Source organism: Taudactylus pleione, unplaced genomic scaffold (genome assembly GCF_031769625.1).
Source record: "Taudactylus pleione unplaced genomic scaffold, aTauple2 ptg000015l, whole genome shotgun sequence".
Taxonomy (NCBI): Eukaryota; Metazoa; Chordata; class Amphibia; order Anura; family Myobatrachidae; genus Taudactylus; species Taudactylus pleione.
This window is the reverse complement of record NW_028284417.1, coordinates 2,969,552-3,113,730: the sequence shown is the minus strand read 5'-3', so window position 1 is coordinate 3,113,730 and position 144,179 is coordinate 2,969,552. Positions and strand designations below refer to the sequence as shown.

The following is a 144,179-nucleotide window of genomic DNA, read 5'->3' as shown; positions in this document are numbered from 1 at the left end:
CCTGTCCAGTCCATGCTGCGCAAGATATGAATGATGTCATGATATCATTGTGCATGAGGCTGCACCAGCCCTTCCCTTTTCCGTTCCTGACCTGCCGCTGTGGCCAGGGAAACCTAAAAGTAGGAGGGCCGCCAAGCAGGATCCACCGCCAGCGGGCACAATCCACTTCATGCTGCAGGCCTGCAGCACCACCGCTGTCTGACTCTGCTCCCTCTAAAGGAGTGGCAGTTTTCATTGTTCTGAATGTACAAGTTTTAAAGGGAAGCAGTCGGGAAGCCGACGGACGTAATCCCGACCGCCGGCTTCACGACTGTCTAATCCCGGCAAGTGTCTAATGACAGGCGTCAAAATCCCGACGCCTGTCATTAGACCTACGCCGGGAGCCCTACACCCAGCTTACCCATCGAAGGTAAGCCGGACTCGGACAGCCACTTTGGTTAGGTTAGGGGGCTCCCAGGGGGGACTTAGGGTTAGGCATCTCGCCCGGGAGGTTAGGGTTAGGCTAGGGGAAGGGGGGGTCAGAGTTAGGCACCCCAGGGGGGAGGTTAGGAATAGTCACCCCCCCGGGGACTTAGGTTTAGGCGGCGGGGAAGGGGGGGTTAGGGTTAGGCACCCCTAAGGGAGGGTTAGGGGGAGGAATTAGGTTAGCAAATACTTACTTTGGACGATCGGGATTTCCTCCTCTGCCAGGATGCTGCTGTCAGGATTAGGCCGGCGGTAAATTGTATGTATTCCATCTGAGGTTAGCTGGATTTATATTCCATTTTGAGTAGGGTATATGGGTAGGGCCTGGATTTGGTGATATGTCACCAACTTACCCCATGTGGCCGGCGGTAAATCATACTGATTCCCTCTAAAGACACCCTCCCTACCTTGCAGTCCCAGCCATGAAGAAGAGTGACATGGACTGGCAGCATAGCAGCACAACAGCCTAAGCCAGTGTTGGCTAACCTTGACACTCCAGCTGTTGTGGAACTATATATCCCAGCATGCCCTGCCACAGTTTTAGCATGCCCTAATAGCAAAACTGTAGCAGTGCATGCTGGGTTATGTAGTTCCATAACAGCTGGAGTGTCAAGGTTAGCCAACACTGGCCTAAGCCTTCACCAACAAAGACTAAGTCAATTAAAGTTAGTGTATTTATGCTTCATTTTTGTATTGGATATTTATATATGGGTTATATGGATAAGTAGCAGCAGCAACACAGCATATTTAGAATAATATTCATACCCACACACACTGTATGCCAATGTCACTAGTAGATTGTTAATATAAGGTATCTTAAATTTTAGATTTGATGGTCCTCTGAGTGAGCTAGATACAGTTCAGCATTATTCATTTTTATATTGCTTTTTTGGGGGGGGGTATTTGTAAGTGTAGGGGTTCTATAGTTCTGTTATTTTTGTTATGCACTTTATTTACTGTTATAACTGATCTGTAAATACACCTTTCCGCCATTCACTTGTATAATAAAAAAATAAAAAAAAGTTATTTAAAGCAACTTTCTGCTTATACCATTTTTTTTTTTTTTTTTTAAACAATTTTAAAGCTGGTGGTATATGTATGGTGCTTTCTACATTTATACTAGCAGTACTTCTGAAAGTAAAACTAAATAGAAGAAACTATTTTGTGTAGGTGCAGGGATCAAGGGTCGTGATGAGTGGGGCCCAGAAGTATCGGTGTTCTGGGCCCCAAGATTTCTTTTGCCCTGGGCAGGTCTATTGGACATTTGACATGGCACAGGTAAAAGTGTATATAGACTGTTTAAACACTCTGAGGGCATATTATTCCCTTGCTATTCTGCAATATCATACAAAGCATCTTATACTATTTGTCAGAATGGCTTTATATTAATGTTTAGGGACCCCTTGGTTCTTCCAGCTGTGCTATTTTATTGGTGTTGGGTTGTCACTATGGTAACAGGTTGCTGCCTGTGGTGTGAGGGGCGCTGCAGCAGAGTCGTGGCTTGATGACATCACTCCCCTGGTATCAGCTTTGGTTTGTTTGGCATATGGGTGACTGGTCCCTGAGGAAGTCTCTTATAATGCATGTCCTTATGCAGGGCCGCAACTAGGGGGGGGCTGGAGGTGCACGTGCACCGGGTGAGCCGCTGTACCTGGTGCCAGTGACCTCCAGCCCGGCGCTGCAGAGAGGCTCCAAGCCGGACGTCCGCTGGTAATATTTATTACCAGCGGGCGCCCGGCTCCTTCTCTGCAGCGACGCGGTGTAGCCGGAGCCGGAGGCTGGAGTTCTCTCCCGAACTCCAGCTTCCGGCTCTCCCCACGGGCACTATGGGGGAGACGTCATGACATCTCCCCCATAGTTCCAAGGAGCAGCCGGCGGACCAGACGCGACGCTGGATGCAGGAGCGGGGTTCAAGGTAAGTATTTTTTTTTTTTAATAAGCTGCACTACAGGGGCATTATTATGGGGGCAGGGGCATTACCACAGGGGCATTACTATGGGGGCATAGGCAATAAGGGGCATTAATAATGGGGCATGAGCACTACAGGGGCATTACTATTGGGGCATGGGCACTACAGGGGCATTACCACAGGGGCATTACTGTGGGGGCATGAGCACTACAGGGGCATTACTGTAAGGGCACTACAGGGATATTACTATGGGGGCATGGGCAATACAGGGGCATTACTATGAGAGCATGGGCACTACAGGGGCATTACTATGAAAGCATGGGCACTACAGGGGCATTAATATGGGAGCATGGGCACTACAGGGGCATTACTGTATGGTGGGCACTACAGGGGCATTACTACATTACTATGGGGGTATTAACATATGGGCATTACTATGGGGGCATTACAATATGGGCACTACTGCAGGGGGAATTACATGGGGGGCACCAAATTACTGTCTTGCCCCTGGTGACAAAAATCCTAGTTTCGGCCCTGCCTTATGTGTATTATGTGAACTACTGTGTGGCGTAATGTGTATAAAGGGCACTACTCTGTGATGTAATGTGAATAAGGGGCAATACAGTGTGGTGTAATGTGAATAAGGAACAATACAGTGTGGTGTAATGTGAATAACGGACACTACTGGGTGACTTAACGTGAATAACTGACACTGTCCTGTGATGTAATGTAAATAAGGTTGCACTATTGTGTGGTGTAATTTGAATTGGGGGTACTATTGTGTGATCACGTTCCTTCCTAGCAAAACCATGCCCCTGTCCCTATTGAAAATAAAAGGGGTTTGAAGGTGCTAATGCTCTTGCTGGCACAGGGCACCAAAATGTGTTACAGCTCTGCGGATGAGTATTGCTAATGGTTAGGGGTGATGGGTGTTGCTGGATGCTTCTGTGATCTGTGCTGCTCGGTGATGGGTGCTGTGCTGGGAGAGGGGTCCTGATTCAGAGGCGGAACTAGCAGAGTTCCGGCTCTGCTTTAGTGTGCACAGACATATCGCGCTCTGCATTCAGCACCCCTGGCCTAAAAAAATTCCTACAATAAACACTATCTAGTCCTCTACAACTGCTAAGATAGGGCTTGGTAAATTGGGAAAATACTTTTCCTTTTCTTTGTGTGTGTGAACTACAGTAGTGTTCCCGCTAGCTTGTTTTAGCAGGGGGCTGCATCCTGCCCCTTTTGTGGCGCCCCGCTAAAGCAGCATGCCCTCAGCCTTCCCCACCCATGGGTCACAGTGGCTCGCGGGTGGGAAAAGTTGTGATCAATCACTGCCGGGTGAATAGACGCCATATGCACGTGCACGGCATCTATTCACCATGAGTGGAGAGCTTGGGGGAAGCCCATCACCTCTGTAAGTAGCGCTCCTAGGCTGTTTTAGCAGGGCCCTGTCCCACTTAGAGGTGCCCCGCTAAAACAGCCTGCGTGTGCTGTCCCCACCCATGGGCCGCAGTTTCCTGCGGGTTGGGAAAATAACGTTACAGCGATCACCACCGGTGAATGGGAGCCTGGAATCTATTCACTGAGATAGGAGCGCTTGGGGGCAGCCTGGCATATCTGTAAGTGCCAGGCACGCCCCCAAGAGTGATGAAAAGGGGATGCGTCTTAAAGACACGTCCCTTTCGTTGTGGTCTTCTTTCGGGAGCGCGTGCCTTCAGTGCCCCTTTCTAGTTAAAACACCACCAAACGTGACAAATTGGATGTGTTTCCCAAGGACACCCCTTTTCCGTCCGGCCAAGCCACCTTTGCTGCACGCAAAGACTCCCGGCCATCACCCTCCAGCGCCATGCCATTCCCACAGCCTAGCGGAAACCCTATGACTTCCTCCAATGAAGTGCCAACTTTACCTAAAAGAACCAACCAAATGTCTGACTATGGCACGTTTGAATCCCCTGCAGGGTGAGCGCTGTTGTGTATTTTAACACATAGAATGTTGTACTAATATTAATATTTGTAAGAGCATAGAGTGGGAGGAGTCAGGAATAGTAATGGGATGAGTCTATGCCAGGTGCTGACGTGAGGTGGGCCTGTGTGCTGTAAATGCCAGGGCCTATTTTTAGTCCCAGTCTGGCCCAGCAATAACCTATGCATCCAAGGCTGTGCTATTGTTCAGCACATGGTTCAATGGGGGGAGAGTGAAAGAGCACATGGAATTGGCCATCTTTGATTATACTATATAACACACAGCTAACCATCAACAATATATATGTATAAACTGAAACTGTTACTACAGCTAGCAATCCAGATATAAGACTAACCAAAAAATTATAACCTTGTGATATATGAATAGACAAAGACTCCACTATGAATCACCTTCCTGTATACTGTCCACGGCACACAAACACTACTATCTTTAATGCTAACCAAAACTACAAAAAGCAGTATCTACTACGGCCTAGATCACACCACAGAACTATTATAGCATATACTGCAGCTAACACAAATCACTACAGACTTACACATATAAACTAACATATAATTACACAAACCATTAAATATGCCATTATCCAATACAATGAAAGCCAAATTTCACATATTTAAGTATGCTATGTCATTAATCTATTTTCCCTTTTTCTATCCATTAGTATGTTTCTATATAGTAGGCAGATTTTGATACGTAGCATAGATCGAGAGGATAAGCTTCCAAGCCTCCTGGGGATTTAAGTTGCATCTTCTCAGCCTTGTGAGAGTGTCCACTCTAGCTGCATCCTTGTCAGACTGTGTCTGAGCTCTATGTGAGTGAGCTCCAACCCCCAGTCTGCCCCTCTCACCTATGGGCGTGGCTATCCCTAGGGGATGGTTCTCAATTCTAGCCTGTAAAAACCCAGAAGCTCATGCCCAGTTCTGTTGATATAGTAATCAAAAACTTTGTGTGTGAGATGGCTATGTGTCTTCAACTGCTAATGGACCAAACAAATTGGTTTCCGGACCATGATTGAATAAGAAAATTGTATTTTATATATATATATATATATATATATATTAGGGGTGAGCGGGTTCGGATTTCTGAAATCCGAACCCCCCCGATCCGAGTCCGATCCGAGTCAGGCTCGACTCTTCCCGCCTGACTCGGATCTGAAATCGAGGCAAAACGTCATCATCCCGCCTTTCGAGTCTTGTGGGTTTTGGATCCTATATAAGGTACCCGCGTCGGCGCCAAGAGGGAGGGTGGGAGTTAGGGCTGGCTGGGCTGTGTAGTGTAGTGTAGTGCTGCTGTTGTCCACTACTTCAAAGTCCATAGGGGCTGGCTGTGTTGTGCTGTGCTGCTGTTGTTAATAGGGGCTGTGTCCACTACTTCAAAGTCCATAGGGGCTGGCTGGACTGTGTTGTGCAGTCAGTTCTCCATAGGGGCAGTGTCCACTCCAAAGTCCTGTGCAGTGTCCCAGTCCTAAAGGGGTGCTGTAGTGTTGTCCAGGGGGTGCTCTGTCCATCAGGGGTGCTCCCCCCAAGTGCTAAAAAAATAATATATTTTCTGTGTTTGTGAAATGTGTGCGCAGTAGATGCACGTGCATCAACAAAGTAGTGCCAAGCGTGCGCCTGTGTCATAAGTAAAGGGCCAGCTGGCTTGACCGTTAAAGGGTGCTGTAACCCCCAAAGTACACTCCAGTCCAAACTAAAAAAATAATTATTTTCTGTGTTTGTGAATTGTGTGCGCAGTAGCCGCACGTGCATCAACAAAGTAGTGCCAAGCGTGCACCTGTGTCATAAGTAAAGGGCCGGCTGGCTTGACCGTTATGGGTGCTATAACCCCCGAAAGTACACTCCAGTCCAAACCAAAAAAAAAATTATTTTCTGTGTTTGTGAATTGTGTGCGCAGTAGCCGCACGTGCATCAACAAAGTAGTGCCAAGTGTGCGCCTGTGTCATAAGTAAAGGGCCGGCTGGCTTGACCGTTAAAGGGTGCTATAACCCCCAAAGTACACTCCAGTCCAAACCAAAAAAAAAATATTTTCTGTGTTTGTGAATTGTGTGCGCAGTAGCCGCACGTGCATCAACAAAGTAGTGCCAAGCGTGCTCCTGAGTCATAAGTAAAGGGCCGGCTGGCTTGACCGTTAAAGGGTGCTGTAACCCCCAAAGTACACTCCAGTCCAAACCAAAAAAAAAATTATTTTCTGTGTTTGTGAATTGTGTGCGCAGTAGCCGCACGTGCATCAACAAAGTAGTGCCAAGCGTGCTCCTGTGTCCTAAGTAAAGGGCCGGCTGGCTTGACCGTTAAAGGGTGCTGTAACCCCCAAAGTACACTCCAGTCCAAACCAAAAAAATATATATTTTCTGTGTTTGTGAATTGTGTGCGCAGTAGCCGCACGTGCATCAACAAAGTAGTGCCAAGCGTGCTCCTGTGTCATAAGTAAAGGGCCGGCTGGCTTGACCGTTAAAGGGTGCTGTAACCCCCAAAGTACACTCCAGTCCAAACCAAAAAAAAAAATATTTTCTGTGTTTGTGAATTGTGTGCGCAGTAGCCGCACGTGCATCAACAAAGTAGTGCCAAGCGTGCTCCTGAGTCATAAGTAAAGGGCCGGCTGGCTTGACCATTAAAGGGTGCTGTAACCCCCAAAGTACACTCCAGTCCAAACCCAAAAAAAATATATTTTCTGTGTTTGTGAATTGTGTGCGCAGAAGCCGCACGTACATCAACAAAGTAGTGCCAAGCGTGTGCCTGTGTCATAAGTAAAGGGCCGGCTGGCTTGACCGTTAAAGGGTGCTGTAACCCCCAAAGTACACTCCAAACCAAAAAAAAAAAATATTTTCTGTGTTTGTGACTTGTGTGCACTGTGGCTGCACGTGCATCAGCAAAGGAGCAGCGCCAAGCGTGCGCCTATGTCCCATAAGTAAAGAGCCGACTGGCTCATTTCTTAAAGGGTGGTGTAACCCACAAAGTGCACTACTCTCCAGCAAAAATAAAAAAATATTTTCTGTGTTTGTGTGCGCCTTAGCCGCACGTATATATCAATATAACATAAATCTAGGACCAAACTTTCTCCGATAAAAATAAAATAGGGAAAGATCAAGAACCACTTCCTCCTAGTGCTGTTGCTGCTGCTGGGAGTTGTTCATCATCCCAGAGAGGAAGTAGGAACATCACTACTTTTACTAAACAATTGACCCTCCAACAGTCCCTAGCGATGAGGATGAAGTACGACAGCAGTCATCCTGAAGCAAAACGTATAACTGAGGCCTTGACTGCTATGTTGGCCTCTTAGCACTACAACAGATGGGCAAGAGGTTTATAGACAGGGGTTACCCTATTAGTGAGATTCAAGAGGCCATTTCATATTGTGCAACTCTGACGCAGGACGAAGCATTGGGCAGCAGCAACCGTGGTGAACAGATTTCACGTATGGTGTTTACTTCCACTTATTCCATTGTGTCTAAGCGTATACGAGAAGCTGTGTTACAGCATTGGCATATCATTCAAGCTGATGATACCATAGGGCATCTCTGTAAAGAAAAACCTCTATTCTGCTACAAACGTAGCAGTATTATTAAAGATGCAGTGGCTAAAACTGATATTGGAGCCACGAAGCTCAATACGTGGTTGCAACGAAAGAATGGAGTTTTCAAATGTCATGGTTGTGTGAACTGCCCGTTTCTTCAGACTGGAGCACAATTCATTAATCCAAGTACCAACATTTCATATGATATTGGATACCATCTGAACTGTGACAGCTGTTTCGTTATCTATCTCATCAGGTGCCCTAGTCTATTGCTCTATGTTGGTAACACCATAAGGCTCCTCAAGGAGAGGATTGCCTTACACCGGTCGTCCATTAAAAAGGCTTTACGGGCCGTTGATGCCAATACACCTCCGGTAGCGAGACACTTTGCAGCACATGGTCACACTATAAAAGATTTTTTATTTTTTCCTATTGACCATATTGCTCCATTAAGGAGAGGAGGAGATCGCAATAAATTGCTTTTACAACGTGAATGTTTCTGGATTAGTCGACTTAACACTGTGACCCCGCACGTACTTAATGAGGGGCTGTCATTGAGTTGTTTTTTATAGTTTTTTGTATACTTTATTTAGTCTCTCTATATTGGTGGTTTCGCTGTAACGGAAATGTTGTTGTTGTTTTTTACTGTATTGTTTTTGCATTATGGTTTTCTACCTTTTTTTCTTTGGATTTCTTTTGTAAAAATCTTTTTGTCTATTATACACCCACCAATGATGTGGATCATGCTCGCTATGTCACATTACGTACCAATATGCTGGAGTAACCAACCTTTTGGAGTTCATGGCGCTTTTATACTGGTGCTCTCTTTGTAGACAGTGTTTATTTGAGTTATTATCTAAGGAGTTGTTTATTATTAATTTAGTTTACACTGCTCATGAGTTGCGTTGCCCTGGTTACTAGTGACTCGATCCGTTTTTCGGATCGTCACTTCCGGTGCTCGCGTTGTTGTTAGGTTGTCTTGGTTACCAGTGACCAGTTCCGGTCCAGGAGCGTCACTTCCGGCATACCCGGCGTGTGTCTGAGCTATGGTCTCATGACCCGCCGCCATGCATTTATGTACAGGTGATTATACTTTACTTTGATTGTTGGGTGTATATGTAGGCAGGGGTTGTTGTTTGTGTGATATGCCCTTGATGAAGGTGTCGGATTGACACCGAAATGGCTGTCGGGCGCTACACTCTGGAGGGAGGACTTGTGATGAGTATTTTCATGATTACCTGCTGTTTGTGCCATGATGAACTATTGCTATGACTTTGCTCACAAGCCCCTCAAATAACCTCGACATTTGTTCTATACTGGATTAATACATTTTCTATGGATTGATATGGATGTGCTGACTCCTTCTTTCTTTATTACATATCATATTATGTGTTTGCACTCCGCATTGTTGCTACTACCAAGAGTGTGCTGCTGGTCTCATTTGCACTACTATATATATATATATATATATATATATATATATGTATACATAATTTTTAAAAAAAAATTTTTTTTTTGAGAATTAGTCTAAAAATTTGAATATAAATGTAAACACTTTAACAATAATAAAACAATACTTTCCAGAAAAACATATAATAGAATGTATAATTTGAACAATATTGAGACAATTGTTTATATGTAGGGGTATTCATTATGAAATATATATAATGTGTAATACTAATAACTAACAAAAAGGTGCATTTAATACACATATGGTGCAAAACTAAAGCTGAAAACAGTAGTCATTTATGAAGTTGCAAAATGGCAGTACTGTACTATATTGTGCAGTCCTGCAGTGCTAAAGCATTTTGTGACATTATAGTGCTTGTGTCCCCACATCAAAGGCCTGATGTTCATCCATGATTACTCTAGCAATGCATGCATGGAAATAAAAGCATATAGGGGGGGAGAGGAGTCGAAATAGAGTGGTTAGAACCAAAAATGAGACAGACATCAGCATTCATGATAGATTGAAAAGAGGAAGGTCAAGAGAGCGGGAGGCCAGAGAGGGGGAGATTACAGTCGAGGCAGGAGATGATGAGTGCGTGGATAAGAGTTTTGGTGGAGTCTGGGGTGAGAAATGGCCTGATCTCAGAGATGTTTCAGTGGTGGAATCAGCAAGAGTGTGATATATTTTGAGTGTATGTTGTAATGAACTGGGAGGAATCAAGAGTAACACCCAGTAAATTGTATTGAGGAACGGGCAAAAGTTAGATATTGTGGACAAAAAGAGGTAGAGAGGAAAGGGCACCAGAAGATAATGAGTTCAGATCTCGCCATATTTAAAGACTCATTTATCGAGTTTTATTATACGCAACAAATTTTAAAACTTGTTGCGTATGATAATGGTGATCCAGCCAATCAGCTCCTAACTGTCATCAGTTTGAAAAATGACATCTGGGACCTACTTGGCTTGAGCACCATTTATTATATGCAACGAGTTTTAAAACTCATTGTGTATAACAAATTATAAATGCTGGCCATTTCACCTAGTATCTATCTATCTATCTATCTATCTATCTATCTATCTATCTATCTATCTATCTATCTATCTTAGATGTGATGCCCTGTGTTGCTTAGCTTTGATTTATCTCTCACTGCCTGGGGAACAGATCAGAGGCCTATTGACAAACACTGTGATTACTGAATGTAAGTGCTGTGCAAAAGACTTCTGTTTTGTGATAAGATGTTAGGACCTTCTACTCTGAGAGGGGGAATCATTTTGTTTAGTTAGAGCTGGACAGGCCAGGATTTACTTTAATGTTTTGTTTATTTTATGCTGCTAATAAAACTGTCTGTGGTTACTTGTACCAAGGCCCTGGACTGGCGTACTACTACTTGGCTGCTGCATGATAAGTGCAACTGATTACCACAGGAGATGGCAGCCATACCTTATATATACACACCATAGCACAAGATGAATATGTTTCCAGGAATGTTGGATACTGTTTTACTGTTTGGCGTGTGTTGGGGAGTAATTGAGCAGCATCTGCTCATATGCTCAGCACAATTCTCGAGATATAAATAATTACAGATAGTGAACAATTCTCTGACCATTTATTAAAGCGATAACATAGTTTATCAGTGCTGGTGTCTGCACAGTCCTCAGGGAGTGATTATTGTTATAAAAGTATTGTGTAAGCATATTTTTTCCCCAGAACTGTCTTTAAGATTTGCAACTCTTCAGAATATATATTACATAATTTCTGCTTAGATCAATTTAGCAACACACCTATGTCTGCAGTATATGCTATTATGTATTTGTAATAATTAAATATTTCATTACAGTGCCTTCTGTATGTTTTTTTTTATGTTGTAACCTATAAATCTGAGATAGAGACTTTTGGTGAGTAGAATACGGAAGATAGACCCTATTTATGTCAGCTTTGGCTTGAGATGTTACATCCATTGACATCCAGTGATTTCAACCAGTAATTCATCCCCACAAATTTATGCTTTGAGGCTGATGATCAAGTACAAACACAGAATTTTTAGAGGGGAGTTTCCAAATACTGAACTTTGAAGTAGAGATGTGCACAGACCTCTTTATTTTTGGTTTTGGTTCTAAATTATTTCATGTTTTTTTTTTTATAAACCCACCCTCAAGTTTTTTTGTTTCGGGTTTGCTTTTGGTTTTTGGATCTAGAATTCTTTAAAAATGGATAAAAAAAGCTTAAATTATGTAACGTTGACCTATTCATATTCATAACATCAATAACATTAATTTTCAGTCAACTTTGACCCCCTCACAGCTCACAATATTGTTTTCACCAGTACTTTTGGCCAAAGGCTACAGCGAGGTGGCTGGCTAAACTAAACAACATAGCAGCGGCAGAAACACATGACAGTTTAAAAGTATATAGCACATCTTTGAAAAACAATTGTAAGTAAGTACAGCTCACTTCAAGTTCACTTCTAACAAACATACACAAGAGTCTGTTTGAACTGGACTGAAGGTTCTAGCTACTGTATGACAAACAATTATACACAGTGACAAATATGCCTGTAGTCTTTTACACACTTCCCACCCACTCCATCTACCTACAACTCTTTCTAATGGCGACTATGCAATATTGCAGCATGAACTAAAACCCACACCCTCTCAATACACTCTCCTGTGTAAAATGGTTCCTGAAATCATGAGGGCGGAACTTTCATGCAATTCAATACATGCAAGGTCTGTTTTTGAGATCTGAGATCCAAGCTTGGCGAGAAGACCCAAGTCAGGGCTGGCAGGACCGGCCCCAGGGGTCTGAGCACCCTGTGCCGGCCCTGGTACGCTGCGCGCCTCATTACCATAGGCCACAAGCCCTACATGACATTATTTGGAGGCGTGCCCGTGCCCGCCTCCAAATAACGTCAGGCTGGGGGTACAACCCAGCCCTCCGTCACTGGCTGGGCTTCCCCCAGCCCTCTCCCATCTGTGAATGCTCCATTCACACTCCGGGGGACTGGCACCGCCGCACAGCTGCGGCAGTGGGGGTCCCCAACCTCCTGATTTCACCACCTGTGGGCCACTGAGGCCAACGGGTGGAACAGCGGGAAAGTACTGTCCCACTGAAATCGGGATGTTGGGTAGGGGTGCGCCCTCTATGGGTGGCGCCCCTGTTCGACCGGACTGATCAAACACCCCTAGAGCCGGCCCTGAGGGCTGGGTTCTACTCGGAAGCTCAAAGTGATCCGAGCTGGGACTCAGTTCTCACTCAGATCCCCAAAGTTTTAATGTGTTCAGTTGTCAACAAAACCAAATCAGCAGAGCTCACTGCCCGGAAGCCAAGTAGCGGTGACGGCTGTTTGGCACTTGCTGCAAGCCGAACACGGCTTGCAGTCCAGCAGCCGATAGGAGGCAGACGCGACGAGCCAATCATGGCACGCCGCATCATAGCCCCGCCCAATCGCTGAGCGGGAAAGTTCAGTCCGGCGGCAGAGGGGAGTAGTGAAGACCTCCCGAAGACAAGATAAGAGAAGAGCAGCGCGGCAACAGTTTGGGCGGCCGCGCAAGAGGCCAGAAGACAGCGTGATCAAGGAGGAAGATAGGAAGAGGCGGTGCCGCTGGCCAGGACGGGCCAGTGGCAGAAGAATGAAGCTGAGGACCAAAGAGGACTGCGGGGGTGGAAAGAAAAAGAGCTAACGAAGCTCCCCCCCGCAGCCTCTTCCACCGTACGGGTAGGCGGCCTTGGGCCACCGTTATTTAACCCCTCCCTAGACCACCAGGGTTGTCAGGCACTAGGCCCGTGGGATAAATTCAGGAAATAGGTGTGTGGGTATATAGGTGGGCACAAGGTCCGGGTTACATAGGGGCATTAGGCCCAATTGAAGGTGTGAGTGACCTGGGCATTAGGCCCAGGTCACTAAAAGGCAAATAGGTGGGCCAATACTGGGGGCCATGCATAGAGGGTAAACTACTGGGGGCACTGCATAGGAGGGGATTACTACTGGGGACAATGCATAGGGGGACTACTAGGGGTAATGCATAGGGGGATTACTGCTGCGGGCAATGCATAGGGGAGGATTTTACTGGGGGCAATGCATAGGGGGACTACTAGGGGTAATGCATAGGGGGATTACTACTAGGGGCAATGCATAGGGGGAGTACTAGGGGTAATGCATAGGGATGATTACTACTGGGGGCAATGCATAGGGGGGATTACTACTGGAGGCAATGCATAGGGGGATTACTACTGGGGGCAATGCATATGGGGACTACTAGGGGTAATGCATAGGGGGATTACTACTAGGGGTAATGTATAGGGGGATTACTACTAGGGGTAATACATAGGGGATTACTACTAGGAATAAAGCATAGGGGAATTACTACTAGGGATAATGCATAGGGTGATTACTACTAGGGGTAATGCATAGGGGGATTACTACTGGGGCAATGCATAGGGGGACTACTACTAATGGCAATGCATAGGGGGTCAACTACTGGGGACAATGCATAGGGGGTCAACTACTGGGGGCAATGCATAGGAGGACTACTACTGGGGGCAATGCATAGAGGGACTACTACTGGGGGCAATGTATAGAGGGATTAAAGGGCATTAATGTGCAGCATAATGTGTAAAGGGCATTAATGTGCAGCATGATGTGTAAAGGCCGGGCATGGCTGTGTGGCATCATTTGTAAGGGGTAGTACTGCATGGCATAATGTGTAAAGACCAGGCATTAATGTGCAGCATAATGTTTCAAAACCGGGCATGGCTGTGTGGCAAAAGGTGTAAAGACCGGGTACTGCAGTGTGGCATAATGTGTAAAGGGCATTAATGTGCTGCATAATTTGTAAAGGCCGGACATGGCTGTGTAGCATCATTTGTAAGGGGTTAGGGGAGGTCTGAGAGGCATATAGGGAGCTCTAAAGCATAAATTATGATGGGACCCAGAAATGGTCAGGTAGGACTCCATTTTTTTAAAGTGGAGGGTCCCTGGGACCCACATATTTTGTCATTCAAAGCGATCACTGCTTGTATAAAGTTTGTCCAGTTTTGCTTCCTTCTGCTATACGGATTATCTAATACCTGGGGCAGCTATTCCACTGGCTTCACAGAAAATCTCAACCTGTTCCAGTCATCCGAACCTACAACTCATCTGTGTATACCATTCTCATTGCATGATGAGTGTTCCTGGTTCCTGCACCATTGATGCCGCTCCTGGTATCAGCATCTACTATCAATTCCAGTGTCCGGTCAGCATCCGGTTCTGTCTATGCCTGAAGCAGCTGTCCCACTAATTGCACAGAGACCTACCTGTTCCAGTTATCCGAACCTACAACTCGCCTGTGTATACCATTCTCACTACATGGTGAGTGTTCCTGGTTCCTGCTCCATTTGATGCCATTCCTGGTATCATCACCTACTACCCATTCCGGTGTTTAGTCTGCATGCGGTCCCGCTACTATCTGAGTGCTCCTGGATCCTGGACTACAGCGACAACCCAGTTTCAGCCTGGTGAATATGTTGCCAAGATCTACCAACCCATCATTCCTGTTACAGTAAGAAGAGTGTTTTATTATATATCTACAGTATTAATCTAGTATGAGCCTGGTCAATCTACTGCCTCTCCTCTGATTACACATAACAACTTATCTTCAACACCGATGTCCCTGGTGGTCTAGTGGGTACGATCCGGCATCTCTCTGCCAAGACCCGGGTTCGATTCTCGGTCAGAGAAGTGTTCTTCAATACATGCCAGGAGGTCTCCTTAGGCCTGCCAGCTTTCTGTACACACCTCCAGACACCAACACAGACAAATATCAGACACCGGGTTCACAAACAAATACTAGTCTGACAGGTATGCCAGGCTGAGACCAGCTACATAGGATATGTTGAGATGGGCCTGGCTTACTAGGACACTGGGCTGGGACAGGTTATGCTGGTACTGGTGCTGCAGGGTTTAGCCAAGCTGTAATTGGTACTGCAGGGGTTAACCAAGCTGGAACTAGTTCTGTAAGGGTTAACCAAGCTGGAATTGGTACTGTAGAGGTTAATCAAGTTGGAACTGGTGCTGCAGGGGTTAACCAAGTTGGAATTGGTGCTGCAGGGTGAACTAAGCTGGAACTGTTGCTGCAGGGGTCAATAGGATCAGGAGCAGATTCTTCAGGGAGTGCCTTGGAACCTGGAGCCACTGGATGCAGGGTATGTCCAAAGTTGCACTGGCAACTTGTGAGTGTACCAAGAAGGTTTATACCAGTTGCTACACTGGGATAGGTAGCCTGGATCACATGACTGGGTCCTGTTGCACGATTGGTTGTTCAATGGTCAGGATACCTAATCCAAGATGGCTGCACCCAGTGCACAGAACTGGAGGAAAAGTGCTGGAGACAGAGCAGACCTAAACTCTGCAGCACAGTGCAGCTGCTATACAGCTTCAGGAATGCTGGTATCCCTGCCAGAGGAAAGTCACCCATCTTACAGGTAAGTGACAGGGATGCCAACTTCTAGGTCATTCATTGTAATGTTTACTCCAGACCACAGTAGGACACCTCCTCCAGCACAGCACTTAATTGCAGCAGCATTTCATTATATATGACAAACAGCAGTTCATACCATGACATTAAGGGAGCAGAAGTGCCACAGCATCACAGGTTTCCTTGTCTCATATATTAAGACGCACAGCGGATATCAAACGAGGTTCCTGCACCATGTCCACTCCAACAGGGACTCGATCTCTGGCCGCACTATCTCCTTCTCGCTGGGGACACTCACAGCCTTTACACTGTTGCTTCTAGACTCTTCATACAGCCACGTTGCCCATGCAGCGACCCCCCTCACTATGGGGGCACTTCTCAGGGGCATCTACCAATATGAGGACTTCAACCTAATGGGGGGCTCCTAATTATGCCACTCACCCATGACATCCTCTAACACGTCACACACCTGGACCATTTATTCTGGGGTACACCTAAAGGTTGGGAGGGATCCTTCTATCGCTGGGCTCTGGTTACTGCTGCTCCTACACTGCGGTCTCTCTGTAATTCCTTTACTCAGCTTTGGGATGCCCACCAACTTCCTAACACATATTTCTACAGATACTTACAGCTCAGGCCTGCCTTATCAGTACAATTTTCTGATGAACCTGCCTCCATCCAGGCCTCTCCTTTAAAGACATGTCTCCTTTCCCTGGGTCCCCGTAGTTCTCTTATGTTTGTATTCTTTTATTTTGTTATCTCACCATTACATAGTAAGGACAAATTTTAAGCTGAAGTGGGGAGAATGCGTGTGCTCCTGAAAAAGGGCATGGCTGACTGGGGAGGGGGCATGTCCTTGTGATACATCCCCAATTTGTCACTCTTGGGGGCGTGCCCAGCACTTATATATAATATATATATATGTGTATGTATGTGTGTACTGTATATGTGTCTTTCTCTGTAATTTTGCAGGTTTTCACTTTACTTACATCTCCTCTGTCCTGATGATGGGGTCCAGTGCGGCCCGGAAACATTGACGACAGTTTGCGAGGATTGATGTATTTATAGCAAATATGCTCTCTATATAAAATTACTGACTGATTTAAACTCCTGCAGTGCCGTGCTTTTTCCTGGACGTCAGTATAGCAAGGTCACTGTATACTAATTTAGCAGTAGAACACAGGTGGCTGTATATATATTGACATGTTACTGCAGGATTTTTTTATATATATTTATAGTAAAGATTACACAGTAGTGCCCTATACACAGCCACACAGTAGTGCCTACCTTACAGAATGTGATGTTATCGTGAGGGCTGGCACTGCAGGCACAGGCAGGACAGCTCCTCTCACGTGTGGAAGTAAGTAGCTGGGGGCGACATGTGGGGAGGGGCCTATTAGTCCAGAGCAGGGAGAGCAGCCAGCAGCCATCTGTAATTCGGGCTGCTATATGACACGGCCGCCAGCCCTCCCACCGGTCCCCACCCACCCATGACGTGGCCTCCCTCTCTGCAGCTGCATTCCTCAATTCTATTGGCCAGGCGGCACCTACCTCCTCAAAGACCCTAATAACCAGGGAGTATGGGACAGACATGACACAGTAAAATAAACCGGCGGTGGACGTGGACAGCCCGCCAGCCACCGCCGAGTACACTAACCTGGCCGGTGGTCGGGGGACAGCGGCCCCACCCTTCCCCCTCTGCTGGACTTCCGTAGTGCCCAGGGCATGTGCCCCGCTTGCCCTGCCCTAGATGCGCCTCTAATAGCCAAGAAGCAGTGTCAACAGCGTCAGCTCTGTGGGATGCTCCATTTTCTTTTTCAACCCTTAACCCAGACGAATCTCAGAATCTTTCAACTAGTGCAGGCCTGGCCAACCTGTGGCTCTCCAGCTGTTGTGAAACTACAAGTCCCAACATGCACTGATACAGTTTTGCTATTAGGGAATGCTAAAATGGTTGCAGGGCAACCTGGGATTTGTAGTTTCACAACAGCTGGAGAGCCACAGGTTGACCAGGCCTGAACTAGTATGATACAAATTTCCACAAATTCCAAGGTTCTTTACCTAGAAGAAATTACATTAACCAGCTTTACTGGCTCACTAGTGCCCTTTGAACTTATTCTTACGTCAAACTTTTTACCCACGATATCTATATTCTAATAATCTTTGTTCTTCATTGAAAACCACCAGAATTATTCATTATGGCACTATTAGACATAGAAGGTGGGCTGTACTGTTAGGGCATAACGCTCTGATCCCTGATGACTGTGTACTTCGTTGGTATAATAGCGTAATCTAACTAGATGTGCTGCTGTATTCTGGATTTCTGCTGTTTCAACAATGCAGCAGTTTATCAACCCTCATGCACTCTCCAGCAGTTAAAGAACTGCCCCTGTTGCTGGGATGTAAATCTCTGGGTCCCCCTACAATAATGGGCAGAAAATATGAATGCTGGGTACAAACTGGTATCCATAGATTGCGCTGAAAAGGATTTTCCCTAGACAATAAAAAAAGTATCATGCAAAGATACAGAGTGTCAAATAGATCCTGTTGGCACACTAATAATCTCCCAATGTCCTTTTACTCTTTCCACATCTTCTCTCTGGATATATGCTTGTACCATAACCTGGCATCCCATTAGGGTAACCTATGAGATCAACTCCCAGTTAGGGATATACCATGGGAGATATCCTACAAATAAAATAGAAACATTTCTAGTGTGTTATTGCATTAAAAAGTAATTAAATGCACATATTTAAAAAACAGATAAAAAAAATAGCACTATCACTTCAAAATACAAGTGGGGAAAATCCGCCTACCAGAAGGATAGTACCAGCAAGTTGTTACAGAATAACATTTGACAGTTAAATGCAGGTTTCCGGAACACCAAGCAGGTAACCACCCCAACGGAAGGGAATACTTCACTCCGGTTGGTAAGGGCCATCCCTGTGCTGTGTGTGACCACCAACGCGTTTGTACTCCAAGTTAGTCTTTGTGACGATGTGTCACTTAAGGTCTTAGAATAAAATAATACTCATATGTGTAATGTTAATCCTGTCAAAAACACATATTTGAATACATCAGCTAACTATAAAAAATAATTAACACAGTCAAATAGCATCCAGTCAGGCTTTGTAGGTGACATGATTGTCACACCTTGTGATAAGGGCTGGATTAAACAAAAGTACCCTAGTTATAAATTATTGCCTGTTATGAGTTGAAAAATATTGTGTATCTTTTGCTCTGTCTATAAAGTACACTTAAAGGTTAAGACTCCTTCGGCTTGGTACTTGCACTTCTCCCTTCTACCCCAGGTAATTTTAATCAACAAACAGTACTGCAGTCAACAGATTAGGAGGCTCTATTATGGGAAGTCCTGAATAAATTAATATAATATGTTAGTATTATCAATGTTACACTGGATATACCATAGACGATTTATCGTTCATACAGCCGCTAATGAGATATCGTGCAGTCCATCTGGCAGTGTGTACACACAATATATCTGTGATGTCTTTCAAAGATTTATTGCATTGGCCATGCTGCATGGCAGATGCAATATATCGGAAAGATAGATCTTTAACATCTGCTTGTGTGCACACATGACCGACCGACATGCTGGCCACAGGAACCAGCGATAATGACATTACAGCTGGTTCTTCTGGCCAGACATATCAGGTGGCTGATTAGTATGTGCATAACTTGCTAAATTGTTAGAGATCACTTGGCGTTTTGGCCGATCTAGCAATCTGTCGTTCAAGTGTGTACCCCTCATTAGGGATTCATCTCATGGGGTTCACCTTGATTTGGTGGATGGGCTCCTATGTCTGGAGAAATATGCATTAAGAACCTCATTTATACTCCATGTTAATTATAATTGCTTTGACAATCAGTGCTTAAGATTGTGCATCTGCATTTCATGTTTCCTGCATGGCACCACAAGTCTTAGCATGGTAATCATTTTTACCATGTTTAAAATTAGGGTATGCAGTCCAGTCTAAGACCTTAGGCTAGTTCTTAGGGGTAGACCCCAGGTCTGCAACTCTCATCATAAAGGTTGATGCACCCAAACTGCATACAACTCTACATAGCTAAATTAGCGTGGTGCATTTGCTGCAAATGTGCAGTGCAAATTCACTCAAGATACACCATGAAACATGCGTATGTTCACGTTGCCTAAGGCCTTATGTTCTCATCTTGAAGACTATAAATTATGGATAGTTGAGAAGTTAGACTACAGGATATTTAGGATCAGGAAATTCAACTTTCAGTCATTATAGCCGCTTATAAAAAGTTTTTTTTTATATCACTGGGATCTCGGACTACCACCATAGTAACCAAAATTAAATGTATATATATAGTAGGTTATTGTAAACACACTTGTAAGATTTGTTTAACTACTGAAATTCATATGCGAGAGCTTCAACTTCTTTAGACATTGTGCAAGAGGCTGCTTTTAGACATTAGTGTGCCCAAGGAAGATATCACAAAGGCATGGGTTATTGTTATATCTGAAGATAAAAGTTTATGACATCTAAGAAGTCTTAAGATCACAGTGATAAAATAAAGGCAGGCAATTCTCTTTGAAACAAGGAGTTTATTGTTTCATATTGGCCCCTGGGGCTGAGATAGATATATATATATATATATATATATATATATATACTATATTATATATATATATACAGTCAGGTCCATAAATATTGGGACATTGACAGAATTTTCAGATTTTGGCCTCTATTCACAACCACAATGGTTTTGAAATGAAACAAACTGGATGTGCTTTAACTGCAGACTTTCAGATTTAATTTGAGGGTAATTACATCCAAATCGGGTGAACGGTGTAGGAATTACAATGGTTTCAATATGTGCCTCCCACTTTTTAAGGGGCCAAAAGTAATGGGACTATCAACTCAAAAGCTATTTCATGGACAGGTGTGGGCTATTCCCTCATTATTTCATTATCAATTAAGCAGGTAAAAGGTCTGGAGTTGATTCTAGGTGTGACATTTGCATTTGGAATCAGTTGATGTCGACTCTCAATATGAGATCCAAAGAGCTGTCACTATCAGTGAAGCAAGCCATCATTAGGCTGAAAAATCAAAACAAACCCATCAGAGAGATAGCAAAAGCATTAGGTGTGGCCAAATCAACTGTTTGGAACATTCTTAAAAAGAAAGAACGCACCGGAGAGCTCAGCAACACCAAAAGACCCGGAAGACCACGGAAAACAACTGTGGTGGATGACAGAAGAATTATTTCCCTGGTGAAGAAAAACCCCTTCACAACAGTTGGCCAAATCAAGAACACTCTCCAGGAGGTAGATGTATATGTGTCAAAGTCAACAATCAAGTGAAGACCTCACAAGAGTGAATATAGAGGGTTCACCACAAGATGCAAACCATTGGTGAGCCACAAAAACAGGAAGACCAGATTAGAGTTTGCCAAACAACATCTAAAAAAGCCATTACAGTTCTGGAACAACATCCTATGGACAGATGAGACAAAGATCAACTTGTACCAGAGTGATGGGAAGAGAAGAGTACGGAGAAGGAAAGGAACTGCTCATGATCCAAAACATACCAACTCATCAGTGAAGCATGGTGGGGTAGTGTCATGGCGTGGGCATTTATGGCTGCCAATTGAACTGGTTCCCTTGTATTTATTGATGATGTGACTGCTGACAAAAGCAGCAGAATGAATTCTGAAGTATTTCGGGCAATATAATATGCTTATATTCAGTTCAATGCTTCAGAACTCATTGGACGGCGCTTCACAGTGCAGATGGACAATGACCCGAAGCATACTGCAAAAGTAACCAAAGAGTTTGTTAAGGCTAAAAAGTGGAATGTTATGCAATGGCCAAGTCAATTCCCTGACCTGAATCCATATGAGCATGCATTTCACTTGATGAAGGCAAAACTGAAGGGAAAAAGCCCCAAGAACAAGCAGGAACTGAAGACATTTGCAGTAGAGGCCTAGCAGAGCATCACCAGGGATGAAACCCAGCGTCTGGTGATGTTTATGCATTCCAGACTTCAGGCTGTAATTGCCTGCAAAGGATTTGCAACAAAGTATTAAAAAGTGAAAGTTAGATTTAGGATTGTTTAGTTTGTCCCATTACTTTTGGCCCTTTAAAAAGTGGGAGGCACATGTAGAAACCGTTGTAATTCCTACACCGTTCACCTGATTTGGATGTAATTACCCTCAAATGAAATCTGAAAGTCTGCAGTTAAATCACATCTTGTGTGTTTCATTTCAAAGCCATTGTGGTGGTGAATAGAGGCCAAAATATGAAAATTCTGTCAATGTCCCAATATTTATGGACCTGACTGTATATGTATTAGTTTAGTTCTTCTCTTATGCAGACTTCATTGCCAGAAAGACTAATGATGGACTCCGTCCCGATGCACCATTATTAAAATTATCCTGCAAATTATGGGGTCTATGTACTAAGCCTTGGATGGAGATAAAGTGGACGTAGTTAAAGTACCAACCAATCAGCTCCTGTAAATTTTCAAACACAGCGTGTGACATGGCAGTTAGGGACTGATTGGCTGGTACTTTATCTCTGTTCACTTTATCTCCATCCGAGGCTTAGTAAATAGACACATCAGTCTGTACATGTTACATGTTTGCCCATATTGTGTATAAATGACTCCACTATTATTATAAAAGTCAATACACATTTTGTCGTTTGCATTAGGGTTTAGCCTTCCAGCAATAATGGAACCAACTTCAAACACCACTAAAATGAAGTAGATGTGGATATTAGTCTAGTCTATTCTAAATGAGGGTTTGGAAATATACTATAAAATCTCCTTCACTGTAAAAATACTTTATTGGTAAACAAGGACAGTGATACAGACATCATAAATATTATACAGTTTTAGATAATTGGTCAATACCCTGCATGATATCTGATAAGTAATCTGGTAAAAAAAATTGACATAAAAGAAAAAATTCAAATCACGTACACAATTTAAACATATTAAAAATACATAAAAGGCAACATAAACTATTGCTTTTTACATGGTATATTTCTGCTATACCGTTATAAAGTTATAAAATATGTAGAATTCTAGAGAATCGTTCCAAGATCTACCACATACACATATTGTTGATACAAACATGCAGAACATTCTGACAGTTTAAATGGCAAGTTATGCAATCGATAATAATCAATCATTTATTGAAAATTAAATATTAATCTTTCAGTGGAAATAGTGTACAGAAAAGCGGAGCTTACCATATCACTATTTTTGTGCAGCAACAGAGAGGGAGACTCAACACTTCATATATTACAAGTAAAACATTAATCACCTGTGGGGGCTGGTATCAAATGTTTGGGAACACAAAATATCTTACAGCCCTGTCCTGGAGAACATTTGTCTTACATAAAACAACTTCCAAATCAACTGTAAAATGGCAGATACATTACATCGAATAAGGTTGCTGCTACGAAAGGTTTTTAGCCTGACATACAATACAATGTAAAAGCTAAAGAGAACATTTGTCATTAATAGGAACATATGTATTTAAACCTACCAAGAACAAATGCATTTCCTTATTTATGCAATACGCGTTTAGTTTGATTTACCCATTTCGGGGTTGTCAAACTTGAGAATTTAAATCAAGTTGAATTAGAAAAATATAAAAAAATCCATTTGAATTTATTTATGTATTTATTTTGTATCTGCATGGTGTCCAGTGACACAATCAAGGAGGCAGCTATTTGAAGAAGGGATGCTTGCAGTAATACTTGTCAGGGCCAGATTAACAATGGGGCGGATGGAGCTCCAGCTCCAGGCCTCCACATAAAAATAGGCCCATCATCATGACAGCATGATGTTGACTGGCCATCTGCTGTCCACAAGGTCTTCCATAAATCATAAGTAGTAAAATTGTATTTCTAGTCACCTTTTTCTTTTACATATTTAGGGAGACATTGGGGGCTGATAATGTAGGGTGTGTAAGCTCCAACATGGCATTGGTCACACCTACACAGTAATAGTCACACCTCCTCTGCTTCTCATAATAGGTCCTTGATCATTTTCAGCTCCAGGCCCATGTGGCCCTCAATCCGGCCCTGATACTAGTGCTTTTCCTGATACTGCAGAACTGAACAGTGAGAGAAATCAACAGTCAGTGAAATCATCTCAGATGTGAATAAGAGTCTGAGGACTTGTCCAGAGCAGGGACACTAACATAATGGTGCGTACACACGGTACGATCAGTCAGCGATAATTATATCGCTGACTGATCGTCCTGCACCTTCCCGGAGTGCTGGATGATCGATATCGATCATCCAGCACACCACCAACCCACCAATTACGGCCAGCGACCCGCTCCCTATAAAACCTGGTCGATATCGGTCAGGTTGGCCTGCATGCACGGGCGATGGACGATATCGTTATTGTCCATGCATGCCTGCGCATCGCAGGTCGTTGGTGGGTTGGAAGGGACCAAAAAATGCACAATATGCTCGATATCGTTATCCCATGTGTGTTCGCACCTTAAGAGTTGTACCTGTATTCATCTAAAGTTACAAGTTGATACATTTTTTTAAGTGTATTTTCTTAGTGGAACCATATCTGTGGGGACATGTAACTGATCTAACCTAATCAATCATCTACTTTTTTTGTCAAGGTATCATGCATACCTGTTAATAAATAATACCTAATTCACTACACAGACCATGATGGTATCTACAGCAGACAGTTTCTGTATACTAAGATTATGGGCCATTTGTACCTTCCATTATGTATGAATGCAAATTTCAAACAATCTTCCAGTGGCAGACTCACTGTTATACAACTTGTATGTATGTACAGTATGCATGCAGCTACTTAAAACTTTACATTAAAATATGTTAAGCAAGCTTCAACTTGTCCCAGTTGTATTAGAGAAACTTTTATGTTGATTTCTGATATTACAACATTTTTTGATCCTGGCAAAAAAATACAAGAATTACAAAAAAAAGATATTTCTTATTCAGAAGCTAAATTCTGACTAATACAATTTGACAGATAATAGCACTTATTTTTTTAGCCTGACATTAATAGCACATAATCAAAAAAACTACTAAAATATTTAAACTTTCCAAAACAGAGAAAAAAAGGTAAACAGTAAACAAAGACAGTAACTGGGATGCAGTCATCATGTCGATAGAGAGAATGTCGACATTCATGATGTCAACATTGTCAAAATGTCAACATTTGCATTAGGCTTAGGGTAGCGTTAGAGTTAGCGCTAGGGATAGGGCAAAGGACACACAGTAAAAAGACACTGATGACATTCCGACCACGTCGACATTACATCAGTGTCAATACGAATGTCGACATTATGAACATGTCAACATTTTCAATGTCATCATAACAACCATGTCCACATTTTCATGTCAACATAGTAAATGCCGACATGTTCAATGTAGATATACAGTAATATGCTGAACCCTATATATTTATAGCAGAATAATAATCCTGGCATTTTACAAACAGCAAATATTTTTGCATAACAACATTTAAGAATACTTTTATACTGTAAATCTTAATTCAGGTATGTTCCTAAAATGTACAATACATTGTTTAATATGTACTATATAAATGGGTATATTGTTTAGGAGTTATTTATTTTTATATAAAAATATATTTAAGAAACAAGACTCAAATTCTAAAAATTCTATAAATGAATCTGAATTGAATCTATGTTTGCAAAATGTGTGCGCACTATGAAGTTATGTTCTATTGTTTAGGGAAGTTACCTTTATTTCAGTAATACTTTTGTATTAGTAGAATAAACCATCCTAAATATTAAAAGAATACAATAGTATGTGAGTTAAGTGACATTTATGGTAGAAATATATCTAATATGTACAATATTCATTGATCAATTTTTGCATAATAATATACATTCACTGATAATCGCACAAACATAGGAGGTTGATTTAGTACTGTGTTGTCTCTATACAAATAGGGATAATTAACTCCTTCAAGACAAAATGTATTTCATATATTTTGTAGTTAGACCACATTTCATATTTTTTAAATGGGATTGGTTAACTGAGAAGTAATATTTAACTGCTTTGTGAACCCCACTCAAATTTCACAGTGGTTCCTGGAACAGGTAGGGTTGTTTTTGGCAAGTAAGTAAAATATAACACAGGTTAAGTTGGAGTTGAAAATTAAAGCTCTTAAAAAGACAGACCTCCAATTGGCAGATATGTCTAAACTTAGAGGAGGCTGATGTGCTGAAGGAGTCTATGCTGAAAATGGAGCATGAAGATGATGTGCTTCTTGCAGAGAAAGAGCAGGACATTGTTGAATTGCACCAAAAGTATGTGGTACTTCAGCAGGAAGTGGAAGCGTTAAAAGAATGTGTAAAGTGATAGAGTGAGATGCACACAAGGAAAAGTGGCGGATATAACTAATTGTGGGCCTGATTCAGAGACGGGCGCTATTTGCGCTCGCTCGTTCAGAAAAAGGGGCCGGATATTTAAATAGAGCGCTCGCTCTTTGCGGTCTGTTGACGCCTCTATGTCTGAACGAGCGAACGAAACATGCGCTCGCTATTTTTTAAAAAACGCCCCCTGGCCGCTCGCATCCTACGTCATCTCCGCTATTTATTAGATTAATCGAGTACATCGAAAGGCGTATGAACTGCTCGCAGTGCTTGTGGTAGCATTTTCCTACCGCAATCATGCGAGCAATTCAGGCTAAAAGACAACCAAGTGACGTGGTCGATGACGCAGCTTTGTTAATTATGCACACCCTTAAAATGCCCGTTTTGACCGTTTGGCACGCCTGCGTTCGGATCTCCACACCCCGTTTTCAAGCACCTTCCCCTGTTACCACTCACAAACGCCTCATTCTGTCACTCAAATTAGCAGGCATTCGCTATTTTGCGTGCACACAATTTCCGACCACAATGACTGGTTCGTGCATGCGTATTACAACCAACACGCATGCGCAGTTGTGCGAACATCGCTTGGAGCGAATGAGCGGCCGCTTACGAGCGACTCTGAATCAGGCCCTGTGTCCGCACAAGCAAAATTTGCAGAGTGTAATTTAGAGAGAGATTGTCTAACTGAAGCCCCATGAATGCTCTGGGTAATAAGAGCAACTTCAGAGTGTCTTGCCGAAAGAAATATATTTCTAGATGGAACAGCAGAACAAAGTGAAGTTTTGGAGAAAGACCTTTACTATGTACAGTACATGCTGTGATTGAGGAGTTGCAAAAAGAGAATACGAGCCTTGAAAAATGTCTATTAAGTGCACAGATGCAGTTGCACAATCTCAAGGTAAAATGAGTGTCAGATAACAAGAGCTTGTGTAAAATTAAAGATGCAGAATCTGAGATAGCTGATAACACATACACACAGTTTCCCTGTTCTCCCACTGCAGCCCAGCACACAGCAGCATGTTCTGGGCAACTGACATTTAAGAGGGTGGAGGAGGTGGCATCATACCCGGGCCCCTTCAATGGGCCCCGGTAATTACTACCCTCCCTCCCCTCTCGGGGCCCTGGTTGTCTTCAAAAACATTTATTATTACTTTAACTTAAATGAAAGCCACCAATAATTTTATCTATTGTACCTAAATAAAAACGAATTAAGATGTACAAAGGGTATAATTGTCATTAGGACTAATAATGATATTTGTTTCCCCCTATCGGATAAAAATTGATTTATATTATAGAAAAAACTAATCATGTTGCACTGTAACAGGTGCAAATGCAAAACTTTTGCATACCAGGCAAATGCTGCATGCTTTTATATAATGTGCACACATACTGGCCAGCTATACTTTTACATTGCATTTTCGAATTGACCAAGTCAAACTTTAAATCAGATTTTGTATTTTACATTTTCCATCCTGTGAAACATGATTATTCTGGGCACACATTTTGCACCCACTACCTGTATTTGCAAGTTTAGATTCGTACTATTAAGCATTATTATTATTATTATTATTATTATTATTGTTATTATTATATATAATTTCTAAAGTGCCAACGTATTACAAAGTAATCAACAATGAGGAGATAATAATACAAACAAATGACATACAATAATATAAAACAGAAGGTATAGATGGCCCTGCCCAAACAAACTCATAATCTATGAAGGTTGGGGAATCTAATAGGAGTGGGGAAGACTTGATACATACGGTAAAGGGCTAACAATAGTAGCAGTTGTCTCCAGTTAGCTGAAAATTGCAGGTACAAGTTCCTGGCTCTGTGCAGTTGGTGATAACAGGTTCAGTGCTAGTTATTAATTAGTCAGATTTAGTTTATGCGTAATGTGTAATTTGCTATTTAGTGGTGGTATTTTTAGCTGGTCTGAATATGAACTGAATGTTGCTGGTTCTATTTTTAACATATAATCCTCTTTATGATGCACATACAGAAATCTGATGTCACAAGGCAGTAACAGTTAAGCTAGGCACACATTGGAGCAACGTCGAGCCGATATGCTATTTCGTAATGACAAATCGTCTACATCTCTCAGTGTGTATGGGCGATTGCTCGCTTCTGCGACCTGTAGTAAGTTAATGAAGGACGGAACAGTGATTGTTCCGTCATTCATTAACTCATTCCAGTGTGTACAGGCAATTCATGTTCAAGGGCATTTGTTCCAATGTCGGAACGAATGCCCGTCGCACAAGTGTGTACCCATCTTTACAGCAAGAGCTCAAGCAATATCAGACTATAGTGAGAAAATATAACTAATTGGGGCTGAATTACAGAACTAGAGCCCAGTACCACTTCCATAAGTAATATCTGGTTCTCGCACCAAAGATTTCCGAAGTCCACCACCTATCTTAAACTTCTCACTCTCAAAGGCCAAGTCAATTAAATTCAATCTAAAAATTACGCCGAAGTACTAATAATTATTTATTTCAAGATGAGGGAGGCTGGAGGCAGAGGAAGGTGATGGGGACAGGAGGTGACAGGGGCTGGAAGCAGAGAAAGGTGATGGTTACTGGTGAAGGAGGAAGGTGATGGTGCCTGGCAATGGAGGAAGGTGATGGGGCTGGGGACGGAGGAAGGTGACGGGAGGCTTCTGGACTGAGGATGGTGATGAGAGGCTGAATTTGAGGAATGTGATGCGGGGCTGATGACTAAGAATGGCTGGCTGGCTGCAGACACCATTCCTCTTACCCCTGAGGCATCCACAGCACTGTCATCAAGAAGACCTTGCACAAAAGACGGAAGACAAGAACAGCATGTATTAAAACTTGTAGTTCTCTTCCGAATAAATGGTTTTCCTTTTTCTTTTAATAAACACAATCTCCAACGTTGTATATGTAAAGAGAGAAATAATTCCAAAAATAGTGTAATACTATTTTTAATTCCAAATACAGATTTAAAACATAATGAATGAAACAAATGCGAGTGTGGAATAAATGGACCCTCACCAGATGAATTGGTCTACCCAATCAGTAGACAACAAAGCATAAGTCCGAAATCTCAGGCGTCCCCGGTAGTTGTTAGACGGACCAACTGGGAAGTGTCCAAAAAAGTCCTCACTCAGCTCCTCCACCAACGCGTTTCGATACTATTGTTAAAAATAGTATTACACTATTTTTGGAATTATTTCTCTCTTTACATATACAACGTTGGAGATTGTGTTTATTAAAAGAAAAAGGAAAACCATTTATTCGGAAGAGAACTACAAGTTTTAATACATGCTGTTCTGTCTACTTTTTATAGTAGACCATCCCTAATGGTACGAGTCTGAAAAAAGAAGGGGGTCATTGTGATATAAAAGAGACCTTAAATGTATTGCACTATGAAATGTCTTCTGTTTTTTTTTGAGGTCTAGTTTATCTTTAAGCGCCTGAGGATTATTGTTGGTAATATTTTTTCGGCATATATTTCAGTTTATATATATATCTATATATCTATATATATCTATATATCTATATATATAGATCTATAGTTTGGTAAATAGGCGTCACTCCAGAGACTTCTACCTCCGTGAACAAACGTTTTATTTTCAACATTTCAGGGTTATATTCCCTTCACTAGGATACACACACGGGACGGGAGGCGGGGGGGGGGAAACATATTCTTGCACCTGGGGCCACCACTCTCTAGTTCCGACACTGGGGGGAGGCATTACATGTATGTGGCATAATGCAATATACGGTAAAGGGCATTACATGTATGTGGCATAATGTATTAGGGCATTACATGTGTGTGGCATAATACATTATAATGGGCATTACATGTGTGTGGCATAATATATTATAAAATGCATTACATGTGTGAAATAATATATTAGAAAGGGCATTACATGTGTATGGCATAATGTATTAAAAAGAGCATTACTGATTTCACCCCCTCCCTGTCACCTACTGTCGTCACCCTCTCCCTGTTACCAACTGCTGTCACTCTCATCCTGCTCTCATCCTCTCCCTGTCACCAATTGCTGTCACCCTCTACCTTTTGTCAATCATTGCTGTCACCCTCACCCACTGCTGTCACCCTCTCCCTGTCATCACCTCTTTCCCTGTGACCATCTCCCTGTCGTCACCCTCTCATCATCACCCTCCGTTACCCACTGATGTCACCCCCTCCCTGTTACCAACTACTGTCACTTTCTCCATGTCACCTATTGCTGTTACCCTCTCCATGTCATCACCCAGTGCTGTCACCCTCTCCATGTCATCACCCAGTGCTGTCACCCTCTCCCTGTCATCATCCAGTGCTGTCACCCTCTCTCTGTCGTCACCCAGTGCCGTCATCCTCTCACTGTCACCAAGTGCTGTCACCCTATCCCTGAATATGTATCTTTGGGTATAATTGTAGCTTAGCAGGGTGGTCCTCCTGTATAAGGACTTCATACATATTCATGTGGGGCCTATGTGTTTTTTTGCAAAACATAAAAGCATAATTATTTTCACGTGGGGGCTAATGTGTTTTTTTTTATGCGTAGCCTATGGGGGTTATTCAATTAGATGCAGGGTTTCCCCCGTGACTAATTGCCGTCAAAAAACCCTGCTTCGCAGGGAAAGGCTGTGCGATTAAATAGCCTTTTTCTGTCACCGAAAAATCTGGATTATTTCACATGGGGCGCCAAAATTTATATTCGCTTACCAAAAAAATTAGGTTCGGGCCGGCCCTGCTAACCACTATCAAGATTTTTATATTTAACCTATATAAGATTGTTTGTATCACTTGAGTCATTCTGTCTTGGTACCTCATCTTCTAAGCCTGACCTCTACCATATACTCTTTCCTTATACTCAAAGTTAAATGGACAGAAGTCATCAGGAAGATCTTTAATACAGGCAAATGGCTAAAGATTACAGAAAATCTATTCTAATATAGAGTTTCATATATATCAGAATAAGAGAACTGCTATAAACTACTATACATATGGTGCTAAGGGCTCTATTTATCATCACTTAATTTCTACAAAAGCAGGTTAAAATGAACATTTTCACCTGCAATTATAGAAATTAAGTTTTCGGGCCATTCATTAAAAGGTAAAGCAGGAGATATCACAGATATTTCCTGCTTACTGGAATGGCCAGCTCTCCCCATACACCGCCGACCTAACAATTGGTAAGTGCATATACACTTACCCAGGGCCGGACTGTCCACCTGGCACTTCTGGCAAATGCCAGATGGGCCGGTTCGGCGTAAAGCCCGGCTGAGCAGCTCCGCCTCCCGGTGCGCTGCTCGGCCAGGGATACTGAAAGCAGGGGGCATACCGCGAGGCCAGGCCCCCGTGACTCGCGACACGTCCCTTTTGCGGGCGCGTGCACAGGGGGACTGCTAGGGCTACTTAGAAGCCCCGGTCCATCCCTGCACTTGCCAATTGTTCAGGCGATATGTCTGCCAGCAGAGCTATTTAAATATGACTGCCCACTGGTTACGTCATATTCAATGACTTCTGCTGCAGACATATCGAACTGTCGGCCATACAGACAGCCAGATGACACAATATATCTGCTATATATATCGTAACTAGCTGTGCTTCATGGCCGATAAGATAGGTTGTGAACAACGTCATTCACAGACATATCGGAAGTACACACCTGCTGATGCACTATAGATATGATATAACGCCCGTTCAATGGAACGGGCAATATATCTGTCAGCGTGTACTCAGCTTTAATGAACCGTCAGCAAGTGACCTATATGAGATAGAAGTTCATGATTATTGTAATTTGATAAGCAGCATTCTCATGAATATTAGTTTAGACAACAAAATGGCTACCAGTAGTGTCTGTGGGAAACAGGTGCAACTTAAAAATAACAAATGTGTCCTCCTGCACCATTGCAAATACCACTCAAAATGGATCTTCTATTTCTGCACCTTAACAAATACAGAATTTACATAAGCATAAGAGCCTAAGGGGGTATTTATCAAAGCTTGTATAGAAATAAAATTGTGAGAGAAAGTACCAACCAATCAACTCTGTCAGTTTTGACAAAGTGTGTCAAATGTTAGTTAGAAGCTGATTGGTTAGCACTTTATCTCACAATTTTTTCTCTCCAAGATTTGATAAATACCCCCTGAAGACATAGACGGGCAATCTACTAATAGTAAAGAAATAAAGGCATTCTTAAGATATATACTCTAATTTCTCAACATAAGTGATGAATACTTTACTGGTTTGTGCTTTCCAGATAGCCTGTGTAATAATACAGTGCCAACTTTAAATCTTCCAGTAACAGGAATTGTTCATATGTTAAATGCATTTATGCAATAAAAATGCTTTCCCCGCCTCCCATATGTTTGTATTTATAGTTTATTTGGCTTTATCTTTCTGTTGAAGGTCAGTTTCCATTCCTGAAGATGCAGTGACATCAGTAGTAGCAGTGGTAACAGGTGATAGGCTACACAAGCAATCTTTACTTCCTTCATCATTGGTATCAACTATGACAATGTTGTCTATTGTGTTTTCTTTGCTGGGATGTTCAAGGTCCTGTTCTTTTAAGCTAATTTGAATGGGGAGAATATCAGTTTCACCTATATCTGGGTGCATTATTGTATGTCCTGAGGGCTCTAAGATCAGAATATTATTTGTAACTTCTGTTTTGACCTCCTGGTCATTTCTTGCATTATCATCTGGGTTTACTTCAGGTGTTGCCTGGCTGATTGGATTTTCCAATTCTCCAGTTTCTGCTGCAGTTTCGTCTGTTGCATTGTCTCTCGGCCTTTCCAATTCATGTGCAGTCTTGCTATCCTTGGTTTTCTGTGAATGTGTTTTCTGAGACCTGTTTGTAGGTATCTTTTTATTTTGCTCAGCCTTCTGTGTTTTGGGAGGTCCCCAAATAAAGTGCTCAGAGGGCTGGTAATAATGATAAGCAAATCGCAAAAGTCTCCTTCTTTCTTTCCTTTCTTTGATTGTGAATATAAAATACTCCAGTGCACTTTGTTTCATGTTTGGGATTGTGTTTTCAACAATAGACTCCTGAAGAAAAACCTTCACCAAGGGAGGCTTAAAGTTCTCATATCCAAGCTCTCCAAGACTTTTTAATATGCGGGTGATTCTTAAGTAGTTGTGCTGAGATCTAGAATGACAACAATGACATATAGAGTAATCTTTTCCAACACAATAACATAGCATGTTTTTCATATAACTTGTTTCCCCATGCCTTGATGAGTCAATGGCCTGCAAAGGCATATTTTCCCCTCAATTTAAGACAGCACTCACAATGAATAATATGTACCTTTGTATGCCTTATTTACACACAGACTTCTGATTTAAATTAACTTGGTCTGCAGCCTTCACATAACTTCTTAGTGATTCTAATATCTTTTTAATGTATAATGTTCTTTGTAATGACCCACATATAATGGATTTAGGTCAATAATATGCAAAATAACCATGACGTATAAAGGCATATTTTCTTACCCCGTTGGCTGCGGAGGCTTTTCTCATTTCTGTGCTGAGCTGATTTGTTTTATGCAGCGCTCATAACACAAATTATACCTTATTTTCACACTTTGACTCTTCAGAAAATAGTGTTAGTTTGCTTATGCCTATTGATACAGCAAAAAAAATAAAAATCTGCCAAAACAGTGTTTTATATTAAAAATGCAAGAAAGTGAAGTAAAAACGAATGTGTGTAATTTTTTTCCAACAGCCCCAAGAAATACCTTGTGGTTCTTGCTTCGGCATTAATCAACACATACATTTTCGTAAAAAATCAGCACTTGAAATAGCAAAACTTTGCTTTTTTTCTGTTTGCTAGATTAAATGAAATACGTAAAATGTGCAGGGAACAACATGGTAGCCCAACAAGGCTTACAATTTTGAAAAGTAGACAACCTAACACAAAGTGAGGGCATCCATGAGTTTATTGAAGCCAGGATGAGGGAGATCTGGGCATTAAATCTCCCCATCTCTGGACTCCTTTCCGTTTTCTGTAACATAAGGTGTTATTATCTGATGTTCTCTAGACAATAACTGTTAAGAGGGAACATTGTTCCAAGAGGGGCCTCCACTCTTTCAGACACGGGGTGCCATCAAGTGTATACGTGCCAGTATATAGCAAATCAGGTATATTTACTGCCCTCCCTAGCCTATGGCTCTACTAGTATGTCTGCAGTGCAGGATAATATTAAATGATCACCGAAAAATAACAGTTAACCCCCATATGTTTTGTAAGATGATTTCTTTCTGTCCTATGAAGGTGTCCATGAGATTATAGTTTTTCTCCCATCCTTATTCTTTAGAATGATTTCTGTATTGTAGGGGATTATTGTCTAGGGATTAAGGTATATTTACTAAAGTGAGAGTTTTTAGAAGTGGAGATGTTGCCCATTGCAACCAATCAGATTCTAGCTATTATCTTCCAGAAAGTGCTAGTTAAATGTTAAGTAGAATCTAACTGGTTGCTATGGGCAACATCTCCACTTGTAAAAACTCCCTCTTGTGTATATACTGTATATCCATAGGTCTTGAGAGCCCGTCTGAAGTTTTATAGAGAGGTGGAAAGTCTGATAGGGAGAGAGTTCCAGAGGTAGGGAGCAGCAAGGGCTGGCGGGAGTGGGAGGAAGTAATCAGTTGGGAGGAAAGGCGGCATTCATTAGCAAAGCAAAGAGGGTGGATGGGAGTGTGAAGGGAGATAAGGTCAGAGATGTAAATAGGAGAGGATTTGGTGAGGGCTTTGTAAGTTAGTGTGAGAAGTTTCAACTGGTTTCTGAAGGGCAAGGGGAGCTGTGTTAGGGCTTTTTAGGAGAGGGGAGGCAGTTTGCAGAGGAAGATGAGCTGGGCAGCAGCATTTAGGACAGATTGGAGTGGGGAGATGGGAGACATGGAGGCCAGATAAGAGGTTACAGTAGTCCAGTCTGGAGATGACCAGACGGGCCTTGGTTCGTCGAACCAGGCATTGGCAGCAAGCAATGCTCCTCAGCAGCCTCATGTGGCACAATAATGGTTGACTGGTATTTACACTGGAAAAATGGTAGGATTTAGTTACCTCAAAGGGGACCTGGTCACATCTCAAGGAGGGGCCATTGTTATACCATTTAAAGGAGAGTAGTACTGCTCATCCCAGTTCTTCAGGGGTGGAATGTTTCTATCCCATCTATTAAAGCAAAGGTCAATATCGGGCTGTTGCCGAGGGTACGCACTGCTTTTATCACCACCCTTAATTAACAATTCTAATTCAATCAATAAATTGGGCTGTGACTTTTTTAATAGCAATTCCGAGTCGTCGTTTTATATAGGGTAAGGATTTCAGTGATCAGCAGAGCAGTTAGCCTACAGGAAAGGGGGAGTTCCTTAACTGAGGGGATATTTAATGTCAAGAGGAGCAGGAAATCTCCTAATTTGTTTGCTGATCACATCTTATCTCACCATTATTGTTATACTTTGTTTATATAATGGAAACATGTAGCACAGAACTGCACAATGAAATACAATTAAAATAATTTTGTCCCTGCTCACACTCACCAGGGCCAATTTAGTCAGTCTTTGGACTACTTGAAAAAAAAAGCACATCCAAGGATAATCCCATTTAAAAATAGAGTGAACATATAAACTCCAAGGAGAAATTGACTTGCAGCCCTAGCTATAATTACCATATAGTCCCAATGACTTTTAATATCCTTGTAATGCACAGCATTATTGTACAGAGTAACTCTGAATACTATAAATAAATAAGGAACAATTATGAACTTTGTGTATAAGAGCCTGCAATCGAATAGAAAAATGATAATAAAACAAAACGAGTGTTTTGTCAGGTGGCGCTGCAGAATTTGTATGGACTATATAAATAACTGGTACTACTACTACTAATAATATTTGTGCATTATTAAAATATGGGTCTGTTGCCGACTATACCACAAACATGTTTGAGGGCATCAAACTGGTAAAACTTGAATGTATTTATATTCTGATAAAATTTTCACATAACTCTATCAGAGAGAAACTTGAGAAAGCAGTTAATGCAAATCATAGAACTGAGAGAGTAAATAGGGCAGGGATTTTTAACTGGTGTGGTCTGCTGGGCACAGTGTATACACAACCAGTCTTCAGGACTAGTCAGGGCACACAGCACAGAATTTGAGGGTGGTGAATGCAATGAGGTTGAGGAACACATCAAGCAAGAGCATGTTAAACACAGACTGAGAAGAGCAGTCTAGAAGAGACTGAGCCCTGTGGTGAGCAAGTAAGGTGATCTGAGTCTGAGTGGCAGCAATGTGTTGCATACAGTAGTGTGGCATGGAGCAGTAGGTTATAATTTTATCTAGTGGCACTGTGGCAAAAAGTGAATGGGTGGCACTGTGTTAGATAATGTGAATGGGTGGCATTGTTTTGCATAAATATGAACTGGGGGCATTGTGTGGCATAATGTGAACTGGGGCATTGTGTGGCATAATGTGAACTGGGGCATTGTGTGGCATAATGTGAATTGAAGCATTGTGGGTATTGTGTGGTATAATGTGATGTGGAGGCACTGTGTTGCATAAATGTAAATTGGGGTACTGTGTTGCATAAATATGAATTAGGGCACTGTCGTATTAATGTGAATTGGGACATTGTGTTGCATAAATGTCAACTGGAAGCACTGCATGGTATATTGTGAATTTGGGCACTGTGTTGCATACATGTGAATTGGGGCACTGTGTTGCATTAATGTCAACTGTGGCATGGTGTTGCATTGATGTGAACTGGGGCACTGTGTTGCATACATGTGAATGTTGGCACTGTGTTGCATTGATGTGAACTGGGGCACTGTGTTGCATAAATGTGATTTGGAATATTGATACTGTGTGGCATAATGTGAACTGGGAACACTGTGTGGCATAATGTGAACTAGGGGCATTGTGTGCCATAATGTGAACTAGGGGCATTGTGTGGCATAAGGTGAAACATTGTAATGATAAAATCTCTTCTTAAATAAAACCTATGGTGTACCATGACAACGTTAGCATCTTATTCAGTGTGACATGAGTTGAATAAGGTTGAAAATCTCTGACCTGGGGTAAACTACATACTGTAAGCAAATGCAACATTATTCAGGGCTTTGTAGGTGATGCCTGACTGCAAGCTTTTATAGGAGTATGATGAGGGAAGTATTTGCAAATTTAGCTTCAAGCATATCATGTTTACAAGAAAACAAGCTAAATTCTGTCTAGAACAGGGTATGACATGCAGGAATATCTCCAATCAACAATTTTCAAACCTCAGAGATAAAACAGAATACATTTTTTCCCATTCTTGGCCATTTGTCAGAACTATTGATGCAATATATTTCTTGTGAAATATATTACAGGCAACAACTAGAGCTTAAAAAGTATGCACAATCCTTTTGTTGAGTCACAGGGCTCACTTAGGACTTAAAATACCATTTGCTATTTTGATAACCAATAAGTAATATTTCGAGTTTTCTTCTAGTACAAACAAGTTTATTTTTATGTGTTTTTTCTATCATAATTCTAAATGCCAGTGTTCAAATATTAAGGTTTTAATTCTCTCTACTTCATCATGTCCCCATCCTTTTTAGTGGCCTTTAAACTCTGCAGTACTGCACACTGGAGATTGGAGGCGATTAAATAACTGCGGGATAGTCAAAAAATACTGCAGTTAATGATACAATCTAGTTTGCTGTGTACATGTATTACTTGCAAATATAGCATTGTCATAGGTGATTCAATCTCATAGGGGACACAAAATGGCAGTAATTGTTATTCTTAAGTGACATGAGAAACACTAGCTGAGATTTGGAAATGACAGAAGCATAGTTCTACAATGCTGTGTGTCATATACTTCCAAATAAAAAATGAATTACAAACATAAAATACATAGAAGAAAAGGCATTTACAAAAAGTTCAAGTCACTAAAATAGGCTAGAATGCAAATGTGTTGCATTTTTTTTGCTTTTGAGTTTAATGCAATATGTCATTTGTTTTAATATTTGTGTTTCACACAGAAGTGTCTGCATATACTTTTCTTTCCATATATTAGCTTTTATTCATTGAGATGATCACTGCAATTGTAGACAAGTGTGAGGTTCCGATATGGTCATACCTTTCAAATATATTAATTATCGCTACATACTACAGAATTAAAAACAAAACAGATTAATAGCAATGAAAACTGTACTTGAAAGCTACAGTAGGAGTATTGGTTATTGTGGCTTAAAAGGGTGGTACTGACACCTTAGCTGAGACTAGGGGGTATATTTACTAAAGTGAGAGTTCCCCATAGCAACCAATCAGATTCTAGCTATTATCTTCTAGAAGGTGCTAGTTAAATGTTAAGTAGAATCTGATTTATTTCCTATGGGCAACATCTCCACTTCTAAGTAAAAACTCTCACTTTAGTAAAATTACCCCTAACAATCAGAATAAAATTATTGTTCTTATCCTTTATAAATACTGCACCAACATATTGCATATGCATATCATTTACTAAAAGTCCAAGAGCTGGTCTCTTCTCTAACAATCATTCAATAATAACAACCGTTTGGTAATTATTAACTGGGGGATAGTAGTCATTGCCGTAACTAGGTGTGGGCTACCGGTGCCGCAGCACAGACCACATGGGCTCTGTGGGTGACACCTTCGCTGTCCCACGGCCCTTGTTTCTGGCTAGCAGGGTGCCTAGATTGCCGTCCGAAGTGTTCTGTGGATGCTCCAGACGGACACCCTGCAATCTGTGCAGTGTCACAAGCCACCACACTGGCAATGCTGTGCGGGGTGAACGCCGGGCAAGCGTTCGCTGAAGTCTCCTCCTTCCTCCTGTTTGGATCTGTGGTTAGCTGCATATTGTCTGCAGTTCCAGTCCTGGTTGCTGCTGAGCCTCTGCACTAATTACTGCCTGTCTGTGTGCACTATCAGGTGCAAACTGATTGATTCTCCTGTCTGAACACAGCCCAGGTGCTCTATAATCTGTCATTAGGGAAACTTGCTCTGGTAGCGCCCTGTTTCTGTTAAATTCCAGCCAGCCCTTCATTCCATGCCGGTGATAGCGTTCCATGTGTTTCCGGTTCCAGTGTGGTCTCCTGTTTTCAGTCGAGTTACCTGTGTCCAGTCAGCCCCTTTGTACCAGCCGCTTGTGCCATCGAGGTGGCACTGTCTGCCATAAGTATTACCAGCTGTTTGTGTCACCTGGGCGGCTCGGTCTGCATTCCTGTCTTCTGCCGTTTGTGTCATCCAGGCGGCACGGGCGCACCTCAGCATCCCGAGCATGCAATCTTGTGTACTATCGCTGTTGTCATCCCGGCGGCACTAAGCGCACCTAAACGCCCCAATTACGCAATCTTGTGTACAATCACTGGTGTCATCCTGGCAGCACTAAGCACACTTCAGCATCCTGAGTACACAATCTTGTATATGATCGCTTGTGCCATCCCGGCGGCACTAAGTGCACTTTAGCATCCAGAGTACACTACCCAGTGTACAACCGTTGGTGTCACCCCAGCAGCACTTAGCGCACCCTATCGTCCCCTTGCCAAGTTCATCCAGCCCTCAAGGCTACTGCACAGCCTGGAGGCTGCGACTCCTTTCAGTGACTGTTAGTACTGGCCCTCAGGCCACAACCAGCCCAGAGGCTGCTACCGTACCAAAGGCCGCACCTCATCCTATTGGCCCTCAGGCTGCTACTGGCCCAAAGGCCGCATCTCATCTTACTGGCCCACAGGCCTCAGCAAACCAGGCACCTCCAACTCTCAAGGCTGCTTCTGGCCCAAAGGCTGCATCTCACCCTATTAGCCCATAGGCCACAGCCCATCAGTTATCTTCAGCCCTCAAGGCTGCTACACAGCCGCATCAAGCCAAGGTATACCGGCCCTCAAGGCCGTAGCAGGACTAATACTCAATTACCTGACCTGAGCCTTAACATTATCACCGGACCCTTTTCAGGGTATTGTGATCCTCCATCATGGACCCCAGTCAGAACCCGGCTCATATTCTGGCTGGACAGATCCAGATTCTTACACAAAAGGTGCAGGAACTTTCTCTCCGTGTAGAGGAGATACATGGTGCCCCTGCTCCCACGGTTGTGGAACCCAGGTTAAGTTTGCCTGATTGGTTCTCCGGCAAACGAAAAGACTTTCTGAATTTTAGAGAAAGCTGTAAGCTCTACTTCCGCCTTTGGCCAAGGTCCTCAGGTTCACAGACCCAACAAGTAGGCATCATCATCTCCTTACTTCAGGGTGATCCACAAACCTGGGCCTTTGGGCTTCCTTTGTCCAGTCCGGCCCTCCAGACAGTGGAGGCATTCTTTACTGCACTTGGGTTACTCTATGATGACCCGGACAAGGCGGCCGTGGCATAGGCAAGTCTTCAGTCTCTTAAACAGCAGAATAGGGCGGCGGAAGATTGTTGTACGGAGTTCCGCAAGTGGGCAGTCGTTGTTGGTTGGAATGGTCCTGCTCTAAGAAGTCAGTTCCGATGTGGTTTATCGGACGAAATTAAAGATATCCTGGTCCAGTATCCTGCCCCAAGTTCCCTTAATGATCTTATGAGTTTGGCTTATTCGTGACGACCGACAGCTTCGGGAACGCAGAGTGGAGAAGAAGTTACCTTCTCAGCCCCCTCGATCTCCATTGTGGATGACTCCGTCTGACTCGGATGAACCCATGCAGATGGGTGCGTTCCGCCTTCCGCCCAAAGAGAAATGGAGGAGACGCTCGCTGGGGTTATGCCTCTACTTTGGTGGTAGAGGTCACTTGGCCCAACTTTGTCTTCTGAAGTTGGGAAAAGACAAGGTCTAGGTGAATTAGGGGAGGTACATCTAGGCCTTGCATCCATCTCACAGAAAAGTCTGTTCTGATAACTGCAGTAATTCATCTCTCCAACACACAGGTCTCCGTCCCAGCATTCGTTGACAGTGGTGCAGCAGACAACTTCATGGACTTGTCCTTTTTCCAAATTCTACGTCTGACCCCGCTGTCATTATCCACTCCTGTGTCAGTGATTGGATTGGATGGAACAAGCCTTTCCAAAGCTCCAGTGTTCTTCCGGACTCCTCTTCTACAGCTGTCGGTTGGTGTCTTACATTGTGAGGAACTTTCGTTTCTTCTTCTGCAGTGTCCTTTGGCTTCGGTGGTTCAGGGGTTACCCTGGTTAAAGAAGCATAACCCCGTGATCCAATGGCAGACCGGTGACATCTTGGAATGGCGTACATCGTGCTTCTCTCACTGTCTATCCTGACCTATTTGTCTGGCTGCTGCTGCTGTTGCCTCATCCATTCCAGCTCCACATAGAGACTTAGCTGAAGTTTTTTCTTAGAAAAAAGCTGATATCTTGCCTCCTCACCGATCCTTCAACTGCACCATTGATCTTTTACCCGGTGCCAGGCTTCCTAAGGGATGACTATATGCCTTGTCCATTCCGGAGGATAAGGCTATGCAGGACTATATCCCCGAGGCTCTGGATAAAGGCTATATTCACCCATCCAAATCCCCAGTAGGAGCAGGGTTTTTCTTTGTTGAGAAAAAGGATGGATCTCTTCGACCCTGCATAGACTTCTGTGGACTGAATAAAATCACAGTCAAGAATGCATATCCCTTGCCACTCATTTTGGTGCTCTTTGACCAACTGCGTGAGGAGTCTATCTTCTCCAAGATTGATCTCAGGGGCGCATACAATCTCATTTGCATCAGAGAAGGGGATGAGTGGAAGACAGCTTTTAACACCCATTCTGGACATTTTGAGTACCTGGTCATGCCGTTCGGCCTCTCCAATGCCCCAGCCGTGTTTCAAGATTTTATTAATAAAGTGTTAAGGGATGTTTTGGGAGTCTTTATGGTGGTCTATTTGGATGATATCCTCATTTATTACAAATCCGTGGCAGAACATCGGAGGCATGTCAGACTGACCTTGCAGAGGTTACTGGATAATGATCTCTATGCCAAATTGGAGAAATGTGAGTTTGATGTGAAGGAGGTATAATTCTTGGGCTACTGTATTTCTTTGCAGGGTTTCTATGGACCCTGGAAAAGTCAAAGCCATTCTAGACTGGGAGCAACCTGTGACGTTGAAGGCTATTCAACGATTTCTTGGCTTTGCGAATTACTACCGCAGGTTTATCAATTCCTTTTCTGCCATAGTCTCCCCCATCGTGTAGTTAACCAAAAAAGGAGCTGAAGTTGCAAATTGGTCACCCAGTGCCGTTCGAGCCTTTGACACCTTGAAGACGGCCTTTGTCTCTGCTCCTGTACTCCGGCATCCAAATCCAGAGCTTCAATTAATTATGGAGGTTGCACCTCTGAGATTGGAGTAGGCGCTATCCTGTCTCAGAAAGATGTCAAGGACGGTAAGCTGCATCCTTGTGCCTTTTTCTCCAGGAAATTCGATTCTGCAGAGAAGAATTACAATGTGGGCAACCGGGAGCTGTTGGCGATTAAGTGGGCCTTTTTTGAGGACTGGAGGCATTGGTTGGAGGGGGCTAACCATGTGGTGATAGTCCTCACTGATCACAAGAATCTGGCCTATATCGAGACGGCGAAAAGGTTGAATGCGAGACAGGCACGATGGGCCCTGTTCTTCACCCACTTCAATTATGTGATTTCTTTTCGACCTGGGTCCAAGAATATTAAAGCGGATGCACAGTCTCGTAGCTTCCCAGTATGTCAACCGTCCAGAGCTTCGGAAGAGTCCATCATTCCAGCTTCTAGGATTCATTCTGCTGTCACCCGGACCCTGGCGGATTCTCTCAGGGCTTGTCAAGCTGAAGCTCCTCCTAGTATGCCATCAGGTCTACTGTTTGTCCCTGAGAGACTTCGCAAAGTGGTGTTGAAAGACTTTCATTCCTCCAAGGCAAGGGGTCATCCTGGCATTTCTAGGACTCTCATACTTTTATCTCGATCTGTGTGGTGGCAGTCCCTATCGAGAGACACTCGTAAGTTTGTCCTTGCCTGTGACATTTATTCTAGAAATAAGACCCTCAGGACTGCTCTGCAAGGTTTGTTGTGTCCCCTTCCAACACCCTCAAAAGCATGGACCCACATTGCGATGGACTTTGTCGTGGACCTTCCGGTATCTTCTCGTTGTACCGTCATCTGGACCATCGTAGACCATTTCTCCAAAATGGTGCATTGTATTCCCCTGGTCAAGTTACCATGTGTCAAGGAGCTGTCTGCACTGTTCTTAAAGCATGTCTTCAGGCTCCATGGGCTTCCAGTGGATATTGTCTCTGATCGAGGGACGCAATTTGTTGCCCTGTTCTGGAGGTGCTTTTGTGCGGATCTCGGCATTAATGTCAGCCTGTCATCAGGTTACCACCCGCAGTCTAATGGGCAGACGGAGCAGGTCAATCGGTCCCTAGGGCAGTACCTTTGCCATTTCATCTAGAAATGTCAAGACAATTGGGCTTCACTGTTGCCCTTTGCAGAATTTGCCTACAACAACTCCTGCCATTCTGCTTCCTCTGTCTCTCCTTTTTACTACAACTCTGGGATCCATCCTAGGAGCAATTCTTTTGTAACCTTCAGTTACCAAAACGCCTTCTTCTTCATCCGTTTCGAGGCTATGGTCAGTTTGGAGGAAGGTGCATCAGTTTCTCCTTCAGGCATCAGGTCGGTCCAAATTGTGGGCTGATAAGCACTGAAGGCCCTGTAATTTCAAAATAGGATGGTTGTCAAGTAGAAATATCAATCTACGTCAGAGGTCACAAAAGCTGGGGCCCAAATTCATTGGCCCATTTGCATCATTGCTCAGATGAATCGTGTGGCCTTTTCGACTGAAACTACCAAGGACTCTGAAGATCAATAATACCTTTCATTGCTCCCTCCTCAAACCGCTGTTTCTTTCCTCCAACTTTTCTCCTAGACGTCTGGTCAGACCTCCACCTGTGCTCGTCCGAGGGCGTCAGGAATTTGTTGTGGAAAAGATCCTTGACTCCAGAATTTCCCAGGGATCTCTTCAGTTTCTGGTCCACTGGAAGGGGTATGGACCTGAGGAGCATTCCTGGGTCGCAGAAAACTCTTTGCATGCTCCGGCCCTGAAGAGAAGATTCTTCTTGAACTTTCCAGATAAGCCAGGGTCTAGGGGTTCTGTAACCCCTCATCAAGGGGGAAGGGGGGTACTGTCACAAGTCACTGCACTGGCAATGCTGTGCGGGGTGAACACAGGGCAAGCATTCGCTGAAGTCTCCTCCTTCCTCCTGTTTGGATCTGTGGTTAACAGCATATTGTTTGCAGTTCCAGTCCTGGTTGCTTATGAGCCTCTGGACTAAATTACTGCCTGTCTGTGTGCACTATCAGGTGCAAACTGATTGATTCTCCTGTCTGAACACAGCCCAGGTGCTCTATAATCTGTCATTAGGGAAACTTGCTCTGGTAGCGCCCTGTTTCTGTTAAATGCCAGCCCTTCAATCCATGCCGGTGATAGCGTTCCATGTGTTTCCAGTTCCAGTGTGGTCTCTTGTTTTCAGTCGAGTTACCCATGTCCAGTCAGCCCCTTTGTACCAGCAGCTGGTGTCATCGAGGCGGCACTGTCTGCCATAAGTATTACCAGCTGTATGTGTCACCTGGGCGGCTCGGTCTGCATTCCTGTCTCCTGCCGTTTGTGCCATCCAGGCAGCACGGGCGCACCTCAGCGTCCTGAGTATGCAATCTTGTATACAAGCGCTGGTGTCATCCCGGCGGCGCTAAGCGCACTTCAGCATCCAGAGTACACTACCCAGTGTACAAACGCTGGTGTCATCCCGGCGGCACTCAGCGCACCCTATCGTCTCCTTGCCAAGTTCATCCAGCCCTTAAGACTGCTGCACAGCCTGGAGGCTGCAACTTCTTTCAGTGACTGTTAGTACTGGCCCTCAGGCCACAACCAGCCCAGAGGCTGCTACCAGCTGAAAGTCCGCACCTCATTCTACTAGCCCTCAGGCCACAACCAGTCCGGGCTGCTACCGACCCAAAGGCCACATCTCATCTTACTGGCCCACAGGCCTCAGCAAACCAGGCAACTCCAACTCTCAAGGCTTCTTCTGGCCCAAAGGTCGCATCTCACCCTACTGGCCCATAGGCCACAGCCAATCAGTTATCGTCAGCCCTCAAGGCTGCTACATGGCCACATCAAGTTAAGGTATACTGGCCCTCAAGGCTGTAGCAGTACTAATACCCAATTACCTGACCTGAGCCTTAACATGCAGCCAACCAGGCTTCCTCAGGATGCCCTGTCAGTGATGCACTTACTAGTGCTGGCAGCCCTGACCCTTTTGCACGATGTCAAGACCTCACGTACGCGACGTTTGATGCTCAGGTAGCAGGACAGTCACAGGGCGCATTTGTCCCCTGTTACAGCCCTGAAAGTAGTAAAAATATATTGCTGCAGAGTACTCTGATAATATTTGGAAAGCATAAGTTGTAGAGTAAACAGTGACAGCAATGAAAAATATACATACTCATTCAGGTGCTGAAATCTCTCTTGCCAGTTTGCAGCTCGTGAGATGTTTCCAGTCTTGTCTATCAATTTTAACCCAAAAAAATCCATCATCATCTTGTATGCCAAGATGAATCTTTTATTTGCTTCTTTTGTCTTTTTAAATTCCTTTGGAGAAAAAGAAGAGGGACATTGTTATTGTCGAAACATTGAATGCATTTTAACATACATTATTTATTATTACAAACTGCAGAACCATGTTGTGAATGAGGGTAGATGTATTTATTAAAATATGAGTAACTACATTTTTACTTAATATTTTCAGAAATAAGTTATTTAATACACAAACACTATACTATACTATACATAAAATGGTAGTGGCCCTATCTATATAAGGTTTGTATCACTCCACACCTCTCCAGTCTACACATTCATAGTTGCATGGTAACCAGTACTCATTTTGACCCATAAAATGTATTGCCATTCATATGACACTATGTGAAGGGAGGATAACAAGTGGAATGGTATACTGCAAATGTTCTCAATGTTGACTGCTGTCTGTGCTTGTTTACCCAGCAGCTTTGTGGCTTTGGAGCCTTTATCGCAGAAGGATCTTTGGTAGCGCCCTTCCTGCTCCCCAGCCTTCCATCTCACATTCTGTATGTGCATGCTCAGCCTAGAAGATGTGCATGCACAGTGTCAGAAATAGTAGTGCATTTATAGCGATAGCTATCACTACATTGCCAAGCTCTTACATGAGACAACCTTTTATCGGAGCTGCTGTCCTCGCAAGAGATTTTTGATATACAGGGGAAAATGCAGGATTTCTAGAGGGAAATTTCCAAATACTTGCTTTTAGAGCGAGTATTGCCAACCCATGAAGAGGGCATAATTAGCATATAACAAGTTATAGTCTGCCTCATACAAAGTGCAGTGTATGTAATACTTCAAACATATACATGGCCAGTGATCACAGTAAGCTGTTAGATGTGGCATTATGACCAGCCTATCTGAGCTGAATGTTTTTTGTTTTAATTTATTTTCTAGATGTGCGCACCATTTCACAATCCAAGTTCCCTCCTCTGCTGAGCATTGGAGTCTGTGGGGTTCATTTTCGAAGTGTTGGGTTGTAACTAGCAAGACAGGGCTAGTAAATATCGGGCATAAACACGAACAGAAGAGTCGGGTTTTACAACTCGATACTTTGTAAATAAACCCCTGAAAGTGTTGCAGAAAACCTACCATTGACGCTGGACATTCAGTATATGTACACATTGATATCTTTATACAATGGATAAGTGTGTGTAATACAGTATTAATAATTAACACTATAGATGGTCTATAGCAGAATTTCCCAAATTCAGTCTCAGGGGCCCTAACATTGCATGTTTCCCAGTTCTTTTAGATTGGTTCACAGATGTATTGTATGTAGTAAAATATTATTATATAAAACTGTTATTGCGGTCATGATCCAAGCCGCTGGCTGGAAGGATACGTGGTTTCCAGGCGACTGGAAACCCCCCTGTGTTTGCCTATGCGCTGTGAAAGTTAATTTGTCATTGCTGTGATAATTAATGGGGCCTATTTTTCAATAGTAAAAATTAGGTCCCTAAATTTTGCAATCTCATTGCTGTTCATTTGAATAGGTTTGTTTTTAGATAGATTGAATATGTATTCTAAGAAATTGCAAAATCATAAATATATATATATATATACAAATTACATAAGTATATTGCCACATCTGATCACAATTTTTAAAAAGTCCAGCACACTTTTTCTCCCAGCACTAGGGATAATATCCTGCACTGCGTTCCTTTTCTTCTTAGTAGTACTGCAGCTCCCCTATCACTAATCCTGGACTCTAACAGGATACAAAGATTTTGTAAAAATAGAGTACAATGAGAGCGCTCCATAGTGCTTAAAAGTGTTATTCACCGTACATATACATAAACACGAGGATCACTAATGAGTGAACCCGTACCAAATAACTCACGGAGTGGGCTGGATACCACTTGGTGTTATCACAAATATCCCAGGCAACAGCTCCAAACACCGCTGATGAACCACTGGGAACGAGCCACGTGCTGCTGACACGGAGAAGTGTTAGAAAGCCACATCATAATGCGTTTCATAATCAACTCCGTCAGAGGGCTCTCTTGTCTAACACTGGAGGCTTGTATTAACTGGGCTCTGCACCAATTAGAACCAGCCTTTTTTCATCATGAATATTCATAAGCATACATTAAGAACAGGTCTAAGGCCCTCATTCAGAGCCGGACGCTCTGAGCAGAGCGCTCGCTCTGAATGAGGGCCGTCCTCCATAAAAATGGAGCGTCCTCCTGGACGCTCGTATAGCTGTGGGTCACCACCCACAGCACATACGAGCGTGCAGGATGATGGTCGCGATGGTCTTGACCATCGCGACCATCGCCAGTGCGACCAGAAGCCTGTGGTCGGGGTTTTCGACCACAAGCCCTGGAGTGATTTTGGCTCTATCAGAGCCAAAATCACTCCCACTGACATCACTAGTGATGTCAGTGGGCCGGCTTCTGACGGTAGGCGTTCCCTTGGGAACGCCCCCATCTGGGAGACACGCCCCCGGCACGCCCACCAAAGGGGGCATGCTGTCAATCAACATTGACAGCACGCCCCCTTTGATCAGACACAACGAGCGAAGGAAAGTCCTTCGCTCGTCGCGTCTCGCGCATGCGCACGACGGAGCTCCCTCCGTCGTGTGCATGCTCAGTGCACACCATCGACCCACTTGCGAGCGGACAGCCGCTCGCGAGTGGGTCTGAATCAGGCCCTAAATATGAACTTCTGTGCGTTATTTAAATGGTTTTAAAACGACATCTACTACCACGGACCTGCCAATCTTTTATACTATTTTTATAGCTATTTTTCGAGATATAATATTTTAACATCGATGGTTTCACTTGGTAACGACAGCGACCATCAATGCACGTCAATTGGTTTTACTGTTAGTTTGTTATTATTTATTATGTCCCTTTTCAGCAATTTACCTGTATGTTCATGGACTTCTGAACATATATATGCCAATCCCTAAACAGATTTTAAATAGATAAAAATCAATAAAGAGACATATGCAAGTGCACACTCTACTAGCATTTGTCTCTTTATGCTTGCAGCACTACAAGTCTCAGCAGGTAGCACCTCACATTGTGCTTAGGGTGTGCAATCTAGGGCCCCTCCCCCTATGTATTTTGTACTGTGTATATGTATGTACACTGGAAGGACGAGACTACTTCCACCTTGATTAGCACCCCTCTCACCTGTTCCTGGGTGTTTTTAATTAGCAAGGATTCCTTGCACTCCAAGACTGCACATCTAATGAGGCACACTGAGACCTATTATATATATGCTGTGTCAGTTTTGGGACTGGTTTTGGGGTGCGGGGCTCTCTGGGCTGGTGTGGCTGGACTGCTTCATGGCATCATAATGTACACTTTTTCACTTCTTTAGTTTGTTTTTTGTATATGTAGCACTGTATACACTTTTTATTATAACCTCTTACTTATGTAGGACTTAACACATTATTCTTTAACCCTCACTTTAAATCTCACACTAGTGTGTTGCCATGGGGCGGTTCTGATGGGTTGGCCTGTGGGGTCCCGTGCCCTATATTTGTTCCATAGAAGTGTTAGGGACCTGCCTGATAGAGGTCACCTGGACGCGGTGGGCAGGCCCATAATTATGCAAATAACCTCTTTGATGCTATTCAGCAGTTATATTATTAGGTTCAGCATGGTTAGAGTGTGCACTTGCATTTGTCTCTTTATGCATGCAGCACTACAAGTCTCAGCAGGTAGCACCTCACATTGTGCTTAGGGTGTGCAATCTAGGGCCCCTCCCCTTAGATAAAAATCAATGTTTTCCCTAATTTAGGATGGGGACCATCGATTTACTCAATGATTGTTTTTTTATTTTTACCTTAATTTCTCTATGAATACATATTCATTGTCATCTGGCCACCCTGATTGTATTCAACCTCACATATGTCCATCTATAGTTAAATAATGATTTAGATACAATCAAAAATGTTTATATACAGTCAAACATCTCTGGGGATCATGTATGAGTTATTTCAACAATTATTAGAATAAAATATTTTATATCACATAAACTCTCTATTTCAGACTGATAATACATCACATAATCCAGTGGTTCCCAAACTTTTTGGAATCACGACGCCCTAGAGTATCAGCATTGTTTTCATGGCACCCCTGGGCCAAAAGTTTGTTATTAAAAAATTCTGAATAAAATGTAGTAAAGTAAATTTTGCTTATCTGTCATCCTTATGTTCAGTTATGTGGTGGTGGACAGGTTTGTGCTTCTGTTTGTCCACATATTTACATTACATTGACAATAAATAATTTGATTTAGTGCTGGACCACCAACCTGAGGCACCTCTGCAAGTGTCCAGAGGCACCTCAGGGTGCCACGGCGCACAGTTTTGGAACCACTTGCATAATCAAAACATGTAAAATATACTCTAAAAAAATTATGATTGATATACAATGCGGATATATTTGTACAAAACCTGAAGGCTGTTTCTGAGATCTCACTTTGATATATTCCTTAAAATTATAATAGCTATGGTACAAAGTGTATCAATACCTATTCATATACATACTATACTTCATGTTTCTTTTATAAATGGGGTAATTTCATAGCCCTCGTTTAATCCTTAGAGGACAAGGGTAATTAGAGTGAAATCCAAATTGTTTCTCTTTTGAAGAGTGTGTTATCCCTATTACCTCCTCCTTTATTTAGGGGTACTGTTTCTATACCCTTAAACCCTCAGGGTTTCTACATATTATGAAACTGCTGGAAGTGTCTTGGTACACTAGGATTAGGAACCCCATTCTTTATATTTTGCACATGTTCAAGTACTCTTATTTTCAAGGAATACTTGGTTTTGCCAATGTATTTTAATCTACACAGGCATGTTAATAAATAAACTACATATGTGGAGTTACAATTAATAAAACTGTTGATCATATTTTCATCTTTCTCAGTTTCTTCTCCCTTTTCCCCTAATGGACATATCTTGCATCTTCCACAAGGAAAGAAACCTTTTATGCATGTTAGAAAACTGTTGGGGGAACTTATCCTGTAGCGGTTCTAGATAACTATTAAGACAGAGCTGATTGGCCTTTGTGAAAACAAGATTTGGATGATCAGGCAACTCTTCAGATAACACAGGATCCAGATTTAAAATATGCCAGTTATTCTTTAAGATTTTTTTCAATTGATTTTCAAAATTGCTGTATGGAGTTACAAAAGGACAATTAAAAGATCCATCTAGAAAATGGGCCTCGGACTGCATACCCTGAACATATATACACACACACACATATATACATATATATATATATATATATATATATAATCTCCAATATATCTGCACTGGTGCTCACTTCAAGAAACATAATACCACTCCAGAGAAAGGAAGGGCACTCAGAGACTTTTTATATGCATAAAAGAAGGTAATAATAAAAAACAACTTGTGGATGCGGACTATTAGGACAACAAGGTATACAAATGGTTGCTGGGGGAATACCAGAATGAAACCTTATGTGGTTAATGTGAGACAACGTCGACCGTGGCAGTCTAAAAAATATAAGAGGGATGGACATCCATCGCCACAAGTCAGAGTGACAGTGACTTTTGCTTTACTGACTCAGATGAATCTGTAAAATCTATGGCAGCCTCCCGTGGAGAAAGAGAATACTGCCAAAGAAAAACCACCCGCCGGGGGGGCAAAGGAAGAGAGGGTGGAAGAAGGAATGTAAAGAAGACCACCTAATCTTTAATCTTCAAAATAGAACCCTTAGCAACACTGAAATGCGGGTGTTGCAAAAAGGTTTATCATTTGTACCAACTAATCGTCATGATGATTTTACCTGGAAAAAAGACATACACAAATTCTCACGTAAACTCCGCTTGAAGGAATTTTTCCAATCTAAACCCGCTAGCAATACCTCGGTTGACAAGTTTTTACAGTCTTAAACTAGATCTAAATTTGATCCAGTATCCAATAATCCATCATTGAAAACATTCAACAGGTTATTAGATGAGTCTGTAACCAAATACACTAATACACCATGTAAGGTCCATGCTAATCTTAGTAAGGATGAATTGAAGGCTCTTAAGGAACTAGGATCATATCAAGACATCATTATTAGGCCTGCCGATAAAGGCGGAGCCATTGTGATACAAAATATTGAAGATTATCGGTCAGAGATCAGCAGACAACTTTCTGAACCAGGAGTATATTCTAAATTAAGCAAAAATCCTACTACAGAATTTCAAAATGAACTTTATAATATTCTCATTAATGCTAGAGATGAGGGCAAAATCAACAATCAATTATTAAAGGCATTGTATCCAGAATTCCCTAAAGTTTCTCTATTATACTTTTCCAAAAGTTCACGAGGATGCTACTAGACCACCAGGGAGGCCTATAATATTGGCCCAGGAATCCCTGTATCAGCCGGTGGCTCAGCTCTTAGATCACATTTTGCAACCATTACTCCCATTGGAAAAAACTTTTCTTAAAGATACCTCAAGCTTTCTGAAATTGATGATGGATCTTAAAACTGTCCCCCCGGGTACTCTTCTTTGTTGTCTAGATGTATGCAATTTGTATACCTCAATTCCACATCATGATGGATTACAAGCTATGAAGATATTTCTGGAGGAACGTCTTGCGGCTAAAATTTTTGATGCTGATCTTTTTTTGACTTTATTGGAATGCACACTGTATACATTTTTTTTTCTATACGATGGTGAATATTATCTGCAGAACCGTGGCTGTGCCATGGGTTCTGCAGTAGCACCATCGTATGCGAAAATATACATGTTCAATCAAGAAAAAAGGATGTTTTTCAGCAACCATGACGTTTTTTCAAACATACTTCTATAAACTCGTTATATAGATGACGTTTTTATGTTGTGGATGGGCGGTCCTGATCTATTGGAGACTTTAATGCATGAAATCAATAATATGGGCTCTGCAATTAAATTTACATATGTTTACAGCTTGGAACAAGCAAATTTTCTGGACATTAAAATTAAGATTGTGGATGAAATGGTACACACTGATATTTTTCAGAAAGTAACGGACAGGAACAAGTTTTTGATGGCATCTAGCCACCATCCCCAAGCCTTAAAAAAGGTGTTACCATTATCAAAGATGATGAGAATATCTAGAATTATCAGTGATCCGTCTAAAATCCCAGATCAAATTGATATTTTAATCGAGAAATTTCTGACAAGAGGCTACGACAAATCCACCCTTTTACAGCAGAAAAATAGGGTGTTGAAAATGAAGAGAGAAGATCTCTTGAAATCTGGGAATAGAGAGACGGACAATCTCATTCCTTGGTCCAGTGAATATTCTTTGGCTAGTCCCATAATACGTAGAGCAACAAAAGCTCTTTGGCCCATTGTCTCTACCGACAAAGATCTACCTGTATTTAAAAACAAATGACCTGTAGCAGCATTTTAACGAGGTCATAATTTACGGGACCTTTTAGTACATTCTGACATTACAGGTAGAAATTTGCCTTCATTATCTAATGTACATAAGAAATCTCCGGGCTGCTATAAGTGCCTTAATTGCATCACGTCTAAATTCTTATTGAATGTGAAATCATTCAAACATCCACATCGTGACTATTCTTTTGATATTAAACATATATTGACATGTACATCATCACATGTGGTATACATTATCATCTGCCCATGTGCGTTATACTACGTGGGTCAGACCATTAGGAAATTCTGTGAGCGCATGGCCTTACACTGCTCGGCCATTAAACTGGTACTTGAGGGGAGAGACATTGATCAGCCCGTCGCCCGTCACTTCAAATCTGCAGGACACAATTTAACATAATTGAAATATGTCATAATTGATCATGTACAAGAGTCTCCAAGAAGGGGTGACAGAGCTAAAATCCTCCTGAACAAAGAAGCAAGATGGATTTTTAAACTTAACACCGTTCATCCGAACGGCTTAAAATGATAAAGTGAATTGGAACACACTTTTCTAGCATTTTTATTGGACACTTTTTTTCATATTAATTTATTACTTTAAGAATATATTTTTTTTCCATATTTTTTTCATTTTTTTATTTATACTATAGGGATTTTTTCATATAACATATGTTGGATATTATTTTGATGTTTTATCTTTGTGTTTCACTATGGTGTATTTTTCTTTTCTTTTATTGTTTGTATTTTTTTCAGTAGTGCCACCCGCCGAATAAAAATTTCCTGTCAGTTACTGCTGGAGTGGAATCCTTTGGCTGCTGCCGCCGATTGCATCCGACAGATCCCCAGCATTCATGGCTATCTCCGGGAAGTGCTTGAGTGCAAGCCTATGGTTGCCGGGTGACAGTGGAATGCAGGCGCCGGATGTGCAGCGGATGGTGACTTCCGGTGAGCAGACCTGCGGGAATGGCGGCGTGGATGCACAGTGACTCGTGGGGCTTATTTAAAAGGGTAAGTTCACTTCTTCTGGTTATGCTGTTGGTGATGGCTTGAGAAAGGGGGTTGCACCCCGAAACGTTGCTGAAAGATAGTCACCTTCTACTATGCATTTAAAAAGTCTCTGAGTGCCCTTCCTTTCTCTGGAGTGGTATATATATATATATATACATATATATACTTGGAGGTGCTACCTGTGGAGACAATCGATATATACACAAAAATAGATGCAAGTGCACAACTCTAAATTAACTGATTGTGTATATATAAATACATTTTTGCAGTAAATAGAGGTTTTTGGCATAATCTTGGCCAAGATTATGCCAAAAACCTCTATTTACTGCAAAAATGTATTTATCTATATACAATCAGTTAATTTGGAGTTGTGCAATTAAAAGATCCACCTGAATTAGCAGATATTTAAGCAATGTATCTCTTTCCATTTCTCTTGCTCTAACCATAGATTTTTGTATCACATTCGGAGGGTAACCTCTTTCTGTAAAGCTATTTGTATACACCTGGACCTGTTTGTCATATCTGGCTATATCAGTGCAAAAACATCTTAGACAGGAAAACTGGGAAAAGAGTAAGTTGTCTTTCTAACGTGAATAGTGACAGCTGTTATAATATAGATAGTTGTTACTATCCACACCCTTAAAATTTTAAAATGTGTGTGGGTTTCTATTGTTGTAATAGTTAGAAAATTTTCAGCACTCAGAACTAGATCCAAAAACTCTATTTTGGTCTCATTATAATTGAAAGTGATTTCAAGTTATATGAATTAACTAGGGATGTGCAGGCTCGGATTAGTTCAGATTTTCCCGCCAACTTCAGATTTTTCCCAAAAATCAGGTCTCAGAAAGAGGCAAAACGTCATCTTTAATGGACAAACATCCTCTTTCATGGACTTTTGTCCAGGAATGATGATGTTTGTCCATTAAATATGATGTTTTGCCTCTTTCTGAGACCCTATTTTTGGCGGGAAAAATCAAAATTTGGCTGGAAAATCTGAACTAATCCGAGCCTGCACATCCCTAGAATTAAAATTATTTTTTTTCTATGAATTTAATTAAATTGTTTTTCTCGCTATTCCATATTATTAGAATATCTATAAAACGTTTATATAGCACACATTTTTAATTGTCTGGTACAATACACTTCTCCCTCATATACTGATTTGCCAAAATTGGTGCACAAATTGTGCCCATTGCAGTTCTGCACACCTGCAGGAACCACTCATCAAGAAATAGGAAGTAATTGTATTTGAGGACAAACCTCAAACAATTGCAAATAAATTCAACTTTATCATTACTCACAGATTCATCCTTTGTTAGTACATTTTTAATCACCTTCACTCATTTTTCATGTGGAATTGCAGTATACAGGGACTGCACATCTGTGGTGCACCGCCTGTAGACTGCTTACCACTGTTCCTCTTTTAATAATGTAAAATATGTGTTGTATATTTAGATCTTCCATATGTCGTATGTCCCCACGTGTACTGAAAATAAGTTTAATTTATACATTTATTTGAATTTATATATTAGAAAACTAAATTTGAAACAACATTTCCTAAAGAAAGAAAATGCCCTTATAATGAATTGGAAAAACAATTCAACATCAGGATTGAAATTAAAGTCCACCTTTTATCTCTTTTAACCGTACTGCAATGGGCCCAATTTGTGTGATAAGTTTGGCAAATCTGTATATGGAGGAATGGGAGAAGTGCACTGTACCAGACAATGAAAAAAGTGTGCTCTATAAATGTTTTATAGGCGACATACTAATAATATGGAATGGAGAGAAAAACGATTTCATTAAATGCATAGAAAAATGATTTCATTAAATGCATAGAAAAAAATAATGTTAATTCAGTTTCAATTAGAATGAGTCCAAAATAGAGTTTTTGGATCTAGTTTTGAGCACTGAAAATTTTCCAACTATTACAACAATAGAAACCCACACACATTTTAAGAGTGTGGATAGTAACAGCTATCTAGATTATAACAGCTGTCACTATTCATGTTGGAAAGACAACTTACCCTTTTCCCAGTTTTCCCACCTAAGACGTAATTGCACTGCTATAGCCAGATTTGATCAACAAGCCCAGATGTATACAGATATATTTACAGAAAGAGGTTACCCTCCGAATGTGATACAAAAATCTATGGTTAGAGCAAGAAAAATGGAAGGAGATAAATTACTTCAATATAAGGACAAAACTGCTAATTCAGGTGGATCTTCTAATTATCCTTTTGTAACTCCATACAGCAAATCTGAAAAAATCTTAAAGAATAACTGGCATATTTTGAAACTGGATCCTGTGTTATCTGAAGAGTTGCCTGATCATCCAAATCTCGTTTCCACAAAGGCTAAAAGTATTAAATCAGCTTTGTCTAAAAGTTATCTAGAACTGCTGCAGGATAAATTCCCCCAACAGACTTTTCTAACATGTATAAAAGGGTTCTTTCCTTGTGGAAGATCCAAGATATGTCCATTAGGGGAAAAGGGAGAAAAAATGTAAAAAGGTGAAAATATAGGAAGATTAAATATGATCAATAGTTTCATTAATTGTAACTCCACATATGTACTGTAGTTTATTTATTAACATGCCAGTGTGGAATAAAATACATTGGCAAAACATGTATTCCTTGAAAATAAGAGTATTTGAACATGTGCGAAATATAAAGAATGGGGTTACTAATCCTAGTGTACCAAGACACTTCCAGCAGTTTCATAATAGAAAGCCTGAGGGTTTAAGGGTATAGAAACAGTACCCCTAAACAAAAATGGAGGCAATAGGGATAACACACACTTGAAAAGAGAAACATTTTGGATTCTCACACTAAATAGCCTTGTCCCCAAAGAATTAAATGAGGGCTATGAAATTACCCCATTTATAAGATAAACTTGAAGTATAGGATGTATATAAATAGGTATTTGCACTTTGTACCATAGCTATTATAATTTTAAGGGATATTTCAAAGTGAGATTTTAGAAACAGCCTTCAGGTTTTGTACAAATATATCAGCATTGTATATCAATCATATAATTTTTAGGGATTTTTGATCCATGATCCCCAGAGATGTTTGACTGTATATAAATATTTGATTGTATATATATATATATATATATATATATATATATATATATAATTATGTAACTATGTATGGACATCTGTGAGGATGAATATAATTAAGGTGGTCAGATGACCAATAATATGTATTCATATAGAAATTAATTGTCACGGTAAAAATAAAAAAATAATCAGTGAGTAAATCGATGGTCGCCATCATAAATGAGGGAAAACATTTATATGCCAATCCCTAAAATCTGTTTAGGGATTGGCATATATATGTTCAGAAGTCTATGAACATACAGCTATATTGCTGGGACATAATAAATAATTACAAACTAACAGTAAAACCAAATGACATGGGCGCCATGTTCGCCATTGTTAGAGTGAAACCATTGATGTAAAAATATAATAGCTCAGAAAATAACTATCAAAATAGTATAAAAGATTAGGATGTCTGTGGTAGTAGATGTCGTTTTAAAACCACTTAAATAACACACAGAAGTTCATATTTAGACTTGTTCTTAACGTATGCTTATGAATATTCATGATGAAAAAAGGTAAGTTCTGATTGGTATAAAGCCCAGTTAGTGCAAGCCTCCAGCGTCAGACAAGCCAGTCCTCTGATGAAGTTGATAATGAAACGCGTTAGAGCGTTGCTTGCTGATGCTTCTCCGTGTGACCCAACATCTCCTTGCCCGTCTCCCTGCCGGAGGTGTGCATAGCGTGCTGCGACATCCATGTGTGTCAGCAGCGCATGGCACGTTCCTGGTAGTTCAGGAGCGGTGTTTGGAGCGGTTGCCCGGGATATTTGTGATAACACCAAGTGTATCCAACCTACTCTTTGAGTTATTTGGTACGGGTTCACTCATTAGTGGACCTCGTGCTTATGTATACATACTGTGAATAACACTTTTAAGCACTATGGAGCACCCCCATAACATAGAATATATTATATAATGTGTATATATATATATATATATATATATATATTTGTGAATCCAAAGTATTCACACTTCACTTTTTTCACATTCTGTTATGTTACAGCCTTATTCCAAAATGGAATACATTCATTTTTGTCCTCAAATTCTACACACAATACCACATAATGACAACGTGTAAACATTTTTTTGCGATTTTTCCAAATTTAATTAAAAAAAACAACTAAAATCACATGTACATAAGTATTCACAACCATTACTCAATACTTTGTTGATGCACATTTGGCAGCAATTACAGCCTCAAGTCTTTTTTAATATGATGCTACAAGCTTGGCACACCTATCTTTGGGCAGTTTCGCCCATTCCTCTATGCAGCACCTCTCAAGTTCCATCAGGTTGGATGGGAAGCGGCGTTGGTGCACAGCCATTTTCAGATCTCTCCAGAGATGTTCAATTGGATTAAAGTCTGGGCTCTGGCTGGGCCACTCAAGGACATTCACAGAGTTGTCCCTGAAGCCACTCCTTTGATATCTTGGCTGTGTACTTAGGATCGTTGTCCTGCTGAAAGATGAACTGTCGCTCCAGTCTGAGGTCAAGAGCGCTCTGGAGCATGTTTTCATCCAGGATGTCTCTGTACATTGCTGCATTCATCTTTTCCTCTATCCTGACTAGTCTCCCAGTTCCTGCCACTGAAAAACATCCCAACAGCATGATGCTGCCACCACCATGTTTCACTGTGGGGATGGTATTGGCCTGGTGATGAGCGGTGCCTGGTTTCCTCCAAATGTAACGCCTGGCATTCACGCCAAAGAGTTCAATCTTTATCTCTCATGGTCTGAGAGTCCTTCAAGTGCATTTTGACAAACTCCAGGCAGGCTGCCATGTGCTTTTTACTAAGAAGTGGCTTCCGTCTGGCCACTCTACCATACAGGCCTGATTGGCGAATTGCTGCAGAGATTTTTGTCCTTCTGGAAGGTTCTCCTTTCTCCACAGAGGAATGCTGAGCTCTGACAGAGTGACCATTGGGTTCTTGGTCACCTCCCTGACTACGGCCCTTCTCCCCCGATCACTCAGTTTAGTCGGCCGGCCAACTCTAGTAAGAGTCCTGGTGGTTCCGAACTTCTTCCATTTACGGATGATGGAGGCCACTGTGCTCATTGGGACCTTCAAAGCAGCAGATATTTTTCTGTACCCTTCCCCAGATTTGTGCCTCGAGACAATCCTGTCTCGGATGTCTACAGGCAATTCCTTGGACTGCATGCTTGGTTTGTGCTCAGACATGCACTGTCAAGTGTGGGACCTTATATAGATAGGTTTATGCCTTTCAAAATCATGTCCAATCAACTGAATTTACCACAGGTGGACTCCAATTAAGCTGTAGGAACATCTCAAGGATGATCAGTGGAAACAGGATGCATCTGAGCTCAAGTTTGAGCTTCATGGCAAAGGCCATGAATACTTTTTTGGAATAAGGCTGTAACATAACAAAATGTGGAAAAAGTGAAACGTTGTGAATACTTTCTGGATGCACTGTATATATAATATATAGATAAATATAAATTTAGACGTAATGGGAATACTTGTTTGAAATGTTTGTCTAAAATTTTCTTACTGCTTAATGTATTTTAATAGATGTTCGAAAATATAAGATATGTCACCAGCTCTGTTTTACAAGAATCCATCAGAACTAGTATCAATCTAGAAAGGTTGCAGAAAAATAAAATTTTGCTTTTTCCAATCATTTATTGTTTGTTTTCTGAGAACAAGTACTGTTCCTTGGAAAACTTTTATTATAAGATAATGTTTTTAAATGGTATATTAGGTATAACATTTCACAGTTAAACTGCAGTAAATGTATACAATTGTTTTGCACAATTGTGTTGTACCTCAATTTCATATGAGGTCAGCTCCTTGGCGTAGAAATTTAACCCTTGCTCTCGTAGAGGAAAAAGCCTGCAAAAATGAAATATGTTGCACAATTTAATAATAGATCTAAATTCTTGCAAATGCACATAGGAAGGGTGCACTGTATAATGCAAAAAAGAGTAATGTGGCATAAAAATCTTGGGGCCATGAGTGGGTTTTATTACTGCACACATATATATTGTTTTTACCATGCTAAAAAAGGCTAAGAGTGAAAGTGTTTTTCTCCACCATTTAGCCACTACTCATAATTCAACACACATAAACCAGGTCAAATGACAAGTTACTGAGCTATAGAGTAACTAAATGTAGGTACAATTAATTAGGGAAAGTACAAATACAATAGTAACAGATATTTTGACTTTACCATCTCAATCCATTTGTTGGATTCTCAGAAACACAGATGTAATGCAAATCACCTGCACAGACTGACCAAGAAATGACACTTTCAGGGAATAATATTATTTACAATATGTGTTGTGCATAAAATAGGGGCAACAATACTAATAAACATCTGTTATGTTCGGTACACACTAGACGATTTTTTTGAACGATTGGCCGATTTAAACGCATCGGAACGACGAATAGTCTAGTGTGTACCCACTATGCCACTGACTATGAGCACTCCCGAGGGACGTCAACGACATCCCCCTTCGGCCCTATATGCAGGTCTGACGGGGGATGTCATCAGCGAGGGACCCCCACTGTCGCTGCCCGCATCAGCAAGTATGTATGCACTTCCGATGCCGGCTCCCCCGCCAGGTCACGCTGCTGCAGATGTCAGGCTGGGTACACACAGTCTAGTGTGTACCTAGCCTTATGTTATTTTTTTCTTTACAAATTGCTCCAGAGCTTATGTACCTCATTGTAACAAATATGTGCTCTTCACCACAACATTTCTGTTTTTCATTAAACATTGACTCCCTCGTTTAAAAGTTTCAACACTTACCATTGTATATAGGTGTGATTATGTTCCAGTTTATCATAGTCACATTTCCATGCATTTAATATTTCTTCAATATACACACCTGAAAGTGTACAATAATATATTAGCTGTATAGCAGAACTTTAATTATTCCATACACAAGCTACAAAATCAGTGAACATGGCGAGTTGGTTACTGAGTGCTGCCAATTTATCTATAGGTCTAGGGCAAGCCGGAGCAAAGTTACACCTAGTAACTGACAATCAACCACCCTCCTCAGTTATGAGCATAACCATTGCTGTTTCCACATTTTACATGGTTTGTTTCAATCTATTCTATTTTGCTAAATAACATGATAAAATAAAAATCTTTTTTTTGTTCCCCTAAGAACAAGATATGTCTGCACCTATTTCTCCTTTAACATGGACGTGTCCTAGTGGAGCTATCCATTTTGTGGCTATGCCAGTATGCAACCAATGAATTTCTTAGACACCAGTGATACCTAAGACATTGGTGTTACTCATGAGGTTACTGATCCTTAGCAAATTGATATGGTGCATACACACGGTCAGACTTGCTAGATCAACGATGAACGATTTGACCGATTTTACCAACGATTTCATGAATGATGAACAATTTCTGACAGTATTTAAATGAATGATATCGTCCATATCTGACTGCAAACACAGTCGATATCAGTTATCGTTATCTGACATGCGGGCAAGCGCATCGTTTGTTGATGCATGCCAACGATATAAACGATGTACGATTTTTACAATCGTTATCGTTCATATCTTCCAGAGAATCTGACCATGTGTACCCACCAAAAGGCTACTTTCTCATAGATAGTCATATGCTGCAATAGTCAGTTTTAGATTCAAAGTGTTAGTATATAAGTGTAATTACAATTTGATAACTAAGACGGAGTTACATTGGAGATCTTGTTAGCCATATGTACACCATGCAAAGACTGATGTCACTTCTCTCTCTCTCTGAATTGCAGGTAAATTGTCACTACTGCTTCCATCAGATGCTGTTATATTGATTGCAAAGCACAGCTTTGAAAAATTATTTTAGGTAAATTGTCACTACTTTTATATTAGGAGGGGTAATTTCTATAAAGGAAGTTAGGAATTTATTGTGAACCTGTGATGGCCTACTCCCTTCTCACAAATTGTTTATCTTATACTTTATTGCATCCCAATTTAGTGTGTGTTGAGCACAGGGGGTTGAGTCCCAATCAGTGAGTACACAGACACATGTTTGTAACTTTAGTTATTAGTGATCAGTTAGGCTGCATAGCCATAGGCTGCAATAGTCAGTTTTAGATTCAAAGTGTTAGATTATAAGTGTAATTTCAATTTGATAACTAAGACGGAGTTTCGCCGGAGTTAAGCTGGAGGAAAACTGAGGGAAAACATCCTCAAAACCAGAACACTTTCTAAACAACATCAAGCAACATACTTATGTAAATTACTGAATTCACCATCTGCTGCTGTATGCATATCCAGGAAACTCCTTACTGCACTTGCTGCTTGGACATTGCAAGTACTTTCCTATCTGCGTGCTGCTCTTGTTGATTGATCTTTGTTGTTCAAAACAGTTCTGACCGGATCGGCTCTGTACATTGTAACTTTTGCCTTCATACTACAGAAAATCTTGTTTGTATTGCCTTTTTCCATTTCATCACATCAATACACTTTAAATCATTCTTTTAATAACTAATTCCTTCACCCACTACTCACATACCTCACTTTATATTTCACTTTTGGAGCTGCGCTCACACATTAGAAGCACTGTTCTTTTACCTGTATTTTTTAACATTTAACAACTTTTATCCACACTGTTTCTACATCACACAGCCTCATCTCCAGTTTTCATCTCACTTATTACCTCGTCCACAGCATGAACACCCTTTCTTCAAACACCCCCCACATTCAGTGTCCACATAATCCTCTACTTTATCCATCCCTATCCTCCCCCTCTTGTCTCCTCCACTTGCTGTTACCTCTTTTTTCTCTCATCAGCCTCCCTTCCAACCCTCTGATTATTTCCCCCGCCTTTCCTGTTGCTCAACTCTCAACCACCTCTCTCCCTCTATGGCCTTGCTAAGCCACCACTAGGCCCCATTCCCTCCTGGTTCTGTCTGTCACCTCCAGGGCTGCCAAGAGAAATTCTGGGCAACATCCTGTGGGACCACAGCATGTTGGGCATGGCTGCACCCATTTTTGGGTGTGTCTAGCATGTGAGATGTATCGACTCACAGGAGCATGGCATAGCACCCAGCAGCTGGGACTAAAGTATACACTACTGTATTAGGATGGTGGGATAGTCTCATAATAGCTGCATTTTTATCAGCATGTATTTAGATGCTAAATTGTAAACACAAAATTAAGGTGCTACAACTTTATTTTGTACATTTCTCAAGTAAATAACACAAAAACAAAATCTATTTTCTCTCATAGAGATAGATGAATGAAGGACTTAATTTTGACATAACATCAGGTCATCTTAAACACACACATTCCGCAACACATATCCTAACCCACTGCTCCATGCTCCTTCCTCACTATCTACCCCATCTGTGTTGCCCCTGTCTGTCTGCCCCTCCCCTTTAGAATGTAAGCTCTCACGAGCAGGGGCCTCGTCCCTCACGTGCTTCTCCTCCCCCACCTTATAGTATAATTTACACCTAACTCCCCAATTGGCACCTATCATTTGGTTGCTGACGCCCTGCTGCTTGTGTTATGTAGCTATGTTTATAAACCATGTCCTTGTCCTGCATTGTTTTGTATTACTATTAACTGTTTTTCTTGTGTGCTCATTTATGTACTATGTAAGGCGCTGCGGAACGTTTGTGGTACCATATAAATAAAGGATAATAATAACAGATACTACAGCCCACAACATAGCTGCCTCCATTGCATCCAGGGGACAGATCCACTGTAACCAACTCATAGATGAATACCATTTGTATTTCTTTTTCCGATTTAGTCAATTTTATACTGTTCTAGTGACAAATGGCTTCTTTTTTATAGTAAGGTGGAATATAGTATATATAATATATGCATTTATTTAGCTTTATAGATCTTTATTATTTCAATTATATTGGAAACAATTAGAAGAATTCTAGACTTTTTTTAAGAATAATTTCTCCATTATTTCTTTAAATGACTTTTATGCAAACAGGCTCTAGGGATGAGTATATGCGTTTTATTTCTTTATACTACCACTGTGCACCTGTATAATGTACAGTACCCATGTGCATAAGCCTCAGGGTTGAGGTAAAAGAGGAAAGGACTAGAAAGTGTGCGACTCATGCAGAAAGCATCAGAGTTACATACGAAAGGGGCGGGGAAGGGAGACAGGCCGTGTATGTCAGCTCTATTAAAAAATTTTGAGCAGAACTGGGTTGCATGAATGAACAATATCCTACTTATGATTCCGTTGTACAGTTGTTCCATGCTATTACTTACATAGGGCACATTGCATTATTTTCGCGAAGCATTACATATTTTTAATCCAGCACAAAATCTACATGTAGGAATGTGGAACATTTAACTACTGTAATGCTTTGATGGTCAGGAAAAGGGGGGTGACAAGTCTGAAAGTACAAAATAGAATAATGCAAACAGAAAATAGTTTTTACATTTAAAAAGCAATGCGATTTGTAATGGAGACAATAATGACAGTACTAAGAAAAAATGGAAGATTAGTTTACAATGGGTACAAAAAAAGCTTTTCCTTAGATAAACCAAAAAAAAATTCTTAAAAACTTAGATTGCAAGCTCATTTGGCAGTTCCATTTTCACCTTCCAATTTATGTCGTTGTATGTTAGATGTGTTATTTCATTATATGTTATAGATGTGACCTTATTCAGCTTTTTTCTCAGCGCAATACATTCACTAGAATGGTGACAGATCTCACGCTAAGGCAGGGTTGCCTTCCCTCCCGATATCGGGTGCGCTCCCGCCCCCCCCGGAAAGGCAGGCAAGCCGATCCCCCCGACATCCCCCGCAATTTATTTTTAACCCCCGCTGCGAGGGCAGCCAGTGATGCGATTCGCGTCATTTTGTCCTCGCCCCCTGCCTCACAATGCCTGTATTATCGGCATTGTGTAGCGGGGGCGGGGCCAAAATGACGCGGTCGCGTGACCCCGCCCCCGTGACACCTACAAACGTCAGGCACCCGTCCGGACACTTCCCCCTTTTTTGGCCATGCTCCCCTCTGCCCTGCCAATCTGGCTGCTCCCTCCCGGAAGGAGCAGCCAGAAAGTCGGCAAATATGCGCTAAGGTTGTGCAAATGTACAGTATTTCGCACTGCTTCCACTACTATGCTATACTTAACATAGCACTTTGAATTGCACAAAATTTGCACAATGTTTTGCGTAAAAGTAACAAACACAGCCTTTGCGCCCGGAGTACATGTTTCTGTACCCAACAACTAAATTCTATAGCCACATTACCCTATTTTTACACAGTAACATAGCTGTTACATGAGAAATAAGTAACTTGAGTGAACACTTTATTATTGTACTGAGCTCATGCTTGCCCGCCCCAGCTTGCTCCACTTCTGCCTCTCCATGTGTAAGGTGACGTGAGTATACGATATGCACTAGATATGGAGGCACTTTTGATGTGTAACATGGTATAAAACCTCTAAATGAGGACCAAAATGTATATCTCCAGTGTGTTGCATAGGGATCAATCATCTCTACCTTTATCTCTACTTATCCCTACCGTACAGTAAACACAATTAAGTGGAAATATATTTAAAAAATATATTATACATACTATAGTGACATTTAAGTTCCTTACTCTAGTCTACATGTAAAATGCACATCAGAGAGTGACAGAGCACACACATGGACATTACCACAAATAATCATATACCGTAGTTTATATATGGGTTTATGTCTACACTGTAATCTGTAAAACTTAAAAAATACACATTGTAATTGTATGTACAGATACCTTTTTTAGCATATACAATAACTGTGTAGTCAGTTCATGCCACCCCTTCAGGGTTTACTGGATGTCATAATATCATATATTAAATGATTAAAAGTAAAAGCATACCATCAGGCTTAAATGGGATCTTGTTCATGTAAAATCTGAGATTGCACAAGTCATTCTGACATCGAAGATCCTTAACGTTCTGCTGAAAAGGAATGAAATATAATAACTTACACTGTGTATATATATATATAGATATAAGACAAATAATATTGATGATTGATGTATCATATGTTTTCATATGTTTTCTATTGCAATTTATATTATACTTCAGCATAATTATTTGTTGTTAGAAAAATAGTACAAAAGTACAAACGGAAATTGATAATTTTTTTCAATCTCAAATATTTACTAGAATTGTTACCTACAGCTCAGGCCTATAAATAGCTATTGAAAGCTATGTCCCAGGGGTGTTTACATTGTAACTTACCCATCATACATATGCTAAAATTAACCAGTATGTTATTTTACTTTGGGTCTTTACCTAGTCATTGGCTGATTTAAAGGCAGCGGCAGAATTAGCACCACTCCATGTGTGTGGCCATTCTAGAAAGCAGAGCTAGGGCCACAGAATGGCTTATCAGCAATCCTGTGCCTTCTGGCCAAATTTTGTGTTCTGCCCCTGAATAAGGCAATATATGTAATGAACTATAGGGGGAAGAAGTATCAAACCTTGGACAGTGATAAAGTGGAGAGAAATAAAGTACCAACCAATAAGTTCTTCTAACTGTCATTTTACAGACTGTGTTTGAAAAATACACTAGAAAATTAGAAACCAAGGAATGTGCTACTCAAAGTTCTAAAAAGGAAAAGTGCAGCTATCTATAAAAGAGGGAAGTTTCCCACAACATGCAGAAAAAAAGGAAGTTTAGACTGCGCACCTTTTCCTTAATTAAGGTCTCAAATTCTCTTATAAATTAAAATTAATTTATTTCTGAACAAAATAAAACAAATACACAAATATATCATAAATTGAAACACATTGATTGCATACATATACAGGTTGAGTCTCCCTTTATCAAAGTCTGCTGTCCTGCTACAATTCTTATATATGCATTTAATTTGCCCTGAAGTGATGTTCTACAGCTATCTCTTATTATGGCTGCTTTTAAAATGAATAAAGTTGTTAGCATCTACTTCATTTTGATAACTGCAAGTAATGATCTCATCATTAATAATGAGATGGTGATATCCAAGAAATGAATAGAGGTAGTGCTAATTGTTTGTGAAGATGAAAATAATTATGATTAAAATAGGTGACAAAAGCAGTGGCTGACTTACTATCCCGTTCCCAAATGAAAAAAGTAATCTATGTATCTACCATAGAGGACCAGGTTCACAGCAAATTCATATCCCCCAAATGAGCCTCTCTTCTAGGAGACCCATATAGAGGTTGGCAAAGTTGGGTGCGAACCTGGCCCCCATGGCAATACCTTGTGTTTGAAGAAAATATTGTGAATAAAAAAAAAGTTATGAGATAGTATGAAGGAAATAAATGAAATAATAAACTCATTGACATTGTTCTGGGATCTTTCATCTGCTTGTAGATAATATCTAATGGCTTCTATGCCCAATTCATGTGGAATATGGGTACAGAGTGCCTGTACGTCACGTCATAAATAATCAGATTGCCAATGTGTTATGAAACACACAATTATATAAAACCCTTAGAGCCATGCTACAGAGGTCTTCTGCCTAAAACAACTGTTCTTTTCCCATAGAGAGATGCTCTCACCGGTACTGGGATGTCGCCAGGTCTTAATCTCAGGGCAAAATGGGCTTATACAATCAACGGGTGATCACAGGATTATTAAATGGAGCAGATATGATCTGGGTAACTCCAGGCAGAATTTGTGGCTATGGTGGCTACAGGTGATAAAGTAGCAGCATGGGTTAAGCACAGTGAAGTTTGTGGTAGTTTGCAGACAAAAAAAAGACAAGGTTCTAGATACAAGGCTGAGGTCACAAGACACTGTAGACAAGGACATAGCTCACGGAAGGAAACACCAGGACTCAGGATATCACGAACAGGACCAGACAGCTAGACACCAAGACATAAGCTATAACCGGCAGTAAGGCTCAGTCCTTACTGCTTAATAACTAGAACTGCAGCCAAACAGGGAGCCTGCTTGGCCAAGTCCCCTTGAATGATCAGTGGCTGTAGCTACTGAGCAGAAGCCATGGGTGCATCAAGTGTCAGGACCAGCCTGCATTGTGGCAGGTGACCAGGGCCAGCGCTAGGCTGTGCTGCACCCAGCGCTGTCCTGTGTTGCCACCCCTTCCCTCCTCCACTCCCTCCCCCATAGCTTACATATGTTCTATAGCACCGGGAGGGAGGGCGTTTCCTACGCCCTCCGGAAACAGTAGTGCTCCGGGCGACGGACCGGCTTGCCCGTGCTTGGAGCCACTACTGCAGGTGACTTAGCCACCCAGCGTTCCGGTTTCCTAGCACAAATTGGAACCTGGCATGGAGTGTGAGCCACTGTGGCTATCTGTGGCAGCTCATAACATACCAACATGCATTGTGGCAGGTGACGTATACACCCAGCACCCTGGTCTCCTAGTAATGACCGGGACCCGTTGTGGAGTGTGAGCCACTTCAGCTAGCATGGTGGCTCATAACAAAAGCTACAGAATTTATAAATTGCAAAAATTGTGTGGGATCATGAATATGGGACCTGAGAGCAGTAGTGTAGAGCTTAAGAAATGAATCAACAAAAAAGGACAGGTTTGGAAGTAAGGGACCCAAAACCTGATATTATAGGACACCCAGGACGTTAGTGCGGGACTTACGAATTTTTGGAAGGTGATAATATGTGGGAGTAATGGGATGCATGGGTAAAAAAAATAAAAAAGTGCCCTTGGAGATCACCCCCTCCTGTAAAGAATGGTCTAACAATGTGTTAAGTTCCTTTGGATTCTCACCCACCACCTTTATCATTTGTCAATTATTAAATCAAATGGTGGGGCACCTTTATCATTTGATTTAATAATTGACAATTGGTCTTTTTGCAGTTGCTTAAAAGCTTGTTGCTCATATAGTGTGAGATTACTATAGTGGTATTCTGTTTTCATAGGTTGTTCGCAAAGAGTTCTAAATTCATCTAGGAGTTGTTTTTCAAAAACTTTCAATTTCTATATAGATTTTGACTGTATCGGAATGAATGAAGGTTAACGTTTGAATTTGAGTTTGGTTTGATTCCAAAACATCAAGATCAAAAATGGAATCATGATTGATATAATATATTTTGGATTCCATTCTGAAGGGAGGAGGAGTAGTGGAATTTTCATCTTTGTTTTTTTTTTAAGGCAAAGTGACGTTTTCTGCACATGAACAAATCTATTTAATTCTGTGTTTGAAAGATGACAGAAGCTGATGGTTGGTACTTTGGGCCTGATTCAGAGCCGCTCGTAAGCGGCCGCTCGATCGTTCCAAGCGATGTTCGCACAACTGCGCATGTGTACGGGTTGTAATACGCATGCGCGAACCAGTCAGTGCGGTCGAAATTCATGTGCTCGCAAAATAGCAAATGCCTGCTAATTTGACTGACAGGATGAGGCGTTTGTGGGTGGTAACAGGGTAAGGTGCTTGAAAACGGGGGAGTGGAAATCCGATCGCAGGCGTGCCAAACGGTCAAAACGGGCGTTTAATGGGAGTCATAATTAACAAAGCAGCGTCATTGACCACGTCACTTGGTTGTAATTTAGCCAGAACTGCTCGCATGATTGCGGTAGGAAAATGCTACCATAAGAATAGCGAGAAGTTCATACGCCCTTCGATGTATTCGATTAATCTAATAAATACCGGAGATGACGTATGATGCGAGCGGCCAGGGGGCGTTTTTCTCAAAATAGCGGCCGCAGGTTTTGTTCGCTCGTTCAGACTTAGAGGCGTCAACAGACCGCAAAGAGCGAGCACTTCATTTAAATAGCCAGCCCCTTTTCAGAACGACCGTCCGCAAATAGCGTACGGCTCTGAATCAGGCCCTTTATCCCTCTCCACTTTATCTATCTCCAATGCTTTAATAAATTGTCCCCTCTGCAGGTAATTGCTTGAATAGTTATGTGCTTTTACACTTTCACAATATATACTGTATAGTTCTAATAGATAAAGAGTTCAGTACAATCCAAAGCTTTAAAAAAAAAAAAAGTTGCAGAGTAAAATGATCCCACCCAAAAAAAAAATATATGATTGATCTAATTCGTGTAGCCACACGACAGCTGGCAATTCATTTTATCAATGCAGACATATAGCATATTGTTAACTTTATTACAAATCTCAATGTCACTTATGGTATTAATTATATAATCACTTTGATCAGAACACCCTAAAAAATATAATTTAGAAAAGTAGAATACATCTGCAGCTGTGAAAATACACACACACTTAGAAAAGCAGATATTGTGAGTTGCTGTGAAAATACACACACACTTAGAAAAGCAGATATTGTGAGTTACAGACGTGGACTAATTTGTTGGTAACCTTTGTTGGTACCTACAGCTCACTGAACCAATGCTTAATTCCTTGTGAAGTGCGATGAAATTAAAAGCTAGTGTCTCATGTATAAAGTGGAGAGGGATAAAGTACCAACCATCAGCTTTGTGATGTCTTGGAATAAAGCAAAGGAACTGACAAAAGAGATAGAATATCTTTGGAGAAAAAGCAATAATTTAATATGGTTTGTACAGATTTGTTGATAATCCTTAGAAAAAATAATGCATAATTGGATTGTAGTGATACAAGTTGAGTCTCCCATATCCAAATATTCCGAAATACGGATTTTTTTTAGCAAGCCTTAGATAGTGAAAACTTTGCTTTTTTATGGTTCAAAGTACATAAACTTTATTTAATGCGCAAAATTATAAAAAATATTGTATAAAATTACATTCAGGCTTTGTGTACATGAAACCAATTAATTTCATGTGTGTACACATTTACTTTGAGCCACAAAATTATTAAAAATATTGCATAAAATTACCTTCAGGTTGTGTGTATAAGGTGTATATGAAACATAAATGCATTCTGTGTGTATATTTGGGTCCCATTCCCAAAATATTTCATAATGGTCTGTAAATATTCCAAAATACGGAATATTCTGTTATCCAAAATACCCCTGGTCCCAAGCATTTTAGAAATGGGAGACTCAACCTGTATTTCAAAACTAATTGCTTTCTTGATTAACATCACGCATCTTCTTTTTTTTAATCAGTCATGTAACTAGGTATTTGAAGGCCCCATAGCAAAAGTTTGCAAGGGTCCCTATGTACCACCAGATGGTCAAAAAATGAGAGTTATGGTAAAACTTACCCTGGTTAACTTTCTTTCTTCGAAGTCCATAGGGTCCACATGGAGACATTGGGGTGTAGGTGGGACCTGGAGGACCGGACACCAACAGCAAAGCTTTTTAATCCCAGGATGCTCCGGTCCTTCCTCCTATACCCCGCCCACACCTTAGGGCACTTCAGTTTTGTTAACAAGCCCAAGGCAGGAACAGAACTCTCACACAAAGAAAGAAACAAGTGACCAGGAGAAGGAGAAGAAACCCATAGAAGCTAGGAGCATCAGGACAAGTGCTCTGTGGACCCTATGGACTTCGAAGAAAAGAGTTAACAAGGTAAGTTTTACCATAACTCTCCTTTTCTTCTTCAGAGTCCATAGGGCTCCACAGGAAGACATTGGGTAGGTCCCAAAGCAGTTGTTCAAGGGTGGGAATGCTCCTGAGCTGATTGGTGAACCCTACGCCCGAAGGAAGCATACTGAGAGGCAAGTGTATCAAAGGCATAAAACCTAAGAAAGGTGTGGACAGAAGACCAGGTGGCCACCTTGCTTAGCTGCTCAGCTGAGGTGCCACGCTGGGCTGCCCACGAGGGACCCACAGAGCGAGTAGAATGAGCACATACTGAAGGCAGCACAAGGCCAGTCTGCATGTAAGCCTGTGAGATATTCATGCAAATCCATCTGGACAGTGTCTGTTTGTTAGCTGGCCATCCCTTTTGAAGAATCCATATAGGACAAAGAGGGAGTCCGATTTCCTGATGGAAATAGTGTGGTCCATGTAGATCTTCAGAGCACGGACCACATCCAACGAGGCCTCACCTGCTGAGAGGTTTGGTGAATTAATTGCCGGAAGCACAATTTCCTCATTCGTGTGGAAGTGAGAAACCACCTTGGGAAGGAAAAACTGGGCATGTACGATGAACAGCCCTGTCCTGATGAAGTATTAAAATGGGGGAGCTACATGAAAGCGCCCCTAAATCCGATACCCTACAGGCAGATGCTATAGCCAGAAGAAACAGAGTCTTCGCAGTGAGCCACTTGACATCCACTGAATCCAGGGGTTCAAATGGAGGTTCCTGAAGTGCTTGGAGCACCACTGACAAATCCCATGGAGCCACAGGAGGGACAAAGGGAGGTTGTATACATAGAACACTTTGCATGAAGGTGTGAACATCCGGTATAGCAGCAATTCTGCGCCAAAACCAGATAGACAAAGCAGAGACCTGCACTTTCAGAGATGCTAGGTGGAGGCCTAGATCAAGTCTAGCCCAAAGAAAGGCAAGAATCGGAGCAACCTTAAAAACTTGCATGTCATAGTTTCTTGGAGCACACCATTGGAAATATGTATGCCATATGCTGTGGTAAATCTTGGCTGAGGCCAGTTTACGTGCTCTGAGCATGGTATGGACCACAGAGCTGGAGAAATTCTTAGCCGTGTCAAAGCACTTGAGTAAGTAGGGATATTGGAGGGAAGAGATATGCCAAATGGAAGTTCCATTTCACCGACAATGCGTCCTGTGTTCTGGCTCCATAAATTGGAAGTTTGTTGATGTGTCTTGAGGCCATGAGATTCACTTCCGGAAGACCCCATTTGTCCACTAGAAGCTGAAAGACTTCTGGATGTAGAGACTTTCTCCTGCATGCACGTCGTGATGGCTGAGAAAATCCGCTTCCCAATTGAGAATCCCCGGGATGAACACTGCAGAGTTGGCTGGGAGATTGCGTATGGCCCATGCGAGAATGCTGGACACTTCTGTCATTGCTGCCTGACTTCGAGTGGTGATTGAGGTAGGCCATAGCTGTGGCGTTGTCGGACGGTACTTGTACTGGCCTGTTTTTCAGACTATTCTGAGCCAGAGTGAGAGCTCTGTAAATGGCTTGAAGTCCCAGGATGTTGATTGGTAACCCTGCTTAGACTGGGGACCATAGACCCCGGAAGGAGGGCTGACCATTTACTGCACCACACCCTTGGAGGCTTGCGTCCGTGGTGAGGATAGCCCAGTCCGGGATCCAAAAGGAATGACCCTTGTTTAAATGGGAAGTCTGTAGCCACCAGGCTAGGGGCAGGCAAAGCCCTGGGGGGAGGCTCATCATCTGAGATTTTAGCAGATGGGGTAGCCCGTTCCACCTGGAGAGGATCTGGTGTTTTTGGCGCCTGGAGTGAAACATGTCGAAGGTGGACACCATTGATCCCAAGGGCTGCATTGCTGGGTGAATTGACACTCGGCGAATGTAGTCTGTGCTGAATTGCTGAAATGTTGTCAGCCGTTAGGAGGTTTCTCTGAACACGAGTGTCCAGGAGGGCTCCCAAATGTACCATCCTTTGAGAGAGTGTTAGGGAAGATTTGTTTCAGTTGATCAGCCAACTGTGCATTTGTAGAAAGGCAATGGTTACCTGTAGATGGCGGTGAAGAGTCTCTGGGGAGCTGGCCAACAGCAAAAGATCGTCCAAGTATGGGAGCAGTCTGATCCCTTGCTGATGAAGAGAGGCCGCCATAACTGCCATAATCTTGGTAAAGACCCGTGGGGCGTTGAAAGGCCAAACGGCAGAGCCTGAAATTGGTAATGTTGCTGTAGTATAGCAAACCGGAGATATTGTTGATGAGAAGGTGCTATAGGTACATGTAGGTCCTGAATGTCTAGAAACACCATAAAATCCCCAGGCTCCATAGCTAGGATAATGGAATGGAGGGTTTCCATACAAAACCTGGGCAACCTGATAAACTTGTTTATAGATTTGAGTTCTGAACTAAGAAAAGTGTAGAATAATAGCCCTTGCCCTGTTGTGAGGAGGGGACCAGAATTATTACCCCTGAATTCAGTAAAGACTGAATGGCTTTTTGGAGCAGCAGGGCCTTGGTTGGGTCCAATGGAGATCCTGTGCAAGAGAACTGCTGGGGGGGCTTCCTCAAGAATGAGAGGACGTATCCATGGGGGATCACTTCCCTTACCCAGGCATCTGACGTGATTTGATGCCAAACCTGGGCGAATTGAAGAAGTCAGCCTCCCACCCTGGGAGCACCCACAGAGAGGCCCACCCCGTCAGTCTCTAGTCTTGTCCTCAGACTTGGCAGGTAGATGTCTAGCAGCCCAGGACTGTTTGGCCCTAGGCTTGGAAGACGTGGCTGATGTCTGCTGTCGTGGAAATGACTGACCCTTGGTGTTTCCTTGAGGGTGAAAGGACCAAAAGGATGACGTCCAAGGCTTTATATTATATGCAGAGGCCAGGAACGCTGTCTTGTTAGCCGCCAAAGTAGTCACAATTTTATCCAATTCTGGACCACATAAGATGCATAAGGCAGGGACTTTTGATTCTGAATCTGCTTTCCAGGAACATAGCCAAAGAATACCGCGGGCTACTACCGAAGTGACAGATATCCTGGAGGCCAGGAGAGCCATATCCATAGCTGCTTCACCTAAGTAGGAGGCTGTATCTCTAATGTGAGATATGTAGGACAGCTGTTTCCTCAAAGCATCAGGGGAAAAGGTCTCTTCTAGGGCCTCTGCCCAACTCTCAATGGCTTATGCCACCCAAGCCGTAGCCCTAGCAGGACGAGTAATAGCTCTTGTAAGAGTATATAGATTTATGACAAGCTTCTACACATCCATCTGTAGTCTCCTTCAAGGACTTTGCAGTATGAATGGGTAAGGTGGAATTTTTAACAGGACGTGTTACATGAAAATCCACTGTTGGGAGAACTTCCTATTTAGAACAATCAGTAGCTGGAAGCTTGTAAAAGGAACTGAACCATTTTGGAATTTGAAACCATTTACCAGGCATGCTCCAAGCTTCACTCATGTGATCAGATAGCTGGACAGAGTGAGGAAACTCTTGTAAAACAACCTTTTGTTGCTTAAAAAGTGTGTGTTTTTTTCTTAGGAGTGGGTTCATCCTCTTCTATTTGTAGAATAGTTTTAACAGTTCTCACAAGAGCAGGTATATTTAGTTTAGAGGGTGGCTCCTCTTCTACTGAGATGGAGTCAGAGTGAGAGAGATCTGCATCTTCTGCCTCCCCAGATGATATCTCAGAATCAGATAACTGTGTGGATTGGGAAGATAACATAGTAAGTTTAGTAGGCTTAGTAGCTAAAGGCTTTTTTTTGCAGCATTTGCTGAAAAACCATAGAAGTATTAGCCAAACTCTGTACTGAGGTAGATAGTACATCTACCCATGAGGGAGGCAAAGGATTTTCAGGGAGTACCTGCTGGGCCGTTCCATAGGGGGAGCTACCACAGAGACTGCTACTTGGTCCGCAAGTTTTACCAGCATTTGTGAAAAGGCAGCCCAGGGTGGGTCCTCAGGGAGAGATGCAGGGGCTAATGGGCCTGGGGCTATGTAACAATTAATACAGAGACCATCTTGAATGAGGTCCTCTGTGGCTAAACCCACAGAGCAGGACTTACAAGACACCAGAGTAGGAGGAGCAGCATCAGGCTGCTTGTTTTTCTCTCCTCTGCCAGCCATAGTCACAAGAATAACAAAATACACAGTATGATACAGTGCAGTGAACACCCTGGATAATATGGCACAGTGTAGCATGCAACCACGTTATAAAGTATGTGATAGCCCTCACAAGTATCTGGGAAATGTGAGGTTCAATGAACCTCCTATGCCTTAGTATGTCAGGGTATAGTAGAATAAAGGTATAAGCTGTACTGTATAGAAAGTAGAGATTAGCGCTAGCACAAGTCACATACAAACGCAGAAAAACATTACATGTTTACAATAGGCACTAAAATCAACTACACAGACCACAGTGGCTGGTAGGATATAGCGTTGTATGACCTGACCCGTGGGAGAGGTATACAGGGAGACTGGACCCATCATTCCAGAGACCTGCTTGCAGAAAATTCTCGTGCCTCTGGGGGGAGCGGACGGTGATGGAGGAGCAGCCCAGGATACACCAAGACCACAGTGGAATAGCCCCCAGGACTGGGGGAGGAGCTACAGGGAGAGCACCTTCTCCCCTTGCTGACGTTAACCACCGGGTCCCCTGGCCTCCTTACATATGCCATGGTGGTCTAGTGGAGTCGTGGGCGTACCAGTCTTCACATCAGCACCTCCAGTCTGTCTCCTGAGATCGGAGGCAAGATTGTGTAACAATACAAGTCACAGCGAATGGGGTTCCGCCTTACCTGTCCCCTGAATGCCAGGCTGCAGTCTGGGGTTTGAGGAGCCTGCTAGCTAGTCCTCCTCGGAGCCCCACCGGGAGTACCTAGCAAATGCTTGGAGTCATGGCGCCGCGGAGGGGTGATGGGGCGGCAGCACAGACATGCTCGCCCGTTATAGTAAAAACAAAATAGAAATAAATTAAATCAGAAAATAAAATCTTGGGCTGCTTAATGCAGCACCTGTTATAATGGTGGTCCGGTTCCTGCCGGACACCAATGAAACTAAAGTGCTCTCAGGCTGTGGGCGTGGTGTAGGATGAAGGACCGGAGCATCCTGGGATTGAAAAGCTTTGCTGTTGGTGTCCGGTCCTCCAGGTCCCACCTACACCCCAAAGTTCCTGTGGAGCTCTATGGACCCTGAAGATGAAATATATATAACACATGTAACTTTGACAAGGAAGATGGGCCCTCTCAGCTCTGGACCTCATAGCAGCTACACCCCTTGCACCTATGGTTTCTATGCCCATGCATTCAGCATATTTGAATGGAGAAAAGTAGTCACTCTGCTGTTTGGGATCATTGTGTGCTCCACTGTGAACATGGACCAGAGAAAGCAAAGATCGTTGTCTTAGGAGATCAGAAAGAAAATTATAGACAAGCATGTTAAAGATAAAGGAAATTAGGCCATCTCCAAGCAGCTTGATGTTCCTGTGACTACAGTTGCAAATATTAAGAATTTTAAAGTCCATGGATGTGGCTGCAAGAGGAAAATCAACCCCAGATTAAACAAGAGTATAGTGAGAAAGGAAGAAAAAGAACAGAGAAAAACTTCCAAAGAGGTACAGGTTGATCTCCAAGGTCAAGGTACATCAGTATCTGATTACACGATCCAACGCTTTTTAAGCGATAGTGGACTCCATGGAAGAAGACACACTTTTAAAAAAACGAACAAAAAAAGCTAGACTGGAATTTGCTAAAATAACGACAAGCCACAGTGCTTTCAGGAGAATGTACTTTAGACAGGTGAGTCAAAACTGGGACTTTTTATCAAGTAACATCAGCTCTATGCTCACAGATGAAAAAAAATAAGCTTTCAAAGGAAAGAACCCCCATACCTACTGTGAAACATGCAGGCAACTTGGTTATTTTTTTGGTCTGCTTTGCTGTGCCTTGAATTTGTGCAGGACACAATGAAATCTCAAGACTATCAAGGCATTCTGAAGTAAAACATACTGCCCAGTGTCAGAAAGATCTGTCTCAGTAGCAGGTCCTCGCAACAGGATAATGACCCAAAACATTGACAGAGCCAGAAAGGGATAGAATTTTTTTATGGTGATGCACATTCATAAAATATAACTATAATTTAATACATTATTAAAAAGTTCCTCTTTTAATGACCCAAAACACACAGCTAAAAAGCACCCAATAAGGAATAAGAACAAACATTGGACTATTCTGAAGTGGCATATATGAGCCCTGATCTGAATTCTATCGAACATACAAAGAAAAATCTAAAACACGCATTCTGGAGAAGGCACCAATAAAACTTGATACAGCTGGAACAGTTCTCTCAGGAACTACGTGTTGACAGGTACAGAAGTCTCACTGAGAGTTACAGGAACCTTAAAGGTCCCATCATTTTTGTCCATGCTATTTTAATTTGTTTTTTATAATAATCTGCTGAATCAAAAATCAAATGCAAAGTCTTATTTTTATTAAATAAACAATGATGGATGTCAATTACTTGTATCACTTTCAAGTTATTTCAGAGAAAAATATGGGTTCTTCTTTCTGCGTGGAAGGGTACCAACAATTCTGTACACATCTACATGTACTAACAATATCAGCTAGCTTTTATCTGCCAAGTGTTGGTTAGGCAATGGAAGTAGATTCTGATAGTTTGCTATAGAATATTTCAAATGCCACTGTCACACTTAAAACACACTTAACATAAATAATTAGTTCCTGGACTATACAGATGAACAGTATATCTCTGTATAAACAGAAAAGGAAGTCAGAAAGACCCTTCCCTGATAAATCATATTTAGGCGTATGTTTTAAATTGGGGTAAACTAGTGTGTGTCTACCATGATTTCATGGATATCTGACACTTGAAAATCACTATTATTTACCCAAATTCACATTCTGTTTAATAGCTATCATTACTAGATACTTGTTATGGAGATACGCCTACACCACTAATTACAAACAACTCCCACAATGACCCAGGTGCATTGTGGCTAGGGAATAAGTTTCCACTATGCCACCTCTTTAGGGTATCTGGATATAGGGTAAGGCGTCCATAAACCCCCTGCGAATTACACAGTTGCCCACACAACATATAAAAAATATTTCTCTGCCCTTCAGTTTAATAAACAAATCCTTTTTTTTCTCATTTCTTTTGTCTACTAACCATTCTACAGTGCTGTAACATCCATAAAGACTTCCTAAGGCAATTGTTTCTCTTATAGACTCTTTCTGAGCACTCATTGGCTTCCACCTTCAAACAGTGGTTGGACAGATACTTACTGTCACTTCTCATATATATGATTGGTTGAGAGCTTCTGTACACTCACTGCCATCTCTAGGGTTCATGGTTTTGTCTTCATCCTAGCACCACTCTGCTCCAGAGGGAGATGGACTCTGCCCTCTTCCCCAATGCCTCCAATGCCAGACTTCCCAGCAAAAACATGGAGGGGTTGTTTTTATTAACTCCTGCACCACACAGCATTACATCTGGCAGGGTAGGACACTTGGATGGGTGCTTTTTTTGAAGTCATATTTATGTTATTTTTTATACCCTTTTTACATCCAATCCATCGTTGTGCTACATAAAATTAGTTGAGAGGGTGGTCTAAAATAGTTTAGGAATTTTTTTACAAGAAGTCCAAGGGCAGGACAGAGTAATGGTGCATACACACGGTCAGATTTTTCTTCAGATCTGAACGATAACGATTTTAAAAAATCGTTCAATCGTTCATATCTGAAGGAAAATCTGACATATCTGACATATCTGTCAGATGAACGATTTGAACGATGCGCGTTCCCGGTGGTCAGATAACGATATCTGACATCTGAGGTGTTTGCAGTCAGACTTGGACGATTCCATTTATTTTAATGCAGTCAAAAATCGTTCAATCATTCAAATCGTTCAAATCTTTGGTAAAATCGTTCAATCGTTCATCTGACAGATCTGACCATGTGTATGCTCCATAAGTTAACAGAACTGTGTTGTATTGTGCTCTTCTTGTACACAGTGCATGTTGTAAGCTGCTACCTTGGACCTCCATTTTGAATTTCTACACAACACTTTAACAAACATTTTACTCAAATATCATGGATGATTTTTCAGTCAGTCAGTCAGTCAGTCAGTCAGTCAGTCAGTCTTTAGACTGAGAGACACAAAGTTCAAATTGGAAAAACCTCTATTTTCAAACCAATTTTGCATTTTGGCCCCGAAAATCAAATTCTTTATCGCCGCATATTGGGAACAGCTCCAGCCCATTTAGAGGGGGATAATACCCCTTAGCTAACAAAGATAAACTTCAAAAAGCTAAGCTTCAGTATCGCTGTGCCCATAGGAAATTCTCGGGATGTCTGCTGCTAGCAATTTAGCTGAGAAAGAGGGAGAGATCACCAAATCTCCTGCTTTATAGCCTTGTGAAATCTGGGTGAAATTCATTTCAGATGTTTTCACGTTTTAAAGCCAAAATTAGTTTCATAGATAGAATTTAGTAGGGAATTAATTCTCATAAAGGGGCTTGAGTCCCAAGCATTAAGAATAACATCTCTTTCTCAAATGATGTTAATGAAATAGTGTACATTTTATAACATAGTGACTATAGATGTAAATTCTGAAAATTGCAAGCAGCGTTACTCCATCCTGATTATGAGAACTTTGCAGCACAATGAGATTAAACCATTAATACAAAGTGATAGTGACTCAATGACAGAAGAAATGTATTTAAACATCAACCTATTTCATGCTGCGTCTCAGAAAGCATAAAGCAACACAGCTATAATTGAGTTAGCTGTGCCTTCAAGCCATCTCCATGTACTTGTGACATCTGAAACCATGACATTTTAAGCATAAAAAAAAAATATATCTGTATAAATGTTATCAAGCTCACAAAAGATTTATCCCATTGTAGCAATATAAAAGGCAATACCAATGACATGATATCCCCTTTTTGTGCTAAAATCTGTATGGCCCCTACTAGTGAAACAGTCTGTAGCCGTTGTCCCTTTTGCAGGAAAATGTTTCATAAAATGTGGATTTGAAGAGAGTAGCAATGCTAGTATAGAAAAAGCCATTATGTGTCATCGGTTGCCCAAGTGTGAGATGAAAGAGCAAATCAGTTTATCTTACATACAATACTGTTATAGTCACAAAAAGATAAGAAGGAAGTACTATATGAATGGCCTAGAAATCTCTTACTGGGTACTGGTGACGATACTTGTACAAATCTCTCGCTGCATAAAAGCTTCTCTTTGGTTTCATGTGCTGCTCAGCTGTGTTACTGTCACTCTGAAAAACACAGAATTAAAAATGAGATAAAAATAAAAAATATATAAGGACTTTATTTATTAGTAACTGGCAAATTAACATGAATCAATAAAAGTCACTTTCAAATGGTGGAATATGCAGATGTGTAGATCAAATTGGGTTACTTCATTCCATACTTGCCGACTTTATAGAAGCCCGGGAAGGAGATTCTTTTGACACCTTTGGGGTACTGTACACGTTATTAGGCCCCGCCCCACCACAGAAAAAAGGGTGCGATTTGCGGGCCACGTAAAATCTCCCCTTGCTGCCCACTTCATTAGGCAATGGGAGGGATGCGGGAGATATACCTACTCTTCCGTAGGTGCGGGGGGGTTATCAGAAAAATCAGGAGCCACTTGCAACTTTCGGGAGAGTAGGCATGTATGTTCATTATTTGTGAGGACGTGCTTGTTTTACGTATCACAGACACTTGCATTGGGTATCAAGATAGTGTTTATTGCAAGGATAGGTCCATCATTGCAGAAAATTTATGGATTCTTTGCACATCCTAGATGTGGCAGGAGCAAGCTATTACTTTCATTGGTATGACTTTTGCACCATTTGGGCACTCTTTGAGGACACTTATATACAGTATATTTGCACATTAAAATGCAAGTTTACATAAATTGCATTTCACTAGCTGGATTGTTGCAAGAAGAAAAGTTGTAACGTACAGTATGCTGGTCTGAAAGTGATTGAGTGAAATACTTTTATGTGTATTACTTTCTTACTTTTGCTGTCATGTACATTCCTATCACTGAGAGCAAACCCACAAATGTCACGCCATGTGTCTTTGTGGATGAACATCAACCATGAATTAGGCTAGCAGTGAATTTAACTGGGGCTCTAATAGACACATTTGTGCAAAAATAAAAATACGTAGCACCTTTACATTGTTTTGTATTTTAAAAGAAAAAAACCCGTCTCCACTGGTAATATAGTTATACACAATGAAACAAAATATAAACTGCTGGCCCTTTTTTGCTGTGCTTTTGTTTTATCACCAAGTGTATACTTTTGTTTACATATGTGTATTCTCAGTCTTCTGCTTTCCTGACCATCATAAATACTATATCGGGACATTGTGGTCCTGGTACTTCTCATACTGTACACGTGTTGCAAATTGGAAGCTTGGCAGCAGGCTTATTAGGTGTTGGGATCGGGATCCCGGCAGTTGGGATGCCGGTGGTCAGAATACTGACAGCAGCATCCCGACTGCCAGAATCCTGATGCCTGCAGATACGTACCTTAATCCTAACCCACCTTTCCCGCATGCCTAACAATAACCCTCCCGAAGCCTAACCCTAACCTTCCCCCACCACAGCCTAACCCAAACCTTCCCACCCCGCAGCCCAACCGTAACCCCCTACCCCAAGCCTAATAGGCACCATCAGCATGTCAGCGGTTGGGATTCTGGAGCCGTGATTCCAACTGCTGTCGGGATTCTGACCACCGGTATGCCGGCTACACCCCCTTATTAGATCTGCATTTCTGCTCATGTACACTTTATTTTGGTCCACCTGCAACATGATCTGGATTTGGGTACAAGGCATACTTGTTAATTATATTTAGTCTTCAGAGTCCTGAACAATATAGGGCAGTAGAAGCAAAATACTGCAGGTGCATCTATCACTTGGCATCTCCTTAACCCTTATTTGGCAATGTAACTCTCAAGTAATATGAATTACATATTTATGCAATGGTGTTTACATTTGCATGCTTTCTGTGACAGTGATGTTCTCAAGCAACTGCTAAATTTATGTTTTGTAGCAGTCAGAAGTTTAGAATTTAAGTTACTATCCAAAAATTCTTACATATTTTTTTTTTGTTTCACTTGAAATGTTCAATACTTGCCAAATAAAGGCACTAGATGGACAAGTCTAGACCAGATCTAGGCCCGAAGACAGAGGAGCACAAAGGGGACACCAGTCCTGCACACCAGGATTTTGGGGGACCCAGAACTACGGATGGGCCCAAAACACTTAGGGCCACCAACCACTGATTTGTAGTTAAGACATACTAAATTTAGAACCACCAACACAATAATAATAAAAAACGTAAGTAATCCCCTGGTTAGTCCCATGCGAGTAAAGCACTGTACGCATGTGTGAGAGGAATCAATGATGCCAAGGCAATGGAGCGATTCTGTGCGGTGCTTTATTGTCCCTGCCTTGGATCTCGCAGTGGAAGACCAAGGCTAATCAAATGATTTGCAGGGAATCTTTAGCAGAGGTACATGCAGCGCCCATCAAAGCTGCTGCGCAGTGTGGCAGACTATTTCCATTTCCAGCTGCATCACCTAGGTTAAAGTTATTATATCAATTTCCATACCAGTACCACACACATTTTTTATTCTTTGAGAGCAATACTGTTCAGTCCAGTCAGTAGGAGGTAGTGACACTGGCATATATAAGCTTATATTTGGTGTTTACTAACGTATATCTATCAGGCAGGGATGCATGGGTGGGTGGGGAGGGACCCAGCAAAATCAGTGTACTGGGCCCCAAGATTTTTTCTGGCCCTTGCCAGGTCCAACCGAACAACTGTCAAAAACATTCCCATCTGTCTAGGATTTATACTTGGTCTAGTGGTCATATATTCTGGATCAATCATTACTAGCTAATGAAGACAATCATCATCACTGGAAAGCTGATCACTTCATGTTTACATAATGAGTGAACAAATGTAAAAATTAAAAGGTTGATTGAGAATAAAATCAGCCTAACTAGATGTTGTAAACCAAAGAAAACACAAAAACATAAATAAGTGCTGATGAAGAAGGGAATAAAAATTTTTTAGAAGTAGATCATGGTTTAAAATAATATACATGTCATGCTATAAAATATATTAAAATGCCATTTACTAATATTGACTGTAATAGTGCTTCAGACTGCTACCATTTGTAACTTCAAGCACGTCTTCTGTTAACAACTCGCCTGCTCATTGAAGGTTCAAGTGGACAAATTCTGTATTAGATGCTCTGAGAGTTTCACTTCATCACTACTTCACATGACTGTTCCAAGCTTTAAATTGTGACTCTCTGCTCATTGAACCATTGGTATGACCATTGATGGTGGTTGTTGTCTTGACAGTCCTTTCACTGAGTGTTGGCGTTCATGCCGAGTTTCCAGTGGAGTGTCTGACTGATTGCTGGGGACTGGATCTGCATCCCTATAGGCTCCAGACAACCAGCTCTGGTGGTAGGGTTGTGCCACTTTTGATGGATTCCAGTCGGGCTATTGGTTATCTGAGTTGTCCCCTGCTCATTTCCTGAGTTCTCAGTTATTGGTTCCAGCTCCATGTTCCTTAGGGTCAGAGCTAGGGTTGAGTTTCATTCAAGTGGCTCCAGGTACTGGCTGGGGGTTTGAATGGTCACCAACCTCCCTGATTACTGTGGGTCATATTCCATGTTGGTGTCTATCACTGATCCATGAGTAAACATCTGATATGCTCACCTTGTTTCCTATTCTCCTCGTAAGTCCAGATCATGGGTCCTGACTCGGATCTCACTCTCAAGCCTGTGACATCTGCATTGTGTTGCCACCAGAAATTTGGGTTTTGCATTGTGTCCACATCCTGGATTTGAAGTTCTGCATTAAATGGCCACATATGTTGTGGTCTCTACTGATCAGGTGTTCTATATTGTAGAGCCAACAGATTTGGGAGTCTATGTCGTAAATTTGTACAGGCATGGATAAATGTGTTGGTACAACAAAGAAAGAAGAACCCATATTTGTCTCTGAAATAACTTGAAAGTAACAAGAATAATTGGCATCCATCATTGTTTATTCCATAATTCATAGAAATCAGACTTTGCATTTGATTTTTGATTCAAAAGAATATTTTTCATAATAAACCAAATGAAAATAGCATGGACAAAAATTATGGAACCACAACTTTTAGATTCAATCACTGCAAACAAGCGATTTCTGTAACTCTCAATGAGACTTCTGCACCTGTCAACAGGTAGTTTGTCCCACTCTTCCTGAGCAAATTACTCCAGCTGCCTCAGGTTTGAGGTTTGATGGGTGCTTTCTCCAGGCTGTGTGTTTAAGCTCTTTCCATAGACGTTTGGTAGGATTTAGATCAGGAATCATAGAAGGTCATTTCAGAATGGTCTAATGTTTTGCTCTTCTTGGGTGCTTTTAGCTGTGTGTTTTGGGTCATTATTCTGTTGGACACTGGGCAGTATGTTTCGCTCCAGAATGCCTTTATAGTCTTGATATTTCTTCAAGGCACCCCCGTGCCAGACCCAGCAAAGCAGCCCAAAATACATTAAACAATGCCCAATATACATAAGCAGGCAGATTACCAGTAAATGAAGTCACTATATATTAGGTCTCTATTACAAAGTGTCAGAAGAAATCTGCAATTTATGGATGAACAAATATGAGGTTCTGCAACTCAAATGCCATTTGGTCTACAGAGCAATAAAAATGTGATCTACTAAAGTAGGGACATAACTAGAACTTTATGGACCCAAAAGCAACATTCTGAATCTGCCCCCGGTTGTTCATTTTACTTCCCATAGTAGTGCCTAGTCTTTTCACTAGACTGTTTTAGCAGGGCGCTGCACCCTGCCAAATTTTAAATCAGCAAAATGCGCCCAGCCCTGCTTGCCGGCGCCCTGGTGAGAGGGCCGCAGTTTCCCACACGGGGGGAAATATTGTGATGCAGCAGTCACCGCCGGTGAATAGATGCCATGCACACAGCAACTATTCACAGTAAGGGGAGAGCTTGGGGGCAGTCCAGCATGTCCATAAGTGCTGGGTACTCCACCAAGAGTGACGAAAAGGGGGAGCATCTTAAGGATACACCACCTTTCTCATGGCCACACCCCCTTTTTGGATGCATGCAACAGTGCCTTTTTACGGTCCGGTGCCCTGCCCAATGCTGGACCTAGAATGAATACCTAGAGCCCTAGTTAATTTTACACCCCATATTAGCATCCTAGTTCACATTCTAAAAAAAAATATTGATTTAAGCAAAAAATGTATCAAGATTATTATATACAGTTACTGTATTAAGTATTATCTTATCCACAAAAAAAGAACCCAAAAGAACACATTCTATTATACAGCGTTATATAGTTAACTTGCTGTCACCCACAATGAAACTACTTATGCAAACACTTTTTTATTTGTGGTGCTCTAGTTGTATTGCTTTGCATAGGGGACCTGTTGTGGGACTGGCCCACATGACAAGCACCACTATACAGACTGGTGATGCTCAGGGGCGTATATATAGGGGTGTGCGGTGTGGCCCCCCTGGACCGAGGGGCCTGTGTGCACTGCACACTCTACACCCATTAACTCTTTATACTTACCTGTCCGTTGTCTCCAGTAGTGCAGCAAAGGTAACTGGGAAAATAGTATGCACAGTACTGCTGTCCATGGGAAAATGCACAGGCACCATTTTCCCAGAGATCTGCGCTTTCGCAGTAGATTCTGGCACTAATCTACTGCCACACCACCCGCCGCCACACCGCAAGAGAGAGAAGGGAGCCCACACTGAGTCTGCACACCAGCCCTCTCCTCTTTTAAAACGCCCACCATTCTCACCAATGTCACTGTGCCCTGTACACAGACTGATATTTAGCATATCATATTCAAGTGAACGCGGACACAAAGCACCTCTTTCTCCACATCTTACGGCCGTGCACATGGTGCCACACATCTCTCTTGCATTGATGTCAATAAATTTTGTTTTTGTTATTGCTCAGCTTTAACTTGGTGGATTGAGGTGTGCAGGTTATTTCTAGGAGTTTCCAGTACAAAATTATAGTTTTTCATGAAAATTGGTTAAGTCGTTTTTGCGCTAACTTGGAACAAACAAGACAGATACAACATTCTTATTATAGAGAAGTATGCACCATAAATAAAAAAAATATGAAATTGGGGGAGGGAACACAATAAGTACACACCACACACCCTGCACCCATATTATCTAAAACTTACATCTCGAAGGTCCCGCGGGTGTCTCAGTGCTGAAAACCAAGTAAAATGGTACGATATAGAAAATATCTATATCATTGTCTGATCTGAACGCGTGTATGCACCATAAGAAAAATACTGTAAACTTTGTAAAAATGTGTAATATACCATAATAACCACCACCCCCTTTGTCATGTCACACTTGCTTTGCTTATATACAATATAAAGTATCATTAAACAGACGCATAGACCATCCTAAAGCAATACTGTATATGGTATGACAGGGCTTGGCTCGAGAGACGTTCGTGCAGTGTAGCTGCACAGGGCGGGATTAATGTGGCCGACTCAGGAGGAGATCCATGCCCTCCACCCAGCCTCTGGTGAAGAAGGTTTAAGCTCAAGGGGGAGGAATAGAAGGAGGGAAGGGGCGGCAATGCTGCACTCACATGGACCTGCACAGGGTGCTAACACACCCGGGCTGGCACTGGTATAACAAACTATAGGACATCACAATACATAAAGCAGGTTATCAACTGGGGTTGATTTCACAGCCATCCAGCATTTATATGGAGTATTAATTCAGCAATGGCGTGAACACATATTACACAGGTAAAGCAGTTAATGGCTCTGGGACCCCAGGAACTGACCCATCCATCCTTAGTAATAATAATGCCAGCGTGATGAACTAGCTAATATATTACTGACCTTTCTTATTCTCATCAGAAAGATTTTATCACCTGCTGTCCAACTTCCATAGAATGAATGGATCAATATAAATACTTCTATGAGCTTTTCGTCCATGTGCCAATTCCTGACTCTACTCTTGACAGTTTCCTTTTGACAAAATGCTACTTTCACAGTTTATTTCTTGCTTGATATATTTATTTCATATTCCATACACATTTCTTTAAGATAATTGTCACTTAAATTGTAATGCATACACATAAATATACAGTATATACGTGCAAACAACTGAATTAGAATATGCCATCATTTCTTGAAACCTACATGTTAAGCAATTTAATTTACAGTATCATGTTACTGATGCACTGTACAAGAAATGTTCAGTTAATAGGTTCAGTGACTGAAATATTCCCTTACCTAATCTACAGGATCAAATTCTCCAGACACAAACCATGGTGATGGATACTGGCTATTTTGTTTGCATTAGCAGTTTCTGGTAATTGGCCTATTTTGCAAGTCTCTGTTTGTTACAAAAAGCATGGCAAACACTTTCTTTAGTTTTGCTTTGTTTAAAAACAATAAAGGTCTGTGTTACCATGGTAAGCATCATCATCTCATCATTTTGTTCATAATACACAAAATGGCTGGTGATTAGCTAATTAATGAATACCTATTGGATTGTTATAGATAAAATAAATCATAGTGATGTAAACGTATTCTAAGAAATACAAACTCTGCTCTCTAGAAAGGCAACCCACAGCATACCAGGCCTGCAAATGGCAATATGACATGATACTCCTGGTGGTCTGTGCTCTCAAAATTATGGGTGCAAACAAACATTTATGAAACAAGATAACTGCTTTACACATGTTGAGAGACAGAATATGGTGTGGAAGAGCAAGAACAGTCACTATCTATCAATGCTGTAAACAGGATAATGATTCTAAACAACAAATATACCCGTTAAGTAGTCAAAATGATTAATTTGATACATTATGACATATGTAGCTGTACTGCATTATTTATTATATTTTATGTGATTTATTTTAATAGATGTGTTTATATTTTTGTTACATTTAATTGAGTACGTTTTCTATGTAAAACTTACAGCACAGGTTTATAATTATTGTCCTATTTTGAGTCAAGGGTAAGCTTTCCCTTGTTCTCATAACACCAGCAGCTGATCTTTTTTTTTTTTTTTTTAAACATATATTTATTGTGGTTTTCAAATAAAATTAATAATACAATTCAGTTACAGTTATAGCACAACAGTGGCAAAAATCTATGTTCATAGATTTAACAGATATCGTATACTGTTAACAAAAAAGAAAATTATGTACCACAAATACAATATTAGTCATAAAAGATAAGTGATAAGGGGGGTGGAGGGTTATAAAGAAAACCTAGTATCTACAGGAAAGGGTTGGGGTTGGGGTTAACAATGAAGTTCTTATAGTATTATCCTACTAATTAATTATAGCTGCACTATTAAATTTGAAACCAATAGAAAGCTTCTATACTAATTTTTTCCTTCAGCTCTTATCCTAACCAAATAAATTTACAGAAAAATAGAGTCAGAGTTCTTAAAATGGGTAACCACGATTTTTATATCAAAGTTCTCCAGAGATTTTTTATAAAGATACCAATCCGTATTCTCAAACAATTTAAAGAAGTGCATACGAGATTCCTCTGGTAGAGTATCTATATAGGGACTCCATTTATGATAAAATTTAACAATACCTTTTTGTATATCTGGAAGAGTCGAGTGTTGTTCATAGTATAGAATCTGGAGAATCATGTTATGAACTGCTGTTATAGTGGACGTAGATTTTGAAATCCATGACTTCAAAGAATTTTTTTTGCTACTGTTATCAGTACCGTGATAAAAGGTATTAAATGTTTGTGATTTTTCTAACTTCCAAGATGTAAGGTCTGCACATAAGAAGACCAATGGGGGTGTGGCTTGACTGTGCTGCTGGCAAGACGTGTCTGTTTGAGCTCTCTCTGCCAGGGCTTAATTAAGGGCACAAAGACCACCCATCTCGCCCCCTTTTGTCCCCACATTACCTCTCCCGTCTCTCCCCCACCTCCGGTGGTTGGCCTCTGGTGACCATGGAGCCGTTAACCAGCATTACCCACTGAGGCCTACATCGTGCCCCGCAGCCATGAGCTAAATTTACAGCCAGCGCGGTGCTCGCGGGCGCCCGGTGCCTTCTCCCCTGCTGCTGACGGTGGCCTGTTCACCCTGTACCACCGCTCCAGTCTCTCTCCCACCCTTGGGGACTGACCTGCGGGGACTGCGGAGCTCCTTACAGCCAACCTCCATCGGGGCACACCTCACTAATCACAGCCGCCGCTGGACAGAGGCGCAGCCTCTCTGGACCCTCGCTGACTGCTGGGACTCAAGATGAGGCCACTCATAGCCACAGGGGTCCCCCACACTTGCCCGCAAAAAGACCCGCGAATCGCAGGAGGCCACCATCTTGCCACAAATCTCCCCAATCTTATGGTTCTCACTGCAGCTGACGCCCTCCACAGCGCTGACTAAGGACCCAGAAACCAGCAAGACATACTCAATTAATTAGCCTTGTGTAAAGGCCAGATTATGTTCCAAGACTTACCTGTGCTGGCTGCCTCCCTCCTGCTAGAATTGGTTCTCTGCTGTCGGGCGGCCCCCTCTCCATCTGCTGTGGCTGGATCTTTGTTGCTGCTCACACAGAGGCCTCTATAACTTACCAGCAACTGGGCCCCTTGACACCCCTGCAAATCTCCCTGCATGGGACATCTCTCCTGTCATCTAAACAGCACCTACCATTCCAATCTACAAACCTGCTGTGCCACACCTCACTCATCGCCTATTTCTGAGCTGGCTGCGTGCCCTTATAACATGTACTAACTGAAACCTCACCCCCTTACACCCCTAATTAGTACATGTGGAGTCCTTTCCTTTCCTTCACCCCCTTTTATATGCCCACATTCACAATGCCTAGAACGAAGAAACCCCCTGCAGGAGATCTTACACAATACCTCACGAAACCTAAATCCCTGTCTGATCCTAAAGATATTGCACCAGAATCGGCTCCTGACCACTCTAATTCAGAATCGGAAGAAGATGACCTCTCTCCTATTACCCGCAGGGACTTTCTTCTACTGTTCAAAGAACTCAAAGATGTAAAAAAGTCTGTTCAGGCTCTTCATACCATGCAAGCGGAAATTTCCGCTATTGGTTCCAGAACAGACTAACTAGAACGTAGAGTTGAGGAGGTGGTTACATTCCAGCAATCTTACGACACCGACCTCACACAATTACTCCAAGATGTTTCTCAACTTCAAGACGGCCAAGAAGATCAAGATAATAGGGCCCGACGTAACGACATCCGCATCAGAGGTATTCCTGAAGATGTCGAGCTCCCCCACCTTGAGCTCTACCTCAAAGGCCTGTTCATGCAACTCTCTCCCACTACTCAGGAAGATCACCTCCTCCTAGACCAAGCACATCGTGCACTAAAACCGCGCTCTCAATCTTCTTCTCAACCTCGAGATGTCATCCTACATATGCATTACTTCACAACCACGGAGACTATAATGAGAGAAGTTTGCAAGCTCTCTTCAGTCACCTTTAGGGATGCTGCTCTCCAGTTTTTCAAGATGTTTCCCCTCTGACTCTTGCTAAACATAGGGACTTTAAGCCTCTTACTACCCTGCTTCGCCATCATAACATAAGATACCATTGGGGTTACCCTTTTTGCATTCTAATATGGCACTAGAACCAACTGCATACAGCTCGATCCCTCCTCGAGGCTCAACCTCTTCTTTCAACACTGGGCATATCCGAAGAACTTGTTCCTTCATCCTCCGCCCCCCTCCCTCAAAGGTCTCGACAACCAACTCAACGCCCTCCTCCATCTGAATGGTCTACTGTTCCTGCGTCTTCCAAATCTTCCACTCTGATCCCTGAAACCTGAGACATTCTAAAAGGTTAATTGTTGCATTATTTTTGTGTTTTCATGATGGGGCCCCTCCACTTTTGAGGACGTCCCCCATCACAAATATTTTATATTATATTCTTATATGTATCTGGAACTCATTTATGTAATTATGTTTTGATGAAGCTCCATCACAATGAATATAAGAAACATTTATATATGTTTATATCTTAGCTGTTTGCCTATTACAATTTTACTGAGACTCTGTTGACATTTATATATATATATAAGTCCATAAACATACACATTTTGTGTATTAATTGGTATTTCAGCTGTTTTTGGGATGATTTATCCCTCGATTCATTGCCATTTCTTGTTTATTAATTTTTATATTTCTGTTTCTATTGTATTTCCCTTTCCCATTTATATGTTCCCCTTTTTATATTGTTTTCCATTTTTGCACAAGACTGGCTTATCTATGTTTTCTCCTACCTTTTCTGATCTTCCCTTTTTTGTTTCTTTTATTCTCTTTCCCTATACTCCATTTGTACAATGTTGCATTTTTTTCCTTCCATATATTTACTATGTTTAGGGCTTGTGGGAGGGCCCTATATTTACTTATTTTTTTCTCTCTATGACATCACTATGGATAAGCGGTCTACTTCTGCCACGCCCCCTCAGGGTCTCGTACCCATCTGCTACCTATGTGCTTTATTAGTGCATAGTTCCCTTCCCCTCTGTCAGCAGCCGTGGCCTTGGACTTCTGTACCATTTGGTCGACCTCTAACCTTCCTCCAACACTCAAATTTCTCCTCCACATATGGGTCTTATACTCACTTAAATTTAATATTACCATTCCTATATCTCCTCTTACCCCCATATGGTGTAACCCAAATTTCCCCCCAGGTTTACATGCGGCCTGCATGAAATCGTGGAAAACAGCATCCCCCAAATTTCCTGCTGATTTTTGTTCACAAGGGCTCTGGCTCTCTCTATCAGATCTACAACTACAATGTCCAACTCAATCTCTAAATCCTTTTGAATACTTCCAAATACGAAATATTTTAGGCTCCCTACTACAGACCCTACTTCTCCGTGACCTCACCCCTTTTGAAAGACTCTTTAAATATTGCCCTATGTCCAAAGGGATGATCTCTCAAATATACATCATCCTCATTGATGCTGCTCTGCCTACTAATAATCCCCATGAATCCTCGTGGGAGGTAGATCTTGACCCTCCACCTGACGAAGAGGCTTGGGACGACATGAGATTGGCAATTGCTAAAACATCTATCGCTACCCATCTTAAAGAAACTTCTTATAAATTGTATTACCGTTGGTACTATACTCCAGTACGGCTCTCCCATGTTCCCTTCTGCTGGAGAAACTGTGGCCTCCGAGGTACCTTAACCCATATCTGGTGGACCTGCCCGGCTCTTCAGCCTTTTTGGACCTCGGTCCATGCTCTTCTGAACACTGTCTTTGGAGACCCGATCCCAAAAGACCCATGGAGCTTCCTTTTAAGTTACCCCCCTCCTGATCTCAGCAACCGCTCTGTTAAGTTGTTGTCCCACATCCTAGTTGCTGCTAGAAGTTTGATTGCCCGTAACTGGAAAAACCCTCTTCCACCGACCCTCTCTGCCCTAAAATCACAAATCCACCATATAGCGGAAATGGAAAATATTACCTACAATCTTCATGATAGAGGCCATATATTTTCTCAAGTTTGGGCTCCATGGCTCTCATATGACAACACTTCACTGCCTCTGCTCCCTGCGCTTACTACCCATATGTGATTCATGCGCGGTGGTTGAGTTTGATCCCCCTACTCTGACTTCCCTATGCAAACTTCCCTAACCGACTGAATATTCTTCTTTCCTGTTCTCCAATTGGCACGTTTTTCTTTCTACCTTATAATACTTCTTGCCCAGCATTTGGCTTCTTCTATGGTATTTTGTTTTTCTTGATAGTCCTGTTCCCAATCCCTCCCCAATACCCTCCCCACCACATGCATATTACTATTTATTTTATTGTAAAAATGGCTCATGTACACTGTTCATTATATTTGTGTTTTTCTATGTTACTCTTTTATGAGCTTTCTAAATAAATAAAAAAAAAAAGGCAAATGGGTTTAGGTCACATTTGATCTTAAAACTTAAGTTAATAAAATGGAGTATTTTATACCACAATTTGCGTATATATCTGCAATCTCAAAAATGATGGTAAAATGTGGCTGTGGGGTATAAGCATTTTGGGCATGCACCTGATTCTTCCGGTACAAAATGCTTTCTCTGGGACTGAGAGATGTAGGCTCTGTATATTGTTTTAACATGTTCCTTTGTAAGTAAGTAGCTTGTAAGATTCGCAATGTGGAATCTTAATTTTTAAATAATTGAGTAGTTTGTGAAATAACAGGTACATCTTTCTTCCAATTCTCCAGAACCTTACTTTGTAATATAGGAGATGATGGTTGAATCAGATCCTGATATAGGAATCTAGTCCTATAAGTGGTCTGTTTGATTAAGTTTAACAGAAAGGAGATAGGATCTCAATTATCTGCAATCATCATAGTGGTTGGTAAAGAATTGACATAATGACTCATTTAAAAATAAGCATATAAGCAATGGCGAGAAATCATATCTCTCCTGTAAAGTTTGAAATGAACATATCATTCCTCCAGGGTCAAAAACATTCGCGATTTGCATATCCCTTTAGTCTTTAACCTCTGAAAAATGTAGCTATCTATTACAGGTATAAACATTGGGTTGCCCCAAAAGGGAATCCAATTTGATACCCGTGGGTTTTGTTTTAGTTATTTGTTTATTTGTTTATGGCCCACCATGAATTATAGATATCCCTAAATATATTTTTTAACAGGTGTGCTAGTAGGTGGGATTTAGGCGTGTGGAGCAAAGCTCCTGGGGCGAAAGGGGACATTGAGCACAATCCAGATTATAACATGTATATATACTTCACTCTAACATCCAATCAGCTATGTATCTGAAAAATATGGAGTTTGAGAATTGCAAAAGATCTGTTAAGCCAAGGCCACCTTCTTTTCTTGAAAGCTGGATGTCTGGGCAAGCAATCCTAGATCTCCCATTTTTCCATATACATTTCTGGAATAATTTGGATATGTAGTGTATATCTGTTGATGTCAGTCTGACTGGGATCATTTGCATGATGTAAGATAGCTTAGGGAACATTACCATCTTTAGGAGGGCAACACGTCCCAGCAATGATAGAGGTAACAATTTCCAACCATCTAACATTTTAGAAATAGAATTTATTACTGGAGTGAAATTAGTCTGATATAGTTTTGCTAGATGGATAGGTATTTGTATACCTAAATATTTAAACTGAGTATTAATAATTTTAATAGTGCTCAGTGGGCCTTCTCTAAGCAGACATTTCCCTTCTCCATGCAATGGCAACAATTCAGATTTATTAGCATTGATCTTATATCCTGAAATTTCTCCAAATATAGATATATCAAATACTATAGTAAGAGAGTGGGTCGGTTGTGAGAGAAAAAGTACCATGTCATCAGGGGCGGATTGGGATGGAAAACCAGCCCGGGAAAATTTTGGAAGCAGCCCTAATGGGGGCGGAGTCTGTTGAGAAGGCGGGGTCTGTGGAGAGGACGGGATACTTCCTCCTTATAGGGCCTGATTCTGAGTTGGACACAGTCGCCGCCACTAAACAGCCATGCATCTGTATGTGCAATGACCGAGATGCTGCAATAGCACTTGGTGCACCTTTCGACGCCAACATCAAAACTTGCACCAGCCCTATGCTAGGTCAGATCACCCAACTGAGTATGGCCTCCAATGTGAACAGGCACAGCCAATGCTCCTTTATAGATACAGTTTGTAGGACACATTTACTCTAATAGCGTTGTAGGTCCCTTTGTGGGCTGCAGGACATCTGCACCAAAACAAAAAAGCAAACTTGGCTGAATTTAAAATGCACATCTATTTTTTTCTGTACCCCTAAAGGGAAAAAAAAATTAAACAGGAATGGAGGAGTGTGGCCTGGACATAGCTATGGGCCAGGAGGCAGACAGAATGCTGGCCAGCCACTCTGATTGTGACCAGGGAGCATCCTCTGCCTGCCTCCTGTCTGCGGGCAGTGATGCTTGTGTCTGTAGGTGCCAATGACAGCAGCAGGGTGTGTTGAGTGGTTAGAGAAAGTCCCTGGTAGCTCAGCCCTTCTACCCATAGAGTCGCCACTACCAGCAGCAGTCTTTGCTGCACTCACCCGGTCATCCTATCAGCAGAGCTGTAGCTACATATTTTACCACCCTGGGCGAGAGAGAGCACCAGCTCTTTATAAAAAAATAGCTACAGTATATGAGTTTTGACTTTACCGTTCTTCTTTTCATGATGTCTGAAGAATGAATCAGTGGTCTTGTCCTCTGAGCTGAGACAGAGCGGGTGGTAAATGTCTTCTTCCGCCAAGGTGAACTTCAATCTGGGGTGCATAGAAGGATAAATACTTTCTGTGTGGGAAAAAAAATCTTATATGTGCTAATGCTAGGATGTCACCCACACGAGGACAATATTACACACCAGGGGATGTTATTGAACAGAATCAGTTTATAAAGAGGCATGTGGAGGGTTCAGATGGCAAAAAGGTGGCACGTGAGTAGGTCTGACAGGCATATAAGTATGGTAAAAAATGTCAATATAAAATAAAAAAATAGAGGAATATGCCATATTGTGTAAAGGTGGGTACACACTGGATGTGTACCCGTACGATATGTCGGACCAACAGCCTGACATATCGTACTGCGGGTACACATTAGAGCTCTGTAATGAACAATGGAATGTTCCCTCCTTCATTAACATGTATGGATATTGTCAGGATTAATATGCAGCACATCAAACCTGATGACACGATACCACGGGAGCGGGCATAATGTGCATACACACTGCACAATATGTCGTTACGATTTGGCAAAATTATGACAACATCATCTCAGTGTGTACCCAGCTTAAATGACAATTACAATGTACAATAGGCAATGTAGTGACCATATGAACAAATGGCTGAACTGTCTTAAACATTAAAACACATAATAATAAAACGACACATAGGAAGGAAAGCAACCAAGCGTGTGCATCTTTAAATACAGAAATAAACACAATCGGCACTCCAGATTTCATGAAAAAGATATACTGTTTTAAAGAAGATATATTATAAAAAGCTGACATCAAGCTTTTTATAATATAGCCTTTATATTAAATACGGAGAGTGTCGATCATGTTATTTCTTTTATTACAGTTGCACACCCTAGTTTATTACACATATATATGTAATAAATGCCCCCATTCCTTCCCAAATATATATTTAATGATTTTATGCCCCACTCCATCCCATATTATATAGTCATTTTATGCCCCACATACTCTTTCCGTATACATATTTTATAGTTTATACCCATCACCTTCGGCTTCCACTCTTTATATAGTTTATACCCATCATCTCCCCTACTCCTTATTTTATATCCATCACCTTCCAGGCCTTATATAATTTTATGCCCATCACCTCCCAGGCCTTATATAATTTATACCCATCACCTCCCAGCTGCGAAGAGGAGGAGGGACCCAACTGACCAGGAAGGAGTCGGTGGGACCCGGAGGGGACAACACATACTTGCCTACTTTTGAAAACTAGTTTGAGGGAGATTATATTCAATAAAAGAATGCTACGTGTGCACTGCTGAGGGGGCATGTCATGCTCCACCCAAAGGGTGTGTCTAACTCAGGGCCGTAACTAGGGTGGTGCGACCTGTGCCATGGCACAGGGCACTGCAGGGCAGGGGGGCGCTGTTTGGGCCTGTCAATTTACGTGTTTATTATCATTCTCACTTGTAGCTTCCTCTTCTTTTATCCCCAGCATCTCCTGGTCTCCCCTATCTCTTCCCTGGCCATGGCCTTTTTTCAGGAGCACTATCTGATATCTCTATTTAAAAATAGGGGGGTGGTGTCAATTCTCTCTCTGGCACAGGGCACCAAAAAGTCTAGTTACAGCTCTGGTCTAACTCCACCTATGGGTATATCTATTGCTACTTAGGGTTGTTTCCTGCAGTGTAACTTCCCCTTTAGACCCCATTCTCCCGGTCCCTGTCGTCCCCCCCCCCAGCTGTGTCATCAACCCTTGATGGCCCCCACTTTCCATACGTCTCTGCCTCCCCCCTCCACTAGCTCTTACCTATTGTCAGTGTGTGACTGGGCCAAGTCCTGCTGCTGCTCTGTGCACCCTGGCAGCTCAGCCTTAGACATCATCTATTGCAGCAATTATATGTACATTTACATTAGAGGACTCCTGCATGTAAATTGTGAGCAGTGGCTCTGGGTCCTGTTTTAAAACTTCTGAAAATTCTCTCACACAAACATGTACACCCCTATAGCACACAGTTCAGCTTTAGTAACATGTAAAATACCCCATATATGCTATACATTGTCAGTAAGCATCCATTCTATGCCACCTAGCATCTGTTAGCTCTGTGTCACTCAGCACTGTACCACCTGTCACAGCATCCAGTACAGCACCCCATCTGTGTTACCCAGCACAGCATCCACTCTTTCACCCAGCATTGCTTTCCCTCTGTCACCTAGTGCAGCACCCTGTGTCACACAGCACAGCACACCCTCTGTGTCCCCCACCCTCCACCATTACAGCACCCTGCCATGGCAGTCTGCGCAGGAATCAGCATTAACCCAGCCACTCCCTCGATCCACTAGTTCAGATCTGTGACGCTCAGTCTCTCCCCGCACTCTCTGGCCAAGTAATATCTCCGTGCCTACCTACCTGCGGTTGGGCTGCGTGCACAGACTGCTCCTTGTACTGTACTGACACAGTAAGCCTGCTCTGTCCTCAGGTCCTCATGTCCAGGGCCCGTCACATGCGCAGTCCGGGCGGTTACGCGAAGGGCAGTGGGGAGAAAGCCGGGGGATTTCTTGAAGTCTCCAGGGCAGCAGGAGACTCCACAGGGAATCGGGAGTCTTCCACCGGATGCGGGAGGGTAGGCAACACTGGGACAACAACATGCTCCCGCTCCCACACCTCGCAGCAAACAGCAAAGGCCCATGGGAGGTGCTGCTGCTGCTGGGCATGCGCAGCAGCCCTCCCGTGGCCATTATACTTCTTGTATAGAACCGCTGCCAGATTAGAGCTCAGCGGAGCTCCGATCGCGGTAGCCTCCATCCAGCCCAGCAGGCATTGTAAGCCGGCCCGCAGATGGGAGCATGGGACCGGCCCAGCGGGAAATAGCCCACTGTCCCGGTGGCCCAATCCGCCCCTGCATGTCATCTGCAAAGAGAGCTACACGAAGATCTATTCCTCTTATTGTAATCCCTTGATAATGTGGTGATTGTCGCAATGCTATCGCTAGTGGTTCCAATGCCACCGCATATAGCGATGGTTACAGGGGACATCCCTGTCTAGTCCCTCTTTGGATGGTAAAAGGTTCCGACAGTATTCCAATGCATAAAATTTGAGTGGCCAAATTTTTATATAGTTTTTTTAGATAAAAAATAAATTTTTGGGAGAAGCCAAATTTTAATAGTGTGTCATATAAGTGGTCCTAGCGAACCATATTGAATGCCTTTTCGGCTTCAAGGAATACTATGGCTTGCGGAGTGGCCTTTGTGGCAACCTGGGAGGAATGTATTACTGATAACACTATTCTAATGTTCACCACAGATGATCTGTCTTTAATAAAACCTGTCTGATCCTGGTGAATGATAGATGGTAATATATGTTTTAATCTTTCCGCCAATATTTTAGTCAGTATATTATAATCAGTGTTCAGTAAAGATATTGGGCGATATGATCCAGGATCAGACAGGTCTCTGCTGGGTTTTGGGAGAACATTAATAGTAGTGGTATTAAAATGAGCAGGCATATCACCTGAATCCAATATTTTATTATACATCGCTGTGAGTGCTGGTCCATCAGGACCCGGGGCTTTCCGTATTTTTAAATTTGATATAGTTTGTGAAACCTCTAATTCAGATATAGGGGAAGTTAAGATCGGTAGTTTATCCCAAAATTGTGACCCATTCACATCAGTATTCTGTGGATTTGAGTATAAATCTGAATACATAGTCACGATTTGAGCATTAGAGGTTGTATGACTTCCATCCCGCTGTTGAAGGGGATGTATCACAATAGAGGGATGTTGTCCTCTCCACAAATTAGTGAGTAGTCTACCAGCCTTATTGCCAAATGTATAAAATCTTTGATCCTTTCGAAAGGAATATTTTGATTCTAATTTCATAAACAACCCATCAAAAGTTTGCTTAGCCTCAGTATAACAGGCTTTAGTAGCCATTGTGTTGTTAGATCTATAATTTTGGAATGCTTCTGTTAATGCTTTTTGTGCTTGGAGATATTCCTGTTGTATGTTTTTATATAATGTGGAGGTATAAGAAATGATGTCTCCCCTAATTACTGCCTTCGCGGCTGGCCAGAATATAACTGGGTTTTCAGTATCTATGGGAGTATTATTTATCTTGTACTCCTCCCAGGCTGCCTCTAGTTTATTTCTAAATTTAAGTGATTGGGAGAGTTGAGAGGGGAATCTCCTATATGGTTTTCCCTCCGAACCTAGATATATTTCTAACCATAACACCGCATGGTCTGACATTGAAATTGACTCCATTTCTACCCACGATATTTTTGGTAACAACGTATCAGTAAGTAGCATATAGTCAGTTCTGGACATAGTCCCTCTCGCTGCCGACTGACATGAGAATTCTCTGTCAACAGGATGTAGAGTCCGCCATATGTCTAACAAATTGAGCCTGCGCGACAGAAATGGTACACCAATCTTAGGAGGAGCGCCTCCTCCCTTACGTGGGAACTGTCTGTCCAGCTGATCTGAGGATATGATATTAAAATCTCCACATACAATAGATAGGTGACAGGAGAGCTAGTATGTTCTGAAAAAAAAATGCTTTGAATAAAGAATAGGTGCATAGACATTACACAGCAAATAATCCTGTTTTTCTATGCTAACTTGGCAAATCACCTATCTCCCTTCCGGGTCTGACACTGTATTTTTAACTTCTATTGGAATATGTTACCTCGCTAATATTGTGACCCCTCGTGCCCTCGAGTTGTATGATGCTGATGCAATTACCTTCCACTTCTGTATATTAAGATTAAGAGTCTGCTGTGGGGTCAAATGTGTCTCTTGCAGGAACACTAAATACATTTTTAACTTTGAGATATATCAGAATTTTCTTCCTCTTTTGAGGGTTATTAACGCCACCTATGTTCCAGGAGGCAATCTTTAAACTAGCCATTTAAGAACAAAATAAGAAATATATAGAAAAAATACGAACTGAGTGAATTGAATATTTTGAGCCTCTAGGGGGCAAACTTCCTTCATATAGCATTGGGTCTGGAATGGGTATGATATACTGCCGGCCGCATGGCCGGCGGTTCGATTCCCGTCAGCGGCAGCCTGACAGGAGCAGAGTGTGACGCAGCGGAAGCCCGACAGCGCTGGAAATCCCGATCGTGGATAGGTAAGTATCCACTAACCTAACCCCCCTAACCCTAACCCTCCTTAGGGGTGCCTAACCCTAACTTCCCCCCCAAGTGCCTAACCCTAACCACCCCCTTCCCCGCTGCCTAAACCTAAGTCCCCCAGGGGGATGCCTAACCCTAACCATCCCTCCCCCTAGCCTGACCCTAACCCTCCCGGGGGGAAGCCTAACCCTAAGTCCCCTCTGGGAGCCCTAAACCTAACTCTCCCCCCCCCCCGCAGCTGTCCGCTAGCGGCGCCCGGCATCACTACGATCGCGATGCCGGGCGCCGGTCTCCCGGCGTCGGGGAAATGCGGGCGTCTACATCTAGACGCCCGCAATTTCACCCTTGCTGGGATAAGACAATCGGGAAGCCGGCTGCCGGTATATAGGCAGTCGGCTTCCCGATTGCTTCCCTTGTATCCATAGTACAATGATTTGATGATAGGCATCGCAGTTAGTACATATAATGAGCTTCAATACAAAAACTTCACAAAGAAAATCAACAAAATAGAAAACAGAGTGGTTAGCAAACATTCTAGTTTATAAAGTAAGCTTCCGTCCCAGTGCATTTGCTGGGAAAGGAAGCCGACCTCCGGGTTTGTTTTAATATACAAATATGAACCAGGGTAGGTGAGACCCGAACTCTCAACCAGGCTCAGCCCCCATAGCTCAATTTATTAACAGTTGTGAGCACACTTCAGCACCTTTACTTTTAGAGCAAACAGAACAAATAGTGAAGGATATCTTCCGAGTGACCACTACTTATTGTCCTCTCGTATACAATGTCCAGCTAATGTATAAGCCAAAAAATACACACTGGGATATGTTTTACTTAAAAGTTGAAAAAATGCGCATATGAGAAGAGTAGGTCTACGGCAAGCAAAGCCCTATTCTCCTTGGTACACTTGACCCTCCGCCTCTTCTTGTAGATAAGCTTCGGCATCAGCCACTGATAGAAAGTCAACAAAGGATGAGCCCTTAAAGATTCGCAATCTGGCCGGGTATAATAATGCGAATTTCCTGTTCTGTTGAATTAATTTAGAGTATAGTGGAGAGAACTCCTTTCTGGCTTTTGTAAGCTCTGAGGAATAGGCTCAAATAATAAGAGCCTGTGGCTTTCCCATGTTATATTGCGCTGTTTCCGGGAGGCCATCCAGAAAGCCTCTTTATGCAAAAAATTGAGACATCTAAATAGCACTGCCCTTGGACGCACTCCGTTATGTTGTCGTCTGGAGCCCACTCTGTGCACGTTCAATTACCAGGTCTACAACTTGATCACGAATTTGCATTACATCAGGCAAAGTGTTTTTCAAGAAGTCAAAGGAGGTCAAGACCTCTAACTGTTTCAGGGAGACCAATTAATCTAAGGTTATTTCTTCGTGACCTGTTCACTAAGTCATCTAATTTATTCCATATTTGATTATTTAATGGAGGACAACACTGTTTTCTTCATTTCAGACATATCTTGAAACAGTTCACCCACATGCTGCTTAGTTACTAGAACTCTCTGTGAGAGTTGTGATAAATGTTTAGTGATGGCTGCAGTTTGTGCTTGTAACAAAGGGCCCATTACTGATCTAATTGTTTTAACCAAGTCACTACCGTGTTTCCCCGATAATAAGACCTACTCCAAAAATAAGCCCTACCCCTACTTTTGAAACCCGGTCCAAAATATGCCCTACCCCGAAAATAAGCCCTACCTAAATTCCCATTTTGTCCATTCCTACACTAAAATGCCCCCAGCTCTGCCTCCCGCATGAAATGGATGCCGCCAGGGGGGAAAGGAGGCCCGGCTACCGCTGCTACTGCCCGCCGACCCGGTCCCTTACTAAATGATAGAGCTGGAGGAGGCTGCCCGGCTCGGGCCGCTCCTCCACCATCTTTCAGTGAGATACAGTAGTCAGACTCCAAAACAAGCTTTCAATCAAGCTTGTTTTGTAGTCAGTGCGCGTGTCGTCATGACGTCACGGCGCGACTCTGAAGGGTGAGGTCGACGTCAGAGGAGCCGCGGATCAAGAGCTGTGGACCGTGGAGGAAGGTAAAGGTAAGTGGGGAAATGGCGGGCATTCAGACTGCAGTCAACAGGGAGAGAGAGATTAACAAAAAAATATTAATTAAAATAAGCCCTATGGGGTTTTCTTGACAAAAAAAAAAAATAAGACAGTGGCTTATTATCGGGGAAACACGGTATATGTGACTGCTCTGTCAGGAGTAAAATGTACCTGATCTGCAGGGCTGCAAGGTGATGTGTCAGGGTCTCCAGGCATTGAATCTCCGTCAGGCTGTGAAGGGAGATTGCCGCTTGCAGACTCCTCGGTGTCCGGCGCCATCTTGGAATTTCTAGGGAAAACCATGGGTGTTCTCTCCACACGTACTAAGAATGAAGCACTGAAAGCCAAATGGAGGTCTGTACCCGCCGATTAATGCCTGCAGCTGGTACCAGAACACACAAGGTGCATACACACGTAACGATTGTGTAACCAACGGTTATCTGTCAGATTATCTGTCAGATTTTCTGTCAGATTTTCCGTTTAAAAGTGAACGATTTTTTGAAGTGTACTGAACGATTTTTCAACGATGAACGAAAAATATTCCTTCCCTTAATTGACATTATGTTGGACAGTCTGAAATGAACTACAAACTACAAACGGGAGCGTGCTTGAACGATTTTCGTTCATTGTTATAACTCAATGTCGTTATAGTTAAATCGTTCAAAAAATCGTTACGTGTGTACACACCTGCACTCATAAATTAGTCAAATAATTCAACACCATATTAACATTGATTCCAAGTTAAAATATGTGTTTTTTTCCAGTAGTAAAATATAAAATCAAACTGCCTATTGATAAAAAAAAGTAATGAAATGCCAAAACAACATCAAACATACTGCGCAAGCAATGTAAAACAATTCAGACAAACAAAACAAAAACATTTCTCTACCTTATAATCATTAATCAATATAATTTTCCCAACATCTATTATATAAATAGCTCTTATGTCCGTCTAGCAGTTGCGTAGCAAGAGCTGGTGGGAGACCCAAAAAATATTCAGAATATTGGCGTCAGATTTTCTTTTTTTTATTGGTGTCTGATCGTGCCAGAAAACGAACTAAGGGCCTGATTCAGAGCCGCTCGCTCACGCTGTGCGTTCGCAAGCGGCCCGTTGTTCCGCGCATGCACACACTTCATTCTGCGCGTGCGCGAACTACACACTGCGATTGCAACCCTCTCCCTCGCCCAGCAAAGGCAGCCCAGGGTAATGAGTGACAGGAGAGGCCGTTTGTTGGTGGTAGCAGGGGCAGGACACTAATAACGGGGGGTTGGAGATGCGAACGCAGACGTGCCTGAGTGTTTCAACGCCGTTTTAGAGGCGTGCATAATTAACAGGCAGCGTCATAGTACACATCACTTGCCTTTTTTTTACACTGATTTCCTCGCAATGCTTGCGGTAGGGTAAAGCAACCGCAAGCACTGCGTTAGTATCCGATGGTGCTCGATGTACCAATGTTTTAATACACTTCCTGGAGATGACGTGTGCTGGTGGGCGGCTCTGCCTGTGCGATTGGGCATACGCTCAAAGTGGCCGCTCGCTAAGACATGGTGGGCGTGCTTATGCCTTGGCAAGTGTTCGCTTCCCGTGGCGTCACTTAGACAAATTTGCATACATATCCAGCGAGCGTACGCAGATAGTGAGCGGGTCTGAATCAGGCCCTAAGCCCTTGAATGTTAAAGGGAAACATTTTACACTTTCCATATGCACCTTTGTGGGAAACCGTATTAAAGCTAGAGAAGAATAGCAAATTGATAATTTGAGCAGTAGCTTGCACACTCTCACCTTTCAATGGAAAATACTATAACTGGGCGCCTGGTATGCAAGGAAAGAATCTACTATCCCAAGATGATTCTGCCACAACGCATCAGCTGGAGTGCAGCCACAGGGCCTGATTCAGAGCCGGACGCAATTAGCGCTCGCTAGTCCAGAAAATAGGGGTGGCTATTCAAATGAGCCTTTCACTCTTTGCGGTCTGTTCACGCCTCTAGGTCTGAACGAGCGAACAAAAGTTTCGGTCGTTTTTAGGAAAAATACGCCCCCTGGCCGCTCGCATCCTACGTCATGTCTGCTATTTATTAGATTAATCGAGTACATCGACCAGGGTATGAACTGCTCGCTATTCTTGGGGTTGGTTTTTGCTACCACAATCTTGCGAGCAGTTCTGGCTATAAAATAACCCAGTGACGTGGTCAATGACGCTGCTGTATTAATTATGTACACCCATAAAACGCCCGTTTTGGCCTTTAAGCATGCCTGTGTTCGGATCTCCACTCCCCGTTTTCAAGCACCTTCCCCTGTTACCACCCACATACGCCTCTTTCTGTCACTCAAATTATCAGGCATTCGCTATTTTGCGAGCACATGAATTTCGACCGCACTGACTGGTTTGCGCATGCGTATAACGATCCGTACGCATGCGCAGTTGGGCAAACATCGCTCGGAGCGAACGAGCGGCCGCTTACGAGCGGCTCTGAATCAGGCCCACAGTCCCATGAATGGTCATGCCCTCTTATTACCAGAGCCTGACTGATCGCTTACAACCCTTAATAGAACACAGGAAATGGTCACAGATTACTTTCTGGTTCACTACAGGTATGTGCTGCCTTACATCAGATTTTTAATTTCTGACTTCTTGATACTTTCTAAACCTTTTACCCTGTCTTTCATCTTCCAATATGAGAAGGTGCAAAAAGAGTGAACAGTCAGCTCTGTAGACAACTGAGGGGCACTGAGCACGCTAGTAGATCAAAAGGGTTGAAAGTGGAAAGAGAGCACTTTGTGATGCTAGGTAAAACGTTTTAATTCTGAATTACTGATTACTGATTGCCAAATTAAAATTAATTCAACAAACATAAACAGAAACCAACCCTTTATTACTCTCCAATGTACACTTACATGTCTATCTATCTAGAGCTGACTGAGTAGTCTTTTATTATATCGCTAATATTTTGTAATGTGCTGTGGTATATTTGACTTGCCATAAGCCCGTTGAATAGGTTTACTCATTTATAATGCTTAAAGGGGGAATACCACACTGTAAAGCAGGGGTCTTCAACCCGTGGCCCGCGGAGCCATTCCCTGTGGCCCGCCGATTAGGGCACCCGTGGTCCCCCACAGCAGCCGACATTACAATAAGTCACACTGACTTATTATACTGTATGTCGCTGCGCTGCCCGTCACCAGTGCTGCAGCTGCGGCCTGAACACTATCGGTGATTGGCAGTCCAGGCATGGCTGGAGGGACGGCTCTCTCTTCTCCTCCCCTCAACACCTCCCCCCAGAGTGAGACAGCCTTACTGGACGTACCCGGCTGGAGGGGGAGGAGGAGGAGCCGAGTTCTCCCCCTCATCTCCTCCTCTCCTCTCTATGTTCCCTGGCTTCCTCCCCTCTCTTAAAGGCTGTGCGTGAGCGCTGAGGATCTGACGTCTCGTGACCGTCCCCTGGGTTACGTATAATGAGGAGCCACCATCCACGTGTTGCACTGAAGTTCTGGTGTCAGGTAAAAAATTTAAATACTGTATATTATTCCTCCACTGTCACCTTCTCCCTGTCACCCACTGCTTTCACCCTCTCCCTGTCGTCGCCCTCTCCCTGTCACCCATTGCTGTCATTCTCCCCATCAAATCCTGTTTTCACCCTCTCCTGACGTCGCCCTCTCCATGTCACCCATTGCTGTCATTCTCCCCATCAAACACTGTTTTCAACCTCTCCTGGCATCACCGTCTCTCTGTCACCTATTGCTCTCATTGTCACCCAGTGCCGCCACCCTCTCCATGTCATCCTCTCAGTCATCACCCTCTCTCTGTCGTCACCTCAGTCACCCACTGCTGTCACCCTCTCCCTGCCACCAACTGCTGTCACTCTCTCCCTGTCATCACCCTCTCCCTGTCACCTATTGCTGTCATTGTCACCCAGTGCCGCTACCCTCTCCCTGTCACCCTCTCAGCCATCACCCTCTCTCTGTCATCACCTCAGTCACCCATTGCTGTCACCCTCTCCCTGCCACCAACTGCTGTCACTCTCTCCCTGTCATCACCCTCTCCCTGTCACCTATTGCTGTCATTGTCACCCAGTGCCGCTACCCTCTCCCTGTCACCCTCTCAGTCATCACCCTCTCTCTGTCGTCACCTCAGTCACCCACTGCTGTCACCCTCTCCCTGCCACCAACTGCTGTCACTCTCTCCCTGTCATCACCCTCTCCCTGTCACCTATTGCTGTCATTGTCACCCAGTGCCGCTACCCTCTCCCTGTCACCCTCTCAGCCATCACCCTCTCTCTGTCGTCACCTCAGTCACCCGCTGCTGTCACCCTCTCCCTGCCACCAACTGCTATCACCCTCTCCCTGTCGTCACCCTCTCCCTGTCGTCACACTCTCCCTGTCGCCCACTGCTGTCACCCTCTCCGTCACCCAGTGCTGTCACCCTCTCTCTAAATATGTATCTTTGGGTAGAATTGTAGCTTAGCACCCAGAGTGGTCCTGCTGTATAAGGGCCCTATAATACTGTATACATTTTCATGTAGAGGCCTACGTGTGTGTTTAATGATTTTTATGTGGGGACCTATGTGTGTTTTTTTTTCTCCATATCGCTATGTGTTTTATTTTCACGTGGGGGCTACTATGTTTTTTTCATGCGGACCCTATGTGTTTGGTTCTTTCATGCAAAGCCTATGTTTTATTATTTTCATATGTTTGATTTTTTCATGTTGTGGCGTGTGTGTGTATGTGTGTGTGTGTGTTTTGGGGCCATTGAATATTATTACTAAGGATTCTGTATGGTCTGATGCAGGAGAAGGTCCATGTGGGGTGACATCATGAGTTACTGCACTCGGTTACAATAACCCTAGTGAGTATATTATTAAATTATAAAAAATGTAGGTCTTTTACTCTCCAGATTCCCTTTTGTAATTGTTACATTATTACATAATTGTTTGAGGATGGAGCAGGGTCTAAATACCGCAGTATAGCTTTGTGGCCCTCGAACTTCGTTAAATTTTTTAATGTGGCCCACACGGTCAGGATGATGACCTCTGCTGTAAAGTAATCGTACAGAAATATTGCCAGGGGATAAAGTGGGCCGGAACCGCGTACCGTCACTTCTATTTGGAGGAGGAACCAGTTCCGTGTCCTCCGGCCCACCTCAGCCCGGCGCCGCAGGGAGGCTCCATTTATCGGGCGCCCACTGAGATTTTGTTACCAGCAGGCGCCCGGCTCCCTCCCCGCAGCACCACCAGCAGCCGAAGGCTGAAGCTCACTCCTGACCTCATGACGTCTCTTCCATAGTTCAGAGGAGCAGCCAGGCGGACCGGAGGTAGCGGACGCATCAGCATTGCTTAGCATAAGTATTGTTTTGATTTTTGTGTAAGCGTCTTCACTATAGGGGGCATAACTTCTGGGGGCACTACTAGAGGGGGCATTACTTCTACAGGGGACACCATTACTGGGGGCACTGCCACTGTGGGCACTGCATAAGGGGCATTACCACTACTGGGGTCACTGCATAAGGGGCACCACTACTGGGGTCATTGAATAAGGGACACTACCACTGTGGGCACTGCATAAGGGGCACTACCACTACTGGGTGCACTGCATAAGGGGCACCATTACTGATGAGGGCACTGCATAAGGGGCACTACCGCTAATGGGGGCACTGCATAAGGAGCGTCACTACCGGGCACTGCATAAGGGGCACCACTACTGGGGTCACTGCATAAGGGGTACTACCACTACTGGGGTCACTGCATAAGGGGCACTACCACTACTGGGGTCACTGCATAAGGGGCACCACCACTAATGGGAGCACTGCATAAGGGGCATCACTACCGGGGGCACTGCATAAAGGGACACTACTGAGGTGGGCATTATGTGTAAGGGGCACTACTGCTGTGGGCATTGTATTAGGGCCACTACTACTGTGGACATTATGTGTATTAGGGGCACTACTACTGTGGGCATTGTGTATAAGGGGCACAAATGTGGACATTGTGTAAAAGCACTGCTGAGTGTCATACATGAATAAGGGACACTACTATGTGGTGTAATGTGAATCAGGGATGAATCAAGATTGTGCTACTGTGTGGCGTAATTTGAATTGGGTATATTATTGTGTGATCAGCCCATTTCTTTTGAGACCACGTCCCTTTTTCCGATGCCCAGTCCCTGTATTTAAAAAAAGCACAGGGGGGGGGGGGGTGAGTTCCACCACTTCTCTAGGACCACTTTAAGCACTGAATATTGCTCTGTACTCATTAAAAGGAAAATAAGAATTTAAAAGAGGATTTTTTTCCAGGCATTGCTTACTTAGTCACCCCATCTATATATCTTTGTGACCAGAACAGATCTGACAATTACGCTGCATGTTGTTTCAACTGAGAACAGGGACAGAGACCCCATGCATATTTATGTTGAACACTTTAGCACATCCTGCAACATGTTAAGGAGCCAGATAAAAGCACAAAAGAGCACTAAACTTTGCTGTGTAATCTGCAAATTGCATCTTCTCTTCAACACAGTATTTGAAAAGGAGTCCAGAATGATGATTAAAATAAAATGGGCAGCAGTTTAGAGCTTAGAAGACTAAGGGCCGTATTCAATTAGAAGCGAAAAGCCGTTATCCGTGGAAAAGTATCGCCGATCAGGGTTTTTCGCGTGGTCGGAACTTAACTCCAAATTCAATTCCAGACGGTTTTCATCTACGCGGAAAGTCAATGCAATGTAATAGGCGAAAAAGATTTGCCTAAGAATAGCAGGAGAAAAGAAGTGGCAAATTTTTATTTTGGGGTGCAAACGTGGGGAAACCTCTCAGAACCCTTGGGACAACCCCCAAAGGACAACTTTCCAGGGGAAACACTTAATATCCCAAAAAAGTACTTTCATTTTGTGGGCAAAAAAGTAAAAAGTGGGGGGACAAGCATAAAAACTAGCGAAATAGCCTTCTTCTTAGGGGTCTGCAAGGATGGGTCAGGTGTTTTTGGGATTGCAGGTGCATGCAACAAGTGAGTTTTTCACGTTTTTTAAACTTCACTTTACAGTTTTTAAAAGATGCTAGCACCCATTTTCAAGTACCCCAAATTTGACTGGACTACTTATTTTCACCAAAAAATACTTCTTAATGCCATTCTTCACCACGTGTACAATGACGCTAATAACAAGAATTTCAAGCAACTTCAGTACCCCAAATAGTTTTAATAGGGCTATTGGAACACTTCTACATTGATCCCCAATGTTAGTGCATCTTTTTGGGGGGTTTCAAACTGATTTCCCCTATTCTGACAGTACTTTTCGCTTGTTTTACATTCGCCGCTTGCTGTTTTCGCCTGGTTAGTAACTGAATAGGGCAAAAAGCGGGGACGCGAACGATAAGTTTTCACGTCCAAAACACGTGTTGTAGGCGAAAAGTCGGGTAGGTGGAACTTTTACGCGGAGGTGGAACAAATTGAAGACCGCCCCAAGAGGTAAATTTATTAAGATTTGAGTTTGGTCGAGTTAGCAATCTCTGGAGAGTATGGACATTTTTTTCCACTCGCAAATTTACTAATGTCAAACTCGGGAGAAAATCTCCTTTGCTACAGCAAAATTCTGGAGAGTTAGCAAACTCTCTTCACTTCACCATCAGCCAAACTCGAGAAACTTTTCACTAGTGAAGATAAGATTCGGGAGTTTAGCAAGATGATATTTTCAAAACTTCTGTCCAAATCGTGAAATAAATTCACCTGCCTGTGAGCTGCGAGTTCAGCAGAAACATACATAGATCAGTGTGATCCATGTAAGTTTCTGCCTGTAAATCGTAAATGAAGGGTTAACTCTTTTGAAAAAAATGACGTAGGGTTCCCTTCCAAAAGCATAACCAGCCCCAGGGTGCTCAGCCAGTCCTGGTTCCTAAAAATATGGGGAAAATAAATGAATAGGGTCCCCCCGTAATTTAAGAACCAGCACTTGGCTGCGGGGCCAGTCCTGGTTTTAAATATAGGGGGGTAAAAAATGCATAGAGGTCCCCCTATATTTAATACCAGCACCGGACACAAACCAACCGGGGTGTAATGCCACAGCCAGGAGACCCTATCACCGGCCAAAGCATTAACACCCCAAGCCAGTCAGCCGAAGCCGGGGATCTCAGGGGAGGTGGGGACCCCCCCAAAAAGTGGTCCCCCCTCTCCCAAAATCCCAGGCTTAGGCTAATGCTCGGGGTTCTTCCCCGCACCCCTGGGCTGTGAGTATGGGGGTAATAATATAGGAAATAGTTCTAAACTATTGTATCATACAGGGGAACTACAGGTGCCAGCATGCCTGCCCTTTGGCAATTGTGGAACTACAAGTGCCAGCAAGCGGCCGGTATCCGTACCCCACTGTAAAATAAATAGTTAAGTAACCACAACACTCAGACGTGTAGAGTACAACTTTATTACATACCTACCTACCTCACTCACACATACTTACCTGCTGCCAGCTGGTCTGCCCCTTTGCTCCCGTAGAGAGACCGGAGACCAGCGCCAGGAAGGAGGTGAGTATTGCTTTGTTTTTTTTCAGGTACTCCAGGTGGATTCTACGGGACGAGGGGACAGACACAGCTAGCAGCAGGTAAGTATGTGTGAGTAAGGTAGGTAGGTACATAATAAAGTTGTACTATAGACGGTGTGTGAGTGCTGTGGTTATTTAACTGCTTATTTTACAGTGGGGGTACGGGTGTAAAATACAATAGCTTAAAACGATTTGCCACATTATTACCCCCGTACACCCACAGCCCAGGTAGTGCTGGGAAGAGCCCCGGGCTTCAGCCTAAGCCTGGGGTTTTGGGAGAGGGGGGGCCCCTTCTTGGGGGGCTTTGGCTGATCGGCTTGGGGTGTTAATGCTTTGGCCAGGGAGACCCGGTGATGGGGTCTCCTGGCTGTGGCATTACACCCCGGTTTGCTTTTGTCCGGTGCTGGTTTTAAATATAGAGGGACCCCTACGCATATTTATAACCAGGACTAGCCCTGCAGCCAGGTGCTGGTTCTTAGACTACATGTTTTTTTCCCCCATCATTTTAGGAACTAGTACTGGCTGAGCTGTCTGGAGCTGGCTATGCTTTTGTGGGGGGACCCTACGTCATTTCTTTTAAACATTTAACCCTTTTTTTACAGGTAGACCACACATGCAGCCTTCACATATCTCACTGACATGTGCAGGCTGCTTGTTCGGGAGATTTTGGCAGAGAGAAAACACTGCAATCTCGGGTGAGTAATCTCTATCTTGCTACTCAGGGGAGAAATCTCGATCTGCTTTACCATAGGAAAACTCACTCTCAGCTAAACTCACTTCTTAGTAAACGTGTGAGTTTCAGGAGCCTCAAAATCATCAAAGTTTCTGCGATGCTAATCGAGTTTAAAAAAAAAAAAAAGTCTTTGGAAGAGGACATCAAGTGTAACTAAAAGGTAGCAGTAATGACAGATTATTCTTCAGTTCAGTGGAAAAAACTCCAAACTGACATGAGAAACCAAGTGTAAACCATATAAAGTTTTTGGGTGCAAAGCATTCACTTATATTCCTGAAAAAAGTAGCAAGCTACAAAACCATGTATTTGAAGGGTTCCTTGTTGGTACAGTGAGACTTCAAAATAATTCTGGATCTTAGCCCAAGGAACAGACAACCTGACTATTTGGGATGATGTCATGATCTTTCTATTCTTGAGTATGGAGGAGAAATTGAATACTAAACAGACCACCAATACATCTTCTTAACAAACTATTGTGTTCAGTGTAGGGTTGTGTACTTTAGTTGATCGCACACAGGGCCTGATTCAGACCCGGTCGCAAGCGCTGTGCGCTCGCAACTGGGTCGATGGTGGGCCAGTGCGCATATGCACGACGGAGCCGGCTCCGTCGTGCGCATGCGTGAGACCTGGATAGCGACGGGCACTCCGTCGCTCCGGGTCTCGCAACAAAGGGGGCGAGCTGTCGATGTTGAGTGACAGCTCGCCCCCTTTGGTTGGCGGGCCGGGGGTTGGCTGCCCAAACTGAGGCGTTCCCATGAAAACGCCTGTCGTTTGGGGGCAGCCCCAATGGCATTACAAGTGATGTCAGTGGAGAGCTTCGGGCTCTTGTAGGAGCCGAAAGCTCTCTGGGGCTTGCGGCCATGAGACCCTACCACAAGGGTCTCGTCGCAAGCCCAATGGTCCATCATTATGGCCGCTCGCTGTAGCTGTGGGTAGTCACCCACTGCTATGCGAGCGGCTAGGAGGCCATTCTAAAAAAAAAAGAAAGCCTGGCCCTGATTCAGAGCGAGCGCTCTGTCAGAGCGACTGGGTCTGAATCAGGGCCACAGTCAAGAACAGAGGAAAAAGTAAGCCATTAAGGGCTATATTTATTAACATTATTTTGACTAAAATAAAGTGAAAAAGGGTGTTTTCACACCCTTTTCACATTATTTTAGTATCACCTATAGTTAGTACAGGGCAATTGGAGTAGAACTCATAAAATTCTACTCCAACCCCTAAGTATCACTTATTTTTAGTAAGCAGATCGCATTTCCCATAATTGTAATGGGAAATGTGATCCGACCAGAGTTACTAAAAATAAAATGTGAAAAAAATACCTAGGGAGTCCCTATGATAATAACGCCACCTGGAGGTAGCGTTATCCAGGGTCTCCCCCAGTTACCGGACTCCTGCTCCGCTCTAACGGGGAGAGCAGAGCCGGGAGTCGGTCCCAGTAATCAGCTGTGTGGTCTAAACAGACCGCAAGCTGATTACTGTAAAAAAAAAAATAGTAAACAAAAAAAATTAACTTACCTGACTCCAGGGACCGGTGATCGGGGCTCTGGGTGATGTCCTCCCTCCGGTCAGCTGGTCTCCCATAGTGCACTGCGGCCTGGTCATCAGGTGATCGGGTCCCAGTGCAGTATGGATATCACCTGACCGGAGGACATGGAAGACATCACCGGAGGCCCGGATCATGCAGGTAAGTGTAATTAAGGTAGGGGGGGGGGGTCGTGGGGGGGGTTCCACGATGGTGGGGGGCGGGGCTTAGCACCAGGGGCGGGCTTAGCGCCGGGGGGGGGGTAGCAGCGACGGGCGGACGGTGCATGTGCGGGCACTTTGTCACAGTATTTTTTTCCGAAAATACCGTGACTAGTGTGCAGATGGGATTCACAGGGACAGAGCTTTATCCCAAGCTCTGGCCCTGCAAGGGATTTGTAGTAAATCCCTGTGATATTGCCTGAATTCGCAATGCAAATTCAGTCGTTAATATCACATTACAATCTGCATTCAATATGCGGATTGTAGTAAATAGAGCCCTAAATGAGAGAAAGAAAGGTTAAACACTTCTAATACAACGCAAGTGCAATTTGTATATAAGAACTGCCATCCCAGGAAGAAATATATCATCTTTTAGAAAGAGAATACAACATATTGACAAAAGCAGCTGAAGAAATAAAATCCATGAATGACAATTAATTCCAGATACTAAATGAACTGCCAGGGAAAAAGGCTATAAGGTTCAAATGAACATTTACAGGCTAGTGTAACACCAGATGTCAATGTTGAATGGTACAAAGCCTCTACCTCGGGACACACATTACAGACTGTCAAGTAATACTGGTTTAATGAACCTCAGCTTTTGAGGAGGGGTCTTGGAGTATAACAGCAACAGGGTGATTGATCATTGGAAGCTATACTGAGTAATAGATACAGTAGTGCTGTGTCATGTGTTATCACTGTATAGCCCCTCTGCAGCGAAAATGCACTCTCGTATTTTGTTCTTGTTAATCTTCCATTTTTTTTTTATGTTACAGTAAGAGTAAAGTTTATCCCACAATCTTTCATGCATGTTGATTCTTGAACAGAGAAAAAAATTTGCAACACAGTTATGTGGACAAGCATCTGGAGAAATTGTTCCTGGACACATCAGTAGAAGTGTTTGCTGTCACTGACAACACAAATTAATGCAAGGTCCCATGTTGTTCAGATGTTAATTTACATCCAGACAAAACAAAGCCGACCGTAGATTGAAAAAAAAATAGTTTGGGAAAGGGTTTTCTGGAAAATAACAGACACAAATTAAAGCTGCCCATCCACTAGCGGACCTCAAAACGACTGCACGATTAAGACACTGTAATCGTGCAGTCGTTTGTCAGTCTGTGATGTGCCTACTCTGAACGAGCAGTCGTTCAGTGTAGGCACATCAATCAACGTCAGGTTGTCCAGCATGTTTGCCCGATGATAGATGTCTAAACAACCAGTGGGAGCGCGCATCGCTGGTCGTCTTCGACATTTTTTAAACAATTTTCAAACGATTGTCGAACGATAACTAGATCGCTATCGTTCAGTCGCTCAATTTAATCGCCTAGTGGATGGGCACCTTTAATCTTAAACTGGATTTATTATCAGGTATCTATTGTTTAAACTACAAAGGGCCATATTCAATTAGCCGCAATTTTCGGCGAAAAGTTTTTGACGAAGACGTCATTTTGCCATGCGGAAACTTATCCCTGTATTCAACACCAAAGACTTTTCGCCGGAGCGAAAAGTCTGCGCCTTGTAACCAGCGGAAAAGATTTGCCTCTGAATGGAGGTGGAAAAAAGTGCAGATTTGGGGGTTTGGGGTGCAAAGTTGTGGGAACACACCAGCAGGCCCAAAGATAAACTGTAAAAAAAAATGTTTAAAAATGCTTTAGATCACCCCAAAAAAGTACTTTTGTTTAGGGGGCGAAAAAAAAAAAGTTGGGGGACAAACTTAAAAACTAGCGAAATAGACTCCAAGTATGCCTCAGGTTTTTTTTTGTTTGCATAAGGTGCGCTCTTTTAAAACTTCACTTTAGCGACTTTTAACCATGTTTACACCCATTTTCTTGTACCCCAAATTTGCTGGGACTACTTATTTTAGCCAAAAAAACCTGCTAAATGCTATTCTTCACCACTTGTGCAAAGACGCTAATTAGCAGCAATTGAGAGCATTTAAGCACCCCAAATACCTTCAGCAGGACAATTCGGGGGTATCTATAGTGAAGCCCCATGTCAGTGTATCTTTTGGGGGGTGTCAGGCTGATTTCCCCAAATCTGACAGCACTTTTCGCCTGTTTGAGTTTCGCCTGGACGCAAATTTTGCGTCCTTTGTAATTGAATAGGGTGAAAAGTGGGGACGTGCGCGATACTTTTCCGGAGGCAAAACCAGCGATGTTGGCGGAGAGTCCGGCAGGCAAAAAGTCCGGCAATTGAATACATGCCTAAATGTATGTCTTGCCGGCAATTGAATACATGCCTAAATGTATGTCTTGCATAAGTGCAGAGAAAGCTGGAAAGAGACCCCTCATACATCCACACAGCTCTCACTGGCTGCCTGACTCCTGGACACACAGCCTGTTTTCCACAGGCAGCACTGTTGGATGCACTGTTCCCTCCTGTCAGGGCCTAGAGCTATGAGCCTCCTTTCATGCACCCTGATAGATAAAGATGAGACATACTTGCCTACTTCTGAAAACTAGTTTCAGGGAGATTATAGACTTTAGTAGAATACGCAGAGCCTGGAGGGGGTGTCTCGAGGGGGCGTGGCCAGCTCCAACTAAAGGGCGTGTCTAGCTAACTTAAGGGGGTATCTATTCCTACTAAGGGGGGTGTACTGCAGTGGCAGGTGAGCCCTGCTTGTGAGAGCTCACAATCTAATGGGAAACAGAACTGGCACAAGAGAAGTGTAACTTTTGCTGCACTATGGGGACAGTAACAAGGGTGCACCAGTGTTAGTATAGGTGGGAGTATGGTAGACTGTTGTAAGAGGGTGGGCTAGTGATTCTGAGGGAGTTTAGTGTGAGGCAGGGGCTGTCTGTACTGACTGAATTGCCTTATCTTGCAGGGATATGATCTCATTAGACAGCTCTCTGGAATGACAGGCAGTCTGTCCTCCCAATGGGGACTTGCAGAGTGCAGACTGCCTGTCATCCCAAATAACTGTCCACAGAGATCACAACCTTGCAATATAAGGTAATCCCAACCTTATCTTATCCTTTGATCCTTCCTCCCACGGGAAACCATATACTCAGAGCAAGTAAACAAAGCTGCTTAGTGAAGCTCTGTCATACAGTAAACACAAGTCCCGAGTCCCTGGCTCCCTGCTACTCACAGTTACCTTTATCTAGCAGAGCAGTTTAGAGCTAGCAGCGCTGCTGCCTCCAGTCACTGACATGAGACTCCGGGTGGGAAGTCAGTGCAGAGAGTCTGATTACGAGCTAGGCACTGGCAGCCGCCGCTGCGCTGCTCACAAACCCCACGGTGGCCAGCCTGTAGCACTGCAGCAACAAAGACATGCTGTTACATCCTAAAGCCCTGACCCCGTCCCAGTGAGGAAACCGGGAGGTTCTCATCACTTTCCGGGGTAGTGGGAGCTCCCATCTTAAAACGGGAGGCTCCCGCGGAAATCGGGAGGGTAGGCAAGTGTGAGATGAGACAGGGAGGCGGGGGGGAGGGGAGGCTGACAGATGAGAGAGAAAGAGATGGGGAGGGGTGCAGGGATGAAAGAGAGACAGACTGGAGGAGGAAATCGGAGAGGAGAGCGATAGGCAGATACACGAGACATTTGGGGGATGGGGGGGGACAGATATGAGAATGTGGGGAAAGACAGAAGAAAATAAAAGATTGCTATGACAAGCATGATAGCTAATTGGTAAATAACAAGAGAATTGTGGGTTTGTGCAGTAAACAAAGAATATGCAGCAAATATTTAAATCACAGGAAAAGTAAAAACACCATTACTCATAAAACCATATAGAAAAAGAAAGTGACCAATTATTTGCGCTCTTCCTCGAGCGATGTACTTTCCTATCTTCAAAAAGATAAATATAACGGCTGTTACATTCAGAAGATATCTTACATTTATTTGTAAACACAAGGTGTAAAAGTGACACAGACCTTATGTAAACACGGCATACATTACATAATAAAAAGCTAAATACAAAACTGAAGAAAAGGTTCAGTTTGTAAACATGAGTTTTATTTTAAAGTGACAGTGCACAGACCTTATGTAAACATAGATATACAATACATGAAATGACTAAGTAAGTAAGTAATTTTGTACTGAGTAATGACAGGCGCTCCTGGTTCATACCGTATGGGGCCGCTGGTGTGTGCCTATGTGAGCCGATCCGTGTGTAGGCAGTCCAGCAACACATCACATGCTTTGCCCAAATATAGGTAAGATCAACAGGAGTCCAAAGTACAATACACAGCTAGCAGCACAACGCGTTTCAGATGTGTAGTGATCCTTTGTCAAGTGCATTTTGGAGATAAGAAAATAAATGAGGTGTCCAAAATACTAGTTTCAAATATATGATGTATGATGTGTGCAGTGATATCCAAGTATGCATATATGCATTTATGTTACAACTGCAACCTACATTATGTGCTAATGGGCCAAAAACTGTTTAAAAAAATCATGTAATACAATACGGTTTATTAAAAATGATGGGAAGGTGTGAGCCACAAAAAAGCCTAGAAGGGCCTTCAGCTACATAGCCCTGATATAGGCAGCAGCACAGAAAGGGGGGGGGGAGGGGACAAGAGCGGATCCAGGAAAAAATTACGTGTGGCCCATGTGTATGAATAAACAGTGTGTCTGTAGTTAATTGTGTATAATATAGCATATGATCTATAGTTGTACTTTTATTTTGAGCAGCTCAGTGGATTAAGTGGGAAAGTAGATTTGCTGGTTTAGAAATTTAAAGTGAAGGGCCGGGAGTCTGGGGGCCACTTTGGCTGCCCCCAGCTCTCTTCCAGCACTGAATGAAAGCCATTGAAATCGGCAATGGTTGGGAGGGGTGCACCCTCTATGGGGTAGCACCCCTGTTTGACCGCACTTTTCAAACATGCCTTGAGCCGGCTCTGCGTGGAGCTGTGGTGTTGTTTTGATGCCCAGTAGCTGCTCTGGCAGATTCGGCACTGCAGATTAAAATCGTGGGTGCAGGGTGGGCAGGGGCTGGCTGTCAACTTTTAGTCTGGGGGTAGACAAGTAAGTGGCCCGGATTTTGTACCAACACATTGCAATGGGGAAAGACACTTGACAACATCTGTAGGTGTAGTTTGTTTTATGTGGGTGTGCTTTAAATAGCCAATGATATACTTGTATATTAAAAATTGTTATGTCAAAGAGCTATAACCAAATACACCTACAAGCCCTAGATCCGATAAAACAGAGATCTTTCTAGTGACCCCTAGAAAATGTGCAAAGCTTTCTAGTGACTGATATACAATGCAGGAACAATTTTAGTGACCAATATTCAATACACAGGGACCATTTTCATGACCGATATACAATACAGGGACCATTCTCATGACTAATTTACAATACAGGGACTATTCCCTTGGCCCGATATGCAAAACCGGGACCATTCTAGTCACTGATATGCAATATAGGAGACATTGTTGTGACCAGTATAGAATGCAGGGACCATTTCCATGACAGATATATAATGCAGGGACCATTCTAATGACCGATCTATAATACAGGCACAATTCTAGTAACAGGTATATAATACAGGGACTATTCTACTGACCATCAATCAATACAGGAACCATTCTAGTAATCGGCATACAAGAAGTTAGCCAGGGTGGACAATAAGCGGCTCTCCAGCTGTTGTTGAACCACAATCCCAGCATGCATTGCAACATTTTTAACATGGCCAAAGAGCAAAACTGTGGCAGGGTATGCTCCCGATCAAGTATAGCGGGTGGCGTTAGCTGATAGCCATGTGGGGGGGGTTAGGTTTAGGCACCACATCGGGGGGGTTTAGTCAGGCACTAAGGGGGAGGGTTAGGTTTAGGATGCAGGAAGGCAGGATTAGGGGTGAAGGGAGGGTTAGCATACTTACTAAGTTCCTGTCGGAACACTCAGCATCGGGATGCCGCTGTTGGTCTTTTGAACATCACAGTGCCTGCCATATAATGCAGATAGCGTTACAGTGACCGACAATTAATGCAGAGAGCATCGCATCACCAGCCATATAATGCAGAGAACGTCTCAATGACTGCCATATAATGCAGAGAGCATTGCAGTGACCACCGTATACTGTAATACAGAGAGCAATGCAGTGACCGCCAGATAATACAGAAAATGTTGCACTGACGTATACTGAAGAGACTATCAGTGCCTACCATATAATGCAGAGACCATCAGTGCTGGTAATGTAATACAGAGAGCATAGCAGTGACCTCCATATAATGCAAAGAGCATTGCAGTGACCACCACATTATGTAGAGCGTATAGCAATGACCGCATATACTGCAAAGAGCACTCCAGTGACTGCCATATAATGTAGTGTGTTGCAGTGCCCACCATATAATTCAGAGACCATCAGTGATCGCTATATAATACAAAAAGCATCGCAGTGACCGTCATATAATGCAGCTACCATCAGTGCTCTCCATACAGGGCCGGTTCTAGACCCAGTAGAGTCCTGGGCGAATAGTCCCTTTGCCGCCCCCTTAAAAAAAAATATCTATACAGTTTTTTTTGTGTACTAAATAAAAATACACCTTACCTATATGGTGTTTTTTTTGCGATGGGGAACCTCTGAAGAAATTGATCCTTCCAGGGCAGTTGATGTCTTCAGTCAGTATTCACTATTCATGTAGGAAATCCCATAGTCTAGAAGATGCCCTATTTATGTATGAATATAGCCAATGTCATCATCATACAACCCAACGTGTCCCCTCCAGCCTCATGCTCTGTGTCTCTCCAGCTCATGTTTCCTGTTACTTACAGCCTCGTGCTTCACCTTTTGCCCAGCCACATGCCCCATGACAACAGGCTCCTGCTCCCTGTGTATTTCCATCCACATACTTCCCCAGTTTCTCTTCAGCCACCTCCTTCACTCTGTGCCTCTCCATCTACCTCATCCCTCATCTACCTCATCCCTCATCTCTCTCCAGCCACCTCTTCACTACTCCTGCGTAACAGCAGCCTCATCCTTATTGTGACTCACCAGCAAACTCATTCCACCCCCCACTCCCCCTGCATTTCTACAGCAGGCCTCATCCTCCTCCCTATGCCTCTCTGGCTTCAGCTCCACATGTGTTACTCCATCTCCCCCCGCATGACTACAGTCCTCTATGTCACTCCAGCTCCCCCATTCCTCTCTAGCTCCCCCCATGTGATACTTTAGTTCCACAATGACACTACAGCCCCCCATATATCACTCCAGCACAACCTGTGTCAGATTCTAGCCCCCCATATATCAATCCTGCTCCCACCTGTGTCACAAATAGTTAGAGACTCTCCTTTGTTCTCAGCGATAGCTCTCACAGACAGGGAGAGATCAGATTACACTGCAGTGAGCCGACAGGCGGCTGCTCAGCTGTCATCCACCATCTACCCTAGCGGCTCCTGTAACGTGTTACAGCACCGAGCCGGGACTGAAATTGGGCATCCTCATTGTTAATACATGCACACCCACCCCTCCCAGCTTGGGTGCACCCTGCACTCATTGTTAATACATGCACCTGTTTTTTCTGCAGCAGAGGCAGCTGCAGCCCACATCTACACTTGGCGGGTCTGCTTCCCTTCATGACGACTGGCCCGGCTCCTCCTCACATCTAAGACCTGCGTGACATCCATGCATGCCTTCTTATAATCAGGATCAAACAAGGAAGCAGCGAGCAGAGTGCCCGTTTTGCTTCCTATGGGGCTGGAATGTAAAAAAAAGTTCCTGAAAATGACAGGGGGGGGGGGGGGGGGGGCGGCACGTGCCTTGGTGCCTTCCCTGAAATCATCACTTTGGAACAGGTACTAATTAACTGGACCCAGGCTTGTTTGAGAGTCTTGACAGAGGCCAGGCTAGCTGTTGAGGAGGACAAATGCCCCCCTTTGCAACACAGTTTTTTTTTTTGTTCAAGAGGTGGCATGGCCATGCCCCTCTCTAATACCAGGGCTACCATATGGCTCAACGCCCCTTGATATAGACAGGGACGAGAACGGGAGGGGGGTACTAATTACCCTGGCCCGGGCTTGTTGGAGGTGCCCGGATCCAATGCCACCCCCTCCCTCTTAAATGTCAGCAGCCCAGCACACGCCGCTGTGTGCTGGGCTGCAGTGCGAGGCTGCTGCTGCGCTGAGCTAGGGACTCAACTCTAGTGACGGGCCTATTAGTAAGTTGTGAGTTGTGTATTGTAGAGTGTAAGTGCCGAATTCGCAAATATTGAAAAAAGGATTTGTGAGGGATAGAGAATTCGGTATGAATATCGGAGAATGTAGGAAAGGATGAGATCTGGGTGATTCCGTTCAACAATACAATTCCCCTATATTGGCAGCATGTAATAGCAGCTGGATTACAGACCAGTCGGAAATCAGGATTGTTGAACAATGGAATCAGGGGGATAGGATGTGGAGCAATATTATGCCGGTGATTTGCATAGTCCAAGATATCCAAGGTGTGGGCGATAATAGGGTGATGCAAAACTGCTTTGGTATGGGCCAACCTGGGAAGCCAAAGAAGGTGGAAATGGAATGCAGTTTCAGAGGGGATGGGTACGGAATGTCGGTGGTCAGAATCCCGATGCCAGCATTCCGACAAGGTTAGAATACCGACACTTTGTCAGTCGGTATGCCAACCCTCCACCTACCCCTCCCTCCCCGATGCATAACCCCCCCAAGTGCCTAAATCCAACATCCCCCTTCCCGCAATCTAAACCTAACCCTCACCCCTTAGTACCTAACCCCCTAACCACGGTACTTACCTTCGGGATTCCGGCGGTTGGTATGCCGGTGCCAGGATTCTGACAGGTGTCGGGATTCCGGCGCCGGCATTCTGATCGCCAGAATCCCCTCCGTCTGTATTTTAACGTTTCAGAGCATTCAATTCAATTGCTCCCCACACCCTTTCAGCTTTGGGCCATAGGGTAAGATTTAAAGTTTGGAACCCCAAAGCTGCTTTTAGATGTGTGTCTCTGCAGCACATCAATTCTGACTCTAGACCATATGAATTGTGATGTAATATGTTGTAAAGGTTTAAAAACGTAAGGAGGTACCCTTATTGAAAGAGTTTTAAATAAATATAAAAGCCTGGACAGCAGGTTCATTTTAACAGCATTGATTCTGCCGATCCAAGAAATGTAACAGCCTCCCCAGCTCTCCAAATTTTTGTTAAATTGCGCTAGCTGTTTTGGGTAGTTAGCCTGGAAGAGCTGCTGATAATTAACTTCTAACATAGCTTTACCATAGGCTGACACATTACATAATTATTATCAGTGGAATAAAATACATATTTTATGTACTATTTATATGTTCTTATGTAATACAGATGGCCGTAGTTTTTTAACAAGATATTGGGCACCTATTAATTGTATGTTTTTTCCAATACTCATGGAAGTCTTAAAGCTGCCCTATTTAAAATGAACTAATCCTTCTGAATTAATACCTTTTATATGATTAGAAAAATTGTAGGACTCTTAATAAAAAGGTCTACCTCAATATATAGTAAAACTAGATGAAGAAATGGGATAGACTGACTGAGCAAAAGGTCAGCATTCTTATTTAGTGATCCTATTTGTTTGATAAGTGCAATTCAAAGTGACTGTGCACACCCACTTCACAGTCTCTGGAGCTGCCCCCCAGAAAATCAAACCGCAACTAGATGTTCTTATGGTGGAAAGAAGTTATTTAAAAATCCAAACAAATATCACTTTACTGCAAAAAGTACAGTAGCAAAAAATATTAGCTATGTAATGGATTCTATTACTTCACTTAAGAACTGCAAGGCAAATTAACAACTGGCCTGCGTTAGTAAATCTGACAGTGAGGGTTTATTTAGCACAACAAACAGCACTAGTGAACATAGTCTTGTTTTCAGTATTATTTTATTTCTTATTGCCTTTTATGCTCTACAGTTATGGTTCAAGTAAATGTTTTATAGCTGCAATTTCTATGTATTTTATTTGTGGCAACTGTAGAAAACCAAAACAAGCAAAAGTAAAGAGATTTGCATTGTTAGTATTTGTCCAATGCCACATTACGCCATGAAACGTTTACCTATCATACCCGGCTGATCATGAGAGACGTTCTCATATCTCTCATATGTTGCACAATTGGCACACAATGAAACTAATTATATACACGATTTAGAAATAAAGGGAAACTGCAGAGCTAAGGTAAAAACATGGTATTAAACCTTTGCTTTAAAATAAATTTAGCCACATCTTGTTTAATCCTAACATTAAGCCATTGATCCTTCTCAAAAGTGAATAAAACATTAATGAGAACCAGCCAGAATTTTTTTTTATTAGATATATAGATTTTACATACGCTCTATTGCCAACCACTATTCTCTAAAAAAGAAAAGAAAAACTGCAGTTTACGAGACTTACTAAAACATCAGCATTATTTGGCTCGGATAAATACTGCATATAGGACATTAGTAGTAGGGATGAGCGGGTTCGGTTCCCTGAGAACCGAACCCACCCGAACTTCGGGGATCCGGGGCGATCCGAGCCCAAGCTCGGATCTCCCTGTCTGCCCCGGATCCCTCTCCCGAGGCAAAACCTCGAGATCTGCTGTCGGATCTCGAGGTTTTGCCTCGAGCGGCCATTTAAAAAAAAATGCCTTTGCCTTTAATGGGCAAAGTGCTGATTGGCTGACAGAGCCGTCTGTCACGGCTCTCAGCCAATCAGCATTATGGTGCTCATTTGCATGTAGCACGGACTCGTGAGATCCGTGCTACATGCATCTGTGTGATTGACAGTGACACAGAGCACAGATGGGTCAGTGAGACCCGTCTGTGCTGCTGTGTATTTCAATGACACAGATGCACGCACGGACCAGGAGATCCGTGCTACTTGCATCTGTGTCATTGACACAGAGCACTAACGGGTCCGTGAGACCCGTCTGTGCTGCTGTGGTAAATAAAAAAAAAAAAACCTGTGTAAAAAGAGAAAAAAATGGCGTCCTCCCCCCCAAAAAAAGAGCAACCAGCCCCGGGCATTAGTGACCCAGTGCTGGGTGTGCTTAAATACAGGGGACAAACGACATAGGGGTCCCCTGTACTTAAACACAACCAGCACCGGGCTAGTCAGAACCAGAGCTGGTTGCCAAAATACGGGGGACAAACGACGTAGGGGTCCCCCGTATTCTGCGCAACCAGCTCTGGGCTCTGATCCGGTCCTGGTTCTGGAAATACAGGGGAAAAAAATGAGTAGGGTTCCCCTGTATGTTCCAGAACCAGCACTGGACTTTTTCTAGCGGGGGGCTGATGCCACAGCCAGGGGAGCCCTTTCACCGGGCCCCCCAGCCGCAGCATCAGCCCTGACCGCTAGTCAGCCCAGGCCGGGGATCCCTGGAGAGCTGGGGACCCCCCCAATAAAGGGGTCACCCTCTCCAGGGCACCCCAGGCCCAGGCTGATAGCCCGGGGCTATCCCCGCCACCCCTGGTGGCGGTGGGTGGCGGGTTGATTGTGTGGTGTGGTGTAAATAAAGAATATCAAACATTGTCTTTACAAGTAGAACTGCAAGTCCCAGCAAGCCTGCCCCGCATGCTGGTACTTGGAGAACCACAAGTACCAGCATGCAGGGCATTAAGGGCCCACTAGTACCTGTAGTTCACCTGTAAAAATATGTTTTAAAAAAACACAGGACACACACACTGTGACAGTATAAGTTTATTAAACATACATACACACACACACACACACATGTACACATACTCACCTATGTAACCCTGTAGCATCGGTCCACTTGTCCGGTAAAGTATCCCTAGGGGACCTGTGAAAAAAAACATACTCACCATCTCCTATGCGAGGTTCTGTCCTCTTCGTTCCAAAGTAGGCATCCCCGGACTTGGCAAAAAAAAAAAGCGAAAACGCGATCCACGAACTTAGTACCGTTCTATAGAACGGTACTTCCCGAATGAGAGCTTAGCGGCGGGGTATCACCATGGAAACCCCGCTGCTAAGCGTTCATTGGCTGAGAGAGGCCATCTCCCGTCTCTCTCAGCCAATGAACGGCTCCCTCCATTGTAGTCAATGCTGGGAGCCGCAAGGTTATTAAAGTTTACCCTGCGGTTCCCACCATTGACTACAATGGAGGGAGCCGTTCATTGGCTGAGAGACGGGAGATGACCTCTCTCAGCCAATGAACGCTTAGCAGCGGGGTTTCCATGGTGATACCCCGCCGCTAAGCTCTCATTCGGGAAGTACCGTTCTATAGAACGGTACTAAGTTCGTGGATCGCGTTTTCGTTTTTTTTTTTTTGCCAAGTCCGGGGATGCCTACTTTGGAACGAAGAGGACAGAACCTCGCATAGGAGATGGTGAGTATGTTTTTTTTCACAGGTCCCCTAGGGATACTTTACCGGACAAGTGGACCGATGCTACAGGTTACATAGGTGAGTATGTGTACATGTGTGTGTGTGTATGTATGTTTAATAAACTTATACTGTCACGGTGTGTGTGTCCTGTGTTTTTTTAAACATTTTTTTTACAGGTGAACTACAGGTACTAGTGGGCCCTTAATGCCCTGCATGCTGGTACTTGTGGTTCTCCAAGTACCAGCATGCGGGGCAGGCTAGCTGGGACTTGCAGTTCTACTTGTAAAGACAATGTTTGATATTCTTTATTTACACCACACCACACAATCAACCCGCCACCCACCGCCACCAGGGGTGGCGGGGATAGCCCCGGGCTATCAGCCTGGGCCTGGGGTGCCCTGGAGAGGGTGACCCCTTTATTGGGGGGGTCCCCAGCTCTCCAGGGATCCCCGGCCTGGGCTGACTAGCGGTCAGGGTTGATGCTGCGGCTGGGGGGCCCGGTGAAAGGGCTCCCCTGGCTGTGGCATCAGCCCCCCGCTAGAAAAAGTCCAGTGCTGGTTCTGGAACATACAGGGGAACCCTACTCATTTTTTGTCCCCTATATTTCCAGAACCAGGACCGGATCAGAGCCCAGAGCTGGTTGCGCAGAATACAGGGGACCCCTACGTCGTTTGTCCCCCGTATTTTGGCAACCAGCGCTGGTTCTGACTAGCCCGGTGCTGGTTGTGCTTAAGTACAGGGGACCCCTACGTCGTTTGTCCCCTGTATTTAAGCACACCCAGCACTGGGTTACTAATGCCCGGGGCTGGTTGCTCTTTTTTGGGGGGGTGCACGCCATTTTTTTCTTTTTTTACACAGGTTTTTTTTTTTTTTTTTACCACAGCAGCACAGACGGGTCTCACGGACCTGTCATTGCTCTGTGCCAATCACACAGATGCATGTAGCACGGATCTCCCGGGTTCGTGCTACATGCAAATGGGCACCATAACGCTGATTGGCTTCCTGTCTGCCACTGCAGTGCCACTCCTAGATGGGCCACGTGTTTGTGCCGCCCCCTTGTGTCGCTTAGCATAGTCATCCAGCTTCCTCGGTACAACCTTTTGGCCTAAAAACAATATTGTGAGGTGTGAGGTGTTCAGAATAGAGTGGAAATGAGTGGAAATTAATGTTATTGGGGTTATTAATAGCGTAGGAACAAAAAAAGGCCCATTTATGTGATTTTAGCGGTTTTTTTTTATTTTTTAAGAAAAAATCCAGATCCAAAACACAAAACCCAGAACCCAAAACACGGAAGGGTGGTTTTGGCAAAACCAATCCAGATCCAAAACACGAAGAAAGATCCAGATCCAAAACCAAAACACAAAACACGAAAAGTGTCCGGTGCACACCCCTAATTAGTAGTCACATTTCCATGTCGCTGCCACCCTGTTACCAATATAAAATGTTTTATATTTTATAGCTTCTACTGCATAAAATAAGAAAATGAACATGTGAAAATGTGTTTATAGTTAGTTTCACTTGCAGTTTGATTGAAAGAGAATGGACAATAAAATTAGCAATCATTTCTTTGACCTTAAAGCAAATGAGTGTATTTTGTTTTCTAAACAACACTAATAAATACTTTATGGTACTCATATTGGCATCAATTCACCTTTCCAAACAGCATAGAGCAATAGTCTATAAAAAGGTTTTTATAATAAAATCTGCGCTTGAACATAAGGCATTTTTTCTGTTGCTATGAATAAAATGCATACAATATGTAGGAACAATATGAGTGGCTCAACAATGCACATAATCTAGAAAGATAAACTAATTATCACATCGAATTAAGGGAACCCTGACTTTATTGAAGTCAGTATTGGGAATATATGTGTATTATAACCCCTTAACACCCCTTTAGGGCATTATTTAGTCAGGATTATAATCCCGATTTAAGGGGACATACAGTCCTGCTTTTGGGAAGTTCATCCTCTTTTACAGGGAAATTGGGAGGTATTCCCCTGCCACAGTCTCTGGACCACAGTGTTGTGAAAACATAGCCGAGGAGGGAGGCGGGGGCTCTAATATACATGCACTACTGCTTTTACGGGCCAGCAATTTACATGTCATCACACCCACACTTTCTCCAACTCTCAGGAGGCAAGAGTCGCTTTTCATTTTTTGCTGCTTAAAAGACCTGCATTGCGATACAATATCAAAAGCACAAATACATGTAATCTATGCCTCTACCAGACCATTTTGTAGATCGTGAGCAACTAAGAACATACTTTTGACTATCCTGCAGTATACTCATGATCCACCTAGGTTCAACAATCCTCCAATCTAAAATTTGCAGTTCTGTAATTAAAAATAAAATGTAAGCGATGTAAGTAGAATAAAATCCCTGATCCATGTCTTTTCCAATATCTTCAAATCATTAGTTTTATCCGCTCTCAATCCAAATCTTCCTCACTACGCAAGCCTATCTCATTTGAGCGTTTGTGTCTATATTCAATTGGATGGAGAGGGAATATTTCAGTCATTTACAATTCAGTTTTGGCCCCTGATCATCCTACATGCGAACCGCATGAGTTATTATGGGAATCTGATCTTGCTGTACCTCTGGATGATGACCAATGAGAAGAAATTAGACTACGTATTGCCAAAGCCTCTATTAATGTTTCAATTTGCAAAACTTTCTATAAAGTCTATACCCATTGGCATTTAGTTCCTACTAAACTCCACTCCATTTTTCCTGCTACATACAAAATGTGTTGGAGACTTTGTGGTCAAGAAGGAACATTTTTCCACATATGGTGATCTTGCCCCTCTATTCGCCTTTTTTGGACCTATGTCCACCAAGTGATTAATTAAGCACTCAGTACAGGATTTACCTTAGATCCGGCGACAGCATTATTGAATGCACCATTCATTCTCAAAAACCCAAGACAAACTGATTACCCATATTTACAATGCCGCTAAAACCTTTATAGCCAAACACTGGAAAGACCACCACCCACCTTCGAAGGATGCCCTTGTGGCTAAAATTAACTTTATTGCATCAATGGAATACATTTCCATCTTACAAAACAACTCAATGGCTAAATATCACTCAATTTGGTCTCAATGGTTCCAATCTCAGGTCCGCTCTACTTACGGACTCTGCTGATTGTCCTACCGTAAATTGCCCCCCACTTCCCTCCCCTCTGAGTTTACCCTCTTCTCTTTTTCTTTTCTCAGTTTTTTCTCTTTTCTTTTTCTTTTTGCATCTAATTTTTTCTTTTTTACTTTTCATAATATAAAATCTTGGGGTGACCCGGATTATAATATATAATGTTTTGTATAGTTGAGTTATGTTAAATATATTAGTTAGCAGACTACTTTTATTATTAATGTATATTTACTTTTGTAAATTTGTACATTTTGAAAATGTTTCAACATGTAACATATTCTGTACACTATATTGCTCTCTGTACTCCTTTTGATGTCCTCCAATAAAATCATTTTGTTTAAAGAAAAAATACATTGCCTGATCCAGCTGTCTACTGGACGACCAATGTAATAAATAAATATAAATAAGCTGCACAGTGCCTACCACAGGAAAAAACAATCAGAAGCTTCAAAATTTGTGAGTATATATTCACAACACTGTAGATATCAATGTTTGCATTTATTTCAGGATACTTATCACATAGACACAGGAAGAAATATCACCAAATGGATATGCAGGGGGAATGTTGAGAATAGACTTATAGATATAAATCCTCAGAGGTCGCGATTCTTCACTTATTGTGGTGCACTGTAGACTCCAATATTGAAAAAACAAAAACCACTCAAAGGGTAATATTGCCAGATCATAGGTACATTTGTAATAAGCAATATTCTAGCCTCCTACCCAAAGATGTGGTCTACATTCATAGTAGACTGAAATGCCTATAGGGGGGAATGTGCCACCCAACTCCAATTACGGTATTCAAACTGTCATTCCTACTCCACCTCGCCACACCTCCGGCATATGTAAATGGAGAAGATACTCCAAATAGTGTGATACAGTATTTATTAGAACAATAAAAACATACAGATAATTCAAACAATGGGATTATATTGGCCTCTCACCGGATGTATAGGTCTACTAGGGATAAGCAGACAGAGCAGTGATAAAAGTCAGCCAGGTGCCTCCGGATAACAGCAACTCTCAGATGTCCCAATGTATCCCAAATGTAGATCCTCCTCACCGACGCGTTTCTATACCACTGTATCTTCCTCAAGGCATGAGGAGGACTTCCACTTGGGCAGGTTTTATTACATAGTGAAGATAAGTACACTCTAGACGACTCGCAAATGATGCAATATCGTCAACGATTTCCCTTGAACTCCCGGGCAAACGATCTAGTGCATACATACTGTGCAATGTAACAAACGACCAAACAATATATCTTGCATCATTTGATGGTTAGACTGTTAACTACATAATGTAACCATATCGCCTGGGCGTATGGTAGAGCGTACACCCTGCATGATCTGCGGGAATCGTTAACTAGATTGACAGATCTTCCTGCATGTACAAAAGATCTGCAGATGCGGCAAATGACTCAGTGGGAGCGCACATAGGGTCTCATTCAGACCCGCTCGCAAGCGCCGATGCGCTCACAAGCAGGTCGATGTAGAGGCCCTGCACACGCACAGCGGCCGCACTGTGTGTGTACAAGCCCCGGAGTGAGAGAGAAATTCTCTTGCTCTTGGGCTTACTACAAAAGGACCAAACTTTCTCCGATAAAAATAAAATAGGGAAAGATCAAGAACCACTTCCTCCTAGTGCTGAAGCTGCTGCTGGGAGTTGTTCATCATCCCAGAAAGGAAGTAGGAACATCACTACTTTTACTAAACAATTGACCCTCCAACAGTCCCTAGCGATGAGGATGAAGTACGACAGCAGTCATCCTGAAGCAAAACATATAACTGAGGCCTTGACTGCTATGTTGGTGTTAGACGTGCGTCCGGTATCCGCCATTAGTGCAGTGGGATTTAGACAATTGATGGAGGTAGTGTGTCCCCGGTTCCAAATCCCGTCTAGATTCCACCTGCATCCTCAAAGCAGCAGCGACAAGCGTGCGTCTGTCTATTAAAGGGTGGTGACACCCTCAAAGTGTGCTACACAAACAATAAAAATATTCTTCTTTTTTCTGTCTTTGTGAATTGTGTGGGCTGTAGCCGCACCTGCATCCTTAAAGCAGCAGCGACAAGCGTGCGTCTGTCTGTTAAAGGGTGGTGACACCCTCAAAGTGTGCTACACAAACAATTAAAATATTGTTCTTTTTTTTTCGGTCTTTGTGAAATGTGTGGGCTGTAGCCGCACCTGCATCCTTAAAGCAGCAGCGACAAGCGTGCGTCTGTCTGTTAAAGGGTGGTGACACCCTCAAAGTGTGCTACACAAACAATTAAAATATTCTTCTTCTTTTTTCTGTCTTTGTGAATTGTGTGGGCTGTAGCCGCACTTGCATCCTCAAAGCAGCAGCGACAAGCGTGCGTCTGTCTGTTAAAGGGTGGTGTAACCCTCAAAGTGCGCTCCACGAACAATAAAAATATTCTTTTTTTTTTTTCTGTCTTTGTGAATTGTGTGGGCTGTAGCCTCACTTGCATCCTCAAAGCAGCAGCGACAAGCGTGCGTCTGTCTGTTAAAGGATTACATCGGTGACAGCATCCAAGTAGGCAAGTCCGTACCTGTACTGGCAGGAAAAAGAAGCAATTTGGAGGTCCCTGTACAAACTGGCTCTATTTTACCTGAGTTGCCCCCCCTCCAGTGTGTACTCCGAAAGAGTGTTTAGTGCAGCCGGGAACCTTGTCAGCGAAAGGCGTAGGAGGTTGCTTCCACAAAATGTGGAGAAGATGATGTTCATAAAATTAATTATCAACTCTTCCAGGGAGACCAGCCTCCAGAACGTACAGAGGGACCTGTGGTTCCAGCGGGGACGAATTAATACTCTGTGAGGATGAGGATGTACACACTGAAGAAGGAGAGGAATCGGTGGATGAGGAGGATGAGGATGACATCTTGCCTCCGTAGAGCCAGTTTGTGCAGGGACAGATTAATTGTCAGCTTGATTTGTGGGGGCCCAAACGAACCAATCATTTCAGCCACAGTTGTGTGGCAGACCCTGGCGCTGAAATGATTGGTTTGTTAAAGTGTGCATGTCCTGTTTATACAACATAAGGGTGGGTGGGAGGGCCCAAGGACAATTCTATCTTGCACCTCTTTTTTTTCTTTGCATTATGTACAGTTTGGGGCCTAGTTTTTCAAACTGCCATCCTGTCTGCCACTGCAGTTTCACGCCTAGATGGGTCACGTGTTTGTGCCGCCCACTCGTGTCGCTTAGCATAGTCATCCAGCTACCTCGGTGCAACCTTTTGGACATAAAAACACTATTGTGAGGTGTGAGGTGTTCAGAATAGACTGGAAATGAGTGGAAATTAAGGTTATTGAGGTTAATAATAGCATAGGAGCAGAAAAACCTACAAATTCTGTGATTTTAGCTGTTTTTATGCTTTTTTTCAAAAAATACAGATCCAAAACACAAAACTCAGAACCCAAAACACGGAAGGGTGGTTTTGGCAAAACCAATCCAGATCCAAAACACGAAGAAAGATCCAGATCCAAAACCAAAACACAAAACACGAAAAGTGGCCGGTGCACACCCCTAATATATATATATATCTATATCCAAAATCCGGCACTCATGAGGTCAATGCATAATACAGTCCGGGTGCCATCCACAGTATGCATATACATTCAAACTGATTATATCACCCTTCATACATCATAAGCAACGTTTCAGCGCTTTATTGCGCTTTTATCAAGCTTAAATGTATTTTAAGCTTGATAAAAGTGCAATAAAGCGCTGAAGCATTGCTTATGATTTGTGAAGCAAGGCTGATGTGATTTTTTCTGTACTACGGAGTGCTGCCAGAAGGGTGATATATATATATATATACACACACACTGTATATAGTGGCGTCCCACCCCGCGGTGACACCCGGTGCGGGGATGGATGACATGCGTGCAGCGCTGTGTGCCGCCGAGGAAGGGGCATGACCTTGCGCTCCAAATCCCGGCCTGTGATTATCACTGGGGTGGTGGGGGGTGCTGGTGGTGCGGAGTGCCGGCTCCCTCACTGTGTCAGGAGCAGAGTGCTGCATGTGTACACGTCAATCAATTTAGGTTTGACATGCTCTAGAGTGACTTTCCTGTCGGCGGTCACCGCAAAGCAGGGACGAAGACTGGGCGGAGTTACAAGATGCTGCAGGAACTTATGGGAAAATTTCCCTCTGTCCCTGCAGTTTCGGGAAATTTTATGTATTTTCTTCATAGAACGCAATTCTGGGATGGCGTTATATAAAGTAAATATTTTTAGAGTAATTTAACGCTTTTTGCTTTGCTGAATAGCAAAAAGCGTTAAAGCACTATAGATATCAATGGCTGATCCCTACAGTGCTGTATTCTGCGAGATGGGAATTAATGGATAAAATAATTACATTATCTTCTCCATTATCCGATTGCTGAATAGGGGATTTAAATAAAAAAAAATGCAGAAATAATAGTTTCCACATTTTTTATGTCAAAAGAATTATTGCTGAATAGACCCCTATGTGTCAGTTCTTGGAAAACGTAACTGCGGTCAGCAGAGATCTGAACAGGGGGAAAGGACTTCTGCTACTCAACTTCGGGAGAGCTTACATTTACTGTAAATTAATTAAAGAATCCCTCCTTTATGACAATGAAACACACAAATGATTGATTATATAGGATTAAACATTTAGTTCAATAAATAATAAACTCAATGTTTAGCCATACAATGCTACAGTACATGAACAGTACATTTTCAGTCTGTTTTCTCTTGTTAACAAAAATGCAGCTAACATTACTCTGACACTGATTAATATAGTTGGTTACAATATAACATATCAAACATCAGCAAATATTGCTCCACAAAACCTACAGTCGGTAATTATATATTCTGTTTATAATTAACAATGATCTATATATTGAGTTATTTCAACACTGAAAACCCTTCCCTGTGTGTTAATGTATATCAAGGTTAACTTTATAATTCCTTCCAAAAGACAAAACAAACCAGTCTGACTGGCTGTACAGTAGTGTCTGATGTCCATAGCTGAGCACATTGTACTATGTAGCATCCTTCATTGCACTGTTTACTTGGAAAGTAAAACAATGTTAGAAGCTATAACAACTGGCACTTTGCTACAGTATATTCTACTAAACAGATACAGGGGAACCTGATGTGCTATACATGGTTCCTATAAATCTAAGACACATCAGGAAAGTGATGGGAAAAGAGGTTATTACTATCTGTCACACGATATTGCTGAATAACAAGGCAGCAGTGACATACTGTGTATTGCTTAGCTTTATCCCAGAGGACTGTCTAGGTACCATTGTATTTCTTTTTGCAGTTTCCATAGAACACCCCACACAGGAAGGCATCGGTTCAGTACTGTGTACCCTAGGGCTTCAATGACATCAGCATACAGGGGGATTAGCACACTGCATGGTATATAACAAACATACATATAAATGTTTGATGCCCTCACTGAAAGGCAGAGAGCAGGGCGGACGTGGCTGCACATGGTGGCGGCCGGACTGTACCTGATTTGTGTCGCCTGCTGCTGTAACCTCTGATCCCAGGTCCTCTGTCCCACTCTCCTCCCCGCCACCCCGCTGCTGCTCCTGCTTCTCCTCCTGCTCTAGCCCGTCCTTCTCTGCCTCCTCTTCCTCCTCGTCCCCCTGCTCCTCTTCTCCCCCGGAGTCTGTCTCCCAGGTGGAGTCGCAGTCCTCCACAGTGGTGGGCTCTTTGAAGCTGACTCCGGTCAGGAGATTCCCCATCGGCTCGGTCGCAGTGGGTGTGCTGCTGCTCAGAAAGGGTGCGGAGCCCCGGAGCTCTCCTGCTAGCGCTGCAGCTTCCAGTGCCCGGGGACAGGGGGGACGCTCATGTCACACTGCGGATGCAGCTGAGCCCCAGGCCGCGCACTGGCGGCCTCCTGAGTTCTCCTGATGCTGCTGAGATAGTGGAGGAAAAAGGCGATCTCCTCCTATATTAATCAAACACTGATGAGAGGAGGAGCATTAAACCCTGGCTGGGGATTTACTCTTCACACGCTCCATATTACAGTCCAGTGATTTCTCTTCTTACAAAGCCAAATGCAAATATTGAGTAAGATTTCCCTAGGGCTTGCACTCCATTATAGTGACACCAAAAGGCGTGCAGCGCCAGCAGCAACCTACTGGACAAGGGATGGAAACAGTCCCCCCCCACCCCCACGTGCAGGTTACCTGTGCAGCCCACAAGTCTGCTTATAACAAGCGGAATTGTTTTTTTTTTTTTTTTTTAAAGTTGCTTGTTTTTTTTGATGGTTGCTTGTTGCTCGGTTTGGGCTTATTGTTTTGTAGGTAGCTTGTTTTTGGGCTTGAGTAGCCAGGTACAACTAATAAGGTAAAGTTACATAGCTGCTACACCAATCGATTTATGTTTAGCTGTCTTTCTGTATATCTCTCTATGATAGATAATACAGAGAGACATTCAGAGAAACAGATAATACAGAGATATACATTGAGATAGATAAATAATACAGAGAGACAGATAGATTATCTATCTCTCTGTATTTCTCTCTGTATAATCTGTCTCTCTGTATTATCTATCTCTCTGTATATCTCTCTGTATTATCTGTCTCTGTATTATCTATCTCTCTGTATATCTCTCTGTATTATCTGTCTCTCTGTATTATCTATCTCTCTGTATATCTATCTATCTCTCTGTATATCTCTGTATTATCTGTCTCTGTATTTATCTATCTATCTATCTATCTATCTATCTATCTATCTATCTATCTCTCTGTATCTCTCTGTATTATCTGTCTCTCTATTATCTATATCTCTGTATATCTCTCTGTATTATCTATCTCTGTATATCTCTTTGTATTATCTGTCTCTCTGTATATCTCTGTATTATCTATCTCTGTATATCTCTCTGTATTATCTATCTATCTCTCTATATTATTTATCTATCTCTGTATATCTCTGTATTATCTGTCTCTCTCTATTATCTATCTCTCTGTATTATCTATCTATCTCTCTGTATTTTCTGTCTCTCTGAATTATCTATCTCTCTGTATAAACTGTCTCTGTATTATCTATCTCTGTATATCTCTCTGTATTATCTATCTATCTATCTATCTATCTATCTATCTATCTATCTATCTATCTCTCTGTATATCTCTGTATTACCTATCTATCTATCTCTCTGTATATCTCTGTATTATCTGTCTCTCTGTATTATCTATCTCTGTATATCTCTCTGTATTATCTATCTGTCTCTCTGTATATCTCTATATTATCTGTCTCTCTGTATTATCTATCTCTCTGTATATCTCTGTATTGTCTGTCTCTCTGTATTATCTGTTTCTCTGTATTATCTATCTCTGTATATCTCTCTGTATTATCTATCTGTATCTCTGTATATCTCTGTATTATCTGTCTCTGTGGGGCCCATGCCAGTAATGCCCCTGATCGCATTGCAAAAAGCGATCCTATCGGACGAATGTATCATATGGGACATGCAGGGACACGGGCTCTGAAATCACCCGTCCCTGTGATGTCTCCGGAGAGCTGCCGGCCAGTGCACGGGGTGGTGCGCATGTGCAATCCCATGGACTGCACATCCGCCATAGCTGGGGAGGGTTCCAGCGGATCCCTCCTCCAGCTAATAGTGCTTGGTGTAGGCCATAGGCTACAGTGGCTAACGTCATCTTCAGAATGCATCGCATTCCAGATAGTGGTACATTTAGCAGCATCGCATCCCCATAGAAACCTATTGGGTAGGCGGCTGCCAGCGGCAATGGAGGGATCAGAGCAGGTATCGGAGATACCTGCTGCAGTCCCTCCTTCATACATACGGGGGGATACTTAAGCTGGGCATACACTATACAATTTTCTGTCAGATATCTGTCCAATCTGGCTGGTTGGAATGAAAAAGCGAAAAGAATACCTGAGTAGGTATAAACAGGCGCTGAAATGTGTTGCTTTCCTAGCAGCTACTAAAAAATTGGGGGAGTCACTCCCTAAAGATACAAAACCACATGCAATAGAACAAGTAGCGCTGGTGATATATAGATATTATATATGACATATAAACTGTGGTAATGAATATATAAAACAATTTATTATAAAAATGTTGCTGATTCCACAATAGGATATAACCAGTCAGCACATAACATTAAAATCATAAATTCTCACCCATAATCTCAAGTCTATAATGAAACTTTGATATAGGATTTTAATAGGGTACCATCGATGTTGCCTCGATTGGGGACTGTTCTTTAGATGTTATCCCTGGCTGCCGCTAGAGGAATGTCCCTTAAAATGTTGTAATCCAATTGGTGGGTCCTCAGATGATGCGGTCTCCTGTATGATATATTTGCTGCTTGGTAAAGTGCCTAGTGTCGCTAGAGCAGTGTCCCTTGTGTATGGTAGTTCCAATAATGGGTCCTAAATTCATGCGGTAGCTGGGCAGCAGATTCCTGGATGCAGCACAAATGATGTTAAGCATATCACTTAGTCCTCGGCTTCAAGGACTAGTGTAATGGATAAGCAACAGGGTCTGCTTGTAATATGAATGTAGTCTCCCAAATTGCTAAGTCCTTAGCTCCAAGAGCTACTGGAATGAGAGGTGATGGTACAAACGATGTCCCAACAAAGATCTATAAATTAGGGTGATGTCCAAGAGAAATCCTGACGCTGTCACCCACAGCTATGCGAGCGGCCAGGAGGCCGCACCAATTTTAGGTAGGCCGGCCCTGATTCAGAGCGAGCGCTCTGGTCAGAGCATCCGGCTCTGAATCAGGCCCTATGTTCCCAGAGTCTTCTCTACTGTGCATGTGTAAATCTCTGGGAAAATGACCACGCACCATGTTCCCAGTGATTTCTGTCTGCAACGCTGGGACTCTGGAGAGGCAAATATAATTATATTGGGACTGTGTGGGTCCTCCAGGAACTAGGGGCCCATGTACACTGTACACTCTGCACCCATTACAGATACATCAATGGGTCCGAGGTAGGTGGGATGAGTTCTGCATTAATAGATGAAGCTGCTGTGAGTGCCAGGGGCAGCACGCAGTGACCATCACACCGGGGCTTCCAGTTATCACTCGTCACTGGTGCCAGGTGGTGGTTGTCCTGTACTTCGGAGGGGGAACTTCTCCGCTCTCCCTGCACTGAATCGGAGTGGAGGAAACTTGGATAGAAAGTTGCCTTTATCCCACATGGAGATAGGCACGGTGCCAGCGCAGTCACATCTCCAGACACAGAGTAGGAATCATAATCCTGAGCAGCATTAACTCTGTGAGAAACTGGAATAGGAAGATCATTAGAGACAGACATTGGGATTCACTGTCCCAACTGCAGAGATGTCATCTCACACCCCACACACAACGTCCAATCTTATAAATAAATATATAATTACTGGGATTTAATTTTTTGTTCAAACAAGTGTATGGATCATGCACACTATACCTTTAAGTTTAAAATAAATAGATATATATTTATCTTTACTAGTATAACGGACACCTTAGTTTCCGCCCCTCCACACGCTTCCCCCCCACCCGCTCCCATACTTACCCAGGAGTCTGGTACTCCTTCTGTAGGTCTTTCCTGTCTCAGGCTCGCAGTGTGCGCTGTTGGGAAACGCGGCCAGCCTTACACAGCACGTGCAGTCAGGACACAGGTCAGACCTTATATACAAATTTATAAAAGAGTGTAAATGTTATTGTTTATTGTATGACCGTTCATCTCAGAATGTATACATTATTACCTAAATGTTGCTACAGAGTGAGAGGCTGATTGTGTTGTGAAACTGCACTTGCACTCATCCAGGTAGGTTCATGAATGAGGATACAGAAAACAATAATACAAAAAGAGTATCTGCCTTTTCAGTTGCATTCTATAATGCTATTTCTCTCCATTTCTGACAGCATTAAAGGTTTTATCATATAACTAGTAAAGGGACCTGGCATATGCCGAGTCAACCCAGTCCACCTGCTGGTACACACCCAACTCTGCCTGCCCCTCTTACCCTTCCCAGGGCAAAGTGGTGAGAGCCTCAGGTTACGGTCTGTAAAGTAGAAGCTATTGGAGGGACACTCCAGATGGGAGACCCCTTATCAGGTTATTATATATTATAATAAAAAAGAAAGTAGATCTATGGCGCTGCTCCTCAGATTAGTTCAGTCTTAATGGTGGTTGGTACTAGTAAGAAAATCTTTATCTTCTTTTAATGGTTACTCCCACTATGCTCCTTTTATAGATATAAATCAGGTGGCTGCTTTAGTCCTTGAAAATACCGACTGGTAGGTCGGGTAATCTAGGAAGAAAAAGGGGGACAAGGACAAGCGCCTGATAGTGTAGTAGTTAGTGTTAACTTAAATTAGATACAAATATATTCATATATTTAATGACCATTTAATGGTTATAATTAGTAACTCACTAATATACTACTCACAAAGTTTAACTAGTAAATCTAATAATTTTTCTGCCTAAATCCATGATATTCATATCATAAAAAAAACTTTTAAATGAAGATTGCACACAGATGTGGTTTTATGGTATTTTTAATCTCATTAACTTGCTAAACAATCTTCAACATAATATCCATAAAATGAATCTATAATAATAGTTTCCACAAGTTGCAACAGGTTGGGTATGAAGTGCCGACGGCCGGGAAGCTGTCTGACTAAATACAGACACTGCAAGCCTGAACGCTGAAGATCTGGACTGGGGCTGGTAAGTACCCTAACTCTCCCTGCGTCGGGATTTAGATGCCGGGATTTAGTCAGACGTTTTCCCAGCCGTCTGCATTTTGACTGCATCCTGTTGAAACAAACACCTCTACTCCATTTATGCAATTTTCACATATCCAATACATTAATTCCTATGTGGCATATCTTACAAGTATCCATCTTAAACAGCCAATTTAATCCCTTTCAGCTGTATACATTAAGCACCTGTAAAACTCCAAACAATAGGCCTGATTCGCAATATAGCGTACGCATGCAGTTCAACTGTGACAGTATGCTAATCCATAGCGATCACAATGCAAACTCAGCACTATATGAGGACGCCCACTTCACCTACATGCACATCCATAATGGTTAGCAAGACTGTGAGAACATCAGTACAATCGATTACCAACGGACCCATACCCAAAGCTAAGGCAGGAATTGCTAACTTCAGCGCACGCTTTGAAGCCTCAGGCTATGTATGCTATCGCAGTGGATAATTCATGCACGCCAAATGCAACGGGTTTGAAATGCACTGGCACGTTTGCATTCCCCTGACCATTCCCCCGTCATCACCTGAAACAGCACTTCCTGTCAATCACTCTGTGATTGGTCTGCGTAGCCACTGCGATCGCAGTCCCAATCGCAGTGGCCGGTTTGTGCACGCACACTGAGATGCATATGCAGTTATCAACAATCGGCAGATTATATGCGTATTAGCAACTGCTTTCCTTGCTGAATCAGGCCCAATTCGCGGAATCTACAGTTTCTATGCCAGTGATTCCCAACCTTGGTCCTCAAGGCACACTAACAGTCCTGATTTTGGTGATATCCATGCTAAAGCACAGATGGTTTAATCAAAATAACTGAGGTACTAATTAAGCTGCTTGTGCTCAAGTATGGCTATCCTTAAAACCTGGACTGTTAGTGTGCCTTGAGGACCGTGGTTGGGAACCCCTGTTCTATGCTATGCAGTTTACCATTAACGAAACAGTAACTAGCCAGTAACTTCAATTACAGTTCTCCCATAGGCAGCCACTTGCAGCACGTGTGTCCAGTATGTGCAGAGAAAGTACTAACTCCTCAGATGGTATTATGGACGGGATGTATCAAACTTTATCAGTGCGGCCAGCTCCGGAATCCCACTGTTGCTGTCATCAGCAATGTATCATTAAAGTTTTGTTTGTATCGCATCTTTGTAATCTTGCGATACTTCCCTGAAGTTTGGCGCCCCATAGGCGTGTGACAGGATTACCGCGTTTGTGTATGTATCAAAGTGTACAGCGGATCTTTAACTGCTAATCTTTCACATTATGTAGATCAGTTTCTTCAGACATGTGCTGTGGCTCTGAGATCCCATTTGCAATATACCACCCATTTTCTTAAATTAATTTCCGAAGTCCAAGGGGAATCAGATTTTCTATTCCTTACATGCAATGTATCTTCATTGTATACTAATATTCTACACAATCTTGGTCTTAATGCAGTTGAAGAGAGCCTTATGGATGACACTGGGGTCTCAGAGCCACATGGAAAATTTATCTTGACATCTATTAATTACATACTCACAGTTATTTTTTATTTACAGACACTTGGGACATCGATGGGGAACATGTTCGCGCCCAGTTATGCGAATAATTATATGAGCTCCTTTGAACAATGTAAAATATGGGATGGCGACTTTGGGGCAAACCTGGTCCTCCATGCCAGATATAGAGATGATTTATTTTTTGTTTGGAGAGGGGATTATCAATCTGTCACTAAATTAGTTGATCACTTGAACACCAACACTTTTAACCTGACTTTCACAAGCACAGTACATCCTGATTTTATAAATTTTCTGGATATAACACTCGAAATCTTGGATAATAAAATTGTAACATCCACTTATCGAAAAGAAGTAGATTGCAATAACTACCTTGAGTACTTTAGTAACCATCAAAAGGTATGGCTGAATAACATCCCCAAAGGACAATTGCGAAGGTTAAAATGCAATTGTACCGATGAATTGAAACTTAAGGAACAAGCATTAGTTCTAAATCATATCCTGAAGAATTACTTGATACAGCCCTCAAAGAAACGACTCTTCTGGACAGATCCTCGCTACTTGTACCTAATGATGAGAAAAAGATTAAGAATAGGAAAAAACCTCAGGATAATATTATAGACTGTTCAATTGTCTTTGTGTCCAAACAGAATAGTGCTTCCTACAAAATCAAACAAATCATTAAGAGAAATTTCCATCTTTTACAACTATATCCGATTTCCTGATGTGGGTAATCGCATAGCTCGATGCTTGCGCACGTTTGTAGCGCGATCGGCAAAGATGTAGCTGGATACATCTGTATGTATGTATAGTTATATATATACACAGTATATGTATATCTGTATACATGTGTATTTTTATGTATGTAAATATGTGTATATACCTATGTATATCCCTGCAAAACGTAATGCCTGCAAAATGCCCCTCTCAGCTCCGCTCACGGGGTACTGCTGCCACTTCTGACAAATGGCGCAGAGACAATGATTTCCGGTGCCCTCTAAGGCACAAGTCCAAGATTACCCAGAGCCAAGCATGTGTTTTGAGCTGAGGGTAAGCCGAAGCACATCACGTTCACACCATGTGACCACCGCAGATGACTTAACTTCCTTTTATTAATACTATGATAAGCGCTGTGGTCATTCTGAATACCGTCATGATACGGTTCCAAAACTATTGCGATATAACCATGCTCATGATGCAGAATTTGTACATCCCGCCCAATGTCTTATTTCACAAGTGATGAAAAGCTTAGCTTTTGTTGCTTGATAAGTTTTCAGCACATTTCGATGCCATAGCTGACTATGGCAGAGATAACCAACATGCTGGTGGAATAATCTCTATATTCTCCACCCTTTAATTCATATGGAGGAAAGGTTTTATTGGCGAAAACACACTTGATACATTGGCCTCTTGACTACAAAAGGTGAATGAGAGAATTCTACTGTGACAGGACATACTGTATGTGATGATCTCATTGAGCTTAGATATTGGATTATGTTATTATCAGAATTGTGCTTATTTTGAGCATTACTTGTTATTGTGTCAGTTTGGAGATATACTGGCCCAGGAATGACTATGATAACATTGTAGTCTTATTTTTATCTCATGTAATAATAATAATAATAATAATTTTATTTATATAGCGCTTTTCTCCTAAAGGACTCAAAGTGCTTTACATTTACAGTACAAAATACAAAATAAGCTTAAACAAGGGACATTAGTGAAATGCTTGGGTGAATAGGTGAGTCTTGAGTCTATTTTTGAAGGATTCTAGAGTGGAGTCATCTCAAACTGTGCGGGGAAGTGAGTTCCAAAAGGTTGGAGCCACAAAACTGAAAGCTCGACCCCCAGACGAATTCTGTGAGATTCTAGGTACTGTTAATAGTCCTTCGTGAACGGATCGCAGTAATCGAGTGGGACATGGTCATGAAGGGCTTTGTAAGTTATTAATCCAATCTTGAAAGCAATTCGCCATCTGACAGGCAGCCAGTGAAGGGAGTAGAGAATGGGTGTTATGTGGCTGGAACGGGGCTGGTTGGTTAATAGCCTGGCAGCTGCATTTTGTACCATCTGCAAGCAATGTAATTCTTTTGCTGGGAGACCGAGGTAGAGGGTGTTGCAGTAGTCTAGGCGTGATGATATAAATGCATGTATGACTTTGGGCAGATCTTCTGAGGGAATTAAGTGCTTGATTCTGGCTATGTTCCTCAGATGAAAGAATGAGGATTTGATTGTGGCTGATACCTGATGTTTAAGTGTCAAACCACTATCCAGGACAACACCAAGATTCCGCACATGTTTAGTGTTTTGTAATTCTGAACCACCAAGCGTAAGTCCAGTTGGTTGGCTATGCTGTAGCCCTGTCCTGTGATCTATCATAAGAACCTCTGTTTTATCAGGGTTCAGTCGCAGCCAACTGGCACTCATCCATTCCTGAAGCTCAGCTAGGCAGCTATTTAGGGTTGTTATTGGGTCCTTTGTACCTGGAGCAAAGGACAGGTACAGTTGTGTATCATCTGCATAGCAGTG

General features: G+C 42.6%; 1 protein-coding gene across 2 annotated transcripts; it reads right to left on the bottom strand.

Annotated features, from left to right (window-relative positions):
* Positions 1-32,385: 32,385 nt before the first annotated feature.
* Positions 32,386-135,500, bottom strand: OGFRL1 (opioid growth factor receptor like 1). Of its 2 annotated transcripts, none has more exons than XM_088470517.1 (7): positions 134,925-135,500; positions 80,787-80,876; positions 66,021-66,102; positions 60,965-61,043; positions 59,979-60,045; positions 45,584-45,729; positions 32,386-33,293 (listed from the first exon to the last, which is right to left on the bottom strand). In XM_088470517.1, exons 1-7 carry the CDS (start codon positions 135,159-135,161, stop codon positions 32,528-32,530), a joined length of 1,467 nt encoding a protein of 488 aa, XP_088326643.1. In that variant the 5' UTR covers positions 135,162-135,500; the 3' UTR covers positions 32,386-32,527. The 2 variants fall into 2 exon arrangements, with proteins under 2 accessions (XP_088326643.1, XP_088326644.1); XM_088470518.1 differs by having other exon boundaries at positions 66,021-66,099.
* Between the last annotated feature and the right edge of the window lie 8,679 nt (positions 135,501-144,179).

Excerpts from the sequence above, each read along its gene's own strand:
- OGFRL1 (XM_088470517.1), bottom strand. The coding sequence starts at position 135,161 with ATGGGGAATCTCCTGACCGGAGTCAGCTTCAAAGAGCCCACCACTGTG. Across the intron at positions 66,103-80,786 it reads AGTATCGTCACCAGTACCCA|CAGAACGTTAAGGATCTTCG; the intron begins GTAAGAGATTTC and ends ATTCCTTTTCAG. Across the intron at positions 61,044-66,020 it reads GATCCCATTTAAGCCTGATG|GTGTGTATATTGAAGAAATA; the intron begins GTATGCTTTTAC and ends GTACACTTTCAG.